The sequence below is a fragment of the Lemur catta genome, chromosome 1 (genome assembly GCF_020740605.2).
Source record: "Lemur catta isolate mLemCat1 chromosome 1, mLemCat1.pri, whole genome shotgun sequence".
NCBI classification, from domain to species: domain Eukaryota; kingdom Metazoa; phylum Chordata; class Mammalia; order Primates; family Lemuridae; genus Lemur; species Lemur catta.
This window is the reverse complement of record NC_059128.1, coordinates 220,015,048-220,136,943: the sequence shown is the minus strand read 5'-3', so window position 1 is coordinate 220,136,943 and position 121,896 is coordinate 220,015,048. Positions and strand designations below refer to the sequence as shown.

Below are 121,896 nucleotides of genomic sequence, written 5' to 3'. Positions count from 1 at the left end.
AGCTGAGAGCAAAAGGGCTACAGCGATGGGTAACTTATCCTATCACTGCTCTGTGGTTTGGGAGCAGAAGCTGAAAAAATAGGCAGTGGGGGCTATTCAGTGTTAGGAATTGATACAATGAACTTCCCTACTTCTTCCTGTTTATTTTACAGGCTGAAAGTTAACTCATTCAATACCAGGGGCAAAAGTTTCACTCAAATCTCAGTAACTCCAGCTTTGCATCTCACTATTCCTGTCATGCAGAATTAAACTCCTCCTCCTCCTCCTTCTACTCACTAGAAACATACTATGTTCACTCCTTTTAAGACTCCACTTTTGTAAACTCAAAGCAGTAGGATTAAAATCTAGGTGAATCCCATTCTCTTCCTATGTAAAGCACAGAAACTGACTTGTTGAAAATATTCAATAAATGTTTGGTCCTTCCCTTTCTTATTCCTTTAAAAAGAAGCACTAATATTTGACTTTTTTTTTTTTTTTTTGAGACAGAGTCTCGCTCTGTTGCCCAGGCTAGAGTGCCGTGGTGCCGGCCTAGCTCACAGCAACCTCAAACTCCTGGGTTCAAGGGATCCTCCTGCCTCAGCCTCCCGAGTAGCTGGGACTACAGGCATGTGCCACCATTCCTGGCTAGTTTTTTCTATATATTTTTTTAGTTGTCCATATAATTTGTTTCTATTTTTTTTTTTTTTTAGTAGAGATGGGGGTCTTGCTCTTGCTCAGGCTGATCTCGAACTCCTGAGCTCAAACGATCCACCTGCCTCGGCCTCCCAAGTGCTAGAGATTACAGGCATGAGCCACTGAGCCCGGCCACAATATTTGACTATTAAAAACTTTATACAAGGCCGGGCACAGTAGCACTCTGGGAGGCTGAAGCAGTTGGATCGCTCGAGGTCAGGAGTTCGAGACCAACCAGAGCAAGAGCGAGAGCCTGTCTCTACTAAAAATAGCAAGAAAATTATATGGACAACTAAAAATATATACAGAAAAAATTAGCTGGGCATGGTGGCGCATGCCTGTAGTCCCAGCTACTCTGGAGGCTGAGGCAGGAGGATCGCTTGAGCCCAGGAATTTAAGCTTGCAGTGGGCTATGATGATGCCACTGCACTCGAGCCCAGGCAACAGAATGAGATCCTGTCTCAAAAAAGAACTGTCTTTAAAAGGAAGCTTAAATCACAAGCTTAATATTTTTACAATAGCAAAAAACAAATAATCATGTAATTCTGATGAAAGTTGACAGGTCTATTCATCAGAAATGAAGAAATTATTTTCTGCTTTAATACTACCTGCATTTTAGATGTATGGTATTCATTCTCTGTAGTGCCAAGTGAATCATTTTTTCTCACTCATCTCCTTTCAGTAAAAATAAATCAGAATAAAAATTACCCTGAAACTGTACATATTATGTAAATTACAAAGCTATTGACAGCAGAATAAATGACATACATACCTATTCTAACAAAAATTAGCCACTGGACAATGAAGCCTGTAAGTCTCTTCATACACAGAAGTAGTTTATGATTGGCTCACACAGTTGACCCTTGAACAACATGGGTTTGAACTACGTGGGCCCACTTACAGGCAGATTTTTCTTTCAACCAAACATGGATCATAGGATGCAAAACTCATGTACATGGAGGGCGAACTTTTCATATATGTGGGTGCAGGACTTGAGTATACCTGGATTTTTGTATATGTGGGGGGTCCTAGAACCAAACCCCTATATATACCAAGAGATGATTGTAATTGAAATTGTGGTGAAAAGTTTATGCATGTTAAATACAATACATGGCTGATTAGGAACACTGGTTCTTTCCAATAGGTCTACCTAACTTGAAATACCAAAGTAATGAAGTATCATAATCATCACTGGTATAACAGGTTTACTTACCATGCTACAAATGCTAAAACATGGCTGTTACCAAATCTTAGATAGCTGACAAACCACACACCATTCCACTACTTCTGTGGGTGTTCAATTCAGAGAAGCAGTTTATTATCAACTGAGAATTAGATCTGAGCTCAAAAAATGACGGTAACACACAAGTCTTGAAAACGTTGGGACTCACTTTACTAAGATATAAAAAGAAGGTTTAAACTGGATGATCTCTAAAGCCTCATCTAACCTAATATTCCGCATTGTAAGTAAATTTGATTCTCTTTTAATTGCTCCTGGGTACCACTTGTTAGAGCTATGAATAAAATCATCAAAAGGCAGTTAGAGGGATGCTAACAGGAGAGTCTTGATTGATTTACCAATTTAGCTACTAGGTAACTTTTCAAACCCTAAAAATTACAAATATAAATAATCACTACAAAGTTCTTTGTAACACTGAACAATCTAAAAACCACAACTCAATCTTTATAGCTAAGAATAAATCATGTGAAACCTGTAACATTTTATTTGTTAAAAATGAACAGCTTCAGAATAGATCTAAATGTAACTTTTCCAAAAAACACCAAAAAGTACAGTGTAAAGCACCTCCTCATTAAATACAAACTTTCATTTTATGATGCACTGCATCAATGTTTTGCATACACCTTGATGCAAAGGAAATTTTAAGTTGCATCCTGTTTAAAATAAAAACAAAAACTTTTAAGAACTGAACAAGGATGACTACAACCACATTCCAAGAAAGGAAATCTTCCTCCAACAAAGCATATTGTTTTGTTTATATACATCATGTTATTACTCAAGAGTTTTAATTTAGTTGTACCAAAGACAAAATTTTATACTTGAAAATTAAATTACAGATGCATGAAGAGCAAAAGTTTAATATACCAAAGACACTATTATTTGACGCACTTAAATGTCAACATTTGGGGCAATTTTTAAGGTTTTCCAAAAAATGGCATTACTAATAGCTCTGTACAATAATATTTAACAGGAAAATAAAAACACCTTTATACCATATTTTCATAAACTGTTCTAAAGACAGCAAATTCACGGTCAGCTGCTTTTCCTTTGCCTTAAAATAAACTACCAGTAATTCTAAACCAGCATAAAATGTATTGTTCCTGGACCAAATATAAGCATTCATATTTGCAAAAATGTTTTGCAGTGAGTTCTTGGCCTCTATGAAAAGCATCAAATAGCTGAAGAGAAATTGAGTTTATTTTCAAATTCTGTGACTGGCTTCCAATAATCCCTTATCAGTGTAAGTACTAGCAAAATATCAGATATTAAGGATCAGATTTAATTCTTTGGTATAAGCATGAAACTGTTATTGATAGCTTTCCATGGCTAGCATAAATCAGTAAGTAACCCAAGAAGCATGAGAGACAACAATGAAGTCTAGTATACAATGTAAGGCAGGCAGGAAAGATAACTTAATGCTTTGTTTTATAGGAAAAGTCAATAATAGTAATATACTTCAGAGAAACTAACACCCATTAGAGGTTTTAACATTATAGCAAACCAAAAAGTCAAGCTTCAAAATGACCAAACTTGTAACTTGTAGCTGAAATATTTTGCTGCATTTTGGCATTATATCGTAATTTATAGTATACAACTATCTGAGGACTCTTAGCACTATCTTGGCACAACAGACTAACTCTTCCCAAGCCTCCAGAGAGGGAGGAAAAACCCTTTTCTCCTCATAAATGCCTAAACTTTATACCACATAAGCAATCAGAGTGAGAGGTACACAAGAGAGTTACAATGTAACTGCCTTTTTTACTTTGTGACATATACAAGCATATTTTTGTTTCTGGAGCTGTAAATTATTTAATTTAGCAAGCTTAAAAGCTTATAAATTTATACTTTTTAAATAAGTCTAGGAGTTTATGGCTATTAATTTTACTATCAAAATATCTAAGGGACTCAATCCGTTTTAATAATTATAATTCTTCTAAATATCACTTGAAAAATTCTTTATGGACAAGAGACTCAAGACTACACTAAATCCAAACAGTATACCTATGACCTGGGTTTTGAAACTTTTCATCTCAGTTACCTGTCCTTCAACTTGCCACTTCCTCTCATGCTTTCTTCATTTACTAGACATAGACTGTCAGATTTTTAAATTAGACCTTCTCTTCCAAGGCCCTACCAGGTATCTTTGTAAATATGCATTTACAGCCTTCAAATACCAACATTTTTAAACTGAGACTAATGCCTAGAGCCACATTTCTTGTTAAAAGTTCAGCACTAAAGATATACAACTCTGGGGGATTAGCCTAACACTACCTGAAAAATGAACCAAGTTCCAGATATTTCCATACATCTTAAAACCCAAAACTAAAATTTACATAAATTTTTTATATCTCTAATGAAGAAAAGGCAACTGCACTTATTACATCAACACTATTAAAGAATAAGTGACAGCAACAAAGAGACCTACTCATATTTCTGAAGACCAAGATTTACCATGGCAAAATCTAAAAAATGGACAAAGGTGGTAAGATCCTAAATACCACTATCATAAAAATAATCAATTTCTATCTTTCTGTCTTCCTTCTGCTGCGTGAGGAACCAAAGATGTCAAATAGAGAATTGCTCTGTCTGGGTCAACCATGAAATCTTTAAGAACAGATAGATATATTCCCTGTTATTCTTTCAGGGCATTATTTTACATACGTTTTTAAAAAAAACTTCAAAAATAAAAATAAGAGTTATTTAGCCTTGTGAATATTTTGAAGTAAAGTTTCTTAAATTTCTGTGATGAACTCTTCAAGCAATTTAACTTTTCAAACAGAGTCATCACTTGAAAGTCCCTTTGACATGAATCTATCCCACAGTTACAAAGCGGCTTCCTCCTTTGTTGAATGTTAGAGTGGCTCTTTGTTCCTTCAGGATCCCAAACCGCTCATTCAAAGTCATTCCTGTCTAGAGAAAAAGAAAAAAAAATTAACAATTTAACTAAAAGCTACATTTGCATTAGAAAAATAATGTGAACGGTAATTAATAGTAACAAGAGCTAATACTTCCTAAATATTTATGTTTGTGACCTCCTTTAATCCTAACAAAAACCATTTGAAATGTGAAGTTAGGCTTAGAGAAGTTAGTTAACTTGCCTAGTAGCAGTTCCAGAATTTAAACTGGGCAATCTGACTCAGAATCCCTCTCCTAACCACTATAAAGCCTACGTCATACACTATACAAAACTCATACACCCAAAGATGCCCCTATCTGAATTATTTTCAGTCTCTGCAAGTACTGCCACCAACTCTAATGATGTCTCTGATAAAAGGAAACGTGTTTAGACTTCTGGATATTTTGAAACAAATTTTCTTGAATTTCTGTGAGTTTGCCACAGAAATTAAAATCAAATTCAAATGAAAATCTGGTTTTTGATTAACTAACAGAAAGTGCTCCCAAACTATACTTCATTTCCGAAAAAAAGAAAAAGTAACAACAGTGACAAAATAAAAATAAGCAAAATAAACTTCATCAAATTTCTATGCATACTTTTTATCTTTAATTGCAGATTCTTGTTTCACTGGATGCCAAAAAAGCATTACAAAATCCAATACCCATTCATGATAAAAATTCTTAGCAAATCAAGAGAAGGGAGCTCCCTCGATCTGACAAAGGGCATCTATGAAAAACCTATCACTGACATCATACTAAAGGTAAAGGATTTAATGCTTTCTCCTGAGGCTTTAGAACAAGGCATGCATGTAAAGCACACACACCACCGCTTTGATTCAACATTGTACTGGGGATCCTAGCCATTACAATAAAGCAAGAAAAAGAAAAGGCTTAAAGATTGGAAAGGAATTGGAGGAATAACATGATTGTTTACACAAAAAATCCTAAGAAATCTAAAAATTCACTACAAAAGATCACAGGACATGTGGTAAATATAAAAACTGTCAAAACCATAGTGAGATACCACTTCACAATTGGATAACTACAGTCAAATGACAGATAATGTGTTGGGAAGGATGTGGAGAAATTTAGAGCCCTCATAGATGTAAAGTGGCACAACCACTTCCCTGGAAAACAGTCTGGCAGTTTCCTCAAAAGATTAAATATAGTTACGATACGACCTAGCAATTCTACTCACAGGTATTTACCAATGAGAATGAAAACATGCATTCACATAAAACCTTGTACACAAATGCTGAGAGCAACACTATTCATAATAGTCAAAGAGTGAAAACAACCCAGATGTCCATCAACTGATGAATGAATAAAATGTGGTACATACATATGATGAACATTATTGAGCAATAAAAAGAAATGAAATACTGATATAATATGGATAAACCTTGAAAACATTACGCTAAGTGAAAGCAGTCAGTCACAAAGATCACATATTGTATGAGCCAGTTTATATGAAATGTCAAACAGGCAAATCTATAGAGATGAAAGTATATTAATGGTTGCCTAGGTTTAGAGGGCGTTAGGACACCCTGTTTAATTCACTATACAACAATTATTTTGTTAATTAAAATATTCTCAGTGTATGACTCAAAGAAATACAGAAAACCTTTTCTTTTTTTTACCTGTTTTCCAACACTATTTATGTCAAATTGTAGGGGGACACCTTTAGGAACTTTCTTTACATCAGATTGCTCCCGTTTTGTTAAGAACGAAGGTACAGCAGTACGAGTTAATCGTGGCTTCTGAGTTCTGTTAGAAAAATATTAAAATATCAGAGCAGCTTAACAATCAAAAGAAGAAAAATAAATTATTTGGTACTTAAGAATCTTGACTTGTACACATGTATTAGGGATATTTTTTGTTCTCAAAAACTAAGTACCTGACTCTTGACTGACTACTCTAGAGACTAAAATATATAATTGTTCACCAAATACCTCTTTAAGCAGAATTACAAACTTTTCAACAATTTGGAATGACTGGTGATTTCCAAGTCTTGATCTTCTAAAATTAAGCAACTTCTGAAGTCTTAGAGACCCATGCTACATTCTTTTCATTTCAATCATTAAAATGGCTGACTAGATCATAAACTCCATACATCTATAAAGTTTATAATACAATAAATATAATGAAAGGGTTAATTAAATTAAGCTCATCTAGATAAAAGAATATACTATGAAGACTTTAAAGAGAAGGTAGGTCTGTATGGTCTGAAAAGTAAAGACATCCAAAATATTACTGGAGGAGGGGGAGAAGAATAGTATGATATACACTCATAAAACTGTATATTGTTATACATGCACAGAATTTTTTTAATAAAAACATTTAAAAATTGTTAAAACTGGTTATTTAGGGCTACGGAACCAGAAATCACAGAAGCTTTTACTTTCTTTTTTTTTTTTTGAGACAAGAGTGTCGCTGTGTTGCCCGGGCTAGAGTGAGTGCTGTGGCATCAGCCTAGCTCACAGCAACCTCAAACTCCTGGGCTTAAGCGATCCTACTGCCTCAGTCTCTCAAGTAGCTGGGACTACAGGCATGCACCACCATGCCTGGCTAATTTTTTTTCTATATATATTTTAGTTGGCCAAATAATTTCTTTCTATTTTTAGTAGAGACGGGGTCTCGCTCTTGCTCAGGCTGGTCTCGAACTCCTGACCTCGAGCGATCCACCTGCCTCGGCCTCCCAGAGTGCTAGGATTACAGGCGTGAGCCACCGCACCTGGCCTCCGAGGAGCTTTTACTTTCTTTTCTCTTCCTCCCTCCCTTCCTTCCTTCCTCTCTCTCTCCTTTCTTTCTTTCCTTTCCCTTTTCCTTCCTTCCTTCCTTCCTTCCCTCCCTCCCTCCCTCCTTCCCATCCTTCTTTCCTTCCTCTGCTCTCTTGCCCAGGCTAGAGTGCAGTGGTGTTATTATAGCTCATTGCCACCTCCAACTCCTGGGCTGAAGCAATCCTCCTGCCTCAGTCTCCAGAGTAGCTGGGACTACAGGTCTGAGCCACCACACCCGACTAATTTTTCTATTTTCTGTGGAGACGGAGTCTCACTATGTTGCTCAGGCTGGTCTTGAACTCCTGGCCTCAAGTGACCCTCCCACCTCGGTCTCCCAAAGTCCTAGGATTACAGGCATGAGCTAACATCACAGCCAGTTGAGCTTTTACTTTTAACTTTACACTATATTATTTCCATTTTGTATCACAAGTATTACTTTTATCCTCATATCTCAGTTTATCCTAACTTAGACATCATACTCTGAGCAGAAGTCCAATACCTTTCTATTATCTGATATATTGAGGGGTTATAATTTTTGCAAAAAGAAAGAAAAGACTTACACTGGGCACTGCACTGCTCCAGGATTGTCAATAGATACAGTCAAAATTCCTCCATTTGTGGTAGAAGTTCGCCATCTAGTTTCAAAAAAACCCAAAAATTTCATTAAAGTAGAAGTTTATAAATTCTATGCATTAATATATTCCACACAAAAATACACATTTTAAAAGTAGCCATTACTTTTTCTTAGCTTTTAAGAAACAGATACCTGAACCCCATCAGGATATAATGAATCAGCATCTTAGGTATAGGACCTGGGCACTTGACTGTATTTATTAAATATTTTTCAGTGTAATAAATATATATACTTTAAAAAAAAATCAAATAGTACCAAAGGAATTCTAATGAAAAGCAACAGTCCTTCACCCTACTATTCTCCTCCTTTCTATTCCTGCTCCCCAGAGGCAGCATTTTTAACTTTTCCTATTTTTATTACTTGCTGGTTATTTCCAGTTCACTAAACAAGATGCTTATGTAGTAAAATCTCACTGCAATATGTAAAGATTTAGCTCATCACACTATCCTCCAGTTCCCCTACCTACCTCTAAACATTTTGATGGCTATACCACTACTTTACTTCCATTGTAACTTTACTTAAATCTCTATTTCTTTCAGTAGTGTCTCTTGACTCACCTCCCAACTTTGTATGAGCGGATAACAATACCTCTATTCTGTCCTTTCACCTCTTCTCTCATTTTGTACTTCCCACTTTTGGTCAACTCTATGTTTACATTAGTCAAAATTTGATATTTATATTATATTCTGTTCTGAAATTAACTATTTTGTGCTTTGTCTACAGGTTGATTCTCAAAGTTCAAAACAAATAAACATTTATTGTTGTCACAAGTAAATAGTGTTCACTGCAGAAGCAAATTGGTTATGATTATTATTTCCTTCCTTATAGTTTCTAATGTCATGATTCTTGTGCTAAAGAATAGTGCCAGCATCAGGTTCAAAGAGTTTCCTTCCTTACACTTCAATTGCTCAAAATCATGCCCCATGACAGTTGGTATCATATCTGGACCACGACCATGTTTTACAATCAGCCCTCCATATCTGCAGGTTCTGTATCAGTGGAGTCAACCAATCTCAGAGGGTTAACTGTAAGGGACTTGAGCATCCAAGGATTATGTTTATCTTTGCTGGTCCTGGAACCAATCCCCTCCAGATACTGAGAGCCAATTTGTATATGTTTTGTTTCCAAAAAGTAGCCATAATTTTAAATAGTTTAATCTCAAAACCTCATCACATTGGTGGAATTAGAATGTCACAACTCAAACCTGGGAAGTGCAATTATTAACTAATAAAAACACATTTTTAAGACTTTTTATAGGGATAAAGGGAAAAAAAGATTACACAAAAAGCAAAAGCATTCTATTGTTCTTAAAGTTTTACAAATTTTCCAAAAACTCTACTGGATTTTCTTCTATTCATTCTCGAAATAGGTTCATTTGTATAAAAGCAGTTATAGCCAAAAAAAAGAGAAAAAGAAAAAACCTGTTTCATTAAAATGGGATAGCAATTTAAAAAATAGAGTAAACTACTTGGTGCTAAAACTGTTACAATATTGACATGTGAAAACTCAAAAGGTTTTTTTGGAGAAACAATAAAAAACAAAATAGGATTTATTTATTTCAGGCTCAATTTCTTTTCTTTTTAGAGATAAGGTCTCGCTATGTTGTCCAGGCTGCAGTGCAGTAGCTATTCATAGGCACTATCATTGCACAATACAGCCTTGAACTCCTGGGTTCAAGCCTCATGGCTTCCTCCTCAGCCTCTTGAGCAGCTGGGACTACAGATGTGAGCCACTGTGCCCAATTTTCAGGCTCAATTTTATTTTGGGTCTCAGTTGATTTCTTTTGGACTGGGGCACATGGTAATTTGGGCAGTTAGTATTCTGGGAGCTTTGAAATACACCTTGAAAAACAAATTGAAACTTACTGACGAGTTCTCTTTGCTACTACATCGTCTAGCAGTTGTTCTGTGTTCAACTGGGCCTGAACCTGAAGGGAAAAAAAAAGCAGTAGATCCCACAGAAAGCAGAGGATTTGAATCCAAAGAGCTATCCTGCCCTGTAACTTTATAACCCAGTGTGGCCTGTGGATGAATGCAGCATAGAGGCCTGTGCTATTCTAGCAAAACCTCTTGGTTGGAGTTCCTGTATTAGAATAAGTGGCAAATACAAGTTTATTCCTAAATAACATGTTAAATTCTTGTAAGACACTGTTACGGAGGGCAAAAGATAGTATATAGAAAAAATATAATACAAAGAGTTAATCAAACGTCATGTTCTCTACACCCCGAACCCAATCCTGCCTATGACTGATGATTACTAAAGATGGCTGCTTAGGATCCTCTCTGAGTAAAGAGAAAACACCACCAAGGTTTTTGGAATACCTTCAGACCTCTTCTGAAAAGAAAAGTTGCCTGACGTGTATCTTTCTGATGGCTTAATTTATTTCCATTCCTGGTAAAATTAGCTGGAACATTATTTCTGCAACAAAAACACATATACCATGAATAATCTGAGCCACTTAACTACTCTCAAACACCTTAAGAAAAAATAAGCAAAAAGTTAAATTCATAGGCTGAAAATCTGAAGTGCACATAACACAACAACTCTGAATTATTTTCTTAATTACATGAAGCTACTGAGATTTGATCTACAAATATCTCCCTCTGCAGCATATCACATAACAACCTGGTTAATTCTGAAGTAATTTATCTTCCAAAAATTTAACTTTCTAATGTCCCACACATAAGATGTCTTGTGAAGACATTAAAAATCACATTTTTAGTGTTATTTCCTAAATTTGGTGAAAACATAAATTTACAGATTTATTTACAGGATTAGTACAAAAAAAAAACCCATACCTAGGCACATCATAGCAAAACTGAAAAGCAAAAATAAAGATAAAAAAGGGCCAGGTCCGGTGGCTCACACCTGTAATCCTAGCATTCTGGGAGGCCGAGGCGAGAGAATCACTCAAGGTCAGGAGCTCGAGACCAGCCTAAGCAAGAGCGAGACCCCCATCTCTACTAAAAAATAGAAAGAACTTAACCGGACAACTAAAAATATATAGAAAAAATTAGCTGGGCATGGTGGCACATGCCTGTAGTCCCAGCTACTCGGGAGGCTGAGGCAGTAGGATTGCTAGAGCCCAGGAGTTTAAGGTTGCTGTGAGCTAAGCTGACGGCACAACACTCTAGCCTGGGCAACAGAGCGAAACTGTCTCAAAAATAAAAATAAAAATAAAGAGAAAGACTTGAAAAATAACATATCCTCCAGCTTTCTCTTCTTTTCTCACTCAGAAATCTTCATATAGTAATATAAACTACAGAAAAACTTAAATACTTTTCTACTCCTTGTTTCATGCAGACGATGCACTTTCTTTTTTTTTAAGAGAGGGAGCTTCACTCTGTCATCCAGGCTGAAATGCAGTAGCATGATCATATAGTTCACTGCAGCCTCAAATTCCTAGGCTCAAGGGATCCTTCTTCCTCAGCCTCCTGGGTAGCTGACACTACAGGTGTGCACCACCATGCCTAATGTTTTTTTTCATTTTGTTTTTTTTAGAGACAGGGTCTCACTCTGTTGTCCAGGCTGATCTTAAACTGCTGGCCTCAAGTGACCCTCTTGCCTCATCCTCCTAAATTGCTGGGATTACATGGAAAAGCCACTGCACCTGGCTCCACTGCAATTTTTTGTTATAGAAGCAGGGTCTTGCTATATTGTCCAGACTGGTCTCAAAGTACTGGCCTCAAGCAATCCTCCTGCCTCGGCCTCCCAAAGTACTGGGTTACAGACCAAATCAGCCTCTACTGCATTCTTAATAAATTATGTTTGATTTGACTTTCACCAATTTCTTTATGTTTTCTATATGAAGTTGGTGAAGTATGAAAAAACAAAATTTCTTATTTACTTATTATATAAAAAAGTGCTTAACAGGTTCCCCAATTTTACCTCTAACCTTAGAGGTTCAAATGCAAAATTCCCTAGCTAGCCCAATTAACATGTAAATGACAGGTTTTTATTTGAGAAGGTCTCTTTTCACAACAGTTATGACCAAATGATTCCCAAAAGATAATGGTTAACGTTAAACTGCAATTCTAGCCATTCCATTTATTAAAAAACCTCATCCTAGATTTTGTTTTATGAATTATCTTCTATAATATGTAAATAAATGGCACTTGAAACTGAGTAAGAAAACTTTACAGCTTGTGAGCTTCCTCTGTCTACTTTATCCTTACAGAGAACAGAATGCCTTAACAACAACAAGTCATATATTTTTTTTTTTTTTTTTGAGACAGGGTCTCAGCTCCGTCATCCACGCGTGCAGTGGTATCATCATAGCTCAATGCAGCCTCCAACTCCTGGGCTCAAGCATTCCTCCTGCCTCAGCCTCCTGAGTAGCTGGGACTACAGGCACATGCCACAGTGCCCAGCCTATGGGTCACAATTTTTAGGTTTTTGCTATTACTTTCAATTTAGTATAAGAATAATTTCAGCTTAAGATGCATTCAGAGAGAATTCTTTCTTTCTAGTTTGCTTTTTCCACAAATAACATACATTGTGATTCAGTGTTCCAGTAAGAGCCATCCAGACTGAATAACAAATTCAGCTTTCAGAATTCCCAATTTTGAATAATTTTGACCAAGGTGTTAAGATTTTTACCAAGATAAGCCAGGCACAGATGGGGGTGCATGCCTATAGTCCCAGTGACTAAGGAGGCTGAGGTGGGAGGATTGCTTGAGGCCAGGAGTTCAAGACCACCTTAGGTGATACACGAAGACCCCATCTCAAATTAAAAAAGCAAAACCACAAAAACAAAGATTTTTACCAAAATGATCATCTTTTGCAATTTTGTTCTACATGTCAAAGAAACAGGGTGATGCTTTTTAAATAGTTTATATTAGTTAAATCCATCAAGAACACTGCCTCTATGAAATATGGAAGTTATTACTGAATGCTTCTATGTTGGATGTTCAAATAGATATCCCAAAAATCTGTCTTTAAAATGACCAGATAACTAGAAGAAACATCGCAAATCCATTCTATGGAACACCCAGTGCAAAAAGTGTTTACACACAATACACATTATTAACTTAAATTTGAGTACTTACTTTCTGTTTAACTGGTTAGGTCTCTTGAGAACTGCAGCTGGCTTCCTCTGCACTTCATTTTGTCTCAGAAGGTTTGCCTTCCTTTTTAACACTGGAAAATATCGTTCTATATTCTTTCAGAAGGCAAGAAACTATGTTAATCAGATTGCTTTTTGCTATATACCCTACTAAAATAAACATTTCTGATGCAGACTGAACAGGGATCAACAACTGCTTGGAGGTGTAGAGAAGGAAGATGGAGAAATTAAACTACTTAAAAAATTCCAGTCTAAGTGACTGAAAAGATGAAAACCACATTATACTTAAAATACCTGAGGTGCTCTGGGGCATCGGGAAAGGAAAAAAGAAAAATTGGGAGGTTGTGACAACAAAGAAGTGGGAGTAGAAATGGTTAAAAGAAAAAAAGAAGAATTAAATATGATAAACACAAGCACATGAAACGTACACTTTTTCTTCCTCCACACATATAATTAAATCCATCATCAAAGCCAGGTTTCCATATATTCTATGCAGACTTCTCTAAAGTCCTTTACAATATGGACCATATCTTATACTTATCGATTCCCCTATTATTTTAAGCATATGAGAAGTGCTTCATAAATATCCATTGACTAACTAGTATAAAAACATAAAGTCTTCATTTTTGTGAACATTTAGAAAAAAAGTAAACGTAAAAACAGGGATAAAGAATACCAAGAGCATGGGTGAAAAGCTATGAAATCAGACTAATGGCCCATTCCAAACTTTGTACTTTGTCTTTAATAATAGCACCAAGAACTATTTTATAGGTAAATGAGATAGTTCCTTCCATGATGTTGTTGTCACATGTCATTTTCCTTCAAAGTAACTGCCACATTATAATCATATAGTTGTCTGTGTGATAATTTAATGTTTATCTTCTTCACTAGACTTGCATTCTCCATGAAAACAGGAGATTTTCTATCGAGTTCATTGCAGAATCCTTTTTACCTTGCCTACAGCGGGTACACAGTCAACATTTGTTTAATGATGAATACATGTAATAGAACTTATAATAATCCCTTAATATATGGTGAATGCATGTTCCATAGGTCTAAAGTTTGTATATGTGTGAATGTGTATTTTTTAAAAAGTATACCTAGAAATTAGGTTTGTACTATAATTTAAATATAAAAATTATTCCTTGAGGGAAAGAAATAAAGGCATTTATTTTAGTTTTTATGTAAATAATACCTTTATTAAGGTATTATTTACACATAATAAAATTTTCAATGTACAATTTAATGAATTTGGATAATTACATACAATCGTGTAACCACATCATAATCAAGATATAAAATGGTGCCCTTTTTCTAAAACATTTCCTTGTACCCCCCTGCAGTTAATTCCTTCTACTCGCCTGACTCCCATCCAGGCAATGACTGATCTGTCCCTGCAGTTTTGCCTTTTCTACAATTTCAAATAAATGGAATCATACAGTACATAGTCTTTTGTGTTTGACTTCTACTGTTTAGCATGATTTGAGATGTACATATGCTGTCATGTGTATTAATATTGTATTTCTTTTTATTGCTGAATGGTATTTCATAGTATGGGTATAAGGTGTTTAACTGTCAAAATCAGACAAATGATTAAAAAACTACCTACCCATGAATATAAAATAACTGCTATACCTATGTAGCAATCACAGATTTTTTTAAGTTCACAGAAGTACTAAATGGCTTAATACTATTGGAATCAAGTTAAAGGCTACGGAACATAATACATCCCTAGTTTGGGGAAATTCTGCATAGAAAACGGAAAAGCTACAGAATTAGCATTGACAAAGGTATATAATCCAGGAGAAGTATCCCTTAGAAACTTAAACACAACTTTTACTTGACAGGTATTTTTAAAGTGACTCTCTTCAATCAAAAAGAATATTTATTCTTAGAAACAATCACTGCTCAGTCAGCACAACCCATTTGCTCCCCCAGTAAATACTAGTAGTGTAAAATAATTTGCTATCTTTTTCCATGTAATTAATCATTCACTTCATAGATAAGAAAATTTGTATATTTTTATTGAAATAAAAACCTCACTAATTCATATGAATTATGGGAAGGAAGAGATAAAGTAACAAAGTCTATGCTCAGAACTTTTTGTTTAAGTGAAATTTTTCTAAGCACATACAGCAATTCAAAGCCAATCAAGTTATTTAGGTAACTTGCTTTAATGAATAGAAAAGAATGATATGAGTTACTTACATTTAAATAGAAATTTTCTGAATTGCTGGAAAATAATCAGCTTCACAAGTACTACATTCTATCCTACTCAGACTATTAATCCATATTCAAGTTGAAGAAAAAGTTTTTAAGAAACAGCAAATTTCAAACCATACTTTTGCCAAAACCATCAAACTTACAGAGTTTGAATAAATGAGACCTTACTATTCAGTACATTCTTAGCACTCTATAATTTAACATTTTTAATTTTAACTATTTTCAAGAAACTCAAAAGACTAACAGGTGTGATAATTTATAATTTTTACAAGCACAAGTCATTAGTTAGTAGTTAAACCCAATCTCATTTCCAGCATCCACGTTTCACTGATATTTTCTAATCCTTGGATAAATAGTAACTTCTTTTCCTTTTTTTTTTTGAGACAGAGTCTCACTCTGTCACCTGGGCTCGAGTGCAGTGGCATCAGCCTAGCTCACAGCAACCTCCAACTGCTGGGCTCAAGCAATCCTCCTGCCTTAGCCTCCCGAGTAGCTAGAACTACAGGTGTGCACAGCCACGCCCAGCTAATTTTTTCTATTTTTAGTAGAGACAGGTCTCGCTCTTGCTCAGGCTGGTCTTAATCTCCTGAGCTCAATGGATCTTCCCACCTCGGCTTTCCAGAGGGCTAGTATTACAGGTGTGAGCCACTGTGCCTGGCCTAAATAGTAACTTCTGCGATAGAATTTTAGAGGAAAAAGAAAATATTAGTGTTGGCAGAATTGAACAGTTAAAGACTCTAAGGCAGTTGTTGTTCCAACCAGAATATCCAAGTTTAAGATAACAAAGGAATGAACATCCTAAATTTTTTACCAATATGATTTACTCTCATAAGTAAAAGAAACAAAAGGGATTAAAAATAGATGAGTAGAATATTAAATTCCTTGATGGCTCAGACCTACTATACATAAAGCAATAGAAGAAAAACCATTTGTGAAATGCTTTAGCCAATTCAAAAACTACATATTGAGATGTAAATAAAACTTCAGTTAAGGGTTGAAAAGTAGTTAACTTATGGTGGTAAATAACTATAATTAAAAATATCAAATAAGGGATAGGTAGGTACCCAAGAGAAATGAAAATCTATGTCCACACAGAATTGTAGGTGAATGTCCATAGCAACATTATTCATAATACCCCCCATAAGGGAAATAAGGAAAATGTACACCAATTGGTGAATGGATAAACAAAATGTGGTGTATCTACATAACATTACTCAGCAATAAAAAGGAATAAAGAACTAACACATGCTACAACATGAATGAACCTCAAAAATATGGCTAAATGGCAGACCACATATTATTATTGTATGATTCCAGTTATATAAAATGTGTAAAAAAAGGGAAATCTACAGAAAATCTACAAAAAGTAGATGAGTGGTTGCCTGGGTCAGATGATGGGGCATGACTGCAAATGGGCATGAGATTTCTTTTTAGAATGATAGAAATGTTTTAGAAGTAGATTGTTGTGGAGATTGTACAAGTCTGTAATTTTCACTGAATTGTGTACTTAAAGCAAGAGAATTTTATGGTATGAAAATTATACCTCAATAAAGCTGTTAAAAAGTATACATAGACACACATACACACACACACACGGGAAAGCCAGGAACCCATAAAAAAAAATTTTATATTTTGGTATTCTTCATCAAAGACAATGATTTTTATTTAGATTTTAAATTTTTTATATAAGCCCCAAAGTACATAAAAATAAAATAAAATAATATGCTCTCTCAAGTTCATTCACAGAAATGTTAGTACAAATAAAGGAAAAGAATATCTGATCCAGGATTAAGCCATCATACTACCTACCTTGTCACTTAGAGGTGGACGATTCATAGGACTAATTCCTTTTCGAATTCCAGTTGCTTTCCTAGCTGCAAGGCCTGTGATAACTCCATAAGGACGTCTCTTTCCAGGCATTACTCTTCCTCTATGGCTCAGACTAGTCTTACCAAAACCTGTAGGAGGGAGGAAAAAAAAAGGAAAAAATATCAGTTTAAGAGCAAAGGACTAGAGGATTCCCATACGTTCCCCCTAGCCATCCCCTCTTTACCATTACTTTCTCAACAAACAGGACAGTCTAGAGACTTTACCTGTGAATATGGTAGCCACTAATATATGTGGCACATTAACTGTGACTAGAATATTAAGTATGACAAAGAACATTTTATTAATATTGTAAAATATTTTATTAATGATTTAATATTAATCCATATTGAAAAATATTTTGGATATGTAGGGCTAAATGAATTATGAATATGTAGCTTGCGTTTTATTTCTGTAGGACATTGCTGATTTAAAGTGGAATCACTTTCTCATCTCCCATTTACTTACTACTGTACACTGCAATCTGGCTTCTTCATTTTCAGCCCTACTCTATTTATTTATTTATTTATATTTATTTATTTATCGATTGATTGATTGGAGACAGAGTCTTGCTCTTTTGCCCTGGCTACAGTGCCGTGCTGTCAGCCTAGCTCACAGCAACCTCAAACTCCTGGGCTTAAGCAATCCTTCTGCCTCAGCCTCCCGAGTCGCTGGGACTACAGGCATACGCCACCATGCCTGGCTAATTTTTTCTATATATTTTTAGTTGTCCGGTTAATTTCTTTCTATTTTTTAGTAGAGATGGGGTTGCGCTCTTGCTCAGGCTGGTCTCGAACTCCTTACCTCCAGCGATCCTCCTGCCTCGGCCTCCCAGAGTGCTAGGATTACAGGCGTGAGCCACCATGCCCCGGCCTGGCCCTACTCTATTTAAATTGCTTTTGTTAGAGTCCCCAGTGAGTTCCAATGGACATATCTTAATCTGTGGCATGTGACATTGCTGATGTTGCTTTTCCATTTTGTATCTTACCTATTTAAATACTTTTTCTAATTATTAAAAAAAAAAACGTTCACTGCAGAAATTCTAGAAATATTCTAGAAATTCTAGAAAGTACAAAGAAAATGAAAATCATCCAACGGCCCACCACCTAGTAATAACCACAAATATTCTTTCTAGTCTTTCCTTTACATACTACATATATATGTGTGTGTGTGTATATATTTTAAAAGTTAACATTTTTAGTTTCAACTATTTTTAAGCAACTCAAAAGACTATCACATGTGGTAATTCACAATTTTGCAGTAGTAAGTGTCTAGAAGGTATAGAGTCAATCTTCTGGCAAGTATATTTCACATTCTACATATACGACTTTGTAGCCTACATTAATACTATATACTGTGACTATTACTGCATGTTTTTAATATCCTTTTATTGCATTTCTTTTTAATGTGCCACACTTGATCCAACCAACTTTGCACTAATCATTTCAGTTACCTCTAACGTTACACTATGATAAATAACATTACAATAGAACCACAGATACATTTTTTAATTTTTTTTTTTTTTTGAGACAGAATCTCGCTTTGTTGTCTGGGCTAGAGTGAGTGTTGTGGCGTCAGCCTAGCTCACAGCAACCTCAAACTCCTGGGATTAAGCAATCCTTCTGCCTCAGCCTCCTGAGTAGCTGGGACTACAGGCATGCACCACCAGGCCCAGCTAATTTTTTCTATATATATTTTTAGTTGGCCAGCTAATTTCTTTCTATTTTTAGTAGAAATGGGGTCTCGCTCTTGCTCAGGCTGGTCTCAAACTCCTGACCTCAAACGATCCAACCGCCTCGGCCTCCCAGAGTGCTAGGATTACAGGCATGAGCCACCACGCCCGGCCCATAGATACATTTTTTATACCTGTCTATGATTATTTCCTTCAGATACAAATTTCTAGAAGGTGAAATGCTAGGTGCAAGAGTAAAGCAAACTCTTAAGGATTTTTATTTATACTGAAAAAATTCCCTCCGGAATGAATGCATTCATTTATAGTCCCAGGAACATAAGGGTGTCACTTTCTCTACATCATTGACAACTCTGAATATTATCATTCTTTCTAATCTTTATCACTTAGCATTTGAAAAAATAATCTTGCCTTACATGGTAATTTGATTACTAGTGAGAAACATTTTCCATTTATTTCTTATCCACCTGTATTCTTCCATTCATTAACTGTAGTATTGATAAACCAGTTTTCTATGGCTGAGCTCTAATTTCCTTCTCATAATTGGAATTAATTTTTCAAGAATCAGTATCTTTACAACACCATATCATTTAGGAACATGGCATATCTTTCCACTTATTCAAGTCTTCTTTTGCTAAGCTTTGCCTCCTATATGTCCTGCACGTTTCTTGTTAAATTTATTATTAGGTATTTTATACATTTTGCTGTCAATCACAAAAAGACCCTTTTTCTAATAATAATTTTCATATTGTCATTCCTGTTATTACAGAAAGCTATGAGGTTTTAATGAGTACTTTTTTTTTTGGTTCCTATTAATATTTTGAGTCCAGAGTTCAACAAGACAGTTAGAAAAACCTGTTATGTTATGATGGCTGAAGCACTTATCAAATTGTCTTTCAGCTCCCAATTCACCCTTGACTGCCCTGCTTCTGGTACTGGAACATTTCTCTTTTGCCAGCTGGCACGATGTTAAGCTTTGTCAGTAGAGGGCACTGCAGAGATTTTGGAGGAAGAAGGCTTTTCTTTCAGGTTTCCATAGGCTTTCTCAAGGTTTGTTCCTGTTACATAGGACAACTCCTCCCCATCCCCCCATCCTATCCCCCAGGGCCAGGATGAGACTATGGTGAGGCTAGAGAGACAGCAAGGGCACAAAATTTGTGAGTGATGCCTGAAATTTTGTGTCCTGGGTATCAGTCTAGTCCTAGTTCTAGTTTTAGGCATCATGCTAGCCCTGGCCTTTGTTCCCCAGTGAATTTAAGCTGCACCACCTGCACATGCAGCTTCCCAGTGAGTTTCATCAGCATTGCAACTCAGTGAACTTCTCTGCCATCGAGCATGCCATGACCTTGCCCTCTCTATCAAAGTTGGGAACTTGGTGGTGGGTAGGGGTGGTTTTCTTCCAGATTTGTTCCTTTCTCAGGTGCTCTTTCTAAGTTCCAAAGGTACCGATTGCTATTACTTTTAAAATCAGGGGAAAGAAGCAATAAAGATGTAAATTTTTAAAAATTTTAAATCAAGTTATTGCTTTATGTGTGATTTCCTTCTAGAATTACAACAAAATGAAGATTAAACCATGTTAGAGGGAAACTGTACGTTAAAATTAACTTAAATCTATAATGACTTGCTATTTTTATTCGTATTAAATAATGAAACAGCTACTCTTTACTGTGGATATTTTACAGGAGGCATTGTGCTGAGTGTTTTAATTTGCATGAGAACCTGACCAGCTTGATGCTAACATCACAACTTTTGCAGGTGAGCAAGTAAGGCAAAGAATGATGACTACCTAGAGGTCACAGTCACGATATGGCAGAGCCATGACCTAGTGCAGGTGTGTGTGGCGCCAAAAACTGAACATTTAGCCGGGCACCATGGCTCACTTCTGTTTTCTTAACATTCTGGGAGGCCAGGCAGGAAGATCACTTGAGACCAGGAGTTCAAGAGCCGCCTGAGTAAGAGCCAGACCTCGTTTCTATAAAAAATAGCAAAATTGGCCAGGTGCGGTGGCGCATGCCTGTAGTCCCAGCCACTTGGAAGGCTGAGGCAAGAGAATTGCTTGAGCCTAGGAGTTTGAGGTTGCAGTGAGCTATGATGACGCCACTGCATTCTAAGCCCAGTAGCCCAGGAGAGAGAGAGCAAGACTCTGTCTCAAAAAACAAAAACAAACAAAAAACAAACAACAAAAACTGAACACTTCTCCAAACTGTTATATAAAAAGCAAAGAGTAGAAAAGGCAGAATGTAATCTACAATACACATTTTCAAGGAGGAAAAAATAACTATTATAGAAAAAGTGTGTGCACTCTGCGCTGGGTATTACAAAATGGGCAAGATTGGAGTAGAGATGAAGGATTCTAGGTTGGAGTGATAAGTACAAAGTCATGGATGATCACAGCACATTGAGAGACAGTCTAGGGAAAAAGACAAGAAGTGAAGAGGCCGGGCGCGGTGGCTCATGCCTGTAATCCTAGCACTCTTGGAGGCTGAGGCAGGAGGATTGCTTGAGCCCAGGAGTTTGAGGTTGCTGTGAGCTAGGCTGACGCCATGGCACTCTAGCCTGGGCAACAGAGTGAGACTCTGTCTCAAAAAAAAAAAAAAAAAATTACAAAAAATAAAAATGAAATTATTCCAAAAGAATGAATAAATTAGCAGGGCAAAGAGAAAGATAAAAGGGAGGAGGAATCCATTATTTATCATACCAAAGATTCATGATTAGATGAGAAAGACTGACAAGAAAGTCTCATTAACAGGAATAAAATTGATTAAAACAAGAAAGCATGGGACAGAACTCATCCTTTCATACCTTCTATTTCGGACCATTTGTTTATAATACAAATACTCATCATCCTTTCTACTGTCTTTGATTTCTCTCTTATTCATAGCTTTTTCTCCTCTACCTTCTAGCAGGCCTAGATAATCCCTTCCTCCACCTTTCTACCTTTGAACAAACTTCATTAGCTGTATCTCAGTTTTAGCAGTGGTTCTATTTTTTACCCTTTCATTTGTCATATTCCATAAAGTAAGAAAGATCTATACGTACTGCTCCAATTCTCTCCCCTCTTATGTTCAGGAACTGTCATATATTCTAAAAAGTACTATAAAAGGGTACTAAAGATATCGTCCAGTGCAACAGTCTTTTCTTAGTCTTCATCCATTTAGCCTCTCTGGAGAGTTTTCTTCTCTTTCCAAAGTAACTTCATTCTCTTTGTACTTCAATTACCACTTCTATGAAGATTCTTTCATTTTTAGCTCCACTAGAGCAGCAGTTTAACACCAGCTGTGTATCAGAACCACCCAAGGAGCTTTAAAAAAAATCCCTATGCCCTACATCTATAGATTCTGGTTCAGCAGAAATGGAGTGCAACCAGAGCATTTGACTATTTTTACAAAACTCTATAGGTACAACTAAGGTTGAGAACAACTAAAACTAGAGACAGAAATTTTCACCTTTCTTTTGAATCCCTAGACTAATCCCTTCATGAATTTCTTTCACAAATATACCATTTGTCTTAATAATATCAGGAGCCTTATCATTTAAATGAAGATTTGAGGAATTTTCTAGAAATACAACATCATAGAATATATGCAATTGTATTACTGGCTCATTTCCAAAGCAACCTGTAAATATGCCCATCTCTCCTACCTCTAAAAGGAGCAGCACTATAAAATTTTTTGGTCTCAGGACCTCTTTATGCTCTAAAAATTATTGAGGACTCCAAAGAGTTTTTGTTTCTGTGGGTTATGTTTATTGATTTTTACTGCACAAAAAATGAAAACTAAGACATCTAAAACTATTTCATTTAACAAACAACAATAATAGACCTACTACATATAGGGTAAACAAAATATTTTTAATGAAAACTATTATTTTCCAGAACAAACAAAAATATTTAGTAAAAGAATGGTATTGTTTTTGCATTTTTACAAATCTCTTTAGTGTCTGCCTTAACAGAAGATAGCTAGATTCTCACATCTGCTTGTTGTGGACTGAATGTTTGTCTCTCCAAAATTCTTATGTTGGGCCAGGCACAGTGGCTCATGCCTATAATCCTAGCACTCTGGGAGGCCGAGGCGGGAGGATTGTTTGAGGTCAGGAGTTCAAGACCAGCCTGAGCAAGAGCAAGACCCCATCTCTACTAAAAATACAAAGAAATTAGCTGGACAACTAAAAATATATATAGAAAAAAGAATTAGCGGGGCATGGTGGCACATGCCTGTAGTCCCAGCTACTCAGGAGGCTGAGGCAGAAGAATTGCTTGAGCCTGGGACTTTGAGGTTGCTGTGAGCTAGGCTGACGCCATGGCACTCTAGCCTAGGCAACAGAGTGAGATTCTGTCTCAAAAAAAAAAAAAAAGAAAAAAAAATTCTTATGTTGAAATACTAACCCTTAATATGATGGTTATTAGCAGACAGGGCCTTTGGGAGATAATTAAAGTCATGAGGGTGAAGCCACCATGAATGGGATTAGTGCTCTTATAAAAGCTCTCTAGCCTTCTTTTTGTTGTGTGAAGATACCACAAGTCCATAGTCAGCAATCCAGAAGAGGGTCCTTACCAGAACCCAACCTTGCTGGCACCCTGATCTCAAATTTCCAGTCCCTAGAACTGTGCAAAATTAATTTCTGTTGTTTATAAGCCACTTAGTCTATGGTACTTTGTTATAGCAGCCTAACCTGACTAAGACACTGCTTCTGCATTCAATTCGTTTTAATTATCAGATGTCATGTAGACTCTGGAAAGGTCTACTGTATGGTCATGAGAATGACAGTGAAACACAATTAATGTCTTAGTATTATAAAAACTGTTTTGATCTTGTGGATCCCAAATCTTGGAGATTCCCCAGGGGCCCCCAGACAACATTTTGAGAACCACTGCTATACAGCACTCTACCACTGAAGGACATCTAGGTTGTTCCTACAAGTATTCATTGAATGCCTAATTACATCAGGCACACAGACTTCATTCACTTATTTGTTCAACCATCAAAATCATATTGAGTATCTGCCAAAGGCTCTCTGTCCTTATTCTCTTACCTCAAGCTAACATCTTCATTGACATTACAATGCAGAAATCTGGAACTTTTCCTAGCCAATCAGAGTTTAAGACAATCCCCTATCTCTGCACATTCAGTAACAGCAGCAGCTGTTCTATTTTCACGCCTGTCACATGTAAGTAATGAATGTACAAGTCCAAGCTCAATCTTATGAGAATCCTAAGCCGCCTCTAGATATCATTTATCTCAAGGCTCAGATCATAATTCCCATAAAAGGGAAATATTTTCCGACCCTTTATGGGCCAGATCATATTTCACCTTATCATTAAATCACCTAATCTTCTTAGCACAAAATCCCTATCTAAAATTCTACGTTACTATCTAAATTTCTCTTATGGCATTTCTCACACTTTATCTTTTCTATCTTATCTCTGCTACTAGAAATTAATTCCTTGAACTAAAAGACCCATCTTTACATACCCCTGGAACCTGGGTCAGTTCTTATCAGCATTTATCAAATATTTAACATATCAATGAATATATTTCTGGCTTCTGTGAGCTCTGAATAGTTACTTTAACATATGGTACATTGAATCACATTTATAAGAAATCTTGAAATACCACTGGAATTAAATATTCATTTGCTACAGCTAAATACCTGTCACAAAATTTACTCCCTTAGGTTCAGCTAGTCAAGAAACTATCAGGGAAGAATAAATTTTTTGTAGAGCCCAATCTCATTTATACATATTTTGAAGACATGTTGGCATATTAGCTGTTAAATATAGAAGTAATTATGCTCAACCCACTGGAGATTATTTTTATGTTTTTCAACATATAGAATAAAAATCAATTTAGAACATAGTTTGTCTCTTTTTATATAGGTGAAAAGATTTAGAGTTTTTTAATTTGAACAAGGGTTTTTTCCTAAAATGATGACATTGCTACTAAGAAAGTTAACAAGCTATGTATAATTAATAGTGTTCAGTTACTGCCTCCAATCCATTTTAGAACAAGATGGTTATAAATAAATAAGTTTCCAGATTAGCAAAAATAACCATATATGTAGAGTTTCAGACTACATCTAAAGAATTCAATTCTGAGTGTCACCTTTGGAGGATTTAACAAATCCTAAAGGTCTTGGATGATAAGATAAAGAGTCTGGAGGTCATTTTCTATGCAGAATATAATAGTAAACTCTATATATTTAAAGCGTTCTCATGTAGAAAACAGAGTTTGCTTCCTACAACTTTGAAGAAGTAATAGATAAGCATGCTTTAATTCAAATTAAGAGAGTTTTCTATTTACTAATAGAGCTGTCTCCAATGATGGAACAAGTTGTCTTGTGAAGTGATATACTCCATCACTGAATATATTTAAGCTGGAGTTAGATAGCCATCCATCAGACAGACTGTTAAAGGAACATCTCACTGGGATGGAGACTGGAGCTTATGATATGTAAGATCCTTTGCAATTCTACACCAGAAATATAATTTAGGCTATTTATAAACTGAGGTTATTTCAAAATGACTTAATGTTTTCAAGAAACAGTGTTACTGCCTATTTAAGGCAACTTAAATTTTTACCAGATCTTAAGATCTAAACAAAAATTTGAGAGTAGAGGAAGCACAAATAACAAAGGAAACTGATGTAGTTCCTTCATATGTTAGGTATATGCTGTAAACACTATACTATGAACCCACAAATAACAGCTTTTTACTAAAGCTTACTTTCATAACTTACCAGAATTCTGTTGGATTCCCCATCGTACTCTCATCCTGAATTGCCGGGTACCACTCTGCTGGAGTCTTCTATTTAGTCTTGGAAAATTCTGCTTCTTTCCTTCCTTTCGGTTCAATTTGATGATATCATCTATGATAGAGGAAATGCCATAATTATTTTCATTTTAACTTAATGTTAATTGCTCAGTCTCATTTTCTAGTTGATAGAGTTCCTCCATTCCTAAGTTCTTTGCTACTTTGAAAGCACTTCCATAAGAAGATAATAATGATAAGAAGATAAAGCTCAAATTAGCTATTTTACAATAGCCCAAAGCAAGGCCAGGCATGGTGGCTCATGACTGTAAGGCTTTGGGAGGCCAAGGCAGGAGGAATGCTTGAGGCCAGGAATTTGAGATCAGCCTGGGCAACATAGTGAGACCTCTGTCTCTACAAAAAAGTAAAAACTTAGCTGAGTGCAGTGGCACGTCCCTGTAGCCCTAGCTACTCAGGAGGCTGGGGTGGGAGGATCCCTTGAGCCCAGGAGTTTGGGGTTATAGTGAGCTGTGACTGTGATACTGTGCTCCTGCTTGGGCAACAGAGCAAGACTCGTTCTGAATACAAAACAAAGGAAAATAGCCCAAAGCAGATCTACCAATTAATAAAGAGATCTATTATCCATAGTATTTCTTCTCCTGATAAATGTACAAGCTAAAACTTGTTCACAAAAATTATTCATGCTTACTTTCCATAATCACAGAAGTCTCCATTTTTTTAAAGATAACTACCTTTCAGTATAACTACAGGTAGTCAAAAATAAGTAAATCATTCAATCAAAAGACCAAATTTCTAAATTCACCTCAATTCAGCAAATATTTATTGACCATAGACTATTTGCAATGAATACATATCAGACTGTGCTGTAACCAAAACAAACAGAAGTAAAATATGGTCCCTTTTCTCAATAAGTTTACAATTATTCATGGAAATAGACATGAAAATAGCAAATACAAAATTAAACAAGTACCATAATAAAGGTATAAGATAAAAGAATATACTATTGATTTCCCTCTTCTAGCAAAGTAACTCATATTTACCTTATTTTTCTTTCTATACTGATCTCTCTAAGCCTCAGTATATTCAAAAATACTTTCAAACTGCCCCAAGTAATTCAAACATCATATTGCTGTAATATCACAACAGAACAATGTGAAGATCAAGAAACTAAATGTAACTCCAGATTCCTACTTACTAATATATCTGTTAAAGGAGGTTACCAGATGCCAAAAATACTCATCTAAGAGATACCCAAACACTTTCTACACAGTCCTAACTTCAATATTAATTTTGATAATTGATAAAACAAACCAAAGAAACTGTACATAGTTGATAACTCTTTAATAAAACTTCAGAAAACTTATTAACCTCAATTATTTTTTCCAAACTGCTCTAAGCAAAATAATCTATGTCAATATAGTCTTTACAGAAGTCAGAGAAGGAAATATAGATAATAAGGATCCTTTCTAACATACACTGTTCTACCTCACCCATCAGTAATCTTTTAAGACTCTTAATCACATTCAAATATTCATATAAAATATTTCAAATCTCCCCAAAATATTTTGCCTTCCTGAAATCAATGTCCAGCTACAAGAGTTTATCAAAGTTAAAAGATAAAAAGTTTTTTAAAAAATGAAAAGTTCTCACGAATATCAACTATATGAACATGCTAAATTCTCAATGAGCAGGTAGGGAACAGTTAGGAAGACACTACTTATGAAACATTACTTTCCTTTAACAAGGCACCATTTACTCTTCATCAGAAGTCTGAAATTTCAGAGCCTTGAGAGTATGCCAAAAAAATCAATTTGGTCTGGGGACCATTCAAAAAAAAAAAAAGAGGCAGAATACAATTCTGACTAACAAGGTTAATTTTAGAATACAGCATATGGAGTCTAAATATAACTAAAAATTAAAGGTAGCAAAGCATATTAAATATAAAATTATGTTTTATATTTAAACATTTTACTATCTAAATCCTCAAACATGTTCAATGAGCTACTATGGCAGAAAGGATGCTTCCAATCTAAAAGAAGAAAATGGTTTTCTCCTACCCAATGAATAGACAAGTAGACACCATAAGGAAAAAACTCCCTTACAATGAGCTGCTTATAGTTTCTTTCATAGCACTAGGTGTATATACATAATAATAGCAGTAGTAGTAACCGAGTACTAATAGGCATTGCTCTGACATGTACCCACTTAATTCGTACAACAATCCTATGAAGTATCCATAATACCCATTTTCAAAATAAGAAACTGAACCATGAGGCCACCTACATAAACCTGGTAGATGTTCTATATGAAGTTCATATAAACCAGCTAGAGCCATGATTTAAAACAAAAAACCAAGAAATCAGATTCCAAAACCTCTGCAGACCTGCAGATGAAATATTCAGAAAGTATAACAACTGCCCAAAATAGATCATCTCTTCATCCCATTTCCGTAAAATTCTCACTAATAGAAAGGCACCTGCCAGACTGCCGTATGTTCTTGGGGGAGAGAAGAGAATAAGCTCTATTTTAGCTCTCCAAAGCACTTCATTTCTATCTCAAAGAGAATTACCCCTTGATTTTCTTCACTTAAACATCCTAATTACCAAATAGGATACATGCAAAAAAGCAAACAAAAAAACCCTAGGAACTTAAGAAATGTATTGGTATGAAAATATATGTTTGACATTTCCCTACATCTGTACCTGGGGGTTCCAGAGCTAGACTGAAATCCTGGCTCCACCACCTACTCCCTGCATGACTTTGAGCAAGTTATTTAATTTCTCTATGCCTCAGGTTTCCATAAAATGAGAGTAACAACAATGGCTTATGTAATATATATAGTGTGTGTATGAAAATAAAATACAGTGCCTACTGAGTACCAAGCAGTTTACCTATGCCTATTGATTCATTTAATGCTTACAGTAACCCTATGAGACAAACACTATTATCACCTTTCTACAGATGAGGCACTGGGAGGTAATTTGCCTATGGTCACTATGGCTAGTAAGTGGCAGAGGCAGGATCTGAACTGAGACAGTATGGCTCTGAATTTCTCATAGGGATATTATGAGGATAAACCAACTTAATATATATAAAATGACTAGGCCTAGCCAGCGTGGTGTCTCACGCCTGTAATCCCAGCAGTTTGGGAGGCCTAGACAATAGGATTGCTTGAGGCCAAGAGTTTCAGTCCAGCCTGGGCAACACAGTAAGACCTCATTTGTACAAAAAATTTAAAAAATTAGGCTGGTGGCGCACGTCTGTAGTCCCAGCTATTCGGGAGGCTGAAGCAGGAGGATCACTTGAGCCCAGGAGTCCCAGGATGAGGTGAGCTGAGTGCAACAATGCACTTCAGCCAAAGTGACAGAGTGAGACCCCATATCTTAAATAAAATAAAATGCTTCATCATCAAAGTCCAGGACCTGGCAAGTAGTAAGCACTCAATAAATATTCATTATTATACTATTTCTTGGCCTTAGCTCAAACGATTTCTCATTCCTTTCAAGCTCACTCCTGACAAGCAGTAAGGGGAGACTTGAAGCCAAACTTATTATTCTGATAATTTACTTAATTCACATATTGAGTTCTGACCTGTGGCAATCCTGGAAACCAAGAGTTCTTGGCTTTTGATCAAAAACTTTCCAGATAAACCACAACAAAAGACAAAACAAATGGAAAGCAATGACAACCAAAAGAAATGTTTTCATGACGGATATTACCCTAAATACCATCCTGGGAAAGGTTACACCTCTGAAGCCACCAGGCAGGTAGTTACTTTTCAAATATTCGAAACCTGCCAGCCACAGAAACAGCTGGCAGAGCTGACTACAGCCAATACCATCACTTGGATCGCGACAAAAATGGAATTACTTTTAGCCCAGCTAAGCCAAACACAGAGGCCAGTGCCTCAGTAGTGTGAGGTCTGAATTTTTAACCGAACCACCAACCTCCTGCTTTTTATATAATCAGCACCAAACCATGCCACCTTTCTTATATGTACGAAACCCTACGCTTTATCTGGCTTCTCAGCAATCCACATAAATCTTTTTTAGTTTTTGCTTTATTTATTTTTTTTTAATTAGCTAACTCTGAGGCCTGGATAGGGAGAACGTGCTTTTCCAGGCTGCGCTCCACAGAACATCTGACAGGACTGCTAGACGGTATCTTCCGACAGACGCCCCAGGGCCGGCCCGCGCCTGGGTGGCGCCCGTCGGAAATCGCCAGCGCCGCGCGCAGGCCTGGGCACAGTGATGCCCAACAAGCCCTTTTCTGGAACCACCGGTTTCAACCGATCGCAGAGCCAGCCGCGCTCTCAAAGACCTTTCTTCAGAAAGAAAGGCTTAGTCGGACCTTTACCCCCGCTCCCGGTAACACTCACAGCGAACACGCTCAAGGGAAACCTGCGGAGTTTTCCTCACAAAGAGCAGGGGTAACCGGCGAGCGGCAGCGCGCCTCTGGGGAGGAAGGGTGCGCACCCCTCGACCCGCCAAGCCTCCGGCCCGCAGCGCCCCCGCCCCACAGCCCCTCCTCAGACACAGCCTCGGCTGAGGGGCCGCCCGCTCCCACGAGATCGGCCCGGGCGCCCGGCCGCGAACCTGCGTTCCCCGCTCGCCTCAGGGCCGCCTGCTCGGTTCCGCCCACCCGCAAGAAAACTCGATCGGCAACTGCGGTCAACCGCCCCTTCCCCCACAAACCGCGCCACTTGGTTCCACCCACACCCTCCCCCCACTCCCACTCAGCCCCTCACCCAAAGACATATCAATTTTATCGAGGTTTTCGTTGCTGCGGACTTTCGGCAGCGGCGACGGAGTCGCCGTGGCTCCCACCAACCGGGTACCAAACCGGTTCATGGCTGGAGACGTCGCGCTAGAACAGTCAGCGGCGAAGGCCAGAGTCGCAGGCCTGCCACCTCCCACTCACGCACGCAGACCAGCTGCACCGAGGAGCGCGCACGCGCGCCGGCGGCGTCCTCGTCCTCCCACCCGCGGCCGCGGGCGGAGGGGGCGCTACAGAGACGAGCGGCCAACAAGAGCGGCCCCACGCCGTGACTCGCTCCTAGCGGCCCTTGTCGGACCGGACGAAGCATTGCAACCGCTGCTCTGAGCGCTAACGAGGACGGCTGTTTTAGCTGTTCGACTTTCGGCCCCAGTTGGGGAATGCGAGACCCTGAGCACCTCAGAATCATATGCCTTAAATGATATCATGATCCTCTGTGTCCCTGAAGTCCGTGCTGCTGCAGAAAGGCCCCCTATACTTCGGTACACAAGAACCGCGCACAACTCACTGCAATGCAGCCTCGGGAGGCAGGACAGACCCCTGCGAGCGTAGATTGCAGTGCTGCATCCCAGCTCCCTTCTCCCTGGCACGCTCCTCCACCTGCAGCTTGCAGAGTTGCCACGTCTGAACACAGAGCACCGCTGCAGTGACAATTCTTGCGTCACCTTAACAACAAAAGTAAATGCTAACGTTTCCCGTATCTGTACCACCTCTCAATCGGCACTCTCAAAACATTTGCCACGGTACTACCTACCTTAATAAGACCTCATCTTCCCTTGGGAGGGGTAAGTACCTCTATTTAGTTGCATCTTTCTCTGATTCATTTGCGTTGGGAATGGATAGGAGGATTCATTTTCTTTCTAATCATCTCTATAGAAAAACTTAATAATATTTGATGAATTCCTGCATAATAGTTTTCTTTTCCTATTTGCAAAATGTGGTATTCCCTCTCTTCTTACATCATTCTCCTTCCCCAAAGTAACTGCGTTTGTATGGAAGCATTTAAATTAAATAATCCTCATAACAGCTTAAAACTATCTCAGACATTTGCATCCAAGGAAAAAACCTAGGGCAGGTATTCTATCCATCTAGAAATCTCTGCCACCTTTTTCTTTACACTTCTTAAAATGCTAAAATTTCTTTAACATAGAGAAACGAGTCAGAGCTTTGAGGTGACCTGAACCACAGTAGCCTGTGCTTAATTTAGTAATGTCATAATATCATGTGGTTTCCAATTTCAACACCAATGACACACTTTACTATTTTTTGCTTGGGGATCCCATGTTTTAAAATATCTCTTATTATGTCCATTGCATTTATTAATAACTTATTTTCCAATTTTTATTAATTAAAAAATGGCCATGTCCCAGCTCTCCTTTCCAAGTCTGAATTCAAAGTAAAGTTTGCAGTGACAATTTTGGGGTCACTACTACAATAAAAGTAACTGTGAATGGTTCCCTTATCTGTAGTGTGGATAAAACCAACGGCCATCACACAGACTTATGTTTCCAGCTGAAAGCTAAGAACTATAACTTTTTTGTGAGCTTGGGTAGTCTTATATTGGGGGAATGTATGATTTTTATTAGGTTTTTGGAAATATTATGTTACTTCTTATTCTCGAAGGTCAAGTTGTTTTTTTTTCCCCATGACAAAAATATAACTATATAGAAAGAGTGAATCAGCATAGGATACACTAGGTACAAGAAACTTTAATGGTAGAGGAACTTTTGGATTCAGAAAGATGCAAGGACAACATTTCACATGCCAAGGAGAATAGCGTGTATGCTTAGCACAATGTGCTTGATTTGATTTTACTACTCCTCTACCCTGTAGCCACCACCCCTCCCTGGACTACTAAAAACTAGAGAAAATGGGTTGTAGGCTCGATAGCTTAGTGGTACCTTTTTCATTCACTTCTGTCATTCACTATGTAATCTTGGGAGAGTCTCTGGGCCTCAAACTCAATCTTCAAAACAAGACACTAGTAATACTAAGTGTGGGAAGTATACTAAGTTATTCCTAAGATTTCTTACAGTTCTAAAATTCTCTAAGCACAAGACATTTTTCTCCACATTAATTAGCCTTCTCTCATTAGAAATAATTTCTACAATCTACGCTTATTTGTGGGAGTAAACTACAGGGAGGAACCTTAGGTTAAGTTCTTAATTTTATGGAAGAAAATTAATGCATTTAGAGTTTGGATGCATTTTGCACTTCAGATATTTATAGGACAGATAACAAAAATCCCAAATGGATAAAATCCTCCTGACCACTAACATTAAGATTCTCTTTTATCCTGAACTTCTCAAAACTGAAGCCTCATGCCAAATCTCCTTGGCTCTAAAGGACGTGCCCCCAGTATTTCCTTAACCAATCCCAGCTGTTGTGTTTTGGACTTTCAGGTTTCCCCAAGGCCCTAGGGTCTCAGACTCTCAGAGCAATCACCCAGATTCTAAAGGGAAAAACAAGAAAACAAGAGTGAGGCATTATGGGCAAAAGTAGGTCTGTCACACACAAAACAAAACAAAATAGCAACCTGAGACACACACAGCAAAAATGAAGAGACAAACCAAGAAACCAGAATGGGGTTTCTGTCCAAGAAGTCAATCAGTCAACTACAAGGGCTGGAGTTATCATAAAAGGTGAACCTTACAATTTTCTGGGGCATGAGAGGCAGTTATTCATTTAATCATGTATTCATTGAGCACCAGGCATTGTACTAGGCCCTAGGGATAAAATGGTGAGTAAGGTGGATACAGTCCTATCTTCACACAGCTTGCAGAACAAAAAATATTTTCTGAGCACCTGCTGTGAGTAAGGCACTATGCTGAACATGGGGTATACAGCCTTTGTCTGGTGTACAGCAGTTCAGCAGCTTCATCTCAGTCAAAATAAACATAGAATTCAAGCAGTTGCCCTTTTAAGAGGCATGATTTCACACAATTTAGATAAGACAACATCTAGGATTGCCAGATAAAATACAAGGCCAGTTGAATTTGAATTTAAGATAAACAGTGGACAATTGTTTAGTATAAGTATGGCTCAGGTTTCAGGTAAACAGCAACTTTTTTTAGTACAGTATGTTTCATGTAATATTTGGCATATATTTACACTAAACAATTACTCATTGTATGAAATTAAAGAATTCAAACTTAAAGCTGCTGCAACTTTAAATTATTCTGTGCCTTGAGGGGAATATGGCTATGTAGCCTGAGTCACATAGCATGCAGTTGGAACTTCTGCTTTTTCCTGTAAATGATGAGGAATGACCAAATGGTGCCAGAGAGAAGACCCTCTCTAGTTCCCCCCAGAACATTACTCCTCCTCATGAAATGTTAAAGCAATCTTCCTTGGAATGTAACAAGCTATACTAATCGAATTGCTTTAAAGAATGGCCTTGTATGGAAATTATTGCAACCCTGCTAGAGCTATTACTATCTGTGTAAGTGAAACCTTAGCTTCTGCACTTTGGAGCCCTAACCCCCACATCCCTTCAGAGTCTGTTATTCCCAGATAGCTATCCTCAAGCTTTGTGTTAGAATAAACTGTACACTTAATCATATTTTCTGAATTTCATTATTTAAAGTTGTTATTTGTTTATCTGAAATTCAAATTAAACTTCGAGTCATATATATGTATGTATGTATGAGTGTGTGTGTGTGTGTGTGTGTATATTTTTTTTTTTTTTTGAGACAAGGTCTCCCTCTGTCACCCTGGCTAGAGTGCAGTGACATCATCATAGCTCACTGCATCCTCAAACTCCTGGGCTCAAGCAATCCTCCTGCCTCAGCTTCCTGAGTAGCTGGGACTACTTGCATGTTCCACCATACCCGGCTAATTTTTCTAGATATTTTTAGTTATCCAGCTAATTTCGTTCTATTTTTTTAGTAGAGACAGGGTCTCGCTCTTGCTCAGGCTGGTCTCGAACTCTTGAACTCAAATGATCAGCCCGCCTCGGCCTTCCAGAGTGCTAGAATTACAGGCGTGAAACACCATGCCTTAAGATGCCATTTATTAGATTGAGGAAATTTCCTTTTACTCCTGATTTGCTGAGAGTTTTAATCATGAATGAATGTTGAATTTTCTCTAACACTTTTCTGCATCTATTATCAAATGGTTTTTCTTTTTTAATTTATTAATATGGTGAATAACATTGACAGATTTTCAAATGTTGAATGTTGATTTCTTTTTTGAATATTGATTTTCAAATGTTTGCATTTCTGGGATAAACCTACTTGGTCATAGTGTGTTATCTTTTTTACATATTGTTGGATTGGTTTGCTAGTATTTTGCAAAGAATTTTGTCTTTTCATGAGTTATAGTGTTATGTAATTTCCTCTTGTAATGTCTTTGATTTTTATGTCAACCCATTTGCTTTTCAGAAGAGGATTTCTAGAATTCATATGTTGGCATAATGTGTATTTTGCCTATATAATAAGGGAGTAAGGTATAATTTATATTATATATAGAGATGATATGTGTTAGATATAACTAATTGTTGAGGGTTAGGGTCAAGACATGAGAACCCCAGGATTGGGACAGGACTTTGCCAAACAGCAACCTGTGGACATGTCATTTCACTGAGCAAAAGCTGCTCGACCTTGAGGCGAACCTTCCACTGATCGGGGATGTCTACAAACGGACCCCCACCTTGAAGCCTGAGGGCCACAGCCTGGATGTCTGCAAAGGGACCAGGGCTTGTAATCAGAAGGCAGAGAGAATGATCAAAGGATGTCAGCCCAGCAGATAAGAGCAGTTTGCTAGTCTAAGCCTGAGGCAATGTTCCTATCTCTCTCCTGAGTTCATGTTTCAGTAAATAAGGAATTAGATAAAGTAGAAAGAAGTAAGTGGTCTCTTCATTCCGTTTGGATTATGTGCTTTACTGCTGACTCACGATTTTATCTTTAGCTTGTGTATACTTAGCTAGTTTATTGTTACTTTGGGAGACCTCAAAACTTAAACTCATGATATGTGCATGTAAATGGGTGACTGATAATAATTATTTGCTGAAAGAATAAATATTAATGCGGGACTCCACTCATGGCCTCCTGGCTCACGGGAATGATGGAGTACCCCTGATTTCCCCATCACTTTAGTCTATACTTTGTCTCTGTCTCTTTTATTTCCAATCTCTTGCAATGTTCCTGCCTGGGACCTGATTTGTTGGGAGAGTCGTTAACTCCCAGCAACTAATTAACTAATAATTAGTTATTAATTACTAATTAGTAGTTCCCTTAAACTACTTATATATACAGTACAGGTTTTTCCCCTTTTCTGCTCAGTTTTCCCGTTCTACTTCCTTTGCCACTGTTTTCTGCTATAGTAGTTTTTTCTTTGACACCTTGCTATAGCTTTCTGTGCCTCTTCTCCATTGCTCTTTTCCTTTGTTCTAAATTTTGCTGTTCCAGTCTTCTGCCTTTTCATCTCAGAATTTGTTCATTCATTTATTAATTCATTCAACAGAGTTTGAGTTCCTACTAGGTGTAAGACACTGTGCTAGATGCTGTGGATGCTGCGGAGAACATGAGAGACAGACTTGCAGGCATGGCTGCTGCATTTAGGAAACTCAAGAGCTACAGAAGAGCCTGCCCACCTCAGCTAGCCAGTTTAAAGGACCATTACTGGTCTCTAAGTCCCTGACTATCAGTTTCCTTTGACAAGAGAATCTGCTTTGGGTGGACAGGGGAAATTGAAGGGAAATTCTTCCTGGACTCAAAGATTGGACCTATCAGCTCACTCATTAATAGGCCTTGCCTTCCCTGTGCAGGGTAGGGGTCCCGACCACCAGGGGTTCTAGATTGATTCACTGAATGACCAATTGTGGAATTTTCCAAAGCTAAACAAATTTACGTAAAGCACACAATTCCCCTCTATTTACATACAACTTGTTTCTTTTAAAAAGATATCCTCAATTTATACTGGATAGATTTATAGTCCTGGAAGGCTTGGGAAGCTGGGATTCTGGGATCTTTAGGTGTTATTCCTTCTCTTCAGGCTTCTTCCCTCTTTGCCCCTCAGGTTCCCTGCTCTGGGATGAGGAGCTCAGGCTAGGCTGTGGACTAACTCTGTTCTTTATCTTTCACTCAGCAGAGGGTCCCTTCTCTTGGCCTAGCTTTATCCAGGTAGAGTTTCAGGGAGTTGGGACAGGGACAAATTGAAAGTTCTTTAAATGTGTTAAGGGTTTGCCCAGTCCAGAAATAAGATTTTCTTTATTTTCATTTTTATATTAGAAATTCCAAATTTGTACACATTGTTCATAGCTAGCAGGAAGCTTTCCTATATAATTAAATAAATGCACCAATACTAAATGCTTAGAGGGAGTGGAAGTAAAAACCAGGTAATTAAAACTTGGCAAAATTCTTCAAAAGCTTTTTTTTCTTTTTTTCCTTGCCATTTGACTTTGCAATAAAAAACCTTTTAAATTAATATCATCAGCTGAACTTCTATAAGCTTCATATATGGCTAAAAGAAAAAGAATTTTAGTAAATCAGTAAATTTGGTAAGGTCAATGAATTGGTCATTTGGCAAAATTGGCTAACAAGACTTCTAAAAATGCTAAACTATGGGGAAAACAGAAATTAATTTGAAAATATCTTCAAAATTAGTGATTGTAAGCCAAGAAATTTCCATGTGAAACACTAAATTTTGGTTATATTTAGCAGGATAGAGCCATAAGAAAACAAAACCATACTCAGATCCTTGACTATTTTTTTTTCTTTCTTTCTTTCTTTTTTCTTTTTTTCCTTTTTTTTTTCTTTTAACTTTCTATCCTGGACATTCTAAGATCAACCTTGACTATTTTTTAAACATTCAAATCTAGAGAAAAGTTGCAAAAATAGTACAGTGAGTACCCATACACCTTTCACCTAGATTCACCAATTATTAAAGGTTTGCCACATGTGCTTTTTCTCTGTATAGGTAAATAGATATTATTTGTTGTTCTTATTGGACAATTTGAGAGGAAGTTGCAGAAATCATGACTTTTAAAAATATATCTCTAAGAAAATTCTTTAATATACCATGCCAAAATTATCAATTTTAGGAAATTTAACACTGATGCAATACTATTATCCAATGTATAGTCCATATTCAAATTTTGCCAATTATACTAAAAAAGTTCTTTATAGCATTTTTTTCCCAATCTAGGATCCAGTCCAGATTCACATGTTGCATTTCTTTGTCCTGCCTCTTGTCTTCTTTCATCTGAAAAAGGTCATTAGCTTTTCTTATTCTTTTATATTTACATTTTTGAAGCTTAAAGGAGGTTGTTGCATAGCTTGTCCCTCAATTTGGTTTTGTCTTATTGTTACCCAGTGATTAGATTCAGGTTATTCGTTTTTGTCAGGAATACTATGTAGGTAATGTTTTGCCCTTTTTAGTGCCTAACATCAGGAGGCATATGATGTCATTTTGTCTTATGATTAGTGATCTTAACTTTGATCACTTGGTTAAGGTGATGCCTGCCAGATTTCTCCATTGTAAAGGTAACTTTTTTCTCCATTTGTAATGCACAAGTAATCTGTAGGGAGATATTTTGAAACAGTGTAAATATTCTGTTTCAGAACAAATTTCACTAATGGCTTTAGCATCCATTGATGATTCTTGTCTGAATCAATTACTACTATGGTGGTTGCAAAATAGTCATTTTTCTAACTCTACCATCCCTCTGCATTCATTAGTTGACATTCAACTGTGAAGCAAGGTTCCCTTCCCCCTTTCTTCCTTTCTTTTTCTATTTATTTATTATTTGCATATCTATCTATCCACAAAAATTCATGGACTCATTTGTGTTCAAAAATTCTACTCTGACAAGCAAAGGGGTAAAGAATGTAAGGATTGTGTTTACCTTTGAAGATAATGTAGATATATACATGTATACCTTATGAGCTGCTCATTTTGATTTTCAACTTGTTTCTGGCTTGGCCAGTGGGAGATATCCCTTAACTTTAAAAAATGCTGCTAAGAATAATTTTAGTGAATATAATAAAACAGGCTGGGCATGGTGGCTCACACCTGTAATCCTAGCACCCTGGGAGGCCGAGGTGGGAAGATTGCTTGAGATCAGGAGTTTGAGACCAGCCTGAGCAAGAGCAAGACCCCTTCTCTACTAGAAATAGAAAAAATTAGCCGGACGTGGTGGCGTGTACCTGTAGTCCCAGCTACTCAGGAGGCTGAGGCAGGAGGAGCGCTTGAGCCCAGGAGTTTGAGATTGCTGTGAGCTAGGCTAATGCCATGGCACCCTAGCCTGGGCAACAGAGCGAGACTCTGTCTCAAATAAATAAATAAATGGAATATAATGAAACAGAACATATTCATGACTATATTGATATTTGTTGAATATATTCAAGAAGACACAATTTAAAACCAAATTTTGGCAAATAGATAAATGTAATGAGGTTATAAAAATCAAGTTACTTGAATGATTGACTGATCCTTGAGTGAAACTGGCTTTCTGCTATTTGTATAAAAAGACATCCTGGTAAACTTGAAAACAAATAAGTTGATCAAGATCAAATAAATTTCTTCAGGTTTTTTGACTTTTAAAATGTAAATTCAATAAACAATTGGTACATAAGGCCATTCCATTTCTGTGACATTTATTGAACTCTGATGGTAGATATTTTTGCATATTTGGTGACTTTTTGTATTTGGACCTCAGATGTACAAAATTGGATTAATCATAATTCTTGGTTCTTGATATACTGTTATTTTCCATGCATGGTTCATTTTTATTTATTTAGATATTTTTAAATAACTTACAAGAATTAGTTATAGTTTAATAACTAACTAGTTATTTTAAAAACCATGCACCTACAAACCCACCACTCAAAACAAAAGCTAGAACAGGCAATAACCCTATGATCTATCTATTCCACTTCTAGGTTTGTTCTTAGAAACTCTTGTTTACATACAAGAGGAGACATGTACAAGAATGCTCACAGCAGCACCACTTACAATAGCAAAAACCTAGAAACAAATGCCTATTAATGGGTGAGAGCATGAATAAACTGAACATGAATATATGCATTCATATAATGGACTAATACACCGCATTCAAAATCAATAAACTATGGTGACATACAACATGATGAATCTTAACCAATACAATATTAAGCAAAAAAGTAAGGCCCCAAAGAATAAATACAACTTAACATATTTTTTTAAAGTTAAAGCACAAAAATTTGTAAAATGATGCGTTTTAGTAATATAGATAGATATAAAGAAACTACATAACCAGGGAAGCGATGGAATCATAAAGAAGAGGTTCAGGATTATGGCAGCCTAGGATGAGAGAAAGCAGAGGGATGGGATGGGGTGGATGGACACATGGCTAGTGTAGGTTATTGTCATGTTTATTAATTGCTTTCAAGAAAATACGGTACATATAAATCCAGATTTAGACATAAGGAAAATCCTGTTTTCAAAAACTTTTTGCTACAATTTTAGTTTTAGGATTTCCTGATAAAGCTGACTAACTTTCATGTAACTGAATGTTAAAATCATGTCACATTAATTTGGGATTATATTGTATGACAAAAAATGAAGTACATGCATTTATAGAAACAGAAGTTAGTGAAATTCCAATGACTAATACTGCCTCTTTCTTAAAAATTATAATCCTTTAGTAGGAAAATATACATTTGAACAGAGTATTTTTTAAATAAATGAAATCATAAACTGCATTAAAATGCTCTTTCATTTCACTTTTAATTCACAAAAAAGTTTTCTCCAGTTTGAAAATTCCTAAAAGGCATACATATATTTGTGTGTGTGTGTATTTTTTTTTTTCCTTGAAACAGGGTCTCACTCTGTTGCCCAGGGTGGAGTGCAGTGGTGCAATCATAGCTCACTGCGGCCTTGAACTCCTGGTCTCAAGCAATCCTCCTGCCTCAACCTCCTGAGTAGCTAGGACTACAGGTGCGTGCGACCGCATCTGGCTAATTTTTAATTTTTTTTGTAGAGACAGGGTGTCAGTCTCCTGACCTCAAGCAATCCTCCTGGCTCTGCCTCCCAAAGTGCTGGGATTACAGGTGTAAGCCACTGTACCCTCCCAATTTTTGATAGTCATTAGATTTTCATGGAGTCACCCTTGATCCTTTCCTATCCCTCACTGGCCATATCCACTTCTTCACAGAGTAGTGCTGATTTTATTGCCTTAACATTGTTCTAATCTAAACGTGCTTGTTGTCTACAACCACTGCTCTAGTTTTAGGCCTAGGCTTGTAAACTAGCAACCCAAGATCCACCTTCAGCCTAAAGACAAGCTTTGTTTGACCTGTGCAAGGCTTAAATGTTTAAAAATTTGTTGCTATCATTTAAAAATTTGGAAATTGTATTTAAAAATACAGGTTCCAGCTTTTTTGAAAAATCAGAATAGCTGGCAACGTTCACTTACAAGAAGGTGAGACTTCCTTTCATGGAAAAGCCATGAGCTTTCCATTTCAGAGTTTCTGCCATTCTTTGAACTGGTTCACTTCACTCAGTGGCATTACTTGCTTGTTCCGTATAATGACTTCATCTCCTCTATCTATTCTTCCACACTTACCTCCAACATAGTACCTACCCCACCCCCTTTCCACATTGTCAAAATTAGCTTTCTCATCAGGTTTGATCAAATCACTTAATTTGCATATCCTTGATTTGCTAATTGTTTTCAGGATAAAATCCAAACTCCTTAAAATGGCACTTCATGATCTGGTCTCCCTCACCAGAATGCTTACACCATTCTGTTCCTTACTCCTTCCCAGCTTTGACTACTCAGAATCAGTAGTTCCAGGGTATAGGGTGACAGGGGTGTGTGAGGGTCCGCCACGGTACGGAGACTGTTAGCTGGGGCTTTAGACGCCAGTTCTCAGCCAGGTCCAAGCCTGCCCCGCAAGCTGCCGGGGTGCGCAGTCCACCGCGAGCTTGGCCTCGGATTGGATAGGGCGATGCATGCCGGGAGCGGTTTGGCCTCGAAAGGCTTGCTGGAAGTTGTAGTTCTTGGAGCCGGAAGTGGGGTGGCAGGGATAGAAACCGCAGCTGAGACAGCAGTCGCTGACGCTGCTGCCACCCGGGTGTAGCGCATCACCCCGAGCCCACTAGCTTTAGGTTCCTCCTCCGACCCCGGGGGGCTCTGGGAGCCCTGAGGGGCGAAGCAGCAGGGACGCCTCTGTTCAGCGGGGAGGCGGCCTCGCAGCCCCGGATGCGGCTGGAGGGCGCGGGAATGGACCTTGGTGGCTGCGAGGAGGAGAGCAGGTGGGCTGTGAGTGGGCCGGGGAGTCTGGCGCTTTTGGATGCACCGAAGCGCCGGGAGGCTTGGGAGGGGTCAGAGGGCACGGAGACTTGAAGTGCAGGTCCCGATAGATCTGAGAGCGACTAATGCGGCGGACTTGTTTGGGAAAAATTTAGGAGCGGAGGGACCGGCAGGGCGTGGACAGGACCAGGGAACGGGCTTAGTGACGGTGACGAGGAGAGTAGGTAGGATTTGTTGAGGGCAGGGGGAGCAGAAAAGGGTGAAGTTCAGGTCCTAGGTTGCTGGAGAGGAGGTGGATATTGAGAGTTTGGGAGAAAAGGACTGAGCTGCGGTAGTGAGGTTTTATAGGCCAGAGTCTGTAGGTAGGAGCAGGGTACAAGGTTGGTGCCCTGATTGAAACTTGCGGTGACAGCAAGTGGGGCCAATATTAAGAGGATAATTGTTGTAAGAATTCCTCGGAGCAAAGGTTAAGTGAGTGACCTAGGAAGAAGCTTAAACAGGGATGAATGTGGGGAAGAAGGCGAGAAGGAGGGCCTGTGGATGAAAGTGAGCGATTGTAATGGCAATGAGGTGGGGGTGGGGGCTTGTTCACAGACCAGAAATTGTGTGCGTGCCCTTTGTCAATGCTAGATCCCTGTCAGAGAGTGGCAGGACCTCTCTGTCATTTCCTTTTCGTCTTCAAACCTTTCACTTCTTCCTCACGGTGCAAACTAAGCAAGTTCACATTTATTTACATGGAACTATTGTCAGAAAGTTTGTATCTTCTAGAAATTAGGAAATTTAAGATTTCAAAAACTACTTTGAAGGATGAATTGGACTCTGTAATGGTGCTTCCCATATTTAGGGTTTGCTTCATTAGGAACTCTGTGCTTCACCTCTTTTTTTTTTTTTTTTTTCTGAGACAGAGTCTCACTCTGTTGCCCGGGCTAGAGTGCCGTGGCATCAGCCTAGCTCACAGCAACCTCAAACTCCTAGGCTCAAGCAATCCTCCTGCCTCAGCCTCCCGAGTAGCTGGGACAACAGGCATGTGCCCCCATGCCCGGCTAATTTTTCTATATATATATTTTTAGCTGTCCATATAATTTCTTTCTATTTTTAGTAGAGACGGTCTCGCTCTTGCTCAGGCTGGTCTCAAACTCCTGAGCTCAAGCAATCCGCCCGCCTTGGCCTCCCAGAGTGCTAGGATTACAGGCATGAGCCACCGCGCCCGGCCTGTGCTTCACCTCTTAACAGGCCGGAATGGTGACAGGCTAGAACAGAAATGTGGCTTTAAAGGGAGTCACTTAACATTTAGAAACAGTTTCAGATGCAGTGATGGTCTCAGGAGCAGCTGGGGTCCAAAGACTAGAGGCAGAAGATTTACCTCTGAGAAGATATCGACAGGAAAATTAACTAGATGTTGTGCCTGGGTGAAGACTTGCTATTTTTAAGGGTGACTCCACTTTTATCTGCACAGGTAGCCTGTGGCCTGCTGTACAAAACCTGGACTGACAGGACTTTGGGGTTCCTGCTGGAGATCTATGAATGATGTGTACTAAATGAAACCGAACATCTTACTTCCCTTTTCCATGTTTCAGTTTCTGCTTGTGTATATTTGGCTATTTATTCTTCTTCCAGATGTCTGTGAAATGCTTTGTGTAAAACGTCCCATGTAAATTCTAATTAAGTTTTAGGGTTATTTTGATTTTCCTCTACAGTTCACGTGGTGGAGGCTGAGTTAGAAATTCAGGTTCAAATTTCTTCCCCGTCTGGCTGGAATTGGGTTATTTATTTATTTAATGTATTCGACAAACACTTATTTACCACATGTCAAGCACTGTTTTAAGATATTAAGATATACTGTATTAACTTATTTAATCCTCCTAACTACTGTATGATGGGTACTATTATTATCACCATTTCACAGATGTGGAAACTAAGTTATGGATAGGATAAGTGACTTGCCAGGGTCATATAGCAAATCCCTAGAGGAACTGGGATTCAAACCCAGGCAGTCTGGCTCCAAAGTCTACACTTTTCTTTGTAAAGACGGGGTCTCACTATTGCCCAGGCTACTCTCAAATTCCTGGCCTCAAGTGATCATTCTGCCTTGGGTTCCCAAGGTGCTAGGATTACAGGCATGAGCCACTGTGCCCGGCCAGACTCTACACTTTTAATACCTATGCTAATAGTGATAAATGTGCACAACAGTGAATAAATTTTATAGCATTCTGTGCCTCAGTCAGTCTAGTAGTAGGACAGCTTGTTTGCAGGTATCTTTGCCTGTCTATACTTTTTATGCTTGCTTCTGAACCAGATAATTTTAATCAAAATTTAATTTCAGCAGTGGGTTTATCCCCACAAAGTCACTCATATTATTGTTATAGGCCAGCTCTGTTGGTGGCTGGTTAACTCAGATTATGTTGTTTAGTGAGGCTTCATCGTACTGATGACCTCCTTAGCTCCAGATAGACAACTACTGGTAAATACATGCCTTGGGCCTGTTAATTAAGATGTGTGGCTAGGTCACTGCAAACATAACCTTTCTATGGCCAATAAAATATCCAGTTCAGAAACAATCTTCTTGATGAGATAGCATCATTTTTAAAATGAAGGATAAAACTTTTCAGTAATATATTTTATGAAAGCAGTTGATAACAGTGAAGTGTGCATAAGCTTTAAAGCCAGATAGACCTGTATTTGAATCCTAGCTCCTCTTCTTAAGTTGGCTCGATCAAGTTACTTAACCTGTCTGAGTGGGAAGAATAATTGCCTTCCTGCCTGTGAAGATTTGATCAAACAATATGCATATAAAGCTCCTTCCTTAGTGCCTGGTATGTATGAAGTGCAAAAAAAAAATGTCTACTTCCCATTCCCGTCCCACTTTTTTCGAAATAAAGTGGGTGTGTGCTCCACAAGTTACTATTTGCAATGGTATAACTTGTTCTTCCTCTTTCCATGGCTTCTCTATCTGAGTTGAGCACAATATCTGGAATGTTGGCTTAGCTTTTAACTTCACCTTAGTAGTATAGTTATGTCATAGCTTTCCCTATTGTCTTCCGTGTGTGTAGCTGTCACTCTAGCAAAATGCTATAGTACTTAGGGATGATACCTAACTTTCCCTAGGGTTTCCTGAAGGCCAGTTGTTTGGAGATTATCTGGTGAAACTACTAAACATTTAAAGGGATGGTCCTTCTACCATTGCTCTGTCATTATAGACTGCCTTGGATATGCAGTCTACTTCTGAGCTTGGAACTCAGATACATGCATTGCTCAGTTTTCCTGGTCCAGTGATCCAGATAGAGTCAGAATTCTAGTGGCAAGATACTTTTTAGCATCTCCAAACTAAGCTTATTCCGCTGACCAAAAACTCCTCTGTTTTCTGTCTCAGTTGGATAGCATTTTCCACTCAATCTACCAAGCCAGAGCCTCAGAGTGAAATTTGATACTTCCCTCTTCTCTGTTTCCCATATCCAAACAGTTAGCAGGTTCTAAAATTCTATTCTTAATTTTTCTCTTGAAGCCTTCTTTTTCTTTCCATTTCCTATATAATGGTTTATATTACTAAAAAAATCCAATGACTATTATTGCATTGGAAATAGCCAAAACTCATTTGAATAACTCAAAGTCAAGAATTTGCCCCTGTCTCTGAGTTCTGCCTCCTGATGTGTTGGTTTCACTCTCAGGCAGACATTTCTACAGGATACCCTTAGCAACTCAAAGTTCAGCAATTCCAACCACAACAAAAAAAGGATGCAGTCCCAATAATTCCAGCAAAAGCAAAAATTCTGGGGCTGACTCTTTTTGGACTGACTTATATTCCTGTTCTTGTTATCATGGCATGGAATATGCTGCTCAGTTAGGCCTAAATTACATGCCCAACCCTTGTTCTAGGGCAGAATGAGACCTTCTTGGAACCTCATGGCCCATAGTAAGTGGTAGAGAGGGGTGGTTCTCCTGTGGAAAATCAAAGATTCTGTTACCAAAATAAAAGGACATGAATTCTGGACAGATGTAAACAATATATTCACTTTGTTATCTGTCACTGGGGACTATCTCAGTAACCTCCTAACTAACCTTTCAATCTGAATTTGTTCCCCAGTTCCAGACAACCTCCACACTGCTACTGTCTTAATTTTTGAGAAAGTTACTATATTTTACTCAGAGATGTTCAGTGGTTTTGCCATTGAAAATAAAATATTTTCTTGCTTCCTTCTTTCCTTCCTTTCTCTCTTCCTTCTTTGCTTCCTCTCTCCTTCTCTTCCTTCCTTCTTTTGGTTCTTTTCTTTCTTTCTTTCTTTTTTATTTTTCTTTTTGTATGTTATTTTCCTCCCTACACTCCCTTTCTTTATTTTTTTGAGACAGAGTCTTACTCTGTTGCCCAGGCTAGAGTGCCGTGGCGTCAGCCTAGCTCACAGCAATCTCAAACTCTGAGGCCCAAGTGATCCTTCTACCTCAGCCTCCCGAGTAGCTGGGACTACAGGCATGAGCCACCATGCCCGGCTAATTTTTTCTATATATATTTTTAGTTGTCCAGCTAATTTCTTTCTATCATTAGTAAAGAAGGGGTCTCGCTCTTGCTCAGGCTGGTCTTGAACTCCTGAGCTCAAACGATCTGCCTGTCTCAGTCTCCCAGAGTGCTAGGATTACAGGCGTGAGCCACCGTGCCCAGCCTTATTTCTGGGATGAAGTCTCACTATATCGCTCAGGCTGGTCTTGAACTCCTGGGCTCAAGTGATCCTCCTGCCTCAGCCTCCCAAGTAGCTGGGACTGCAGGCATGAGCCACCATTCCTGGCAAAATAGAATATTTTCTATGTCAAAACTCCTCACCGTGGTATTTTGTCTTTACATTAGTCCTATGACATTTCCAGTTACGAAACCATGGCATTCACCCACTCACATATCTTTATCACCATTTTCATTCTTGTTTCTCTGCACTTCCTGCAGTACCTCCCTCTTTGCCTGGAGAGCTCTTAGGCATCCTTTCAGTGATGCTCCTTTAGAAGGTATCCCTGACCTGTTCTTTTCCATTTCTCTGTTCATAGTATTTCTCACTTTACAGCATAGTTATGTAAGGGCCCATTTCCCCCATTACATTCTGAATTCCCTGAGAGATGGTGTATCTTCCTCTTTAACCAGCATAACCCCAGTGCCTGGCATATATTATAATTGGTTTTTAATGTATTTGTTCAGGGGATGAAAACATTAACAGTTTGGTCATGCCTCTTACAGTTGGGCAGGTGCCAGTGGTACTGTTGCCACTGAAAGGGCCACTTTTCCCCCTTTTATCCTTACTCATTTTCGTTTTTTCACATTTATCTTCATTTCCTATTTTCTTTCTTTTCTTTCCTTTTCCCCTTTGGTCATGCTAGAGATTAGCAGTTTATATAGAAATGACAGCAAAGCAGGATGATCACATGATTTTTGAGCAGTCCACACTGTTAGTTCAATTATTAGTACAAAAAGGATAGAAACATACCCTTAAAGCTCTTAGGAGAATCAGGACCCAGGAAGGGGAGAATGTTACAGCTGACTGCAGGGACCCTGAGCCAGAAGCTTTTCTCGGTATTCTCTCTTCCCACAGTTGTTTCTGCTTTTTATGACTTTATCACTTCTTCCACTAAATAGACATTTTTTTTCTTTCTTCTTCTTTTTAAAAATTTTTTCTTCCATAAGTTTTATCAACCTACCTGGGTGATTTTAGACCAGCTCTGTCCAGCATGATTGCCACCAGCCACATGTGGTAACTTAAGTTTAAATTAATTAAAATTAAATAAAATTTAAAATTTTAGTTGCTTAGTTATACCACTCAGATTTCATGTGCTTTATAGCCGCAGTGGCTGGAGACTGCCATAATGGACAATGCAGATATAGAACATTTCCAGCATCACAGAAATTTCAATTGGAAAGAGCTATTGTAGACTTTAATCTGGATTTTTTTCCAGAAAAAACTCTAGCAGCATGCTCATATGTTTTTAGTTCCTCTAGTTTAATCCATACTCCATTGGGAGTAAGGAAGATTATTAAAGGAAATTATTAATTTTAGTAGCTAAATAGGGACTTAGCAAACTATCTCTGAAAGTTCGTGGGGCTATAGCCTCTGCCATAGAAACTCACAGGAAACCTGCTGGATTGTAGAGCTGAAGAGATTAGTAATTCTTGACTAGATAATAGCAGAATCCCATCATTTCTAAGGGTTTCTAAAACAGTCTCCCAACCAGCTCTCTCATGTGGATGTTTTTGAGAAGAAAGTCATAAGAACCTTATGCTGTTCCTCTTCCACCCTCCTGCGAGACCATGATTTTCTTTTTGCCTACTCGAGTCCTTTAAGAGAGAGTTTTAAATTTTCCAACAGTGGTTTTTCCCCCTTATTTTTTCTATTTTTGTTATTTACTCATTGTCTTATTGCTTTCTGGTTAGAGACTATGGTTACCTCCTACTTTGGAGAATTTATTGACCTTTCTTTGGTACCTTTGTACAAGACTAGTTCTTGTGAATGTTCAATGGGTGCCTTATAAAGGTGTTCTTGGCTGGGCGTGGTGGCTCATGCCTGTAATCCCAGCACTCTGGAAGGCCGAGGCGGGCAGATCGTTTGAGCTCAGGAGTTCGACACCAGCCTGCGCAAGAGCGAGACCCTGTTCTGTACTTTAAAAAATACAAAGAAATTAGCTGGACAACTAAAAAAAAAAAATATATATATATATAGGTATATACATATCTATATATATATAGAGAGAGATACATATCTATCTATCTATCTATATATCTATATATATATATATATACACACACATATATAAATTAGCTGGGCATGGTGGCAGATGCCTGTAGTCCCAGCTACTTGGGAGGCTGAGGCAGTAGGATTGCTTGAGCTCAGGAGTTTGAGGTTGCTGTGAGCTAGGCTGACACCATGGCACTCTAGCCCAGGCAACAGAGTAAGACTCTGTCTCAAAAAAAATAAATAAATAAAAAGGTGTTCTTCAGGATGTAGCTTTCTAGATATAATAGAATAACTTTATTAATTATATATTAGTAAGCTCTTCTGATAACTTTTTTACTTTTGGTTTTCATGATCTGAGTGTTAAATTCCCATTATCATTGTTTTTTCCTTTCTATTTTCACTTTTCTGTTTATTTGTTTTATATTTCCTACAATTTTTGATTTTTGTGTGTATATATATATATTTTATATATTTTGAGGCCATGTTATTAGATATATAAAAATTAATGAGACACATGTCTTCATTATTCCTTTTTTGACTTTTTAAATATTCTTGCCTTAAATACAACCTTGATATTAATATCATAGTTTCCTACTATCTTTTTGATTGGCTGTTTTGTTTTAGATAGTTTTTTATTCCATTGACATTTATTTATTTATTTTTATTTTTTATTTCAGCATATTATGGGGGTACAAATGTTTAGGTTACGTATATTGCCCTTGTCCCACCTGAGTCTGAGCTTCAAGCATGTCCGTCTCCCAGACGGTGCGCACTGCACTCATTATGTGTGTATATACCCATCCCCTCCTCCCCCGTCCCATATGCCCGACACCCGATGAATGTTATTGCTATATGTGCACTTCAGTGTTGATCAGTTAAAACTAATTTGATAAAGGACTGATAACTAGAATCTATATAGAATTCAGAAAAATCAGCCAGAAAAAAATCAAACAACCCTATCAAAAAGTGGGCAAAGGACATGAACAGAAGCTTTTCAAAAGAAGATAGACTAATGGCCAACAAAAATATGAAGAAATGCTCAACATCTCTAATCATCAGGGAAATGCAAATCAAAGACATTTATTTTTGTCTCATTTCTGTTTGGTCTTAATCCTGTCATCTTTCAGAAATAATTTTTTTTTCTTTTTTTTTGTTTTTACTCTATGTGCACAAATGGTTACAGCAAAAATAATTTTTATAACACTTTCTTGCTATTTCCTTCTATCAGCAATTTTTAAAGTAGGCTGGTTTTAATTCTAATGATGGTAACCTTTTACTTTTAAATAATGTACCCAAAACTGAGGAGACTGAAACACTTTATTTTTCCTCTTGTGCCTTTGCTATTGAAGTGGTGTCATTTGCCTCCTTTACCTTTTTTGTAAAGCATTTTGCTACCTAGAAGATATTAGGTGAGACTGTAAAGTAATGAGATTGTCTTTCTTATATGACTCATGAAATTACCCGTAACTATTTTGTCATAAAAGCTTTTTTTTTTTTACCCGTCAGCAACATAATTTTATTCTTTTTTTTAATTCTTATTTCAGCATATTGTGGGGGTACAAAAGTTTAGGTTACGTATATTGCCCTTGCCGCCCCACCCCCCATAAAACCTTTTCTGTTTCTTGCATTCTATCAAGCAGATTTGAGTCTCTGCTATGTACAGATCACATCCAGTATTTGAAGAAGTCTTTCCTAGCTTTCCTGCTTTAGTGAGAGCACCAAGAATATAAACAGGGCCTTGGAATCTGTGTTCATCAAGAGGAGATTTGAAATTAGTTTAAATGTAGTTGAGATATTCTTTGGATGGAGCACTGTGACCAGATTTAATTAATGTGGAGCACTGTGACCAGTCCCACAAATTTTTTTTGTTTTTGAGACAGGGCGTAACTTTGTTGCCTAGGCTAGAGTGCAGTGGCATCATTATAGTTCACCAAACTCCTGGGCTCAAACGATTCTCCTGCCTCAGCTACCCCAGTAGCTGGGACTACAGGTGCATACCATCATGCCCAGCTAATTTTTTCTATTTTTAGTAGAGATGAGGTCTCACTCTTGCTCAGACTGGTTTTGAACTCCTGAGCTCAAGGTGATCCTCCTGGCTTGGCCTCCCAGAGTGCTAGGATTATAGGTGTGAGCCACTGAGCCTGGCCCCACAAAATTTTTGGCAGAATTTTCTCGGAAGCAGAATGGGTAAGAAGGATTTATTCTAGGTATCTTTCCTGATTTAGTTGGATTCATTTAATTTATACAATGGAAGTTCAAAGGGGGAGAAAAGGGAATATTATTATCTGCTCTAGAATGGTCCTTTCTATAGATTGTCAATTACACTCTAGCATATGAAGTAGTTGTTATCTCCATTTTACAATGAGGGATCTGAAGCTTAAAGAGTTTAAATGGCTTGCTCTTCTGGTTTGTGGAGAGCTAAGATTCAAATGACAGTTTAGTCTGACTGTGGTCTATTTTCTTCCCTCTGACATTTTCTCTCTGCTTATTAAAATACAAAAGAAATGGAAAATACATGGCCTCTTTCCTTAAGGAAACAATTATTAAATAACAGTTGTTTTTTTTTTTTTTTTTTTGAGACAGAGTCTCACTCTGTTGCCCTGGCTAGAGTGCCATAGCGTCAACCTAGCTCACAGCAACCTCAAACTCCTGGGCTCAAGTGATCCTCCTGCCTCAGCCTCCTGAGTTGCTGGGACTACAGGCATGTGCCACCATGCCCAACTAATTTTTTCTGTATATATTTTTAGTTTTCCATATAATTTCTTTCTATTTTTAGTAGAGACGGGGGTCTCACTCTTGCTCAGGCTGGTCTCAAATTCCTGACCTCGAGCGATCCTCCACCTCGGCCTCCCAGAGTGCTTAAATAACAGTTTTAAGTGTTATTAGGAGGATTGGTATATTCACAACATATGCTATAGCAGTTCTAACAAAAGAATTAGTGGGTGAGATTATTTAGAACCTTTTGAGAGCATGTTGAACTAGAGCTGAATCTGAATCCTTGAATGGGATGAGAAGAGAAGAGAGGCATTCCAAGTACAAAGATCTGCATGAATAAAGTCGGAGTGAGGTTGGCATGCTTGTAACAGAGTGTGGCAGTGAGAGTGACTATATTCAACTTGAAAAGTACTGAGTAGTAAAGCTGGTATTTAGATTGGGACCACATAATGGAGAATTTTTGAACTCCATACTAAGGAGTTTCTTGGCGGATACGTTTCTGACAAGGGACTTTCCATTATTTTGTTAAATCTACTCATTGTTGAAATTCTATAAATTTAATGTCATTCAAATTTAGTATCATTGGTGAGCATTTGTTGAATAGGTAATGAAGTTCCAAAGCATGCCTAAAGGTACCGTTTATTCCCTCCTAGACATAAAGATTCTGCTGTCAGCCATTAAATGGATGGGACTGGCCAATTGTTAGGTTCTCCTGGGTGGCCCAGAGCTGAGAGATAAAAGAGTCAATTATGTTTTTTACTATAAGCATATTATTTATTTTAAAAGCAGCATATTTAACTATATAGTCTACAAGTTAAATACTATATAATTAAAACAGAAAATATATAGGCAGATAAGAAGAAAAATTAAACACAAATTAAATGTGGTAGCATCTTGCTACCTCAGTGTTACCAATAATTATTTAATGTAATTATGTTTTTCTCTACCTTAAGGAGGAACCCAATACTTCTTTCCAGGAAGTGCTTTCCGGCGTTAAAAGTCCCAGGGGCTTGCCTGACTGCAGTCTTTCAGCATGAGAAGCCCTTGGTACTTGGGTTATTTTAAAAACCCTTTATGGGGCTTTCCAGTGTCTCATTTGCTAACTTTGTTCAGATTATTGATCCTTTATTGACTGCTAGTCTCAAGGAAGGCCTAAACAGTCCCCCTTTTCTCTATATTTCCCTCATATCAATAAAGTTGATCACTATTAACATATCATTATTTCCATTAGTATTTTTATGTTGAGGCTATACATATAATTTTAGATTCTGCTTTTCATACTTTAACATGCTTTCATTAGCTGTGGAAACTCTTTTTTTTTTTTTTTGAGACAGAGTCTCGCTCTGTTGCCTGGGCTACAGGGCCGTGGTGTCAGCCTAGCTCACAGCAACCTCAAACTCCTTGGCTCAAGCAATCCTTCTGCCTCAGCCTCCCGAGTAGCTGGGACTACAGGCATGCGCCACCATGCCCGGATAATTTTTTCTCTATATATATTTTTTAGCTGAGCTGTCCAAATCATGTCTTTCTATTTTTTTTATTAGAGGTGAGGGTCTCGCTTTTGCTCAGGCTGGTCTCGAACTCCTGACCTCGAGCAATCCTCCTGCCTTGGCCTCCCAGAGTGCTAGGATTATAGGCGTGAGCCACCACACCCGGCCTCGGAAACTCTTTTTTTTTTTTTTTTTTTTTTTGAGAGAGAGTCTCACTTTGTTGCCCAGGCTAGAGTGAGTGCCATGGCATCAGCCTAGCTCATAGCAACCTCAAACTCCTGGGCTTAAGTGATCCTACTGCCTCAGCCTCCCAAGTAGCTGGGACTACAGGCATGCGCCACCATGCCCGGCTAATTTTTTCTATATATATTTTTAGTTGTCCAGCTAATTTCTTTCTATTTTTAGTAGAGATGGGGTCTCTGCTCAGGCTGATCTTGAACTCCTGACCTCGAGCGATCCACCCGCCTCGGCCTCCCAGAGGGCTAGGATTACAGGCATGAACCACCGTGCCCGGCTAGCCTCGGAAACTCTTTTTAAAGGTTTTTTGTTATTGTTTTTTAGGACTTCTGTGAATAAATCATCTTACTTTGAGCAGTTTTTACTAAGGATGAGAACTTAGGTTAAACAGGAAGTAATGATTAGATTAAGGAGGTCCTTGGAGGCCAGAAATAGACTTTTTTTTTTTTTTTTTTAAGAGACAGGGTCTCACTTTGATACCCAGGCTGGAGTACAGTGGCGCAATCATAGCTCGCTACAGCCTCCAGCTCCTGGGCTCAAGTGGTCTTCCTGCCTCAGCCTCCTAAGTAGCTGGGACTACAGGTGTGCACCGCCATGCCCGGCTACATTTTTTTTATTTTTCGTAGGAAGGGGTTCTCACTATGTTGCCCAGGCTGGTCTCGAACTCCTGGCCTGAAGCAATCCTCCTGCCTCTGCCTCCCAAAATGCTGAGATTATAAGCGTGAACCACCTCGCCCAGCCTGGAAACTCTTTTTGATCAAAATTTTTTTAATCTGTAATGATATTCTATTACATGGATATCCTGCCTCTCTCCTTCCACACCAGGGATCAAATCATTGCCTGAGTTGGGACAACCTGACCTTCAACTATGATGTCAGGTAATGATACCCTGACCTGTTCCAGATAAACAGCACACTGTGGAAGGGATATGCCAATAAGCTAAAGCTGTTTCCTTTTACCACTAAAAAGAATGTTTGGGGTTTGAAGAGATGTCGATATATATTTCTTATATTGAATCTCATTTTACAATTGTAAAGTACTTAGTTACATTTCTTATATTGAATCTCATTTTACAATTGTAAAGTACTTAGTTATCATATATTCCACTTATTTTTAGTGATTAGTTATATTTTAGTTATATGATGTAGTACTTTTTAAAAAAACATTTGTTCATAACTTTTTAATTTTAATCTCGAGTGTTACTTCTTATTGTAATTTGGCAATCTTAAGACTGAGTAGGCATTTAGGAAAATTTTTTCTAGATATACTTCTTTGAGTCACCAAAGCAATTTCTATTGCTCCTTAAAACAGGAATGTGGTCAAAATCCTCCCAGAAGAAAATAGGTGGGTCTTTATTCTGAGATTTGCTTTACTGTGAGTTGATGGAAATGATTCTGGTGGAGATGGGTTATGCTTTCCTTTGCTACTCAGGCCTGATTCCTCCTTGGCATAGAGTGAGATACTTAGAAACACGTGCTTTTAGTTTATGGTGATTAAAGGAGAACATTCTGTGTTCTTGCAGAAATGTCTCTACCAAGAGCTGCTTTGAACCTAATATGCTTCAAAGGCCTTGGTTGCGCCCAGATGAAGGTTACATGTGAATACAGGGTGATACTATCCAAATAATTATTATCAAACAGGTTTAACCTAGGAAAAACTGACCTTACCTGCTGAAAATGTGGTAAAAAAGAGAGAAAGGGTGTTTGATTTCTCCTTGGTGATCTGTTTATTGATTCAGGCATGAATGGATTAATCAACCACTGTGTATGGGCTTCAATTGAATTAAGTATTTCAACTCTTTGATAATGATAATTGTGTCATTAGGGCAAAGGCTCATAAAAATATGAAGACACTACAAGAGATGGGCAATATAAAAAGATGTAGTATGGAGCATTAAAAATTTCAACTGTGGGAGGGAATAGAGTTAAAGAATGGAGTTTTTGTTGATTTGTTGCTTTTCCTATCTTTATGATGAAAATTAAGTTGCCATCGGTTTAAAATAACTCCATATAACTACAGGATGTTTTTTGTAAGCCTCATGGTGACCACAAAGCAAAAATCTACAGTAGATACACCAAAAATGGAAAGCAAGGAATCAAAACACACAAGTATAGAAGATCACTACACCACAAAGGAAGACAGTAAGAGAGGGAAAAAGGAGGAAAGGAGCTACAAAAAAGCTAGAAAATAAATAACAAAGTGGCAGTAGTAAGACCTATTTATTGATAATTACTTTAAACATAAATGGATTAAATTCTCCAATTAAAAGACTTAGAGTGACTGAATAAAGAAAAGACTGCCCAACCATATACTGATTGCAAGAAACTCACTTTATCTGTTAAGGGCATGCATAGACGAAAAGTGAAGGGATGGAAAAAGATACTCTGTGCAAATGGAAACCAAAGGAGAAGAGAAATAGCTATACTTATATGAGATAAAATAGACTTCAAATCAAAAGCTATAAAAGTAGACAGGAAGGTCATTATATAACAATAAAGGCATCAAGTCAGCAGAAGGATATAACAATTGCAAATATGTATGCATTTCACATTGGATCACCTAAATATGTAAAGCTAATATTAACAGACCTAGAGGGAGAGAGATGGACTCCAATATAATAACAATAGGGGACTTTAATATCCCACTTTCTGCAATGGACAGAGCAGACAGAAAATCAACAAAGAAACAGCAGAGTTAAACTACACCCTAGACCAAATGGATCTAACAGATATCTACAGAACATTCTGCCCAACAGCTGCAGAATACACATTCTCAACGGCACACAGAACATTATCCAGGATGGATCAAGTGGTAGGCCACAAAACAAATGTCAACAAATTTTTAAAAATTGAAATCATATCAAGTATCTTTTCCAACCATAATACAATGACACCACAATCGATGACAAGAAGAGCTGAGGAAACTCTACATACAAATACATGGAAATTAAATAATGTACTTCTGAACAAGTGAGTCAATGAAGGAATTGAAAAGGAAATTAGAAAATTTCTTGACAAATGATAATGGAAACACAACATACCCAAACCAATAGGGTACAGCAAAAGCAGTACTACGATTGAAGTTTATAGCAGTTAATGTCTACCTCAGATAAGTAGAAAGATCTCAAATAAACAACCTAACGTTTTACCTCAAGGAAGCAGAAAACAAAGATAAACCAAACCAGAATTAATAGAAGAAGAGAAATAATAAGGATCAGAGCAGAAATAAATGAAATAGAGACTGAAAAAAACAATACAAAATATTAACAAAACAAAGAGTTGGGTTTTTTTGGTTTTTTTTTTTGAGACAGATTTTCGCTTTGTTGCCCGGGCTAGAGTGAGTGCCGTGGCGTCAGCCTAGCTCACAGCAACCTCAAACTCCTGGGTTCGAGGGATCCTCCTGCCTCAGCCTCCCGAGCAGCTGGGACTACAGGCATGCGCCACCATGCCCAGCTAATTTTTTTTCTATATATATTTTTAGTTGGCCAGATAATTTCTTTCTATTTTTAGTAGAGACAGGGTCTCGCTCTTGCTCAGGCTGGTCTCGAACTCCTGACCTCGAGCGATCCACCCGCCTCGGCCTCCCAGAGTGCTAGGATTACAAGCGTGAGCCACCACGCCCGGCCGAGTTGGTTTTTTTTAAATGATAAACAAAATTTACAAACCTTTGGCTAGACTAAGAACAAAAGAGAAAAACTCAAATAAATCAAATCAGAGACAGCAAAGGAGACATTACAACCGATACCACAAAAATACAAATGATCTTTACTACTACTGTGTTTGGTAAAAGAAAAAAAAGGAAATACAAAGAATCATTAGAGATTATGAACAAGTATATGCCAACAAATTGGAGAACCTAGAAGAAAGAAAGAAATTTCTGGACACATAAAATTTTACAAGACTGAATCATGAAGAAATAGAAAACTTGAACAGACCGATAATGAGTAATGAGATTGAATCAGTAATAAAGTCTTCTATTTAAGAAAAGCCAATTCTACCAAACATTTAAAGAAGAAATAATACTAGTTCTCAAATTATTCCAAAAAAATTGAAGAGAAGGGAATTCATCCAAACTCATTCTATGAGGCCAGCATTACCCTGATACCAAAACCATACAAGGACACACACAAAAAAGAAAACTGCAGGCCAGTATACCTGATGAACATAGATGCGAAAATCTTCAAAAAAATACTAGCAAACTGAATCCAACAGCAATAGAAGAAAAAAAAAATCAGAATATAGCAAGTGTTGGTGAGGATGTGAAAAAAGGGAAGCCTTACACACTGCTGGTGGTAATGTAAATTAGTGTAGCCATTATGGAAATCAGTTTAAAGATTCCTCAAAAAATGAAAAATACCAGCCAGGCACGATGGTTCACACCTGTAATCTCAGCACTTTGGGAGGCTGAGATGGGAGGATCACTTAAAACCAGGTGTTCAAGACCAGCCTGGGCAACATAAAAATACATAGAATAGGTTAGTGGTTAGCAGAAGATGGGGAGGGTAGGGAGGAGAGGGGGAATGGAAAGAGATTGGTTAATAACAGGTACAGAGTTACAATTAGGAGGCATAAGTTCTGGTATTCAATTGTAGCAGTCCCCAACCTTTTTGACACCAGGGACTGGTTTCATGGAAGACACTTTTTCCATGGATCAGGGGGTTGGTGGGGGTGAGGGATGGTTTCGGGATGAGTCAAGCGCATTAATTACATTTATTGTGCATTTTATTTCTATTATTATTACATTGTAATGTATAATGAAATAATTATACAACTCACCATAATGCAGAATCAGTGGGAGCCCTGAGCTTGTTTTCCTGTAACTAGATGGTCCCATCTGGGGGTGATTGGAGACAGTCACACTGAAGTGTGTTGCTTATGTCTAGTCTACTCTGTAATCTCGTTTTGGTTGCTGTCACTGTAGAAAACCCTGCTTCACAAAGATAGGATGTTGGAAATGGAAACAGGCTTTTCAGTGCTTTTGTGACAATCAGGATTTTCTGACTTGACTTTAAGCCAGAACGTGTGAAGATTTGAAGTTGTCTTAAACATACTTTTAAGGCTGCCGTCATTTGTGATCTCAAGCAGTTGATCCTCTTCTAGCATGGATGAAGTCAGTTCACCTGGCTTATTCACAAATGGGTTTGGATCCATTCCTTCCCCCTTCGGGAGTCTTTTGCAGTTGGCAATTAATGCTCAAACTCTTTTGAAAGCTGAGATAGGTGATCATGCACCAGCTGAGAGAAAGAAGGCCCTGGCTCAGTTCCTTTCAAGATCTCTGCTAATGTTTGAAACATGTCAAAAATCCCAATGTTCACTCGTTGCCCCCATAATTCCAGTTTGGCTTTGAATGCAGCCACTTTATCTGCCGACTTGAACACAGTTGTTCTCCCCTGAAGTGACAAGTTGAGTTTGTTGAGCAGGTTGAATATGTCACACAAGTAAGCAAGTTTTGTGACCTATTCTGTGTCATTGAAATGTGCTGCCAGTGGTGACTATTTTTCTAAAAGAAATCTCTGGAGTGATTCTCATAACTCAAAAACTCTGGCCAGCCATCTGACTTCTGTGTATAAGAGAAGGTGTGTGTGCTCTGTGAGGAGATGGACACTGACAGATGAAGCTTCCTCACTCGCCCGCAGCTCACCTCCTGCTGTGCAGCCTGGTTCCTAACAGGCCATGGACCAGTACCAGTCCTCGGGCTGGGTGTGGGGACCACAGTTCTGTTGCATAGTAGGATGGCTGGAGTGAACAACAATGTGTTGTATATTTCAAAATAGCTAGAAGAGAGGTTTTTGAATGTCCTCATCACAAAGAAATGATAAGTGTTTAAGGTGATGGATATGCTAATTACCCTGGTTTGGTCTTTACACAATATATACATGTACCGAAACATCACGGTGTACCCCATAATATGTACAATTATTATGTGTCAATGATAAATTTTTTTAAAAGATGAAGACACTAAACAGACTAGCTATGTAAATTAAAAAATATTTTAAGTTTACTTTTCTGCTGCATGAGCACATACCAAATATAGATTGTTTAAGTGTGTCTTAGAATAAGAGCCACATTCTTTTGTAGCTTTGGCATCACAGGGACACTTTATTGTGAGGAAGGGAGGTTCTTTCGTTTTGCCCAGAGGAAGTTATTATTAGATCAGAATGCTCAGAGTTTCTCGGATTTCAGTGCTGTTTGTATAATTTTGGAATCAAAGCCCTAGGATGGTAGGGTCCTTAATGTCTGCTTCTAGGATTTATCATGATGTTCTTTGACAGTTAACCTTGTAAGATCAATACAGAATGAATCAGAACAGAGATACGCAGAATCACCTCTGCATCTGATGAGTCAGCTGGCTCTGAGGCCTGCAAGACTAGATTGTAACCTGTTGGAATGTGGAAACTGTGTTGGTGAGAACAAACCAGAAATTAGTTAGCTCTAAGGAGGAAGCATAGGAGATGTAGAGTCACTAAGCAAAAGGTGGCAGTTAGTTGGCCTCTGTGATGGCAATTTCTCACATATAACAATAAATGGCATTTTAGTGACCACCTTAGTCTTGTGTGCATTTTAGTTATTTTGAGATATTTCCCAGGACTGGTATAGAAACAGAATAAGGGAAGTCTGGTGACTCCAATGTTTAATGGCGTAAGGTTACTTACAGTCTCCTAATTCAAATAAATTCTTGATCACAAGGTCTTCAGTACAACATACTGGAGTGAGATCTGTCTGGCCTTTGCCTGCTGCCTACCGCCCACCTTTTTTTTTTTAGACAGAGTCTTGCTCTGTCACCCAGGCTAGAGTGTGTGCAGTGGCATCATGGTAGCTCACTGCAACCTCAAACTCCTAGGCTTTAGCGATCCTCCTGCCTCAGCCTCCTGAGTAGCTGGGACTACAGTCGTATGCCACCACGCCTGGCTAATTTTCTTTTCTTTTTTTTTTTGTAGGGATAGAGTCTCACTGTGTTGTTCATATGTTCTCACTATATGGTCTCTAACTCCTGGCCTCAAGTGATCCTCCCCTGCCTCAGCTTCCCAAAGTGCTGGGATTACAGGCATGAGCCACCTCACCTGGCCTGGCCTTCTCTTTTTAAATGATACTCCTATACCATATCTGACTTCATTCATTTTGTTTATTTGTGGATATTATTTGTCTGCCTTTACTTGACTCATCCACTTTCCTAAAATAGCTCAGAAAATGTACAAAAGAAGTTAATTTTGAGTACTGGTAGAATTAGAAAGGATCCTAAATCAGGACCCTCCCACCCCATAGGTCTTTAAATGATATAAAAAGGTTATGGTAGAAGTTCCCTGAAGAAATCATTGCCATTCCCATGACTGTCCTTGAAAAGAGGAAAGAGTTGTAGTCTAGTAAGAAATGATAGGGCAAGGTAGAGTGTATATACGGTAACAACTGGGGGCTCAAGAGAAATAGTTTGACACTCTATCTCCTGTTTTCCTTATCCAGTTTGATTCAGTACATCAAGCTCTTTTCACTCAATTGCAATTGGTGTTGAGTTTTTATTGAGTTGGAAGGTGTGTTGAGAAAGTGCTGGGAATTTAAGAGGAACCTTGAAGATCATCTAGGGCAGGAATTTTCAAACTTTTACACTCAGGTCCTTCAAATGGTTTAGGAGAATTAGCCAGCAGCTAACTGGTTTGGGAGCATGTCCCAAAGTGGCTCAGTGCAAACTTTAAGCAACTTATATTCTTATCCATAATATTTGTACATGGGTATGTATAGAAAGCATTTTCAGTCCTTTGCTATGTTGTAGTCAGTGCTTGGAGATATAGTAAATAAAAAGTAGCTTTTTGGGTTTTTTTGTTTGGCAAAAGATTTTTGGTTCTGAGCAGATGCCCTCATCTTTTTCATATATTGCACATGTACTGTCATTGTTCGGAATTATCTTAACAGGTCATACTCCTATAAACATAGGGTCATAGTTTACTCATGTGAGGATTAAACAAGATAGTAGATGAAAATCACTTTACAAAGCATGGCATAATGTCCCATTTAAATGTGAGGTTTTTTGTTTTCTATCTTAGTTCTCTTTACAACTTTAATCCACTTAGAGTTGAGTCTTATGCCCAAGTGAAAAATTAAATAGGAGAGAGAATGTTAGGATGTGTGGCAAGAGACTACTTGGTTTAGACTTTCTTTGACATGATTAGGATCAGGTACAACAAAGTTAAACTAACTGTTGTTATAATTGATGCCCTTGCAGGAGGGAGCACTGGCAGTTGCTGGGTAATTTGAAGACTACTGTGGAGGGTTTGGTGTCAACCAACAGCCCTAACGTCTGGTCCAAGTATGGTGGCCTGGAGCGGCTTTGCAGGGACATGCAGAGCATCCTCTATCATGGGCTCATCCATGACCAGGTATGTAGAACTCTTCTTTTTTGCCAGATTGGCTGAATCACTTGTTGGAAAGAAATAGTTGCATAAAGTTGGTTGGCAGGGAGAAGATGAAGGGCACTAGTCTGTGAGCTCTTGAGGGCAAGACTGTGCCAAAAAAATACATACTTTTTTTGTATCTAGAATATTTCACTTAGTGCCTAATGTATTATACCATAGATGTTAGTGCAATGAATACATTGCTGAGTAGGACAGCAAATCAGCAACAAGAGGTTAGGTCAGTTTATTAGTTTCCTGTTGTTCCTTTAACAAATGACTATAAACTTAATGGTTAGAACAACACAAGTTTATTATCTTACAGTTCTTGAGGTCAGAAGTCTGAAATGAGTTTCACTAGGTTGAGACCAAGGTGTCTGTGGGGCTATACTCTCTCTGGGTGCTCTAGGGGAAAGTCTGTTTCCTTGCTTTTTCCAGCTTCTAGAACTGCATTCCTACACGCTTTGGCACTTGGCCACTTCTCCATCTTCAGAGCCAGCAGCATAGCATCTTCAAATCTCTCTCTGCTTTCTCATCATCTTCCCTCCCCGTGATCTCTCCTGCCTCCCTCCTAAAGGACTCCTGTAATTAATTACATTGGGCCTGCCTGGATCATCCAGGATAATCCCCCCAGATCAAGATCCTTAATTTAATCACATCTGCAAAATCCCTTTTGCCATAAAAGGTAACATTCACAGGTTCTGGGAGATAGGATGTGGACATTTTGGAGGACAATTTTAGCCAACCATGGTGAGGAAGCTTTTTCTTCTGAATCTTAGTTTTGGTTTAAAACCATGCTGTTTTTTCAGAAATAGGTAGAATAAAGGAAGAAAAACAGCCAAGGCAAAAATGTGTTCAGTTAGTCTCTGGCTTTCATCCAGGAAATGTTTCTGCACAATGAGAAGGTAAAACTCCATGTGCTCAGTTACATTAAATGTACTTTCCTTTGGAAAATCCTTTTGTCTAGAAACTAGTGTGTTCCAGTGATAATTAATTGCTTAGGCTTGATGAGATTGGTATAATTAGGACTAAAATTCCTTTTCTAATACAAAATCAGCAATTCTTCCTCTGATTTTTTGTGGATTAGAATTTTACCTTGTTCCCTAAACTTAGACTTTTGTTATTACTATCTTTACTTCAAATTAGTAATAGGAAGAAAGAATTATGTACTTTCCTGGCAGGAGTAGTGAAAATTCATCTTCAAAATACATGTGAAAACTCTAGCAGGTATAGTAGTGACTAGCAAAAACAAGAGGTAAAAAGAAGAGAGGAGGATTAACATGAGTAGTTAATGGGTAGTGTGGTTCAGAGTAGAGCCAGGCTGTCTGAGTTCAAATTTCAGCTCCTTCATAAACTATGTAACCTTGGACAAGATACTTAACCTCTTTGTGCTTTAGTTTCCTCACCAGTAAAATGAGGTAGTATCTATGTACCTCTAGAGTTGTTGTGAGGATTAAATGACTTAATGTATGTAAAGCACTTAGAGCATAGTAAGAGCGAGTCAAGTATGTGCTATGATGATGATGAGGAGAAGGACAACGATGAGTCATTGGGATTTTCCTCTTAGCCTCCTAGGACACATGTGAGAAATATTTACAAAATAATGTATTTTTAGAATATTCTTTGAGCATTACTTTGTAGGCAACTGGTTGATACTTATGAATGGTAGTTTTGATTGTAGCTTAAATTGTTTTTACCATAAACTTCATTGATGTTGAGTTTCTTTTCCTTTATATCCTCAAACACTCTAATAAGTTTGGAAGTTTGAAAATAAGTGGAATGCAATAATACTTAATGGTTTTTGCTTTACCTTGGGCAGTTATTGCATTTGCAGTATTTTAAATAAGATTTGGTTCTGGATAAAATTGTCAAGTGAGTCATTGGGGTTTGGTATCCTCCTCCTTTTTAAATATCAAACCTCACAAATACATCCATAATTGTATGTTCTAAAACAGTGTCATCCCCAACCTTTTTGGCACCAGGGACTGTTTTCAAGGAAGACAGTTTTGCCACGGACCAGGGAGGGGGGGCATGGTTTCAGGATGATTCAAGTGCATTACATTATTGTGTACTTTATTTATATTATTATTACATTGTAATATATAATGAAATAATTATACAGTTCAGCATAGGTTGGGGATCCCTGTTCTAAAACATTCATGTCCTCCCATATCAGGGCCTAGTATTATTTCCTGGAACTCTTGTTCCCTGAGCCGATCTTTTCTTTCTTTTTTATCAGAATTTGTTCTCTGCTAGTAGTCACATTTAAAAAATCTAATCAATTAATTGGTATTAAAGTATTCATACTTGATAGGATTTAATGTGTTGCCTTGCCTTCTAGATATAGGTATGTATTACCTCTGAACAGTGTCTTTAAACCCGTGTTCCTGTTGGATATTTTCAGAGTTCAGTGAAAAGATGGCTTAGGTTAGATTTTTTTCTATTCAGAGTAAGTTCTGAAGGTGAGGCCGTCTCAAAGAATTTTAAAGATAGAAAAAAAATTCTGCTTTAAAGAACTGAAAAAAATTCTACTTTAAAGAGCCTAATTCTTAATGGTCATCATTTTAAAAACACCATTCTAGGAATTTGGAAGCAACATTGTGACAGAAATCTTTGGAATCAAACAGAATCTAGATCAGAATCCAGACTCACTGCTTAAGTCCTTGGGAAATAAAATGACATAGTAGTTAAAATTATGGACTTTTGAGTTAGACCGCTCACATTTTAACCTCAGCTTTACCATTAACTGTGTGGGTAAGTTACATAACTCTTTGTGCTTCTGTTTCCTCATTTGTGAGATGAGATAACACTGCTACCCGCCTCCTAGAGAATTAGATGAAAAGCATGTTGTCAGTCAATCTATTAGGTAATATTAATTTTTTTGAACCTTGCTCTTCTCATATATAAAAATAAGGGTAATAGTATTTATTTCGTAAAATAAATCTTGATGAAAAATTAAATGAAATTACATACAAATTTGCCACTGTTTGTGGCACATAAGATGTAATTAATAAATGTAATTTTTTTTTTAGTTTCTGATTACATATAGTCCTATGGAAAACAATAATTAAGAACATTGGAATTTGCAAAACAAATAAGTTGATCCACCAAAATCTGATTTCTGCCCTTACCGCTGGTGATCTTGCACAGCATTTTAAGTAAAATGATGTCCATGTTACCAAATCCAATGAACATTTCTCATTTGAACATGATCTTGTGTTCAGCACTGTTGACCATCATCATTCCTTGACTTGTATAACATTATCTTCTGATGCCACAGAAACATTGGCCTCCCTCTGTAACCACTTCTTAGTTTCTTTCTCTGGAATTTCCTCCTCTTGGAATTTGTTTTGTTTTGTTTTGTTTTTGACAGGGTCTCACTCTGTCACTCAGGCTAGAGTACAATGGCATGATCATAGCTCACTGCAACCTCAAACTCTTGGGCTCAAGTAATCCTCCTGCCTCAGCCCTCCCGAGTAGCTAGAACTACAGGCATGACCACTATACCCAGCTAATTTTTAAATTTTTTTGTATAGATGGGGACTTGCTATGTTGCCCACGCTGGTCTCAAATTCCTGGTCTCAAGCAGTCCTCCTGCCTTGGCATCCCAAAGTACTGGGATTACAGGTGTGAGCTATTGCACTCGGCTGTCTTGAAATTGTTTTTAAATGGGGTTCTGCATTTGTCCTTATCTCTTCTTACTCTGTATTTTCTTGAAGCAATCTCATCCACTTGCATTGCATTAAATATCACCCATACACTGATGACCCTCAGCTCAGACATCTCTGCTGAACTCTAGATCCAGAAGCCTGGCTGTCTCCTATACATTATCATCTGGCTATCTGTCCTATGGGCCCAAGCACAACATGACCAAAATTAAATTTATTTTCTCTCATGAGTTTGCCCTTCCTCTTGCTATTCTTTTTACACTAATCTGTGGCTTTGACCTACTCAGCCAGAAGCTTGGGAGTCATGCCAACATGTTTTACAAAAACTCAATGTAGGTTTCCCAGGCTATTGACCAAAATAGCTACCAGATTAGTGGTACTGCCATTTAGTGGTTTAAGTTCTTGTGTGGTGATAGCAAATGCGTTCTTTTCTTAGCTCTATTACTAAAATTACATTGTCATCTAGAGTAATCACTTACCCATGTTACAAGACAGTTATATCATTTTTGCCAGAAAAAAAATGTGAATGAAGTCAATGAGATTCTCAAATGAAAGATGCTTGGTAAATGCAAAACACTATTAACATATCTTGTTATAGTCATTAAAAGTGGTAATATCTGTGAAGGCACCAGGTCATCAGAATTAAAAATATCAAAGCATATGATCACTTGCAAAAAAAACAGTAGTGTGAATAAGTGGAAGCAGAGCAAACCAGGCAAATGTATCATATGTACACACACACTTAGCAACTGCAGGCTCTAATTGGAAGAATCAAAAACAGAAGATCCATACCAATTTCATTGTTGCTCTGTTTTGCCTTATAAAGATCTAAGAATTAAAGTCTGTCAAGGCTGGGCGCGGTGGCTCACGCCTGTAATCCTACCACTCTGGGAGGCTGAGGTGAGCGGATCATTTGAGCTCAGGAGTTTGAGACCAGCCTGAGCAAGAGCGAGACCCTGTCTCTACTAAAATAAATAGAAAGAAATTAGCTGGGCAACTAAAATATATATATATATATAAAAATTACCCAGGCATGGTAGTCCCAGCTACTCGGGAGCCTGAGGCAGTAGGGTTGCTTGAGCCCAGGAGTTTGAGGTTGCTGTGATCTGGGCTGATGCCATGGCACTCTAGCCCGGGCAACAGTGTGAGACCCTGTCTCAAAAAAAAAGTCTGTGTCAAGAATTTGTCATTCTTTTTCATTTCCTCCTTAAAGATTAAGGCTTTCAAAGATCTTGGGCTGCTGTGTCATTAGGAAGCTATTCTGGGTGTTGTGCTCTTGGCGAGGTGGGGAAGGGATACAATGATTCATGTTGGTCTTATCTGCTCTGTGCTTTCAAAAGAATGTATATGGAATGTGAGTTGAAGTTTTAAAAAATCATTTGAAGCCTTAGGAGAGCTATAACAGCATGACCATATTCTTAGAGGAATCTCATTTTCCTTGACAGCCTGCATCTGGGCTGCTTTTTAGGTCTTCCATAAGGCAAGGCATGTTTGATAACCTTTCTTCTGCTTAGAAGTGTGGAGAAATTCAGTTCCTGAGATTGCTCAACTAAATAGAAGTGAAAGGATTCCTCTTTTCTCCACTGTCGGGAAGAACCTTGTTCTTGGCAACATATATAGCCCAATTTTAAAAAGAACAATAATAAGGAAAAAGAACTCTGTGTTTGTTTCCTGAATATATAAGTAATATACTTTTATTTGTTGAAAATTCAGAAAATACCAAAAAGACTTTAGAAGAAAGTTAATATCACCAATAGTCTCAACACCAAGTAATAACAACCACCTTTAACATTTTGGTAATTTTTTTCTATGGATTTATGTATTTTTTAAAATATTAAGATTGTACTATATATATATCACTTTGTAACTTGCTTTAAAGATACTTAATTTTTAAATAGACAGTACATTTTACATGGTTAAAAAATCAAAAAGTATAAAACTGTAAACAATGAAAAGTCTTGTTCCCTTCTGATCCCATAGGTAACTACTATTTACTAGTTTCCTTCCAGGGAATTTTTATGATTATAAAAGCCAATATGAATAATTGTCTTTGCTACACCTCCTAGCCAAGTGAGCATCCCGTACTCACTCTTCTGCACCTTGCCTTTTTCACTGAATATATCTTGTAATTCATCTCAAATCATTACATAAGAGCTTCTTCATCCTTTTTTTATAGCTATCATTTTATAATATTTCCTTGTATGTATGTACTATAATTTATTTAGCCAATTCCCTGGTGAAGATATTTAGATTGTTTCCAATCATTGGCTATTAGTAGTAGTGCCTCTCTATATAAATAATTTTACCCTTTACCATAGGATAAATTCCTAGAATTCTTAGGTTAAAGGGTATGTGCATTTGAATTTTGATAACTGTTGCTAAATTGCCCTCCAGGAAGTTATGTATATTTATACCATTGCTAGCAATGTATAAGAGTATCAGATTCCCCATACCCTTGCCAATACAGGGTATTATTAAACTTCTTGAACTTTGCCAATACGATAGGTAAAAAGTTACATTTCTCTTACCATGAAAAGATGTTTATAAGAGTCATTAAATTTTTTCTTTGTGAACTTTTTCCTATTTTATTACCTTTCTCCTTGGCGTTTTAGTCTTTTCCTACTGATTTATAGAACCTCTTTATTTATTAACAGAATTAGTCCTTTGTCTGAGTTGCAAATATTTTTTCCTAGTGTGTCTGTTGACATTTCTTACGGTGGCTTTTACTCAGCCAAAATATCTGGTTTTTAATAAGTCAAATTAATCATTTTTGTTATGATTTCTAGGCTTTGTGTGATGCTTACACAGGGCTTCTCTATTCTGTGATTATTAAAAAAGTTTTCCCATGGTTTCTTCCATTGCTTTTATGACTTAATTTTTAATTTTTTTTTTTCTTTTTTGAGACAGAGTCTCATTCTGTTCCCTGGGCTAGAGTGAGTGCCGTGGCATCAGCCTAGCTCACAGCAACCTCAAACTCCTGGGCTCAAGTGATCCTCCTGCCTCAGCCTCCCGAGTAGCTGGGACTACAGGCATGCGCCACCATGCCTGGCTAATTTTTTTGTATATATTTTAGTTGTTTGGCTAATTGCTTTCTACTTTTAGTAGAGACGAGGTCTCGCTCTTGCTCAAGCTGGTCTCGAACTCCTGAGCTCAAACGATCCGCCTCCCCTCGGCCTCCAGAGTGCTAGGATTACAGGCGTGAGCCACAGCGCCCGGCCAGTTTTTAATTTTTTTAATTTTTTTTTTTTGAGACAGAGTCTTGCTCTGTTGCCTGGGCTAGAGTGCCGTGGCATCAGCCTAGCTCACAGCAACCTCAAACTCTTGGGCTCAAGCCATCCTCCTGCTTAAGCCTTCAGAGTAGCTGAGACTACAGACACGTGCCACCATGACTGGATAATTTTTCTGATTTTTGTAGAGACAGGGTCTTACTCTTGTTCAGGCTGGTCTTGAACTCCTAGCCTCAAGCAATCCTCCTTCTTTGGCCTCCCAAAGTGCTCGGTTTACAGGCATGAGGCACCTCATCCGGCCCTATATTTTTTTAATAACTTAGATTTCAGTTTTAATTTCTGCCCAATAGTCTCAGGAAGGATTGTGAAAAACAACAATTGGGTTTTTATGGTATAAACATTTTGCTGTCATGTTCAGGCTTATTCCATTTTAACTAGGACTGAGTATTTCTTTGACTCTAAATATAGCCCTTTCCTGACCCGGATGGCATGGGAAAAGTGGATGTTTCCTTATTTGATTTTGCTTACAATAGGAACTAAAGACATTTATCTCTGGCTTTTAACAAATAACCCTTCACCAGTTTTAAGAATTACCTTTTAGGAAACAGAATAGTAGAGAGAAAGGGGTAGAAAACAATTATTATTTTTACTGTGTGCCTTCTATATTGTATGCATATATTACCTATTCAAAAGAATGATTAAAATAGTTTTTAACAATTATTTTTTAAAAGGGTGAACATGTATATGTTTTCATTTGATTGCTGCTGAGAACTTTTGTTGAAGCAAGGGAAGGTTGTGCTCTTTTTTCTCTTTGAATGTCAACACTAGAACTAGATTTGGTCCAAAATGGTAGTGATTTGCTCACTTTATGCGTTCCCTCAGCAGGTGTGCTGCCGCCAGACTGATTACTGGCAATTTGTGAAAGATATCCGGTGGCTCAGTCCCCACTCAGCTCTTCATGTGGAGAAGGTAAGAATGAAAGGACAGCTGGTATGCTATGGGGTAGCTGCATTTCTTTATTGCTTGTTCTGTCAGAAGAGTCTCCTAGGGTAGAAGGATATAGAGTATGTCAAATTTCCTCTTAACTGAGGAAAGGAAGTTATCCCTGTAAGACTGACTTGGAGGAGAGGGTTATTTACATTTAAAAAAATAAGCCTTGCAAACCCACTGATCCGGGCAACCTTCTCTCCTCTTAGGAAGGGATGAAAAAAAATTTGTTGTCTTCAAAAGATCTGTATATATGGGACCAGGGTGAAGCTTTTCAAAATCCAGGGCAAATAACAAGAGGTTCCCTAAAATAGTAGAGAACATGGGACTTATATGTCGATAATTGTTCAAGAAGAAGAGGATGTACCAACTAGAAAGAAATGTAAGGTTTCTGGAGGCCAGTATCAGATGGAGCCAAGTACATTCCTAACAGCTTTGGCTACCATCGTAGCACTTTATTTTACTGTCCTCTCAGCTCAATCAGGGAAACTGATCTCAAGAAAGTTAGGTGACTTGGCCAAAGTTATATAGCTAGTTCAGAAAAATCACTGCCAATTTTATGTATGTATTTATTTAGCTCTTTATTATGGGAAATTTCAAATATATATAAAATTAATAACACTCCATATATAAGAGGAAAAATTATATCTTTAATTAAAAATGGCATGGTCTTGAAAAAAAAATATTGAAATGAACTGTGAAATGTCCAGCTGATCTTCAATACTTGTCAGTACATGACCAGTCTTGTTGCATGTATATCCCATTGTCAGATTCATTGCTGAGATGATATCAGGAAAAGTAACTTGTTTCTAAATGATTAGGGAACCAAATCACAGGGTGTCATACTGGCCTTTTTTGTGAGAAAAGGCCAGAGCCCACTGATTTTCTGATACAGATTTTCTTTGTCCTTCTCAATTTATTTTACCCACCAAACCTCACTCCAACAGCCTTTTCTAAAATATGTGCTGTAGTCATTTCCTCTTAGAAGCCGCCTGAAATTGCCATCCATGCATTTTTTGCACTGATCCTGGGCTATGAGACCTTATTGTTATTATAGAAACAGCCAAATATGAGAAGTTTCCAAACAGAGAGTGCTGTGGCTAGAATCAAAAGGAAGTATTCAGATGGCTTCCCTTTGGGGGAGAATATTTGATGGCATTTTTCGTAGGTCCTTTCTTCCATGTTTTTGTTGCATTCTTTCTGGAGGCTAACCTAAAATAGAGGTCTCTGAGAGAAGCCAAGAGGTCAAGTTCATCCGTCCTCTGAATATCCCAGAACAGATTCGTCTTTGGAGTTAGAACATAAAGAGCCCAGTGTAGCAGCTTTGTCCTCTCCTGGCGCTGCATGTCAGGTTTTAACTGCTTAGTCCCTCACCAGTGGCCCAGTTCAGCATTGAAGCCATTAATCCCTTACTTTGTTCTCTTTCTCCAGTATCCTCAAGGTGCCAGGTGGAGGAAAGTACCTCTGAGTGCCTTCTCTTACGTGTCTCAATTTAGTTCTTAGGTCATTAGGTCATTACAATCTTGCTGTATCTTCCAGGATGTATGTTTTGACTCATGTTTGTTTGCCTCCCAGTTCATCAACTTACATGAGAATGGCCAGAGCAGTGCTGATGGTGTGAGTGAGCGTGCCGTGGCAGAACTGTGGCTGCAGCACAGCTTGCAGTGCCACTGCCTCTCAGCCCAGCTGCGACCTCTGCTTGGGGATAGACAGTATATCAGAAAATTCTACACAGGTAGGTAGGGGCCACGTAGTCAGGACTGTTGCTTATGCTTCCTCATTCTCTTCTACCTCACTATTGCTTTATAGAAATATCCCTCTAACCTCGGCACCTCATTTTTCACTTGATGCCATAGGGATTCAACTCAGAAACACATATCCAGTCTTCTCTCTCACCTCCCATGTAAAACACAATCAAACTTTATGCTAAGGTATTCCCCTACTCCCATACACACAAACCAATAAGAATAACTACCATTTACTGAGAGTTTCCTATATGCCAATCACTGTTATACTATATGCGCTTCACAGCAGCCCTGAGAGTTGGGTATCCAACTCTCTGTTTTCCAATCAGAGACAAAACTCCCTGTTTTCCAATCAGAGACAAAGCTAAAGGAGGTTTGTGACTTGGCCCAAATCACTGAAGCTAGGAGTCAAATTTGGATTGTTCTAACTTTGATGCCTCTTGCCTTGGCCCCTTTGCCATACTAGCCTCTTCTGTACTTCCTGATTTCCTTTCACTCCAGTGGCATGATTCTCCCCAATTTCTTTTTAATTTATTCCTCTCTCCCTGAGCTTCTCCTAAGGCCATACAGGGAGGCTAAAGATCTCCCTATTGGGTTCCATCAACATGGTAGTTTTTCTCTCCCCAGATACTGCTTTCCTGCTAAGTGACGCCCACGTCACGGCCATGCTCCAATGCCTAGAAGCAGTGGAACAGAACAACCCCCGCCTCCTGGCTCAGATTGATGCATCTATGGTAAAGGGGGCAAGGAATTATCTGTGTCTATGCTGGGCCCCTGGACCTCATCATGATGTAACCGTCTATAGCAAACCACTTCTTCACTTAGGCAATTGTGAGCTGAAAGTCTGTCATTTTAAAAAATGCATGGAGAGAAGGGGAAGTACTATTAAGTACCTGTTGAAGTAAAAGGTCTAAGCTTAGGTCTCTTTGCTGGGAATGGGGGTATGTTTTTTAAACCCCTGGGATCCTTAGTCTGAGTAAGTATCTCAAGGCTTGACAGAGAGCTGGGGAGGGATGGTTCTGAATCAGGAGTAGAGTTTAATGTCAGACCTAATGGCTTAGTGTTACATGGAATCTTTTTTTTCTTTGATATAAAGAAAATTTTGTTGCCTATGATTAAATCACATCATCATAATCCTCAAGTCAGTGCTTCAGCTAGAATGCAATTGAAGTCCCTACTCCTTTTAAAGGGGGATCTCCTCTCTCCTGGTTCTTTTATTTTTGATTATTGGTTACTACCCATTCAATACTTTCTATGTGCCAGGCATGGTGCTGTCTATGTATAATTCATGCATCATCTCATTTAATGCTCATAATTCTGAGGTTTACATTAATCTGATTTTATAAAGGAGATCATTGAGGCACAGAGTAGATAAGTCACTTGTCCAAAGTGTGGACCAAATAGCTTATAAGTGACAGGGCCGGGATTTGAACCTGGGCCTATATGGCTTCTGATTCCACATGCATAATCTTAAGCACTTTGTTGTGCTGCCTGCATGATGAAGCACTCCGGGTTTGACCACCTGGAAGGATTCTAGTGCAGAACATGTGATATATAACAGGACCTCAAGGTTTCAAAGTTATAAGCTGTCTGCTATAGTAGAGGGTAATTGTGTTGTATCAATAAGCTATAGCTAAAGCCCATGCCTGCTGCCAAAGGCCAGCTTCTACCAGCATTTCTGAAGTAAATGATTGCCCCTCCTCTGAAATCCTTTATCTTTGACTGTGACACATTTTGTTTTGTTTTGTTTAGTTCGCCAGAAAGCACGAGAGCCCGCTATTGGTGACAAAGAGCCAGAGCCTGACAGCTCTGCCTGGTTCCACATACACCCCTCCAACCAGCTATGCTCAGCATTCCTACTTCGGGTCCTTCTCTAGCTTGCACCAATCCATGCCCAACAACAGCTCGGGTATGGGGGCAGGAAGGGGTGGTCATTACATGTATCCCCAGCCATGGAAAGTAGAAGACTTTGTTGGTGCTCATAGGCTGGGAATTGAGCATAGGGTTGCTGCAGTTTGTCAAACTTCATGTGTTAATAATGGACATCTTAAAAGGTTTATATAGTGACTAGCCTAAGGTAATTCAGTAGAATCATTAAATAACAGAGGAAAGAGAAATTAGATTTCCCTGGGTTTCTAATCTACATTGCCAAGAAGGCATTTAAATAATAGGTAATATTTATTGATTGCCTGCCACGTGTTATGCTCTGTTATAATCAATTTATATGAAAAAATATATATGTATTTTCTCATTTGATCCTTAAAACAGCCCTATAGGTAGGTATTATTGCTCATTTTCCAGATGAGTGGATACTAACAAGCAATAAAGCCACTGTCTCAAGAGCCCATACCCTTGACTTAGCTGCTTCTAAATAATTTTTTACTTTATTTGACTTACCTTTTCTGAGGTAACACCATGTGTCTTGGGCATCCAGTAGTAATAAGGAGTTTGGTCCTTAGTTGTGGAGAAGCCCTTCATGTATACTGCAGGATTCCAGCTCACCTTTCTCTCCCCTTATCCTTTCTTTTTATATCCTAGAGAGAAGATCTACTTCCTTTTCACTCTCTGGCCCTCCCCAGAAACCTCAAGAAAGCAGAGGGCACATATCACCAGCAGAGGATCAAACTGTCCAAGCCCCCCTGCTTTCAGTCTCTGCACTAGCCAGGGATTCTCCTTTGACTCCAAATGAGATGAGCTCCAGCACTCTAACCAGCCCCATAGAGGCATCCTGGGTCAGCAGCCAAAATGATTCCCCAAGTGATGCCAGTGAGGGGCCTGAGTACCTGGCCATTGGCAACCTGGACCCCCGAGGACGGACTGCCAGCCTTCAAAGTCACAGCAGCAATGCCGAGAGCAGCAGCTCCAATTTGTTCTCCTCCAGCAGCTCCCAGAAGCCAGATTCTGCTGCTTCTTCCTTAGGGGACCAGGAGGGAGGTAGGGAGAGCCAGCTGTCCAGTGTCCTTCGTAGGTCCAGCTTCTCAGAGGGGCAGACACTCACTGTCACCAGCGGGACGAAGAAAAGCCATATCCGCTCCCATTCAGATACCAACATCGCTTCCAGAGGAGCCCCAGGTAATGATGAGCACCAGCTACTAGTTAGCAAGGTGGCCCTTGAATTTAGGGTGGAAATGGGGTTTGTTTTTGAGATTTTTCAAGTGGCAGAAAGAGAAGTTATGTTTCTGATGACATGACATCCTGCTTTATAAATGATAGAGAGAAGTTTGTAATATAATACTAATACTCAAAATCTCCAAGTATGTTTGTTTGTTCCTGTTATATATTGCTAAATATTAAATGCTTCCTGGATTCTTTACTAGTTTCATGGCATCAGAGGATAGTATGACTCATCACAGTTCAAGTTTGTTTTATTTATTTATTTATTGAAATGAAGTTTATTGAGGAAGGACAAGATAGGTTTACAGAGCAAGAGGAAGATATAGGTTTATAGAGTAAGAGCAAGATACGTTCACCACAGAATGGCAAATGGGCCTCTTGTCGTAACAAAAAGTCCACCAGTTCAAGTTTAAAATATGTCTCTCAGACTGAGGGAAAATATTAATGAGCTTTAAAAATAATCCCATTAAATCCCTTCTCTCTTCCTATGATTTCTTAGAAGTTTGATAGGGATATAATACCAATATGAGAGAAACAAAGTGATATTAGGGTTTTCTTTTTTTTTTTTTTTTTGAGACAAAGTCTCACTCTGTTGCCCGGGCTAGAGTGAGTGCCGTGGCGTCAGCCTAGCTCACAGCAACCTCAAACTCTTGGGCTCAAGCGATCCTCCTGCCTCAGCCTCCCGAGTAGCTGGGACTACAGGCATGCGCCACCATGCCCGGATAATTTTTTCTATCTATTTTTAGTTGTCCGGTTAATTTCTTTCTATTTTTTAGTAGAGAACAGGGGTCTCACTCTTGCTCAGGCTGGTCTCAAACTCTTGACCTCGAGCGATCCTCCTGCTTTGGCCTCCCAGAGTGCTAGGATTACAGGCGTGAGCCACCATGTCCGGCCGATATTAGGGTTTTCTAAATAAAACTAGGGATATAGTGAGTGTGGGGTGGAGTGACCTAGTAACCAAGTAGGTGGGACTGACTGCTGCATCACTGATGCAGGCTGAGAGGCAGTCAGGTAAGGAGGCCCTGGCCACTGACACCTCCCTCACAGAAGCACCAGCTGATAGCAGGGAGCAGCCTAGACATGGGGAAGGAGGGTTTCATTGCTTTTGCCATCTCCCTGCCATTGTTTTCCCTGGGTCTTTGGTATCTGGCAGGCTTTGGTTGAGTTTCATTTGTAGTAAAATCTCTCTAACAGCAAGTATAACACGGACCTTTGTGCTCAAAGCCATTCTGGGTCAGGAAAGCCACAGAAATAAAATATTAAAAATTCAATAAGACTGAAAAAAAAAAGGATTTCTTTTAGCACAGCTGCCATTGCTCTCTTTTTGTAATTTCTAGAAAGGTGAGAGCTAAGGTCCTCATCTGAAACCTTCTGAATGACAAACTGTTGTTTGTTTTCCCTCAAGCATGTGATTTGACTTACTGGAACTCTTTAGGAGAAAAATCTCCAAATCAAAGCCTGTCTTCCCACTAGCTTTCTTAGATGTGAAGAATGCTTGGGTTAGATCCTCACTTCACATCTGCTGCTGCAGGCCTGGTATCTACTATACTCTATGCCGCCGGCCTTTGAGCATGTATAACTTCCCTGCCCCCGTTCTTGAATCCATGTGGATTTCAAAAACCACATTAACCTGCATTGGAACAGGGAGCCAAGGAAAACTCGTGCAGAAGGGTACGAGGAGGTATGGTTCATGTATAGCTTCTCGTACAAGTTATCCCTCCTTCAGCACTGGGGTTCCCTCTGAGGAATTACATACCCACTTCTGGTAGGTAAAATGTAGGACACTCTTTTTTTTTTCTTTCTCTCTATTCTTGTTTGCTCTGTCTGGACTCTCTTCTGCACCTGTCTGCCTACCTACAGGAGGCCCCAGGAATATCACCATTATAGTTGAAGATCCCATTGCAGGTTTGGGAGTTGGTCTTCCACCTCCTCTTCCTTCTGCTCCTCTGTGATCATGTTGCTTAGTTCAGAACCTCCTTGTCCAGTCTGGTGTCAAATCAAGTCTGGCTAGTCTGGTCCTGTTGTGATGCTTGGACCTGTCTATAAAATGTCACCAATATTCATGTGATATGTTTTCTGCCTACAACTTCCAGATGCCTCCTTTAGTTTCCCAGTAGCTTCTGGGAGGCAGAGTCAAGACTTATCAATTCAGTTTTCCCAAAGGTGAAACTGAGGCCTGCTATTTGTCGAAGGCATCATTATGAATCAGTGGCAGAATTCTTCTTAAGACTGAGTACTTCCTATGGATTACTTTATTTTCCTTGAATTAACACCAGATTATATTTTATCCCCTTTCTGTGGTCTTGGATATGCTTGCATGCTTTTTGCCTCTCCTAGAGTTCCCTGTTTCCTTTTTCTTTCACCTGTCTTCATTACCCTATAAGTTCCTGCACCTCATTCCATCCATTGCACAGGATTTTTCTAGTGACTTAAATCTGTTTCCTTGGTTTTCATGCTGGTGTTCAAACCAAGTCTTGTGTTCCTTTCTGGGTAGCATAATTCATGGAGATATTAACACTAGAATGTGTCTGCAGGACAGAATGGTAAGGGAGGACTGAAAACCATGGCCTCCTTGTAATGGGTGAAGTCACTGGATGTGTTAACTTGGAATAGAGAAGGTTAAAGAGGAATAAAGTCTGTAGGATCATTATTTGAAGAGCATTGTTGTTCTTGAGATGAGAAATTGTAAGAAGGCAGATATCAAGTGAGTGTAAGGAAATTCTAAGTATTAATCGAATGGGCAGCATCAGGAGGTAGTGATCTCGGTACGTAAAGGCTGAATGGCCACATGTTGTAAAGAAGTAAGGTCATGGTGTTGGAGTTTGTGTTGTGTGCTAGTTTGGGGATCTCAAAGGTCCCTTGCAAGTCATGTTTTTTACCAAGGCATCACGGTGACTGCTAGTTTGTCCTCAGTTTAGTAGTGAGGAGCAGAGCCCACTGCCAGAGCCACCAGAAGTCTTTGAGGCCCAAGGAGAACACAAAATTATCTCTTACCGTGTAGTAGCATTTTTTTGTGAGAGGAGCAGCTGACAGGTTGACAATATCAGGGAAATGGGTCACATGTAGTTCAATCATTCATTCTCCCACAGCATCCTGCTCATTTCTCAAGCACCCATTTGCTTTTCAACCTGCTCTTCCCTCTGTGGTACTGGAAATTTTGTGTTTCCTTTTGAAGAACATCAGTTTCTCATTTCCTACAAAACCTGCCTGCTGCTGTTCTCTGCTTGCAACTCTCACTGATCCTGTTACTCCTATTGCTAGGCACCTGCTGTTCTGCCAGCCTTCTCTTAAAACCTCTCCCTTCCTTCTCCAGTAAGGATGGGCCCACAGCCCTGTGACTGAGTCCTTTGGTTACAAGGCCCTCTTCTTTAGCTTTTCCAGCATTGCCTTGATGCTTCTTTAAAGGACATTACTGGATTTTATTTTGTTTCCTTAGTGAATGTAAACCTTCTGATATTATTATTATTATTTTTGGATGGGGTCTTGCTGTGATGCCGAGGCTGGTCTCAAACTCCTGGGCTCAAGCAATTCTTCTGCCTCAGCCTCCTCCAAGTCCTTCTGATATTATTTTAAAACCTAGTATGAAGGTATCAGAAAAGTTTCAATGTGCTTGTCTTTATTTTATCATCTGAAGATTGTTTTCTAAATTGGTTTGTCAAGAGGATAGAAATTGGCTGATATTCCTATAATGTATGGTTAAAAGATGGAAGAAAAGAGAAATGAATTCATGAATCCATTTTGATTTGATTCTTTTTCATCTTTGTGTTGCCCCATTCTGGATCATTTTTCCTCTTTTCCACCGAGAATGTGCTGACTTTCTGTCTCCTTTCCTCCATGTATTTCTGTATTCTTGGCTGTTCTCTGTTGGTGTGCCACCCTTCTCCTGTTTGGGAGGGCTTTGGGAATGAGTGCAGTTAAATGTTGAAACTCCAAAGTTGGGAATGTACCTGTTGCTCACTTCGTATGTGTGTTTTTACTCCCTGGTGGTCACTATCACTAGAATCCTGCAATGATAAGTCGAAGTTGAAAGGCCCCTTGTCTGGTCAAAGCAGTGAAGGCAGCACACCCAGCTCTCTGTACATGGAGTATGGTAAGTGAGTACTAGGAAGGCCAGGGCTAAAATTGTATCTTTTCTCTGCTCTCTCCTTGTGCCTGCTAAGCTGTAAGCTTTGGGGTTCATCTCAGCTCTGTGAAGGGTACGCGCTGTACAGTCTCACCCACCCTTTTGTCATTTTCAACCCCTGTGCTAGAAATCACACCTCCCTGCCATTTCTCTTGCTCCTCTCTGACTTAGGGGTCCCACCCTGTCTTACACTCTGGGTGTTATCACCTTGTGTCAATTGATCCAGATGGAATGGCTCTTTGAGTGGGTGAGAGGGACCTTGAAAAGAAGCCCTGGAACGTCTGGGCTTAATTATCAGAAGACAAGCTCTACATGGAAATCAGGCACAGGAGGAAGCCATTTGTGTCCTTTTCTCACTGTCAGTACAGGGTTTTTAAAATTTATTTCACTTACTTTTTCTTTTTTGTGGGGTAGGAGGGAAAGTATGTTGTCTTTAAATTTAGATGGTAAAAGGATTGTCTCCAGGCTCTATTTATTCCACCATTCTCCAACCAAGAGGTTTATTGCTTTGGGATTCTAAGAGTCTGAGTAATTCCTTTAGAAGGTAGACATCTTCTTTTCAACCTCTGATTCCCAGTTACCTGGGAAGACTCGGGAACATCTTTAGTAACAAATCTTCAGACTTCTCAAAGAAGCTTGGCTGTTACAGATTTGCATTTCAAGTCAAAGTTTTTTATATCCATATTCCATTTTCCCACAGAGGGTGGTCAGTACCAGTGCTCAGGGGAAGGCATGTTCCGAAGACCATCGGAAGGACAGTCACTCATCAGCTACCTCTCTGAGCAAGACTTTGGCAGCTGTGCAGACCTGGAAAAGGTGAGGAATCTAAGGGGCTGAAGAGCTCATGAGTTGGGACATCTGGCCTGAGGGTCTGTGGTGCCATTTGTCCTAATGAAATTTTGGGTACACAGCAGTGACATGAGTATAGACTATATAGTAAAGTTAAGTTCACAGTGAATATGAGCTCAGCAAGTTCTATTTCCAGGGAACTTTTCAGGAAGTATGTACTCCTTGTTGAGTCTAAAATATTATCGATTTTATCTTAAAAGCCAACCTAGGCAGAGAAACCTTGAATTTTTGCCCCATGATTGTTATTCCCTTGACCCTGGAACTTTAGGTAAATACTGTTTCCTGAACCAACACCTATATTTTGTTCCAAGGCTCAGATATGTATTATAATAAATAACATCCATGTAGCATTTTATAGCTTACAAAGCACTTTTATCTTGAGACATAGCATTTACCTTAATACTTCACATACAGGCATATGACTTTGGGAAAGAGCCTGATTGAAATCCTGGGCTCCTTCTCTGCCATATTTTTATGTAGAAAGTGGGACAGGAGGGGACAGGCATGGCCGGGTAAGAGAGCAAAGAGAATCTGGAACAGGTTTTCTGGCCATCAGCTTTCCTTATAATAAAAATGTATACTTCCCCTGGGTGTCTTCAATAAAAGCGGTACATATCTTGGAAGCTATACTTTCTAACATTATAATCAGTGAGGCATTCAGTATTCTAACCCCTTGCCGAGCAACTTCTTTGGTACTCTCCTTCCCCTAGGAGAATGCCCACTTCAGCATCTCAGAGTCCTTGATTGCTGCCATTGAGCTAATGAAATGTAATATGATGAGCCAGTGCCTAGAAGAGGAGGAAGTAGAGGAGGAAGACAGTGATAGAGAAATCCAGGAGCTGAAGCAGAAGATCCGCCTTCGGCGCCAACAGATCCGAACCAAGAATATGTTCCCCATATACCAGGAGACTGAGCATGGAAGTGAGTGAGGCTTATGACCACCTCTGTTCCCACATTTTTAAGGCTTCAGGATAAGGCTTGGTGCCTTGTGGGTGTTCATTTTGGTTTTTATTTGGGATATTATACCCAAACCAAGGGTTCCTCTACTGTCAGGAAGATAATTCTATGTTGTTCTGGTTTTTTCCTATAATGCTAAGAATACTCATCCTAGAGTTTGTCCATTTCCTACATCAGAAATACCTCCCTTTCAAAATAGGTTTCTTTTTTTTTTCTTTTGAGATAGGGTCTTGCTAAGTTGCCCAGGCTGGTCTCGAGCTACTGGGCTCAAGTGACCCTCCTGCCTCAGTTTCCTGAGTTCCTGATTCCTGGGATTACAGGCACATGCTACCATGCCTAACTTCAAAATAGGTTTCTGATTTGAAGAGAACTAAGAACCCTGGTCCCAGATTTGCTTCCCAGATAGTAGTACCTTCTGTTTACTTAAAACTTTCTAAAGGGATAAACCAGCAAGAAGTGCTAGTTTCCACTTCAACAGTATTACTCCCAGCCAAGGTTCCATTTCTTTTTGTTGAATTATTTATTTATTTACCACAATCCAGACATTGAGAGTACCAGGTCCCTTTTATTGTGATACCTCTTTCTGTCCTGTTTATTACTTGTTTTTTTTTTTTTTTAAACACAACAGGCTTTCGGGTCACCTCCAGCAGCTCCCAGTTCAGTTCACGTGATTCAGCACAGTTCTCTGATTCTGGCTCTACTGATGAGGTTGATGAACTTGAAATCCAAGGTAAAAGTGACACTTTGTTACAAGGGAGCTTTCATTACCTGTTTCTTTCAGTTTAGAATCATATAGGCTGGGAAGCTTTTCCTAAGTAAAAGATTTTCGTTATGGTCCATTATGGATTATTGTCAGCTATTTTTTTTTCTTTTTTTTTTTTTGAGACAGTCTCGCTCTGTTGCCTGGGCTAGAGTGCCGTGGTGTCAGCCTAGCTCACAGCAACCTCAAACTCCTGGGATCAAGCAATCCTTCTGCCTCAGCCTCCCGAGTAGTTGGGACTACAGGCATGTGCCACCGTGCCCGGCTAATTTTTTTTCTCTATATATTTTTAGCTGTCAAGAACATTTCTTTCTATTTTTAGTAGATACGGGGTCTCACTCTTGCTCAGGCTGGTCTCGAACTCCTGACCTCGAGCCATCCTCCCACTTCGGCCTCCCAGAGTGCTAGGATTATAGGCGTGAGCCACCGAGCCTGGCCCTATTGTCAGCTATTTTAAGGGACAGCCTCTCTTGCTAAAAACAAAACCCCTTCAAAATTTAAGCAGAAAAGAACACTGAAAGGAAGTGGTCCAGATGGAGTGGGCTGGCCGTTCGAGTCCTCAATTGTATCTTTCTCTTGGGTTTTCTCTCTGATTCTTTTGTCTAGCTCCTGGGGTTGGCTCATACCACATGAAATTAGAATCCTATTCTCTTGTGCTCTGTGACACAACTGAAATTGTTTCAAAGTGTTCAAAAGGAGCTTTTTGATAATCCTAAGAGAAAAGGACAAAAAGAATCCTGTGGGGGGGAAGCAAAAAAGGGAAAAAAAGTCCAGTTTATAAAATGGAGCTTTAATTTGTGTCATACCAGTGCTAACTTGCTTAGCAGAATCATAGGCTCTTTCTGTTGTTGTTATTATCGTTATTGTTGTTGTTAGCACAGAGAAGGGAAAGAATTCTAGTCTGGGAAGACAATTGTGTTAAATCAGGCTAATGTCCCATTGCTGCAAATCATAGATTTCTTCAAGTTCGCATCAGCAAAACAAACAGATAAACAAAAAAACAGTTCAGGGACATAAGCTCTTCCCTCATGGGTGAAACCAAGAGTAATTTCCTTACAGAGGTGAATTTTATCTATATCGTTCTCTACTATAACACACGCACGTGCACACACACACAGGCAAACTGTGTCTATAATTCTACATCATAACACTGGAACATGATGATGAATAGATCTTTTATTACATGAAGCTTTGATTTCCTTTTTATACCAATCTAGAGAACCCACTCACCTGCACAAACCTCCAGATGCAGGAGTCAGGTTTCTTCCCCCTTTACAAATTCAGTTTTTACACATATTTTCCAGGTCTCCAGGAAGTCTTTTTTTTTTTTTTTGAGACAGAGTCTCACTTTGTTACCCGGGCTAGAGTGAGTGCCGTGGCATCAGCCCAGCTCACAGCAACCTCAAACTCCTGGGCTTAAGCGATCCTACTGCCTCAGCCTCCCGAGTAGCTGGGACTACAGGCATGAGCCACCATGCCCGGCTAATTTTTTTGTATATATATTTTTAGTTGGCCAGATAATTTCTTTCTATTTTTAGTAGAGACGAGGTCTCACTCTTGCTCAGGCTGGTCTCGAACTCCTGACCTCGAGCGATCCACTCGCCTCGGCCTCCCAGAGCTAGGATTACAGGCGTGAGCCACCGCGCCCGGCCTGGGAAGTCTTGCTTCTGTGTTCTCCTTAATGTATCTGATTCCTTTTCATGACAATAATAGGTAGTTACCTAGAACTCCATTTTTTTCTTTGTTTATGTATGGTTTTCCAGTAATTCTCCAATTCTTCACCACTAGCTAGGTGTCCTACAATTCAATTCTGACACTACCTGGAGTTAGCACAGATCCCACAGGTTAAGGGTACAGGGTACAGTCCTACGAGATTAATCCCACTTCCGATGCCAGAGATAAGTAGGGCCACCTGGCTACCTGCACTTTTGCTTGACTGGCTACAAATTCAGGCATTCCCATGACCCCCTTACCCCTATGTTCAATAATTCATTAGGGCCGGGCGCGGTGGCTCACGCCTGTAATCCTAGAACTCTGGGAGGCCAAGGTGGGAGGATCGCTCGAGGTCAGGAGTTCGAGACCAGCCTGAGCAAGAGCGAGACCCCATCTCTACTAAAAAAAAAAAAAAAAAAAAAATAGAATAATTCATTAGAATGACACAAAATTTAGGAAAGCACTATACTTATGATTATAGTTTATTATAAAGGATACAAATAAACAGCTATGTGAAGAGGTACGTAGGACAAGGTCCTGAAGAGTCCTGAGCACAGGAACCTTTGTCCCTGTAGAGTCAGGGTGCTTCACCTTCCCAGTGCATTGATATGTTCACCAACCAGGAAGCTCCCCCAAACCTCTTCGTTCCAAGTTTTTTATTGAAATTTATTATGCAGGCATGATTGATTAAGTCATTGGCCATTGGTAATTGAACTCAATCTTCAGCCCTTCTCCCCTTCGTGGAGGTGAAGGGGGAGTGAAAGTTCAAATCCTTTAATCATGTGACTGGTTTTTCTGATGACCAGCCCCTATTCTGAAGCCATCTAGGGGCCTGCCAAGAGTCATCTTATTAGTATACACTCAGGTATGATTGAAAGTGGACTCTTTAAATAATAAAAGTCATTGCTATGATTCAGGATATTCCAAGGGTTTTAGGAGATCTGTGCCAGGAACCAGGGACAAAGATCAAATAAATTTCCTTATACCATAGTCTATGATTGACTTGATCTTGTAATTAGAAGAAAATATGAGGGTTCTGCCCTGTGTCTCAGGATCAGTAGTCAGAATTTCATGAGGGTAATATTAATGTAAATTGAGAACATTCTGCTTTACTGGGTGTGGAGCAGTCCACTTGACTATTAATATTAACTCTGTTTCCTGAAGCAAAGCAGGGAGCCAGAGGCAGCGATTCAGTCTGGAAGGAGCCTGCCTATGGGAAACAAAAAGTGCACTCCTGTTGGAAGTGTTGCTGCAGCTGTGTGCCCTGAAGAGATGTTTAACCAGCTAATTCTCTAGTCAGTTCAGAGCAGAAATCCTTAAAGGAAAAGACCTTAAGACAGGGTTTCTTAACCTCTAGACTGGATAATTCTTTGTTGTGAGGGATTGTGCTGTGCATTGTAAGATGTTTAGCATCATCCCGGCCTATACCAACTAGATGTCTCTAGTACCCTCCTCCCCAGTCAAGACAATCAGAAATGTCTCCAGATAGTACCAAAATCACCCCTGGTTGATAACCACTGCCTTAGGAGATTCTTGATGTTAGGCTGGTATGGGAGCAATAACTATCTTCCAAACTATAGTGAGTACCTACCTGTGGATGTAACTTCTTAAAAGCCATTTCATCTTTTTAAGCAAAGGTCATGTTCTGATTCCAGGAACATGTGGTATAGAACTGTCATTCTCGTCAGTTTACTTCCTGTCAGAATACTAAAGGGCCCCCTTTTATAATCATTATTACACAGATGATAGCGAAGGATCTAACCTGACTCACATGTCAAAGAATGGACTCTCAGTGTCGATGGCCTCGATGTTCTCAGGTAGCCTGTGTTGGAAGTGTGGATGTGCTTATACATGCATGTGCCTAAATATTGTAGCACCTTTTTTGTATCAAATGATCATGTGATACCTGTCAAGGTTATGAGGACTTTAGGGTCTGGAGAACTAGTTGGAAAAAACTGAATGTAAGCCAGAACAAGCCAGGAACAATTTAGGTATTCAAATACTCTTCATATGACTCCAGCAATCCTCATCAGTAAGTTTGTCCTTGGTGATTATTCCCTGCAATGATGATTTTAGAGTAAGTGGTCATTGTGACTGATAGAGACAATGGACAGTTTAGAAATGAATGGTAATATGAAGAATTTTGTTTCGAACCTATACTAAGCTCCTGCTACACATTCAGATAGCAAAAGTGGGATAGAATGCTATGAAGCTTAGTGTCTTTTGAATTTGAAGAGCCAACTTTCAGAAAGCTATCTTTGCTTGGTACTTCATATAGAATTAGGATTTACTGGTATAAATTCTATAATTTATAGGATTTACTGCTATAAATATTGGTTCTTAGTAATTGCTTTGTGATCTAAACAAGTAGGCTTTCTGTAGGTGTGGTTAACTAAACGCAAGTTGCAGTTTTCTACTCAAAATGGTTTTAAAACACATAAACAACATAACTCTACTTTAGATTTCTTTATTGCTTTCTGTTCTTTGTCATCTGTTTCTGGTCTTTCAAAAAAATGTTTATTTTATATGTTTTAATGGTTTTTTTAAGAGACAGAGTCTTACTGTGTTGCTGAGGCTGGAGTGCAATGGCACAATCCTAGCTCACTGCAGCCTTGAACTCCTGGGCTCAAGCAATCTTCTTGCCTCAGCCTCCCCAGTAGCTAGGACTACCGGCATGTGCCACTATGCCTAGCTAATTTTTTGTAGAGACGGAGTCTTGCTTTTTTCTCTGGCTGATCTCAAACTCCTGGCCTCAGGTGCTCCTCCCACCTTGGCCTCCCAAAGCACTGGGATTACAGGTGTGAGCCACTCTGCCTGGCCTGTTTCTGGTCTTTAATCAAGTTTGTTACTGGTACCAAATTCTTTCTAAAAAGTGCCATTATACTTTGCATTAGCAATCTTCCTAATCATGTCTAGAGGTTTATAGACATGTTTCTTTTTGGTCACTTTAAGTAATTTATACTGTTGAATAGTCTTTTGGGATACCATCAGAGGAAGGTTATCAGAATCTATAATACTTTTGAAAAAAATTAAAGGACTTAAGCATCATATTGTGGACATCGTCTGTGATAAATACTCATCGTATTGTAATACTCTGCTTAATGTCATCACCTTTCTTAGATCCTGGCCATATGGAACAGAAGTGTTTATGAATAAAATAGATTTGGAAGTTACTTTCACCTAGCAATAAAGTAGATATAAACCTTGAGATCATAAAAAGCTTATTCATAAAAAAGCTTTGTATTAATCAACATCTATTTCTTTATTTTTAAAAATTTTTTTGCAGCGTTATCTTTCAGAAATGATATTTTTTTAAAAGCAATTTTACTGTGGTATAATTGTGGTATTATACTGTGGTATAATACTGTGGTATAATTTTATATATCATAATTCCCCCACTTCAAGTATACAACTCAATGATTTTTAGTAAATTTACCAAGTTGTACAACCATCACCATAATCTAATTCTAGAACATTGTCATCTCCCCAGTAAGATCCCTTGTGCCTATTCACAGTTAATTCCAGTTCCCACCCTCAGCCCCAGTCAACGACTAATCTACTATAGATTTGCCTTTTCTGGACATTTCATATAAATGGAATCATAATATGTGATATATAATCTTTTGTATCTGGCTTCCTTCACTTCATCTATTTCTGCTGATGGTATCTGCTACATTGGTTTGATATTATTCATAAGTTTCCAAACCCAGACAGTCTTTTCAACTTCTTTGGTTTTTGTTATCCTTGTTTTTGGGTTTTTTTTCCCCCCTCTATATCCTCTTCTATTAAGGCTTCATCAATACTTCTTTATCTTCCTTTGTAGATTCTTCTAGAGTTTCAGTCTTCTGCATATGTGTATCTCAAGGTCCAGTCAGGAGACAGAAACCACTGAATAAGGAAAGTTTAATATAAAGAATTATTAGCTATAATGGGAAACTGATGTAATAAGAGGTTGGCTCATGAGAAGTAAAGGGAACTCTAAAGAATACAGGAGAGCAGGTAAGAGATAGCGCATCTGGGGAAGGAACAAATGAGGCTGAGATCCAGATCTCCTGGCTTACTGGATGGTGGAGAAGTTCTCTGAAGCACAGAGCTGCCCCAAGGTAGTACCAGGGGACACTATCCATGAGGAGATGCCATGCCAACAACTCTCACTAGGAAACTGCTCTCTAGGGTGCTGGGAGAGGCTGCCCCCAGGGAGGTGTTGGGCCTGAGGACTCAAGGAGTACTGGGGAAAATAGTTCATGCGGAGGTGCTAGGCCTATGGTACTCACTGTAAAGCTCTCCCAGGAAGCTGTCCCAGGGGGTACCAGGGAGAGCTATTTATGAGAGGTACCACTCCTGGCACTCTGCTGCAGAGCTGCCTAAGGCATGCTTCCCCAGGGAAATTCACACGCACTACAGGGGTCAGCCTAGAGGAGCACACCAGAACCAGCATCCCTCAAGTGCCCTCTACTGACAGAGCTTAACATCGTGCCAGCTGGCAAAAGAACCATTTATGGGTCCAGCTCCATTATCGCAGAGCAAGCAAAAATAAGCACAGATTTGGAGCTGAAAAGAAATAAATTGATAGCTGGTATAATATATAAGGAGGAAAGTTCGTGAACTGTATTTTATGACAAGTTTTAAAATTATAGCCAATTCAAGGCAATCAGTTGTTTCTCCTCCTACCCCTGCCTTTTTAATCAATTTTTTTCTTTTTTTAAAACAAGGATAATTGTGGTTCTCTGCTTTAAAGTGTTTCCTTTTGAGTTAGCAGTTATAGAAAATTCATTAGAGCTGGATTCCCAGATGTATTGGATTTGACCTTACCTGCTAGAAGGAAAGCAGGATGGGAACCAACATCAAACTGGCCAGTAAAGTCTGAGGCTGACTCTTCCTGTGCCTCACTTATTGTGTTTAAACATTTGCATATTTTGGTAAGGTACCAAGGTTTTAACCAGTTCTTGCCTGATCACCCAATACCAGTGTCTGGACATGCAGCAAATTCTTACAATATGTCATTGTTTTTGTTGTTGTTTGTTTTGATATTTTTTAACTTTTTTCAGTCAGTAATAATAGCCTTATCCTATCTAAAGCATTAAAACCACTTGAAATCAGATCGCTTGAAAAAATATATGTTTTTGTACAAAAAAATCAAATAAAAAGTTTCATAATTATATTTAATTCCACTTGAAGGGTTAGTTTCTTGGAATTCTTCTAAAGTGCTCTCATTTGGGGTACATTTAATCCATCCAGTTGAATAGCTTCCTCCTCTCTCTTTTCTCCTAAATTATTTATCTATCTTAGACCCTGGTCTACTTTAACTCAGATCCTTAACTCATGTTCCCACCATGTCAACTTAGTCATCTGCTTGAACTGACCAGAGAGTCAGCAAGAAATACTACAGACCCACTATCCATAAAGCTCTATGGTACTTGACCAGTGTCAAGTGTCATGTCCGCTTTGAAATCAAGTGCTACCTCTCCCCATCCACCCCTGACAGTAAGAGTTTTACCTCCAAAGCCATGTGGTCCTCTGTACTCTTGGAAGTATTGCTGATTAGCTAGGAACTCCTGCACATACCTCTGACCTTATTGTGCCTCTGATAAAAAAAAAAAAAAAAAAGGAGGAAACGTGATAAATATATTTTCTAAAAACAAGGGAGTGATATTTTTTCTTGCAAAGAAAAAAAGACTTCTTCTCTGTGAGGATAAAGAACTTTTAAATAGTTTTATGAAGACAGAGGTTCCTTAGCAACCATGAATTATCACTCACCCCTCTTCTCTCTAATGTGTACTGTTTCCTTTAATAACCTGGGACTAAAGTAACAGAAGTGGTTAGCTCTTTATTCAGGGCTATCTGTCTAAGCTTTAAATTTGTGAAAGCTTTTAACTGCTTTTAGCCAATCAATCATTTATTTAGGAACTATTTTCTGTAAAGCTATTATGTACAAAGCACTGTGAGAGTTACTAGGACAAGCCAGTACTTATGTACAATCCATGGCAGTGTAAGTGTTATCTGAAGATATGTTGCAAACCAAACGGTCTATGACGGTCTAGTCTGCTGTTTCCTACTCTTTTTTTTCTTTTCTCTAATAGCACCAATTAGATGGAAATAGACAGCTAGCAGTGCATTGGGATCTGGGTTTTGGTGCTGTAAGTTCAGACAGAAAATATGATTATATATGAACATCTTTGTTGTTAAATAAAATAGGCTTTGTTAATTTCTACCAAAAATGTATTGTCCTGTTTTTCTGTGCTTAGAGAGCATATGAAAGCACAGATTTCAATCCTGTTATCTTACTCATGAATATAGCTTTGAAGACATTAGTTTGTCAGCAATATTATTTGAGTATATGCTTGTATACAGAGTCCTGTGTTAGGTATTTTAGAGCCAAAAGAAGAATTAGAGACAATCTCATTTCCTCACAAGGAGATTTTATAATCTAGTTGTACATATAAAAAAATCTATATACAGGGGAAACATTTGAGGAACAATTGAGCTACCCATGGCCAAGTGCAGAGTGATGTTATACAAGTTTAGTGCTCTATTGAGTGCTCAGACACAGTAGATTGATCATTGTGTAAGCTTAATTAGGAAATAAAGGTATTTTCACTGGGCATCGAAGGAAGAGATGGTATTTATCAGAACAGTCTTGTTTTCATGACTTGGATAGGCTCTATCTTCCTTTCTTGAACATGACTGCTGTATTTCACATTTCCCTCCGTCAAAAGTGTTTGGGTAGATGAGGTCTCTGGAGGTTCAGGCATGTTATTTTTAGAAATCCTCTTCTTAAAGATGGGGTCTCTCTGTGTTACCCAGGCTGGAGTGCAGTGGCTATTCACATGTGCAATCATAGCATACTACAGCCTCAAACTCCTGGGCTCAAACGATCCTTCTGCCTCAGCCTCCTAAATTGCTGGGAGTACAGTCATGTGCCACAGCACCCAGCTTCCACATACATTTAGTGAGTAACTCCTACAGCACAAGTTATGTGTTAAGTACTAATTCTTTTATATATATAAAAAGGGGCCAGATGGAGGTATGGCCTCTGTGAGCTTGCCATTTAAGAAAGCTTGAGATTTAGAGAATGAGGGAGAAATTTGAATCATTCATTTTGTATTTCTGCTTGCTAGAGGTTGTGTCCCTGTGTGCCTTAGGATGATTTCTTTTCTCACTCACTGTTTTATACCAAGTCTGGGTTTTTGTTTCCACTTGGATTTGTAACACTTTGACCTTTTCAGTGCTATGCATAATGTCACTAATTCATTCTGGTTTTGACTTGAATAGAGCTAAATTATAAGTTGTGTTTAGTGCTTCACCTGCTCCTTATCCTGCCTAGAATGTAGCACCTACCTGCTACCCTGAGTGCTTAGCTTACAGAATGCCTTGTGATGGTTTCATTATCCCTTACCCTCGCCCTTTCCATTCCTGCTCCCCTCATCTCTGGTTTCCGTTTAGATGCTGACATCAGAAGGAGCACAGCCTCAAGCAGCAAATCCTTCAATTCTTCTCAGTCCTTGTGAGTACTTTTTTTTTAAATAAAATTTTGGGATATGTGAAGAGACAGGCCCAGTTCTTTGCATGTGGGTAGGAACAGTCATGGGAAAAGCCATCCAAATTCACAGAGAGGCAAGGTTAAAGTGACAGGCCTGCCTGATAGTGATAAGCCCAGGGGGAGAGAGCAGAAGTTCTTTGGCCCAAACAGGATGGACTATCATGGAGGCAAAGCTCAAAATATGAATTGTTCCTCCTTGGCTAACTCTGATCATAACCAGAGCCCCAGAAAAGAGAGCAGTGATCATGATTTTTGTTACGAAATCAAATTGAACAGGTTCTACATTGTAGACCCAAGTAGGGAAAATAATAGCTCATTTAGGAGAAAAAATAGCTCTTTATAGTCCACAGAGCTGTTTTACTTGCTTTATTTTGTAAGCAGGCATTATTATCTCCATTTTGCAGTTAAAGAAACTAAGGTTCAGAGAAAGGAAGGGAGAGTCCTTAATTAGCTGTGCCATGTAATACCAATAAGTAGAATTTGAACCTAAGTCTTAGGACTGTAAGACCAGTATATTTGTCACTGCACATGTGTGAGAAGATGTTGAGAAAAGCAGCTGAGCAGACTAGGGTGCTGCGAGTGTTCTCTCAGCCCAGAAGTTCCTGTGTATGATACCAGGCCCTGAAGGGAAGGCTCCCATCTGCCTATCTTGTCCCCACGCTCAGCTTTCCTTGATTCTCTCCTTTCCAGCTCCCACTGCTTCCTACACTCCACATCTGCTGAGGCCGTGGCCATGGGGCTCCTGAAGCAGTTTGAGGGGATGCAGCTTCCAGCTGCCTCCGAGCTGGAGTGGCTAGTCCCAGAGCATGATGCTCCTCAGAAGGTAGGCTCTTCAGCTCTTCTTCCTTACCCAGGAGGCTTTGAGCCTTTCTGATCTTGTTCTCCTTTGTCATGTGTCCCCAGTCTAGAAGGAGCCTGTGTGGTTCCTTCCTTACTCATAGAAGCCATTTATTACAAATGTGTTGAATGAATGTATGAATTAGTGAATACTTGCTTGCCTAGATTTTCCCTAGCAATCGTCAAAACAAGAGATAAAGGTTCCTTCACTGTCCTTATTCCATATGACTGCTCACTAGACCCAGAGGCGCAACTGTTGTTTTGTGACTGCCTTTGAGACACTGTGAAAGTGAATTGTTCAGACTTGTCTTCGCTCTGCCGTTGAGTCTCAAAGGCATGAAGCACCTGGCATACCAAGGGTCCTGAGATGAGTGCAGGGACATCATCAGCAGTGGGTACCACCACCTGGGATGCTGGCTTTGATTGCTTCTTGGAACCCACGGCCCTCACTTCCAATATCCTGGTGCCTCCTGGTTGGTTTTGAGGGCCAGGGTTTCCTAAGCCCTTACCCTGTGGTATTCCTGAAATGTCTTTCGTGAACTATGCTCTGTCATGTCCAGAAGCGTGAAGCATGTGCGTTTCCCCAGACTATGCATGTTAGCTCACCCTGTGCTTTTCTCCTGTAGCTCCTGCCCATCCCTGACTCATTGCCCATCTCACCGGATGATGGGCAGCACGCTGACATCTACAAGCTGCGTATCCGTGTTCGTGGCAACTTGGAGTGGGCCCCACCGCGGCCTCAGATAATTTTTAATGTTCATGCAGCCCCAACGTGAGTAGCCAGTGTCTCTGCCCTCTGGAAAACAGATACATCCTCTTTGGATTGTCAGGGCTTTCTCCTGTCCCTGTTGTCTCTGCCTCCAGCTGTACTTCACACACAATTCTGTCCATTTAAAGGCAGAGGAAGAGGATTATCCATTTTGTCCTTAAGTTCTTACTCCAAATCCTCCTCTTCCTTCGCAGAGCTAATTGGAAATGAGGGCTTTTTTTCACTGGCATGCCTCACCTGTTGCCTTCCTCCCAGTAGATTTGTGAGCTTACTGGTTTTTCTTTTCCTTTTAAGATGGATGGATGCTTTTTTCTCCTGTTGTTCTCTCCATTTTACTATTTCTCATCCCTTACAGTTGTCCAGAAAGTGTGGTTCATTATTAGAGAGAGTCACTGCCTAGACCTAAATCCTAAGAGGTGAATTCCCCTCCTTTCCCACACTTCATAAGAGTTCTATGTTTGTATCTTCATCCTTCACACCTCAGAGGCTGCATGCACCTGCTATTTTCCAATCCCCTCTCCTTCCCCCTCCTTAGGAGGAAAATTGCTGTGGCCAAGCAGAATTACCGCTGTGCGGGATGTGGCATCCGTACTGACCCTGGTGAGTATCTTCTGCTACCACCATACTGCCTCCAAGGGCTTTACCCTCTCCCACACCTAGGACAGAGGGCTTATCAGAGGTAGTAAGAGAAGGTGACAGGGCAGAATTGCAGAAGGGGAAAGAAGGGGCCTGGAGGGGAAGGGTAGGACCAGGCACAAGCACTGACAATCAGAGGGAAATTATTTCTGGGAGCACATTACCAGCATTGTTTACTGGAGAAAGTTGGGTAGTTTCAGCTAGATTCTTGGAGACTGATTCTTGGCAGATTTTGTTTGTTTCCGCATTGGCCTCCTGGGTAGGACGTAGGTCCCACAGGCCCCACTATGTGGGTTTCTGTCAGCTTTGGGGAGCCCACTACAGGTGGCTGGAGGCCACTGGCTGTCCCTCCCTGCCCTTCAAGGGAGTAGCCTTACCAGCTTATAGGTGGAAAAGACTCATCTGGCCCTTTGGCTTTCCCATTTTTCAAGATTATATCAAGCGGCTGCGGTACTGTGAGTACTTGGGCAAATACTTCTGTCAGTGCTGCCATGAAAATGCCCAGATGGTCATCCCCAGCCGGATTCTGCGCAAGTGGGACTTCAGCAAGTACTATGTCAGCAACTTCTCCAAGGACCTGCTGATTAAGATCTGGAACGATCCTCTCTTCAATGTGCAGGACATCAACACTGCCCTCTATAGGAAGGTCAAGCTGCTCAATCAAGTCCGAGTAAGACCCTTGAAAAGGCCACATTAGAGATTCTTACCTTTCTCCTCTCCTCAGCCCGTCCCTCTGTTCACACAGGACTTTCCAAGCTCACCACACCTCTCATTATCACAGTTTCAGAGCTGTGACCATGTCATTATTCATGGTCTCCCTGTGTACTTTCTTAATCTCTTCTCATTTCCCAGGTATCTCTCTAGTCAGAGCTTCAAACCTGGCAATGGCAGCTCTGAAACTATAGATAGTGCTTAATGGCAAAAGCAGAATTTCTCCCTTCACTGAAAATATTACTGAGTGGAGAATTGGGTATTAAGTGGGACATTCAAATTCTGGAATTCTCAGCTACTCTGGGCTATGTTTGTGATTTGTACAGACTGACCTGGCAGAGGGGCCTTCCCAGAATGGAGGTCACTTTGAAGCAGGTTGTTGAGTTAGACAGAGGTGTAGAGGACAGTCTGATCTGCCTGCTGCGTGCAAAACTTCCAGACCTCCAGGGTTTAAAGGCACCGGTCTTTCTAACAGTTGATTCTCTCCTCTTCCCCACACCCGCCACCCCACCCACACTTTCTCTTCAGCTGCTGCGGGTCCAGCTATATCACATGAAGAACATGTTCAAGACATGCCGGCTGGCCAAAGAGTAAGTCTTGTGTGGAGGCCAGAATCCTTTGGTGGAGTGAACGTCTCTGAAAGGGACATGTCCCAGCAGTTGGCTCTTGTTATGTGAAAGAGAGTAGAGGGATTTTGCAGAAATGTAAATGGTAAATGAGAAGCCATAGCAGTAACTGTATCTGTATTCTTCTCTCTTAAAGGGGAATCTGTGGGTCTTCTATCCAGGGTAGGCCACCACTCTTTGAAAGCTGGCATGGGTCACTCTGCAAGAGATTATAAATAAGTCACTTCTGTCATCCAGACACCTGGTAGTGTGGGAAGGCTGAGGTGGCCTGGAACACTTGGGCTGGCTGAATCTTGCTTTATCTTTAAAGCAAGATTACTTATTACTTTATCTTATTACTTCATCTCTCCTGCTGTTCTGGGTAGGGAACCTTCTGCTATCATGTGCCACACAAAGTGTTCATTCTCTCCCCTACCGCCTTCCCCTCATTTCCTGTAGGCTTCTGGATTCTTTTGACACAGTCCCAGGCCACCTGACAGAAGATCTCCACCTGTACTCACTGAATGACCTGACTGCAACCAGGAAGGGGGAGCTGGGGCCCCGGCTTGCTGAGCTCACCAGGGCAGGGGCTGCCCATGTAGAACGGTGCATGGTGAGAAAGTCTTGCTTTAGCATGCAGCTGAGCCCTTGCTTAGGGAAATAGGGAGTGGGGTGGACCCAGGGTTCTTGCCTTTTAGCTCCAGGAAGTTGACATGGCCAATCAACACTGTGAGAGAAACTGAAGAGGGTTCCTGTACCAGCTAAATCATCCAGATGTAAAGGACCTAGAATTAGAAGAGGAATTGGTGCTGGCATTGTCCCTGGGTAGTTCCAGGCAGGACTGAGCAGACCTCACTAAAGAATGTCATGAAGTGGGAGGAGAACCCTGGAATCTGGAGAGAGATTCTAATGTGGGTCTTAGCTTTATTATTTTCAATCACTGTGACCAAAAGAAATACTTTGTCTTCTCTGAAAGAAGATAATAACTATACACACTTTCCTCTCAGTATTTTTGAAGATTGTTGAAACAATTTACGTGATGGTATTTTGTAAGCTTTTTTTTTTTGACAAGGTCTCACTATATTGCCCAAGCTGGTCATGAACTCCTGGACTCAAGGGATTGTCCTACCTTAGCCTCCCAAATAGCTGAGACTACAGGCACGCACCACCACACCTAATTTTTTATATTTGTAGAGATAGGGTCTTGCTATGTTGTGCAGCCTGGTCTCAAACTCCTGGGCTCAAGTGATCCTCCTGCCTCAGGCTCCTGAGTCACTGGGATTACAGGCGTGAGCCACGGTGCCTAGCTCTTGTCTCCTCGTTAAAGCTTTGTGTAACCCCGCCCAGCCTGGCCCTAGTTTGGCTTTCATGTTTCTAAGTCCAGCCCAGGCTTCTTCACTTAGCCCACTCAATTTCTATTTATATTTTGCTCCTCCCTCCCTGGGGTTCACCCTCCTGAGCCAGTTCCTGATGTGCTCCCTCTATTTTGCTACGTGTCTCTTTCCTCCCCAGCTCTGCCAAGCCAAAGGCTTCATCTGTGAGTTCTGTCAGAATGAGGAAGACATCATCTTTCCTTTTGAGCTCCATAAGTGCCGGACCTGTGAAGGTGAGGGCTGGTGCTAGGAGTGGGACAAGCAAGACTGAACACAAAGCTCATTGATTTTCCTTGAGCCACCCTGTTAGCAAGAGTTTGGTTTGATTCAGCAGCTCCCTATGTTTCTCCACCAGAGCACTGAGCCATGGTGGTGAGAAGGGGCAGTGGCAGTGACTTACTTCCTGCTTGAGATAATACAAATTGTTTTCTTCTCTCTCTCTCACCTTCCCAACCTGAATAGAGTGTAAAGCATGTTACCATAAAGCTTGCTTCAAGTCTGGAAGCTGTCCCCGGTGTGAGCGGCTGCAGGCCCGGCGGGAGTTGCTGGCTAAGCAAAGCTTGGAGTCCTACATGTCAGACTATGAGGAGGAACCCACTGAAGCCTTGGCCCTAGAAGCCACTGTCCTGGAGACCACCTGAAGAAAGCACATTAAGCCCTCTACCTAGAGGCTGGGGTCATACATAATGCGGAACTGAGCCACGCTTTCAAGGACTTTCCCCACTTGGGGCTCTTTTTTTTTTTTTTTTTTTAATTATCATCATTATTATTTTTTATGCCTTGTCTGATGTCTGTGTGTAGTCAGATAGGTTGATGGGGTCCAGCCTGTTGTGACAGATAAACTGTAAGCACCAGGTATTCCCATCAGAACTGACATGTAGGTTCTTAAGGGAAGCTCTCTCTGTCAGGGGAATGGACAGCAAGACTCAATTCTTCTGGCATACATGGCCTTCTGTACTAGGACCAGATCTGGTTTCAGCCGTATCTCAAGTGTCACTTCCAGTTTTATTTTGTTTTAGTTCTGGACCTTCTGAGCCAGGCCTTTCTTAACCAACTCTCTTCTTTGCTGCTAAAACAGGGGGATGGAGTTTTCTCTCTTCTAATCCTAGAACAGGGTCAGACTCTGCCCTGATGAGGAGAAGCAGCAGAGAATGGGACTCCATCCTGGGCATTCTTTCCAGCTTATTTCAGTATTTGGGGGGCCATAAAGGCAGAATCATTACTATCCTAGAATCCTCAGAGACCTCAGAGAGGCATCCATGACTTCTCTGTTTGAAATATTCTAGGCATAGATGATCTCACAGTTGACTTTGTCTACTCCAGTGTGCTTGAAGCAAAGAACAGAACTTACACTTAGGCCTGGCCCATTTGTAGCCTTATACAACAAGCATAATTGAGGCTATAACTCTGTTGCTTAAAGGGGCATTTAGTCAGTGACAGGAGATGTTGACCTCCTCTTAGCTGTTAAGGTCTCTTTTAATCTAGTTCTTTGGTGAAAGTATGACCTTTCAAACTTAGGCAAGTCCCTAATGCCATACTAAGGTGAGGACAGAAACCCTGCACACCATCTTAGTGGGTCCCTTCCTACCCTGTCCTCTGTTAGATGGTCATTATGGTTCTGAGTAAAAGTATGGCCCAACTCCTTTCTCTCTCTCCTTCCTGCAGCAGAGCTGGGACCCTCCTTGGTGGCTGAGTGTCTCTTGCCTTAGTTTCTTTTGTCAAAGTTGGGGGGAAAGCTTCCTGCTATTAGTGGTGTTATAAAACTTGAAAGTTTGTGAATGCGTGTGAATGTTCTTGTGTTCTTGGGATAACAAGAGCCTTTATGCCAATTATGCACTTAACTCTTTATGTAGTTTGATGATATCTATATGTTCAGTCATCCTTTTCATATTACTGATTTAGCATTACCCCCATCCCCACCACCTTTTTAATGTGTGTTTCGAGGAGAAGAGTTCTTGGATGGGACCGTGTACCTTGGATGGGACCATGTACATGTCTGTGGTGGTCTTTCAAGTTGCTATAGCTTCTAACCTTTATGAAAAACACTGGTCAGGGTTGTTCTCCAACAGCTGGCAGCTCTGTGACCTGAATCCTGCACCATTTTTGTTCTGAGATTGACTTCTTCCTGTGTACCTGTCTTCCCATAGTTGGTTGCTAGTAGAAAAATGTTGGCCTGGGTGCTGCCCCAGGAAGCTGAACAGAAAGTTGCACATGGTGGGTGGAAGCTGATGAGTGCCTAAGCGGCAGGGAACAAGGAGTCTCACAAGGAAGTAGAAGGGGCATTAAGGTGATGTCCAAACTGAGGCTCCACCAGAACACGAGGGAACATGTAAGGAGTTGGCCTATGGTGTTGGTTCCTCTGCCTTAAACTTGGGATCTGAAGGATGGAAGACCCTGAGGCTGTTATCCCTTCAGTTCATAGTGAAGCTATAGAAGTCAAGGCCCAGCCCACTTTTGAGAGCTAACTAGAAACTCCTTGTCCTTCAAGGAGTTTTGGGAATGACCCCACAAAACTCAAGTCTCACTAAGGGCCAGACCCCAGATTCAAACCTGGGTTATAAAAATGGTGAGCTCTACTTCCAGTTTTGCTTTAAGTTACAAATCCACTCCTTACTCCAAGTCACTACACTGGAGGAGAGATGTACTGTCTTGTCCTGCCTGTTTCATATAAGCATAGGATGAAAAGATGAAAAATGCTGACACAGTTCCTAAAGCTAAACTCAAAAGCCTTATGAGCTCCTGATTTTCACTTATTTTTCTTCACCTACCCATCCTATCCCTTTAGATTCTGTACCTGTTTTAGTGACCCTGATGCTACGTTGTCATCACTTTCCAAACACCCATTTATTTATTTATTAGAGAGTGGAGGAAAAAGGGCAGAGGATGGGATGTTTTGAAAGCACTTTGCAATTTATCAGTATCTGAAAATCCCCTGCTGTTGTGGGGAAATTTTGAATGCACTGAAGAGAGTTCCTTCTAAATGAAATAGGAGGGAAATGTTCTTTTCTGTAAATAAAGAGAAAAACCAGTTTGCTTCCAGTGTAGAGACAAGATTCAAGACATAGCAGAAGAGTGGAAGGCAAATATTTTCCACTTAAATGAGGCTATTATTGACTTTCTCTGCCAAAGCTTTAGCACTTCTGTTGAATTAACATAAAAGGAGCAAGAGCCTAAACAGATATGTTCCTTGTGTGTACGACTTGTGTTTTGAACTGGATTCCACTTGCTGTAGTTCTTGCACAGCCTAACAGTTCGTTGTCATCTTTAATAAACTAAGGAAATGAAATTCTGCCTTTTGTTTGCCTGCCTTGACTGTTGAGTAATGGTATTGAGTGTCTACTGTGAAGAAGGCATGTCTGAAAATTAAGGTTTCTTTGTTATTATGCAGAGCAAGCTGGACCATACAAGTCCAGAAAAGTGAGTTGGAGTGCTTTGTCACGGACTTTCTATGAGACCTTCTGTGAATCACTTCACCTCTCTCGATTTCTGTTCCTTCATGTGTATAATGACAGGATTAGGCTTTGTGACACACAGTCCTTTCCAGTGCATGGGGTGTGTGCCCTCTGCCCATACCCTCGCTCTAACTGTCACATAAAGTGAGGTCAGTCTTCCTCTCTGCCAACACCTGAATTGTCTTAGATGCTTCAGTTCCTACTTCTGTGAGCATCTGCCTCTGGCTTTCTCTCTTATACTCCTGGTCTACTGGAGCTCCAGCTCCACCCTGCAACTTTTTAAACATTTCCCCTTAGATATCCCCTTGTCATCTCCAACCAGTATGAGTATCGTATTTCCCAAAACTTAACCATTAGTCACCTGGGTTTCAAAATTTACTTGTATTCAGCTTCCTCTCTGAGTCCAGTGGCATGTCCAGCTAGCCAAGCATTTTCTCCTTCCTACCACCCGTCATCAAGTTCTTTTAATTTTTTTCTTTAAAATAAATGTATTCCTTTCCATCACTAGCACAAAAATCCAGCTTCTTATATCATGTCTCAGCTATCTCCAGTCATGGTAATTTCTTCCTGTTTATTCATCAAATATTTGGGTATTTATGTCAGTTTTTGTGCTAGGCTCGGGGAGGGAGCAAAATGGAGACAGTTTCTACTCTTAAGGAATTTAGTCTTGTGGGGAAGACAGACATGGCACAAAGTCACCAATTACAAGCTATAATAAGAGTTACAAAGAAAAAGAATAGATGCTGTTGAAAAAAAATAATAAGTGGCCTAATTTAGATCAGAGACAAGTAAGGCCCCTGAGAAAGTGATACTTCAACCAAGACCCAAAGAATGAGGCTCAAAGTAGGGAGAAAAAAGCTCTGGACAGGAACTAGCACATGTGATAGACTTGAGACAAGAGGAGTTTTGGCAGGAAATTGAAAAAAGGACTTACTAAGAATTTTAGATTTTATTCTAAGAACATTGGTGCAATGGACTGAACATGTCCCTCCAAAATTCATGTTGAAATCCTAATCCCAACTCTATGGTATTTGGAGGTGGGGCCTTTGGGAAATAATTAGGTCATGAAGGTAGAGCCCTCATGAATGGGATTAGTGCCCTTATAAGAAGATGCCAGAGAACTAAGTTGCTCTCTTTCTACCATGTGAGGACATAGCAAGAAGATGGCTGTTTGTAAGCCATTTAGAGGGCCCTCACCAAGAACCTGACCCTGCTGACACCCTGATCTCAGACTTCCAATTTCCAGAATGGTGAGAAATAAGTGTTTTGGTTTTTTAAATTGGCAGATAATAATTGTACATACTCATGGGGTACATAGTGATGTTTTAATATATGTAATGTATTGTGATCAGATCAGGGTTATTAGCATATCCATCATCTCAAACATTTATTATTTCTTTGTGTTGGGAGCATTCAATACCCTTCTAGCTGTTTGAAACGACTAATATATTATGGTTAACTACAGTCACCCTCAGTGGCATAGAGTGGCATAGAACACTAGAACTTATTTTTCCTATCTAGCTGTAATTCTGTAACCTTTAACAAATCTCTCCCTGTTCCTCTCTTCCAAGCCTCTAGTATCCTCTGTTCTACTTTTTACAATGAGAACATGTGGTATATAACTTTCTGTTCCTGGCTTATTTCACTTAACATAATATCCTCCAGTTCTATTCATGTTGCTGCAAATGACAGGATTTCATTCTTTTTTACACCTGAGTAATATTTAATGGTATATATATTATACATTATATTTATCCATTCATCTGTTGGACACCTAGGTTGATTCCGTATCTTGGCTATTGTAAATAGTGCTGCAATAAACATGGGGTGCAGATGTCTCTCCCATATAATGATTTCCTTTGCACTGGATAAATTCCCAGTAGTGGGTTGCTGGGTCATATGGTAGGTTTTTTTTTTTTTTTTTTTTTTTTTTGATACAGAGTCTCGCTTTGTTGCCCGGGCTAGAGTGAGTGCCGTGGCATCAGCCTAGCTCACAGCAACCTCAAACTCCTGGACTTCAGCGATCCTACTGCCTCAGCCTCCCGGGTAGCTGGGACTACAGGCATGTGCCACCATGCCCGGCTAATTTTTTCTATATGTATTTTAGTTGGCCAGATAATTTCTTTCTATTTTTTTTTAGTAGAGACGGGGTCTCGCTCTTGCTCAGGCTGGTCTCGAACTCCTGACCTTGAGCTATCCACCCGCCTCGGCCTCCCAGAGTGCTAGGATTACAGGCGTGAGCCACCGTGCCCGGCCACATATGGTAGTTTTATCTGTAGTTTTTTGAGGGACCTCCATACTGTTCTCCATTGTGGTTGTAGCAATTTGCATTCCTACCAGCTGTGTATATGAGTTCATTTTTCTCTGCATCCTTGCCACCATTTGTTATTTTTTGTCTTTTTGATAATAGCCATTCTAACTGGGGTGAGATGATACCTCAAACTCATTGTGGTTTTGATTTGCACTTCACTCATGATTGAACATTTTTTCATATATTTGTTTGGCCATTTATATGTCTTCTTTTGAGAAATGTCTTTTCAGATCATTTGTCCATTTTTAAATCGGATTATTTGGGGGTTTTTTTGCTGTAGAGATGTTTGAGTTCCTTGTATATTCTGGATATTTTTTCCTATTGGATGAATAGTTTGCAAATATTTTCTCCCATTCTATAGGTTGTCTTTTCACTTTGTTGGTTTGTTTCCTTTGCTGTGCAGAAACTTTTTAGTTTGATATAACCCCCTTTGTTTATTTTTGCTTTTGTTGTCTGTGCTTTTGAAGTCTTATTCATAAGATCTTTTCCCAGACCAACGTCCTAAAGTATTTCCCCTATATTTTCTTCTAGTAGTTTTATCATTTTGGATCTTACATTCAGGTCTTTGATCCATTTTGAGTTGATTTTTGTATAGGGCGAGAGGTAGGGGTCCAGTTTATCCAGCACCATTTTTGTCAACTTTTATTTTTTGTTTTGTTTTTTGTGTGTGTATGTTTTGAGGCAGGGTCTTGTGCTGGTTGCCTGGGCTAGAGTGCAGTGGCATCATCATAGTTCACTGCAATCTCAAATTCATTCCTGGGCTCAAATGATGCTCCTGCCTCAGCCTCCCAAGTAGCTAGGACTGCAGGCACACATCACCACACCCAGCTAATTTTTCTATTTTTTGTAGAGCTGGGGTCTTGCTACGTTGCTCAGGCTGATCTAAAACTCCTGGGCTCAAGTGATTCTCCTGCCTTGGCCTCCCAAAGTGCTGGGATTATAGGTGTGATCCACAGCACCTGGCCTCATTTTTATTTTTTAAAGACAGGTTCTTGCTCTGTTGCCTAGGCTGAAGTACAGTGGCTTGATCATAGTTCACTGCAGTCTTGAACTCCTGGGCCCAAGTGATCCTCTCACCTTAGTCCTCAGAGTAGTTGGGACTACAGGTGTGTGCCAGCACCATTTATTGAAGAGACTATCCTTTCCCCAATGAGTGTTTTTGGCACCTTTGTCAAAAATCAGTTGACTGTAGATAGGTGGATTAATTTCTGGGTTCTCTATTCTGTTTCATTGCTCTAAGTGTATTTTTATGACAGTACCATGCTATTTTGGTTACTACAGCATTTTAGTATATGTTGTGGTCTGGTAGTGTGATACCTCCAGCTTTGTTCTTTTTGCTCAGGATTGCTTTGACTATTCAGAGTCTTTTGTGGTTCTGTACAAATTTTAGGATTTTCTTTTCTATTTCTGTGAAGAATATCATTGGTATTTTGATAGAGATTGCACTGAATCTGTAGATTGCTTTATTGTCATTTTAATAATATTCTTCCAATCCATGAGCATGTAATGTTTTTCCATTTGTTTGTATCCCCTTCAAATGTTTGTTGTTTTAAGCCACCCAGCTTATGGTACTTTGTTAGAGCAGCTCAAGCTGACTAAGATAATTGGATTGAAGAATTTTGTTCAGAGGAGTGAATGATCTGGTTAAAATTCCATTGTTCTCTTTGTGGAAAATGGAGGGAAGAAGCCAAGGGATGGTCTTCAAGGGAGATGGCTCCAGTAGTTAGGAGAAAATGTTGGTTTGGACTAGGGTATAATTGCTGTCACCTCATTTCCCAAAAACCCCTAAGAACAAGATAAAGTCCAAAGTTCTGCTCTGATTCTGACATGTTTAAGCAGGGAGCAAAAGGCTGGGGTGGGAGGGGAAAGGATATTGGAAAGACACTGGGATAAACTACAGAATCTAAGGAAAATTAACAGAATTCTCAGGAAGGACAGAGACCAGGGCAGCCCTGGGAAACTGAGCTTCAAGATTCATAGACCTCTTGAGCCTACTGCTAGCAAGACAAGCCACAGAGGAATGGCTGTATTGGGGACTCACCCCTGAGCGTTGGGGTAAAGAGAGGGAACTGTAAGCTGGACAGTCATTCATTGTGGCATTGACCATGCTATTCATCACTCTCTGTGGCCCCAGGTGTGTGTAGGTTTACAAAACCCAGTACGGATAGAAAGAGTGGGCATGATCTTTATAGCATCCTGTTAAGGTAAGGCCCAACACTGGTTCCTTTTCTTTGAACTTTTGGCTTGAAGATTGGGAGAAAGAGATCACTGTGTTCACCATATCCTGCTGGCTCTTCTGCCCTGATCAACTATAGTACTCTCCCTTGGCCAATATCCAGGGTATCAAACCACTTACTTTGAAAGTTTAGTGACAGCAGCTGCCAGATGGCCCAGGCTTTCCCATTATGAGCCTCACGCTCTTGGGATCAAAGATGAATGTGATTCAAAAGGAAAGAAAGAATCTGGCACTATTCCAAGAGTGTGGAGAACATAAGGGTGTGCTTGATATTCTCCTGCCTCCCTCAATTCTGTGACCAGCTTCTGGAGGAAGAACAGAAAGCAGAGAGCTGTGCTTCTGGTTTTGGAGGTATACCTAATACCAAAACCAGCGAGGTGAGGCTTAGTGGGTTAAAATAAACCCTAAATGGTAGGAAAGTTCTTAGATCTAGGTGGGAGTTTAAGGGACCAGCCCTCTGAGAGGCTACTGCAGACCAGTGCCAGACAAGATGTGAGTCTGAATCATCAGCACAGCCTAGATGACCTATAATCTTTAGACAGCAGGCCCTAGGGAAGCCCTGTCCTCTTCTCTCACAGACCCAGGAATTTCTTGCCTGTTTTCCTTTCAAACAGTGACACCTCTAGTTCCCAACTGATCCTGGCCCACTGCAGGAGTAGAAGCTATCCCTCCATCTTCTCCCCCAAGCTCCAGTTTCCATAGCAAGCACAGAACCCTGCTTCAGCACTAGCAGCAGTTCTGGGAAAACAAGGAAGTATTAATAAAAGGCATCTTTTCTCTCCTCTCCCTGTCACCTCCCAGACTTTTTTATACTTAGAATCTGAAGAAAGAAATTCAAGCTAATGGCCAGGTGTGGTGGCTCATACCTGTAATGCTAGCACTCTGGGAGGCCGAGGTGGAGGATCACTTGAGGTCAGTAGTTCGATACCAGACTCAGCGAGAGTGAGACCACGTCTCTACGAAAAATAGAAGGAAATTAGCCAGACAACTAAAAATAGAAAAAATCAGCTGGGCGTGGTGGCGCATGCCTATAATCCCAGCTACTCGGGAGGCTGAGGCAGGAGGATCACTTGAGCCCAGGAGTTTGAGGTTGTTGTGAGCTAGGCTGACGCCACAGCACTCTGGCCCGGGCAACAAAATGAGACTCTGTCTCAAAAAAAAGAAAAGAAATTCAAGTTAGTGATGGATATGTTAATTTGATTTAAGCATTTCATGATGTATACATATATCAAAACATCACGTTGTACACCACAGAAAAAATTTAAACTAGATGCCAGCAATGGATCTCTCCACACAAAGGACTAAAGGAAGAGTGTATTTCTCCTTTAACCACTGGAAGCCCTGTAACCACACACCTCTAACGGAAGGAAAGTCCTGATGAGGTGAAAAGCAGGAGTGAGGTCTACAGAGAGGAAAGGAAACAAAAGAGAGCTCCCCCCTCCTCATTTATTTAATCTCACAATACATTCACATGCTTGAAACTCACAGAAAACTATACAGTGAGAAGTCTCCCTCCCATCTCTGTAGCCTGTGTACCCAGTTTCTACCTCACCCCCTTTGGTAACTACTGTTATTACTTTTCTGTTTATCCTCCCAGAGTTTCTTTATACAAATACAAGCAAATTTTATCTATTCTTATTCTTCACCCTTCTTTAAAAATTGGATTACTGTATACACATTTCTGTACCTTGCTTTTTTTCTTTTAACGAGGTATTGTAGAGAACTTTCTATATCAGTACATGAAGAGTTTCCTTACTCTTTTTTAGAGCTGCACATTTTCCATTATATGGATGGGCCATAACTTATTTAACTAGTCACCTATTGATGGACATTTATTAATATAATGTATTAATAATACATTGTTTTTAATTTTATTCATTAATTTTTATTATAATTTATTATAAAAGTATTAAATTAATTTATTAATTGTATTTTATTAATACAAACAATGCTTCACTGAAAACCCTGTTCGTATATTATTTCACATGGGTGTAAGTATGTCTGTAGGATAAATTCTCCAAAGTGGAATAGCTGACACAAAAAGTATCTGCATTTGTAATTTTGATATATATCACCAAATTGCCTTCTGTGGTGGTGATTAGGAGATGGGAGCAGTGGCGAGGACAGAAAGCATTACTGTGGGGTCACACTTCCCTGCAAAGCTCACCAACACTTCTCTCCCCTGTAAGATGAAGTTTGGTTCGTTCCCCTGGCACATGAAGGACCTTCAATATATGGTCACACTTTAGCTTCCTAGCCTCGTCTGCCATTCCCTGGACTATTAGTAGTTTCCCAAATATGCCTTGATCTTTCCTCAGCTATAGCGCAGCTTTCCCTGACTGCGTGCTCTTCTGCCTATCCTCTGTGAGCCCTGGGCGCTCTGCCCAAACCCCCTGTTAGAGCACCTCTCACATGATCTTGTTATTTATTATTTTTTCTAATAGAACAACAAGCAAGTGAATGAATGGAAGGAAGGAAGGAATTGCCAGGTGGCCATTTGAACATAAGGAACTGCGTGTTCTAAGGAGGCAGTGGATAGAAGAATGACCTTCTGAGGGCCCTTTCTGACAAAGATGCCTTTGTGCAGCAATGGCCCTGATTTACTGTGACCAAATACCTGTCCTCATTAAACATCCTAGGCTCAGCAGCCCTCTGTGCAAAAGCCCACAGACCTAGCACAAGCCCTTCCAAACAAAGCCAGAAGGACCCATGCTGAGGACTCAGGCAGCAAGGAGGCTCTGACAGGATCAGCCCACACATGCTCTCTCTGGCGGCCTTCCTTTCCCATGTAGCCACTGGAGCCCTGTAGTCAGAAGGATTTGCTTTGTAATGATCGCTCTACCCCAAGATCATCAGTTTAAGGAGGTCTGACTTCTTCCAACCAAAGGAGCCTGGATAGAACACTCACCCGAATTTGAGATGAATATGAAGCAGACTTGCCCTGGGATCTTCAGCCTGATTGCATGATCTGGTTTTTAAGGTGTCCCTGCTGTTTCCCCCCAGATCAGGGATCTACAGGGGACTCTAGACAAACTCTAGGGGCGCCCACCCCTCAGAGTCCATGTGGGTTCACCTATTGACCATCTTTTTATACAAATAGACATGACTCTTCCTGGAGAAGAAGGGGAGAGCAACCGGGGAAACATTCTGTTCTTGGTAATAAGTTTTTCCCTCTCTGCTTCTAACGGAAACAAGAATGACCAGAAGATGATTGTGGGATGAGGGACAGGATTGTTCTGACCTGCCTCTGACTACCCCGCCTCTCAGCTCTCACCGATTCTCTGCAGTGGTGAACACGTCCTCCTCATCTCCTGTCTCCTTCTCCCTAAGCTACCTTGTCTGCTACTACTTCTGCTCTTTGGCCAGCAGTCATTACTAGAGAAGATCATTCCAGATGTCCTTCACTCACTCACTTTATTATTAAACTGCCAGCTCCTTCCTTGCCAGGGATTAAACCAGGAGATATGATGATATTTATGTGCCCTAAACACACTGTAGGTATTTAAAATCTTCATGTCTACAATTTAAATTGAGATAAAATGATAAAGCCATGTGAAGGACTGCTGCAGCTGATAAAATGTTCAAATGTTTTCCAACCAGAGATAGGAAAATAGCTTACAGTACAAAATCCTTACTTTGTTCTAAGGCCCTTTGTTTATTGTTACAAACTAGGTAGCGTTCACAGGAAGCCAAAGCTTGATTTCCAGCAAGTTCTCAAGCTTCTGTTCCCAACATTTGACTTAGATTTTAGATCTCTATAGGCCAAGACTGAGAAGACTGTTAAACAGGAAAAAGGGACCATTGGGTTACAATAACAGCCCAGCATTCATCCAGCCAGCCAGCCACCCATCCGTCCACCCCACGTAAACATTTGCCGGTGTTTCTGTGTTCTGGACACCATGACAGAGCTGAGAATACAAAGAGTCATAGAACATTGTTTTAAAATATGTTTATTACAGCATAATTTATGAGAGTAAAAAGTTAATAATGGATTGCAGCTCCTCTCATGGCTCTGCTTACCACCTACATACTTGTGACTACCCAATTCTGTACCTCATTCCCAGGTTCCCCTGAACTTCAGACTCGCTTAGCCAACACACTACTGGACATATTCATGAGACTGTCTCACGGAGGCCTCTCAAACCCAGTGTGTCTTAAGCTGATCTAGTTCTCTTCCCTCCCGTGCCTGTTCCTTCTCCAGTATCTCATGTATCAGTGACTGTCCATCCACCTTCTCGCTCTCTCTCCCCCTTTTGGTTCATGGGCAAATTATCACCAAGTGCTATAAATGCAGTTTTTTAATTATCTCTTAAATTTAAACCTTTTTCCCCCTCTGTGTTTGCAGCCCTATTATAGATCAACATCATCTTCATTTGAATTATTCCAATAATATAATTTGAGCCATTTTACCTCCTATTTTCCCCATTCTAATTTATTCTCTTTACAGTAGCTAAAAGAAATTTTTTCAAAATTGCCGTCTGTCCTCTTTAAGACTACTCAGACACTCCCTGATTCTCCTTGTCATGGCCAACAAGGCCCTGCACAATCTGGCCCCATCTTCCTTCCCATTGTCTTCTCTCACCTCCCCTCATTTCTACCCTTTGGAGATACTGGAATTCCTCACTTCCTTGATTACCAGGCACTGTCTTACTTCCAGGACTACTGAATCCAAAGGTGGCCTGCTGCTAAGGGACCTAGATTCTAGACTTAATATCAGGCATAGGCCAGGCACAGTGGCTCACGCCTATAATCCTAGCACTTTGAGAGGCCAAGGCAAGATCACTTGAGAAGAAGTGAAAATTACTTCTGCTTGGGTGATCTACTCCAAGCAGCTGGGATACCTATGCCACACCTTTGTCCTCTGCCAACAATGCCAGGTGTCAGCTGGTTCCTCCCTAGAACTGCGGATGCCAGGTGAGCATACTGAGATGGGTGGATATTAAAAAGCCAGGCTCTGGTCCCTGAAACACTTCTATCTCTGCTTGATGCCTGTAGCCATGTGGCTGGTCCTCCTTCTCCTGCTGTGGCTGAGCCCTATGGTCCCAAACCAGAGGACAGGTGAGGAGCTAGGCTAGCATCTGTGCCAGAGGTCAAAATGCCCCTGATCTCTGGTCTCTTTCATTCATTCATTCAATCAATCATTTTTGTCTTTGACATGATCTACCTCCTGTGGCCTAGCATCAATTAATCAATCAAATAATTCATTTATTCAGACATTTACTAAGTATTCCTACTATATGCTTAATGTGGCTTCTCTGTGTGTCCACCTTCAGATCTGTAAGATGTCTTGGTGATTAGCTTGGGAGGATCTGCTTTGGTTGGGGAGTTATGGAATGTCTAGAGGAGGTTCTGGCATGTAGAGGCAGCGTGGGGCTCTAGAATGTGCACTGTGGAGGTTGGGAGAGGACAGGTGGGAAGGTGAGCATGACAAGCCCAGATCCAGATTAACAGACAGGCTCAAACTGCCAGGCTCCAATCCATCGGGTTTACTAAAACGTCTTTGGAAATGCAATGAGATGAATGAAGCTGCATTTGCTAGAACTTCTTTTAGGAGAAAACTAGATGGCATTGGTAAGAATACAGTCAAGCGTTGCTTAATGATGGAGATCCATTCTGAGAAATGTGTCATTAGGCAATAGAGTATGTTTACACAAACCTAGATGGTATATATATTTTTTATTTACGTATTTTTCATATGGAAAACCAAATGTCCCAGCACCATTACTGAATATCAGTCATTTCCCCTACTTGATCTTCACTGCCAATGTCAAGTATTTTATGTCAGATTTCTATATATGCCCCGTTACATACCATTATATATCTTACGGGGCCACTGTCATATGTGTGGTCCATTGTTGACTTAACATCATTATGCAGCACATGATTATATTTCTTGTGGGTATGGGAGCCTTAGGGTCATGCTACATAACAGCAGGCATGTTATTAAATTGGTTTGTAAATAGAACTTCTGGGTAAGGGCAGGGCTTCAGTCTTATTGAGTGGGGTTGGCAAGTTTAGGGCTGGAACAGGCTCACCAGGGACCAAGTAGGATTGGAAAAGGCTGCCCCATACACCCCTTCCTCATCCTTCTCCAGTAGTATCCACCTTCTTCTCTGTACAGTTGTCAAACACATTTGAAGAGTATTGCTCTGGAGGAGTGCCAAACTATTAGCCTGTTTCTGGTCCCATGGCTTGGCACTTCTGTCAGTGGGGCAGTCATAAAGGAGTCCTTTGAGGTATCCCCTACCTCCCCAAGAGGCAGTTTCCTGATGGGCTCACTGCCCCTCCACTGAACCCTGTGGCTCTCTCCTCTTACCTGCAGCACAGCACTAACCACACAGTTCTGATGATGTTCTGTTCACTAGTCTGAGCTCCTGGAGTGTTTTTGGGGGGAGGTAGGGTGGGGCAGTGGAATGTAATTCCATGATCCATCATAGTACCCAGCTAGAGAGTCATTCAATAGAATAAAATGAATGAATGAATGAATGAATGAATGAATTGGTACTTGGTCATCATGGGGTGTGTACTTCCTTCTCTTAATATGCTGCCATTTTTTGATGGTACCAGGCAGGCAGGACTGTTAAGAGCTGTAACTCTCTCCTGGCCCATGAATGCTGTGGGGGTTCAAGTTTCAGCCCAAGTTCAAGTCCAATACTTTTAATTACATTAAATAAAAAGTATCTGGGGCCAGGCGCAGTGGCTCACGCCTGTAATCTTAGCACTCTGGGAGGCCGAGGTGGGAGAATCGCTCAAGCTCAGGAGTTCGAGACCAGCCTGAGCAAGAGCGAGACCCAGTCTCTACTAAAAATAGAAAGAAATTAACCAGACAACTAAAAATATATAGAAAAAATTAGCCGGGCATGGTGGTGTATGCCTGTAGTCCCAGCTACTCGGGAGGCTGAGATGGGAGGATTGCTTGAGCCCAGGGGTTTGAGGTTGCTGTGAGCTAGGCTGACGCCACGGCACTCTAGCCCGGACAACAGAGTGAGACTCTGTCTCAAAAAAAAAAAAAAAAGAAAAGAAAAGAAAAGAAACTAGAAAAGTATTTGGCATCAGAAATACAGAGTTGAGTTTCTTGCCTTCGAGGAGCTGGTAGGGACGACAGATATACTCTTTCAAAGCCAATGCTGTGACAGCAATGGAGATGGGATGAATGCTATGTTAGAAGTTAAAGTTGATAGGTTTTCAGGTAAGAGGAAAAAAATTAATCCCAGATGGGAGGATGTAAGAAGGCCTCTCAGAATAGATCTAATTTATTTTTAAAAACTGTTTATTATGGAAAATTTCAAACACACACAAAAGTAGAGAGAATAGTATAATCAACCCAATGTACCTGTTAGCCAGCTTCAAAATTTTCAGCATTTTACTCAAGCTCTTATCTTTCCTATTTAAAAAATATAAGGCCGGGCGCGGTGGCTCACGCCTGTAATCCTAGCACTCTGGGAGGCTGAGGCAGGTGGATTGCTCGAGGTCAGGAGTTTGAGACCAGCCTGAGCAAGAGCGAGACCCCGTCTCTACTAAAAAATAGAAAGAAATTATCTGGCCAACTAAAATATATATACAGAAAAAAATTAGCCAGGCATGGTGGCGCATGCCTGTAGTCCCAGCTATTGGGGAGGCTGAGGCAGTAGGATCACTTCAGCCCGGGAGTTTGAGGTTGCTGTGAGCTAGGCTGACTCCACGGCACTAACTCTAGCCCGGGCAACACAGTGAGACTCTGTCTCAAAAAAAAAAAAAAAAATTAAAAAATATAACCATGATGCCTTATCTGAGCTAAAATAATTACTATAATTTAATATCTATCAGTATTCCTATTTTCCTACATGGCAAAAATGCCTTTTTTGCCAAACAGTTGGCTGTTTGTTTTGGCAAGAATACTCCACAGGTGGGGCTGTGTAATTCCTATTGTGTCTCGAAGGAGACACAAAATGTCTAGTTATCCCACTTTTACTGGCATGAAACTTGCTCAGCCATATAGTACATCCATTATAAAAGTTCCCCGTCAACAATTGTCTAATGATTTTAGTTTCCAGTGATGATTGCTGCTTAGATCCATGTCTTCATTAGGGATTGCCAAGTGGTGCTTTTCTAATTCTGTCTCTTTCTGTGTCTATAAAACTGGAGTTCTTCTATCAAGAAGGCCTTTCCCTTATCAACTATTTGGTTTGTATGGAAAAGCTGGATAAATGTTTGAGTCTGTATTTACGACTTTCATAATAATGAGCTAGTTCCTTGGCAACCCTGGGGAGGTTGGAGTCAAATGCAGCCTTGAAGTATAAGAATATTTTCTTCTAGTGGATATAGGATGGAAGGGCCCTCTAAGCAGAAGAAACAGCTTAAGCGAAGACTCAGAAGCCAGAGAATGCGGGCTGTTTAGAGAACAGCAGAGATTGTCAGTAGCATGAGCAATAAGAGGCTTTTTGAGTATGAAGCCTGAGCATGATGTGGCAGGAAAGCAGGGAAGAAGTCAGGATTGCTGGTCAACAACAACTTAAGCATGACCTTGGGCAAATGGCTCTTCCCTCATCAGTAAAATGAGGGCATCTAGATCAGTGGCTTTCAAATGTTTCTGGCCCCAATCCACATTATTAAATATAGTTTATACTCTGACTCAGTACATGCAGACATGTATATAAAAACAAACAAAAGGATCTGTTCTAGTCTATTCCATTCAATCCCTTTCCATCTTATTAAAATAAATGTTAGTCATGACCACTGAATTGATCTTTGACTCACAAGTGGTCTGCAGCCCTACTTTGGATGGTTCCTGCCACTCTATTTCAGCCCCAACTCTCTCTGACTGATCCCTGGTCTTGGTGACAACCTGATGCTGGCCCAGCACTTGGAAGAGGGACAACAGGAGAAGGAAATCTGATCATTTGTAGGAGGCTCCTGAGCTGACCATGAGGCAGAAGCCAGGCCAAACTCAGGGGCTGCCACCCCAGCCCAGCCCAGCCCACCCTGACCTTGAGAGGTCTGACCTCCCAGGCCACTGCTTCCCTTTCACCAGACGGCTGCCCGCCCCTGTTTCCACTACAGATTGGGTCAGCCACCCCCAGCCGCACATCCTATCAAAGGCCTGCTCCCTGTTGATCTTGTCAACTTGGGAAGGCCCTCAAGTTTATCCCTAAACAAAGCCCTCAAGTTTACCCTTAAACAAACAGGCAGGTGCTAACCTAACCAGGGGCAATTGGAAGGTCAAGGTAGAGTAGAGGGAGACCAGTGCTGAGAGTCCTGGGGGAGAGAACACCTGGGGCCCATTCTTACCTGAGTCACAGACTCACCAGGGAGCCAGTGTGGTCCCTACCTGCCAGTGTCTTTCTTTCCCCATCTCTTAAAGAAGGTATATCCCCTCATGTTGCAGTGGCTAGGCAATATCCACATAACAATTGAGTTGGGCAACTTGGGGAAGTGGTAGGGGGTGTGTTTGGCAAAACTGGTTTGTGACCTAGGGACCATGGAGACCTTCCTCCAACTTTCTGGGGGTTTCCTCTCCCTTATCACACTTTCTTCTCTGCGTGCTGTTTTCTCTGTTGCCCCTCCCTCTTCTTTGCTGCCCTTTTCCTGTTGCCCTCCTCTTCTGGTCTCTCTCTTTTCTTTCCTTCTCTCAGCTCTGTCATTCTGGCTCTCTCTTTTTAATAATAACTTTATTGAGATATAATTCACGTAATGTAAAAGTCACCCTTTTAAAGTGTGCAAATCACAGAGTTGTATGGCCATCACTACGATCTAATTTCAGAACCTGTTCTTCACTCCCAAAGGAAACTCTGTACTCATCAAGAGTCACTCCCTCTTCCCCACACCCCACCAGCCCCTGGTAACAGCTAATCTACTCTCTGTCTCCATGGATTTGCCTATTCTAAACATTTCATATAAATGGAATTGTATAATATGTGGCCTTTTTTAACTGGCTTCTTTCACTTAGCATGTTTTCAAGCTTCATCTGTGTTGTAGCATGCACCTGTACTTTGTTCCTTTTTATGGCTGAATAATATTCCATTTGTCTTAGTCCATTTATGTTGCTATAAAGGAATACCTAAGGCTGGGTAACTTACAAAGAAAAGAAGTTTACTAGGCTCACCATTCTGCAGGCCGCACAAGAAGCATGGCACCAACATCAGCTCCTGGTGAGGGCCTCAGGCTGCTTCCACTCCTGGCGGAAGGTGAAGGGTGCCAGTGTGTGCAGAGATCACATGGCAAGAGAGGAGGGGGGAGGAGGGAAGGTGCCAGCCTCTTTTAAACAACCAGCTTTTGTGGGAACTAATAGAGCAATAAGTCACTCATAGGAGAGTGCCAAGTCATTCATGGGGGATCTGCCCTCATGACTAAGCATTTCCCATTAGGCCCCACCTTCGGCATCAGAGATCAAATTTCAACCTGAGGTTTACAGGGTCAAATATTCAAACTATAGCACCATTGTATGGATATATCATATTTTGTTTTTCCCATTTGTCAGTTGATGGACATTTGGATTGGTTTCTGCTATTTGGTTACTATGAATAACTCTGCTATGAACATTCATATATAGATTTTTGTGTGAGTATGTATTTTTAATTCTCTTAAGTATATAGCCAGAAGTAGAATTGCTGGATCATATAGTAACTCTATGATTAATATTCTGAGGAACTGTTAAACTGTTTTTCAAAGTTGCCAGACCATTTGACAATTCCACCAGCCATGTATAAGTGTTCCAATTTCTCCACATCCTCATCAACACTTGCTATTTTCTGTCTTTTTAATTTTAGCCATCCTAATGGGTGTGGTATCTCATTGTGGTTTTGATTTGCATTTCCTTGATGAGTAATGATGCTGAGCATCTTTTCATATGCTTGTTGACTATTTGTATATTTTCTTTGGAGAAATGTCTATTTAAATCCTTTGCCCATTTTTAAATTTGGTTGTCTTTTTATTGTGAGAGTTCCTTATATATTCTTTTTTTTTTCTGAGACAGAGTCTCACTCTCTTGCCTAGGCTAGAGTGCCGTGGTGTCAACCTAGCTCACAGCAACCTCAAACTCCTGGGCTCAAGCTATCCTCCTGCCTTAGCCTCCCTGGTAGCTGGGACTACAGGCACATGGCACCATGACCGGCTAACTTTTTCTATATATTTTTAGTTGTCCAGCTAATTTCTTTCTATTTTTAGTAGAGACTGGGTCTCGCTCTTGCTCAGGCTGGTCTCGAACTCCTGATCTCAAGTGATCCTTCCGCCTCAGCCTCCCAGAGTGCTAGGATTACAGGTGTGAGCCACTGCACCCAGCCAGTTCTTTATATATTCTGAATAAAATTCCCTTATCATACGTATGATATGTAGATATTTTCTCCCATTCCACAGGTTTTTTTTTTTACTGTCTTGATAGTATCCTTAGAAGCACAAAAGTTTTTAATTTTGATCAAGTCTAGTTTATGTATTTTTTCTTCTGTTGCTTGTGCTTTTGACTTCTGAGGAACCACTGCCTAATCCAAGGCATGAAGATTTACGTCTATGTTACAGTTTTGGCTCTTACATTTGTGATTCTTTTTTTTTTTTTTTTTTTTTGAGACAGAGTCTCACTCTGTTGCCCAGGCTAGAGTGCCGTGGCGTCAGCCTGGCTCACAGCAACCTCAAACTCCTGGGCTCAAGCGATCCTCCTGCCTCACCCTCCCGAGTAGCTGGGACTACAGGCATGCGCCACCATGCCAGGCTAATTTTTCATATATATATATGTAGTTGTCCATATAATTTCTTTCTATTTTTAGTAGAGACACGGTCTCGCTCTTGCTCAGGCTGGTCTCAAACTCCTGACCTCAAACAATCCACCTGCCTCTGTCTCCCAGAGTGCTAGGATTACAGGCGTGAGCCACCGCGCCAGGCCTGTGATTTATTTTGAGTTCACTTTTGTATATGGTGTGGGGTAGGGGTTCAAATGAATTCCTTTGCATGTGAATATCCAGTTGCCTAGCACCATTTGTTAAATCTGTCTCTTTTTAATGCCCCTTTTTCTCTAGGCAGTTGCTCCCAACCCCAGCTTCTCTGCTGCCTTGGAACAGATCACCGCTGCAAGAGGGGAAGCTGCTACTGTGATGAATTCTGCCACGTGGTACCAGACTGCTGCCCAGACCACAGTGCTCTCTGCAACCCTGATAGCTCACATGCAGGCTCACCGCCACGCACGGCAGAGCTGGATGCTGCGGTAGAGAGAGGCAAGCTCTTTGCTTGTACTTTAGGCCAAGGCCAGTGTGTGGACTGGATGGCTCCTGAGGTCCCTGACAATCCTGAGATCCTTGCATTCTATCCATTTTGTGTCAAAAGTGCCTGCCTGCATGTTCCTCCCAGCTTTGTTTCTCCAGTGCTCCTTGCCACCTGCTGCTCCCCTCTGGGCCACTCTGTCAGGTTCCACACGGAGAGGTTAAGCTGCCAGTGGTGGGGATGAAGGAGGGGAATGAGATGGTTCCACCTAACTCCCTTCCTTTTCTTGCAGTGTGGATGCCTCTTGGCTGGTCCAGTGTAGACTTTTGAGGGCAGACAGGAGTCTGCAGAGAGATGCTGGGGAAGTTGGGCAGTAGCAGTGGGGGTAGGAGGCCGAGACAAGGAAGAAGCTTCCAACCTGTATTTCTCTCAGCTTCCCAGACAACCAGGATGGTGTTGCAGATGGTGCTGAGGACGGACACCGCCCCAAGCCCTACTAGAAGCAATCTAGACTGCGTGCGGAGCATGGTGAGCACCCTGGAGGTTCTCCCACAAGGGGTGGGTGGCAGCCTGCTCCTGCCTTCATGGCCTCCAGGCCCCAAAGTCAGGGAGCAATTACCAAAGTGGGGAGAAGGGGCCTGAGCTAGGGCAGAGCTCCACACAATGGTGGTTTTAGGGGTAGGAGCCAGGATTTCTGCCTATGGACACCAAAATTTGAATTTCATATAGTTTTCATGTGTCATGAAATATTATTCTCTTTTGATTTCTTTTTCCTACCATCTAAAAATGTAGAGAACATTCTCTTAGCTTGTGAGCTGTACAAAAACAGGCAGTGGCCAGATTTGGCCCATGAACTGTGATTTGCTGACCTTGGCCCTAGATCATCCTCCGTTCTTTTCTTTTCTTTTCTTCTCTATTTTTTTTTTTTTTTTTTTTTTTTTTTTGAGACAGAGTCTTGGTTTGTTGCCTGGGCTAGAGTGCTGTGTCATCAGCCTAGCTCACAGCAACCTCGAACTTGTGAGCTCAAGGGATCCTCCTGCCTCAGCCTCCCGAGTAGCTGGGACTACAAGCATATGCCACCATGCCCGGCTAATTTTTTCTATATATTTTTAGCTGTCCAGATCATTTCTTTCTACGTTTTAGTAGAGATGGGGGTCTCACTCTTGCTCAGGCTGGTCTCGAACTCCTGACCTCGACTGATCCTCCCACCTCGGCCTCCCAGAGTGCTAGGATTATAGGCATAAGCCACCACGCCTGGCCTTTTCTTTTCTTCTCTGTCCTGGATACAGTCCTGCCCTGTCCAGGGCTGTCAGCCTGGCACTGCAGGGGAGGCTTCAGCCCTGTTCTAGAATATTATGGCTTTGGGCAGAAAGAAAGGCAGCATCTTGCAATGGGAAGAGTGTGGCTTGGGAGTCAGATAGACCTGGCTTCAATTCCTAGCTCCACCACTTACTACCTGGGTGACCTTGAGCAAATCCTTTAGCTTTTCTGAGCCTCAGTTTCCTCATCTGTATCCTAGAGCTTGCCTTGTAGGGCTGTGGTGAGAACTAATTGAGATCAGGTATGGAGAGGCCCTGGCTCTTAGTGAGCATACAGGAGGCAGCTGTTATTTGGAAACACGTGGATAAGCTGGGGAGGGAACAGGCCTTCACTTACCGCTCACAGGTCCAGCAGCTTCTCCAGACCAGCCTCCCAGGAATGCCGCTCTCTGTGGTCGTGAAGGAGATCAAGAAGAGAGCCTGACTCCTCCCAAGTCACCTCCCGGACCCCGTGCCAGCAGGGCCCATGGCGCAGAGGTCACCCGCCCCACCTTGGCCTGCTGAGGCCGGTGTTGCTGGGCCCGGGGGTGCTTGTGTCTCAGCTCCCATCCTGTGCGCTTCCACGTTGGTTTAACCAGAGGGAAACTGAAATCTGCAATTGTTATAAACACATTTCAATGTGCACAGAATCAACCATACAAATTATGCAACTTAAGTCCAGCTCATGGTGTTTGTCATTGTTTTGTGATGGTTACAGTGACTATAACAAACTTCTCTTAAAAGTAGAAAATAAGAACCTGGCACCCTGGCTAAGTAATTGTCCTCTCTCCTCGAAATTCCTCCCTGGGCTCCACATTACTGCCTGTAAGTCTGGAAGTCTCCTGATCCGGCCCTGTAGCCCAGGCCTCATGCCCACACCCTTTTCTTCCCAGGGGCAGAAGGAGAGGCAGGGCCCTTCCTCTGGTGACCTCCCGGAGGTCTCCTTGTGTGCGGGATTTCAAAGCTCTAGGAGGATGATGCCAGGGACTTTAGGGTGTGTTGGGACCATCACCTTCCCTCCCAGACCTGATCCTCTTCCTTTCTGTGAATGGCTTCCCTGGCTTCGGCCTCCTGGATTCTAAACCTCAGGTCATCTTTTGCTTCGCTCTGGCGCTGGCCTTCCTCCCCAAGTGGCCAAGTCTTTCTAGTTCTGCTTCACGACTCCGTTCACATCCACCCCCTTTTTAGGGGGTGCTGCAGTCCTAGGTCACAGCCTCCTAACAGGTCCTCGCGCCCTCCTGTGCTCTTCCCTAGCTGGGCTCTGCCCAGACTGTCGCCAAAGCAGAGCCCTGGTGCCGCTGGCTCCCCGCTCAAACCCGCACTGGCTCCCGTCATCTACAGAACACAGGCTCCGCTCCCACACGTGGCATGCAAGGCCCTCCACAATGGGGCTCCAGGGCACACCTCTGGCCTTATCTCCTGCGAGTCCCCTGTGCCCACTCCTGTGTTGCAGCTGGGTGGAATGACCCCTTGTCCTCTAGGGAACACCGGTTTCTAAGCAAATGATTATAGCATAGGAGCCCTGTTGGCACAGAGCCCAGCCATTGGCTAATGGGTCTGCTTTAGCCTAGTTTCTCTGAATAATTTATTTAGACACATAATTCCCAGAAGCAGGGGTTAGGAAAAGGGGACATGAAACAGGGACGAAGGGAGCCAGTCCAAAGCTGTGTTATCCACTTGGCCGCCACTGTGGCTGACTGCCTGCTGGATCCTGGGGGATCTTCTGAGAAGCCTTAAGAAATGTGTCTGGGAACCATATGTGCCAGGAATGAATCTGTCTGTCAGCTCCCATTCCTCGTGGGTTATGGGTTGCTCCACAGCGCCCTGGACAGATACAGATATTCTTTGACTTACAACGGGATTATGTTCCAATAAACCCATGGTAAATCAAAGATATTCTAAGTCAAAAACACATTTAATACCATGATAAACCCAAAATGAAATTAAAAAATCAGAAGTCAAACCAGTTGGGACCATGTATATACCCAAGATACATACGAGAATGTTCATAGCAGCTTTATTCAAAATAGTGAAAAACTGGAAACAATCTGAATGTCCATCAATAGGCAAATGGACAAATAAATTATAGTATATTTATATAGTGAAGTAGTACCCAAAAAAGAATGAAGTACTGTTGCACACAACGATATGGGTGAGTCTTGCAGACATAATGTTAAGAGAAAGAAGCCAGATACAAAAGAGTATATATCGGGCCAGGCGCGGGGGCTCACGCCTGTAATCCTAGCACTCTGGGAGGCCAAGGTGGGAGGATCCCTTGAGCTCAGGAGTTTGAGACCAGCCTGAGCAAGAGTGAGGCCCTGTCTTTACTAAATATAGGAAAAATTAGCCAGCGTGGTGGCACACCAGCTACTTGGGAGGCTGGGGCAGGAGGATCACTTGAGCCTGAGTTTGAAGTTGCTGCGAGCTACAATGACGCCACTGTACTCTCTAGCCTGGGCAACAGAGCAAGATTCTGTCTCAAAAAAAAAAAAGTATATATGCATGATTCTATTTATATGAAGTTCAAAAATAGGTAGAACTAATCTATGGTGATGGAGATGAGAGTGGTGGTTACATTTGGGGGGTGGGTGGGTTTGACTGTAAGGGAATCCAAGGCAGAAGTAAAAGAACAGAAGAATAGGGAGCTCCCTGGCATTTCCTGTTGTGCAGTGGTGTGGGGAGGGCCGGTTTTCAGGGCCTTGAAATCTTAGGAGAATGCCACCACCTCTCCCTGAGTAACCCTGCCTGGCAGAGTCTCATCCACACGACCTGTGCATGCTCAGCATTTGAAACCTGTGGGGACCCATTATATCCAGAATCTGACCATATCTCACCATCTTCTCTGCTACCCCTGCGGTCAGAGCTACCCCTGTCTCTTGCCGGCATTAGGGCAAAGTCCCCTAACTCTGTTTCTACTTTATTCTCAACACAGCTGCCAGGGTGATCATTCTAAAAGCTAAGTTAGGTCCTATCACTCCTCTGCTCAAAACTTTCCAGGGGCGGCTCCCACCTTACTGGAGTAAAAGTCCCCAAGGCCCAAAATACCCTTTCGTCTGGCCTTCCCATCACTCTGCTCCCCTCACCCCTAACTTATGAACCTCTCATGAGGCTTCAGCCTCATCAGCTCTTTGGCGTTCCTTGAACTTGCTCCTACCTTAGCCTGAGAAATAAAAATAAAGTCCTAAGCCCCCCGCAACCAACTGAACGGATCCTCTTTTGGCCAAGGGGACCCCAGAGAAACCTTAACACTGAGTTCCAGCCAGGTGTGGTGGCTCGGGCTTATAATCCCAGCACTCTGGGAGACTGAGGCAGGAGGATCACATGAGTCCAGGAGTTTGCAACCAACCTGTAGAGACCCAGTCTCTACAGAAAGAATAATAAAAAAATTAGTTGGGCAAGCAGTGAGCTAGATCACACCACTGCACTCCAGCCTGGGTGACAGAGCAAGACCCTGTCTCATAAAAACAAAACAAAACAAAACAAAACAAAACTGAGTTCCCAGCCATGTTGGGGGGCGGTCAGACACACTCGTTATGCTTCCCCCTCATCAGCCTTTCTTCCCTCCCAGTTAAGCAGAATCAACCCTTTGGAAAGACTTGCTCCACCACTGAGTTCAACCAACCGCCTAGTGCTGTGTCTTCCTTTTGAGGTTTCCACCCAACTGACCTGCATTCCTTCCTGACAAGGGGCCATGACCATGCAGTGGTTCTGACCGGTCTAGGGAGGCTGTGCAGAGGGTTTTCAAGTTCTCTGCTTCGCCTTTTGATATCAGAGGGCTGAAAACTCCACCCTCAGATCATGCTAACTCCGCCATTTTTGGAAAATAGGACCCATGAAGCTCAGTTGTGCATGTTTCTTCTTTTATAAATACTCTGGCTCCTCCTATAGCTTCTTAAATATATTCAGCCACAGCTTGGTGTAAATTCCTGTTTCCTTTATTTCCTGCTTGAAGTGCCTATTTTTGGCTTCTGCCAGAGGCTCTGCTTCCCAGCCTGCAAGACAGACACCTGCAGGCTGTAACCTTTTATGAGAAACAAAGCTCTCCGTTCCAAGTTTATGAACCTCCTCATTAAGTTGACAGGACCTCTAGACCCTTCTCTAGCAGTTCCCGCTGCCTGGGCTGGTCTTCCCCTGGTAACTACTTGGCTTTCTCACTACCTTCGAGTCATTGCTTCAAATCTCACTGTGCTATTTAATACCGACTCTGCACGTCCGACGCGTACATGCACCAGCACTCACAGTTCCTCTTCTGCCTTTTTTTTTCCTCCATAGTTTTCACCCTTATATAACTCGTTTATTGTGTTTATTGTTTGTTGTCTATTTTTCACTAGAAGCTGGTTCCATGAGGGGCAGGGATCTCTTTTACTCAGTGATATAGTCCAAGAGCCTCGAACAGTGTCAGGCATATAGTAGGTGCTCCATGTATGTTTGTTAAATTAATGAAACTAGCCTCTTATGCTCATTCAGGGTGAGAGCTAAGTTTAACTGAAAAAACAGTCCAGGAATTTTCTGGATAAGAGCATTATGGCCCTCAGGGCCAACAGCCATCTGCCCAGGCTCAGAAATTCCCCCAAACACAGAAGACAAAATTCAGCAAACCCAGGGAAGTTTTCAGCCAGATTTCCTTCCCAGGGGTTCCTCATCTCCTCATCTGCAAGAGGCTGGGGTAGGGCAGTTGATCATTGAAATGATAAAATAAAAAGGAAATGAAAGGGCAAGTCCCTGCATACCTCTGTCTGAGGATTAGCCTCGGGCTGGGGACCCACCTGCTGCTGGAATGAGGAAGCCCCTCTCCCAGCTGGGGCAGGGCTGGGGGTGGGGGCAGAAAGGAGCTATGTTCTTGCTGAGTCCCTTTTCCCTCTTCTCTAGGGGTAACCTGACCCTGGATCACGGCTACTAGACAGGGGCTAAGAGAATTCAGGTCCCTGCTGTGACCTCTACCTCCTCTCCCCACCAGGCACCTTCTGGGGGAGTCCATTGTCCCATTTGATAAAGTGAAGACTGGGGCTGATGGAAGGGGCTTGGCCTTCGGATCAAAGATGTCCTTGGAACTGGGGCCCAAAAGCCCTGACCCCAAGTGCTTGGTTGTGGCTTATATGGACCCCCTCAGCCTCTTCTGGGAGAGTCTTCCTTCGTCCATGCCCTGGGACAACTCCTTCCTCCCTCCAGGCAGCATAGCCCTTTATCCCAAAGGAGGGTCAAGCTCTAGAAGACAGTGTCACACACCCAACACAGAATCCCAGACTGCAGGGCCAAGAGGACCTCGAAGCTCTTATTGACTGAGGCCCAGAGAGGGCAAACAGCTAATCTAAGTTCACACAGCCCCTGGGCCATTGTTAAGAACAGAGCAGGATTGGGGCGGGGGTGGGGTGGGGGGGTGAGCAAGGGCAATATACGTAACTTAAACTTATGTAGCCCCATAATATGCTGAAATAATAAAATAAAAATAACCATGAA

General features: G+C 40.3%; 2 protein-coding genes across 9 annotated transcripts; one reads left to right on the top strand and one right to left on the bottom strand.

Annotated features, from left to right (window-relative positions):
* Nucleotides 1–2,043: 2,043 nt before the first annotated feature.
* Nucleotides 2,044–30,907, bottom strand: FYTTD1 (forty-two-three domain containing 1). The gene is made up of 9 exons (XM_045540068.1): nt 30,579–30,907; nt 25,800–25,928; nt 17,319–17,467; nt 13,270–13,382; nt 10,543–10,639; nt 10,087–10,148; nt 8,148–8,222; nt 6,448–6,574; nt 2,044–4,822 (listed from the first exon to the last, which is right to left on the bottom strand). The coding sequence occupies exons 1-9, from the start codon at nt 30,679–30,681 to the stop codon at nt 4,724–4,726; spliced, it is 954 nt and encodes a 317-aa protein (XP_045396024.1). The 5' UTR covers nt 30,682–30,907; the 3' UTR covers nt 2,044–4,723.
* Nucleotides 30,908–41,592: 10,685 nt separating this feature from the next.
* RUBCN (rubicon autophagy regulator) lies at nt 41,593–98,263 on the top strand. 8 transcript variants are annotated; one of them, XM_045540062.1, is made up of 21 exons: nt 41,593–41,845; nt 61,198–61,351; nt 69,144–69,227; nt 70,821–70,980; nt 71,618–71,724; nt 72,743–72,899; nt 73,529–74,062; nt 78,105–78,194; nt 78,928–79,043; nt 79,787–79,997; nt 80,662–80,763; nt 84,249–84,323; nt 89,950–90,010; nt 90,737–90,869; nt 91,510–91,655; nt 92,188–92,252; nt 92,720–92,958; nt 93,528–93,589; nt 94,064–94,217; nt 95,117–95,210; nt 95,440–98,263. In XM_045540062.1, exons 1-21 carry the CDS (start codon nt 41,793–41,795, stop codon nt 95,616–95,618), a joined length of 2,976 nt encoding a protein of 991 aa, XP_045396018.1. In that variant the 5' UTR covers nt 41,593–41,792; the 3' UTR covers nt 95,619–98,263. The 8 variants fall into 8 exon arrangements, 6 of the variants coding, with proteins under 6 accessions (XP_045396018.1, XP_045396017.1, XP_045396020.1 ...); XR_006732682.1 differs by lacking the exon at nt 95,440–98,263 and adding an exon at nt 94,303–94,515 and having other exon boundaries at nt 41,631–41,845; nt 69,141–69,227; nt 95,117–95,200; XM_045540061.1 differs by having other exon boundaries at nt 41,631–41,845; nt 69,141–69,227.
* Nucleotides 98,264–121,896: the final 23,633 nt, after the last annotated feature.

What these genes read in the sequence shown, in the direction of transcription:
- FYTTD1 (XM_045540068.1), bottom strand. Translation starts at nt 30,681, where the DNA reads ATGAACCGGTTTGGTACCCGGTTGGTGGGAGCCACGGCGACTCCGTCG. An exon ending in TAAAATTGATATGTCTTTGG is followed by an intron (nt 25,929 to 30,578) that starts GTGAGGGGCTGA and finishes CCTCTATCATAG; the next exon opens with ATGATATCATCAAATTGAAC. An exon ending in TAAATAGTGTTGGAAAACAG is followed by an intron (nt 4,823 to 6,447) that starts GTAAAAAAAAGA and finishes CTTTTTCTCTAG; the next exon opens with ACAGGAATGACTTTGAATGA.
- RUBCN (XM_045540061.1), top strand. Translation starts at nt 41,793, where the DNA reads ATGCGGCTGGAGGGCGCGGGAATGGACCTTGGTGGCTGCGAGGAGGAG. An exon ending in TGGCATCCGTACTGACCCTG is followed by an intron (nt 92,253 to 92,719) that starts GTGAGTATCTTC and finishes CCATTTTTCAAG; the next exon opens with ATTATATCAAGCGGCTGCGG. An exon ending in CCCATGTAGAACGGTGCATG is followed by an intron (nt 94,218 to 95,116) that starts GTGAGAAAGTCT and finishes TTTCCTCCCCAG; the next exon opens with CTCTGCCAAGCCAAAGGCTT.